Here is a 144179-nt window from a genome sequence, read left to right as displayed (position 1 = left end):
TACACTTAACCGAAGAACAATGTAAGCGGCATATGAGGCAAATACGACGACCTGCCCAATCTTGGTAATTGTGGTAGTATTTGTAGAATTTGTCATCACAAACTATAGTTGCATTGTTTTCGTAAAAAAATACCTTTGAGGCTACGGAAAGATCAATTTCATTTATAAGTAATTATAGGTAAATTATAAGATTATAGTTTAATGAGTTTAATGAAAAAGAATCCGAGAATAATCTTTTAGCGAAAATTGTTTCGGTAATGGGAGGTATAAAGGTACATAAAAAACACCATGAAGTTGATGAGTGGGGGGAAGGGGTGCACGGAGGATCCTCCCAGCCCAAGTGATACATGGTGTAGAAAAACCGACGGAAAAAAGATGTTTTTTTTATTGTCTACTTATGCTACATTTTTATATGAAAAAAAGTATTTTCTATATTTAGTTTTGTACATTTGAAAAAAAAGATACACTTTAACCTCCCCCTTAATTCAAGTAAATAATACCAAATTAAGAAAATAATTCCTACAATGTGAGTTTCATGTTCAATCTACTTACATTTTATTTCTAAAGTGCAACACTTATATGAAAATCTATGGCTGGATATATGGTCTATAACTGTTTCTGATAAAGAAACGTAACTGGATTCGGTGGGCATAGCTTAATATCAAAGAAAAGAATACTTTATTATGTGACACACAGTCTTACCTAAAGTGAAAGATGGGTCATCATTTAGCCAATTTAAGGACGCCTTCAATAAGTAAGAAGTTGGTGCAGAAAAAATGTAACTTTCGAACAGTAGCCGTTTCACCGTGTCCGCTGTTAAACCTATATCACTCGATATTTTTTTTCCATTTGTTCAATGATTATAGTAAGGTGGAACATAAAGTAACTCTATACACGTCTAGTGGTTAACTCTTAATCGGAACGTAGATTAAACTCTCGCCTGTTTCAGGATATTTTTGCAACATCTTCCATTGAAATGTTCTTCTTCGGAAGAGTGTTTGTATTACAACAAGTATTGAGTAAAATGTACCATACAAAAGCATTCTTTCAACTTACCAACTATGCATAAAATGAAATTTGCAACGAAAAGCCCAAAACAAATAAAAATCAAGTTGGCAGATTATTTATTCCTACACATCAGCGCTCCTTCAGTTTTCAACCAAGCGGTCAAATCTTCTTTTTGCCTCTGCTTTCCATCTTTCATTTTATATGACTGGCATTTTTCGGAGTATTGAATGGCTGTTAATATAGATAATATAAGATAATACAGACTAAAACCGTCAGGGATCTTTATATTTAGGTAAACCACTACGTAAATGATTAAGTTATAGACTATGCCCATTTCAATTAATGCCAGAAAAAGCATCAGTTTTCGGTTTGTGCCTTCATCGAAAGACATTTTGGAACATAACAATTGAGAACGTGTTAAAGTTAAACCGTATATATCATTTGTAGGAACATTTAAACCGTATTGGTTATATAAATACTATGACAGGGCTTGCAAAGAAAAAGGTGGTGTGAATTTATGTTTCTAGGTTTTATTTCTAATACAAAACCTAAGAGGAGGGGAGGTAATTCAAATTAAAAGGTTTTCAGTCACTAAAACGTTGAAATATCCACGCTTTGAAGTTACACTGACGTATAAGGATTATCGAAGTAAGGGAACACAGACGTCAGTCTCCAGCAACCCTTTTCTTGTAAACTAGCAAAGTAAAATATTAATCATATGTTTCAAATCGGTATATTGAGTAATTTATATTTCACGAGGTAGAAATACGATTGAAATGACGCCTTCTATTACATACCCAGATACCTTTAGATAACATATTTAATTCATGAAATATTCCATGTCTTACCAGTTTCTTAACCTTTAACCTTTAAAAGTTGAGAAAAAAATTGTCTTATGATTCTTTATTGTGATTTTCAGCTTTCTGTTTTGATTATATATATATATTCCGCATAAAACTCTATCCAGTATGTAACTGTGCCTATTATATGTTTTTTTCTCTTCATGCAGACAACGAATATTTGATTGACATCACTCTGAATCATTATTTGTATCATGCTGTATTTGGCAATGTTCCGTGTTCAGTATAAGACATTTTGATATCGGAAAAGAGTTTTGAGTACTCAAATGACTATACCAACTTATGTTTCATTATTTCTATTGATACAAATATTTTCCGATGCCTTACCACACAATTATGTTTTACACTTTCAGATACTACAAGGTGATTTTTTTCTAATACTTTTTTTCTAGTTTGTATATGAACGGCTCATAACATATCATTTTAAACGAAACTTGCAAACGGTTTTTTTTTAATAACGGTAAATATAAAGTAGAACTAAATATTCAAACACAGCTTTGGCACATCAGATGACCTAATTCCGAAATTAGTAGTATGATATTCAAAATAGAGATTTCATTCATACATAGCAAGACTTCTTCGATTCTCAATTTGGCTTCTTATCTTGATATTCTGATTTTAGGTTTTATTTCTTGTATCATAATTTATTTCTGATCACGATCTTCCTAGTATTTGTCCCTATTATGCTACTAGTGAGAGGAAACTTCTGAAAACATGTGTACTGCATACCAAAATTTGAAAATTGATAATTTTGTATTGTACTTTAAAAGTAAGAGGGTGATATATTGGGAATTGATATTGTCATTCGTATGTTATTTAATTTCATAAATTACACGGTTCTGATTGAATCACACAATGTGTTTATCATCCCATCGACCAAATTTGTAATGAATGTGACGTCATCAAACTTTTTGTCGTTGAGTTTTGGTACTTAAATCAAATTATAAGGAATGACCGTAATTTTTTTTCGGTCTATTTGTGATTTAGGTTATTTCTTTGTAGACCGGAAAAAAATTAACATAATATTTCGTTCTTTTATAGTATCCCGATATGCCTAGATTTCTATATCATGTGCTCTGGAGAGGCCTTGATATCGACAATATGTTTTCCTGTACTATTATAAAATAACAATATAAAATAAATGAGTCATTGTACACTTACATTTCTGTATGTAAAGAATGGCAAATACCAATGCTGCAAGCCATATCAACTGTTGGCCAACTAAAATAAAAGAAACATAGATATTCACATTATTTCAAGTTAGCTGCTTGAACGTGGAAATATACACCGATGAATGGAGCCATCCAACGATCGATTAGATATACGCCACAACAACGAAGATCGATCATACAAACCAAATATTATTTAATTAATAAAATTCACAACAAAATAATACTTTATTAATAACAAATCAATGCCTTTTTGTAGCTATAGAGATCATTTCAGGAAACAATGCAGCGGTATCATTGAATTGTTAAGCAGTCGGTAGTTTCGCTTTTTGCCCTTTGACCTTAAAGATGCTCTTCCGTGGAAACGAAGTCACCTGATCGCAATTCTGTTTCCCGATTGGCCAAGTACTGATAACTGTACCGAAAATTAAAATTGCGTGCCATGTGTTATTTCCTGAATGAAATGTAGAAAATTATAAGTAAAAAGGACAAATTTTACTGCGTCGACTAACTTTATTTGTAAAGATAGTACTTGTTTACTTACTTTGACTCCTGCGCATGTCAGGCGATAGTACTTTTTTTAAGATTTGGAAGTTGAATCACTAGCTATGTAACTCAAACAGTGATTAAAAAAGGGAACGAAAGGTCAAACATTACAAAACATTACTTTGCTTTGAAAGGCATTTTTCAAAACAAAAGTGTGCTTTTAGTTATATTTAAGTACCAGTCTTTGTAAAAAATCATGCAAGTTATGTTATGAGTAATACACCCCTAAAAGGGCAACACAATTAAATTGGTTATTATGGTTATTAAGTTGTTGTATGGGTCTTTACAATAAAATGTACAACCATTCATTCCAATCTGTCTACTCTTAGGAGATAATTCACATCGAATGGTCTATAATTCTAGTGTATTTCAGTGTCATTAACAGAGTTATCCCTTTGTTCTGCTGTCATTATCTCGGCTGAAGGCGGGAAAGCGTCAGAGCTCCCACCCGCCTCAACATATCCAATATTTTCATGCGCAGGAGGCGAGTATTCTGGTGGAAGCAGTCCCGTTTTCGACATTGTAAATCCCTTAAAAGTATTTTCTGTAAATCAAATTTTCGTATTTCTGCTTCTATTTCTCAATCTTTCCTATTATCACCTGCGTTAGTAGGCCTGATTATTTCACCACATCAAGGTATTCTCTCTGGTTATTGAATGATTAAATGGAACTGTTGTATACTATAGCCATGTAAACATTGATGTACTGAAGATCACAATATGGAACAAAATCATTTAAATGGCTTACTTTAAGTGAATAAATATACAATTAATTGTCTGAATTTTTCAATTTGACAAAGATTCGCGTATTTCGTATAATTTAAATATGTACTTGTATGTGTGCAGTTAATTCTGTAATAATAAGTCAAACAAGTGTACTGCCGTAAATGCATGTGCTTCAAGAAAAACAAAATAATAGGTACAATTATTCTGGCATGGTATAATTGAAATGAATGAACTAAGATTAAGGGGGCGTAATCCGACAATTACATTCCATTTAGGATCGCCATTTATAAATATAACCCTTTATTTAACATTGAGAACACATTAAAATCAAACGACAAATTATATATTTACCACATGAGCGCTACTTGTTGCAACCAAAATTGATACTAGTACCACTTGAAGCTCTGAAATGAGGTAGTGTTGTGTTATAATATTTCATTAATAATCTTTGATTTTATTATATGCTGCAACATGTAAGGCGACAATTTTGATCAAAACAGAGATCAACTTCATACGATGATTTCAAACTTAAAAGGACACTTACACTATAAACACTAAAGATGTCCTTAAGAGAAACAAAAAAAAAAAAAAAAAAAAAAAAAAAAAAACCACCGTTGAAAAGAGCATTCAAGAAATCGTAAATTAAATACAAAAAATCAAACAAATATATTGCCTTTTGCATTTTCTGTCAAAATGTGTATTACCATCAGTGAATCGTCTGTTTTCCATGTCTGGTCTTTGTACCTGGATTACATTATTTTGATTACCGCTATAACCTTGGTTCCCTTGTTTACTCTTTAAAGCATTTTAATGGTATCATTTTGCTTTTTAGTACTTTATTTTATTCTCATTAACTATAAACAGTTACAGGGAAAATATTCAAAACATTAAAAATATCACACGTGTAAACAATTGTACTTGTAATGAAATTAACCTGGAGGTACGACCTACGTTAAAATTGTCTTCGCAAATTTAGCTTCATTTCTAAGTATATCAATATCCAGTGAGGAAAACAGTTTTGCAAATTTCAAAGTATTTGCATTTGAATGGCAATAAACTGATAAGAATTGTTTTCTATCTTTTTCGAAAAATTTACATATCATAACATAATGGTACTCATCACCAATATCATGTGAGGTACACAGTGTACAAAAACGATCTTGTCTGGGAATACCTTGTCATCTTCCTGCCTCAGTTGGTAGGCGATGGCCCTCAAATTTAGTAAAAGTGTCAGATTTGCATTAATTGTTGAAAAAGTGATAGAAATTAACTGAGAAACTCCTTATTAGTGCATGATCCTGAACGTCTGCAATCACGACTAAACTGTAGTACTGAATTTATATTATCGCGATCTGTTCACATTCATCTCTCGCTTATTACAGTGCGACGGGGATGACAAACACAGTAGCCAAGGCATTGTGTTCGTCGTCGTTTTCAAAAAAGCTAGAAATGTCTTTCGTCGACTCATGAACTATCATTTTTACGTCGATTATCTAATGCGATTAGCGTAATTGTAGCAAATGTAATTACATTTATATTTTGTGATATTTTAAAATGGTATAAATCTTCCATATTGGAATGGAAACCAGTCCATACAAAATTCAAACACTGCCTATGTCACTTTTTGGTCAACGGAACAATGGTATTTTCACTAGAAATTAGTTCATTGGCAAGATATTCGATAATACATTGAATGTATTGTAAACGCGATTTAATTGGCCTATCATTTGTGTTCTGTAAGTAGAGATTGTAAGAATTGATGACAATTCTTGGAGTGACTTTAAATGTTATAATTTTTTCCAAACTATTCACAATTTTCTGTCATCACAGTAGTGTGAAACCATTATGCCAGCAAAGTCGACGCCTCCCATGATTTTTTTATTGTAGAAATCTAGAACTTTAGGTTTATCATTTACATTATGGGTCGCTTTCTCTTTAGATGCAACACTCATCGCTCACGTTCCTATATTCCTATATGCTTGAACTTGATGATGGACGTATTTGTACTGCTTTTCTACAACTGTGCATTTTTGATCATGTTAGGAATGCACATGTTGTGTCTCATATTTACAGTTAAAAAGAAATTGAGGTTTAAAAGTTCACGCGCCCATTGTATTGATGAAAATCAATCACAGAAAACATAATGATACTTATGCAATAGTCCACTTTCGTTGAGTAAAATGTTTACAGCATGAGTTCCCTTGTTTCTTTATTGTGGTATACGCTCAAAGTTTTTACCGCAATGCGTGAACAGCCAGGGACTGTTTCCGTGAGAATCTGTACGTTTACTCTAGACTTGGCATTTTTCGAAGATATGTACTGAATTTTTTATATCTGTCCGCAAGTGCTGATCAAACTTTCGTCGATATACAAAATCTGGTCTGGTTTCTAAAGGTGTTTTGATTGTCAATTGAATAAAACATATAAAACATTGAAATTTAGGCTCTCACAACTAGCAAAGAATTTTCTAGCATAAAAACATACATGTCCTTAATGATCAGCAACTAAATTATTAGCCGACCCTATTTACAACTTTTGATGGCATGCCTTCACATATTTGTCTCTGTATATAATAAATTCTATTTTTTATAGTTTCTTAGTACTAGCGTTCCGTGTACATTGTATAAAGGACAGGCGCAAATACCGTGAATGTACTATTGTTCGTGGGGTACCATTTTCGTAATATTCAACGTAAAGGAGATTTCCATTGATGTGTAAACTAAAGACCTGAAAACCACGAATTAAGAATCTTTTAACTTCTGTGTCTTCATTAGTACACGAAAATTGGATTCCGCGAATTAAAGTACTTTCATAGTATTTTAAGCTACAAATGATATTTAGATTTACATTAACAGAAACTCAATGATAGAATCTATCTCAAAATAACTGCACCGCTTTTTAAATCATTACATAATCTATAATTATTTAATGAAGAGGGGATTAAAGACACAACCCATTTTCTTCTCGAGAGGGGCCTGGGGTTTTATTTTGAGTTATAAATAGTTTCTGTAGATTGTAGATGCGACAATTATATAAATTCAACGTACTTTTAAATATTCATTGCTAATATAAAGTTTTAAGTAGAAAACAGATCTATAGTTGAATGACTTTTTGCGTATATTACTACACCAAATATTGTGAAATTTTCACACGTGTAAATCACCTAAAAAAACTGCTTAAACATGGTGATGCAATTTAACAATGGATACATAATGTGTAATTAATAGTAGAGAAAAGAGCAAAATGAGCTTCATCGGGCGCAGCATAAAACGAACGAAAGATGTTTCAGTTAGGACCGATGCGGAAAAAATACTAGTCAGTTTTTGTGTTAGATACAAGTGAATCAGTCTTATCAGGGTTTAATTAACATCCTATAGAGACTTTTTGTATCGCGCTAGAACTCTAATAGTCTTCTCGAACAGGGTTATGTTGCTACAAGATTGAAGTCATCATGAAGTCGTGGATCGTTACGGTGTATCCATCTGCAGCCTGAAAACTGATTTATTCAAAAGGTCATATTTTTCCTTTCCTCGTTTGTCTTCCCCGGACTATTTATGAGCAACTCGGCGGATGTTTCTAGAAAAACAGAGGACGCTTACCATACCGGTGCACCTGGTCCATGCTCTCAGTTTTTAGTGGAGTCCGAGTTCCTCATTTGCTTTGGTTAGTTTGTATGTATAATTTAAATTACTTTATGTTCTTTGTTGTGTATGTCTGTTTTCCATGTCTAGTCTTTGTCCCTGGATTACATTCTTTTGATTACCGCTATAGCCTTGGTTCCCTTGATTACTCTTTCTCTTTATTTGAATTATTTTTAGATTAAACTGTACCTAAATACCTAAGTGGAAACAAGATTGAGAACACCTCTTTAGCAGAGTGACGTGTCTACCGTTTTTCTAAAGTAAACGATAAAATTAATTAATCTTTTGACTACTTTTTTGTAAGAAAAACGATAAGGACACATGTCAAGACATTTTGATATCTGTATTTAGTGCTAGATCGACTTTATCTTGAACTTTCTTCTGAAAGAATAATCAAGAGGACCAAGATTATAAGAGTCCGAGTTGCTCATATGAGCAACTCGGCGGATGTTTCTAGAAAAACAGAGGACGCTTACCATACCGGTGCACCTGGTCCATGCTCTCAGTTTTTAGTGGAGTCCGAGTTCCTCATTTACTTTTGTTACTTTGTATGTATGATTTTAGTCACTTTATGTTCTTTCTTGTGTGTGTCTGTTTTCCATGTCTATTCTTTGTCCCTGGATTACATTATTTTGATTACCGCTATAACCTTGGTTCCCTTGATTGTTCTGTGATTACCGCTATAACCTTGGTTCCCTAGATTACTATTTGATTACCGTTATAACCTTGGTTCCCTTGATTAATCTGATTACTGCTCTAACCTTGGTTCCCTTGATTACTCTTTTTATATTCTAGAGGTTCTAACATTAAGATTTAATCTTTTACTGACAATCATTTGTAAATTGTTTAGATGTCGTGTTATGTTAATTTCAGTTGTCATTGTCTTCAGATTGCTTCGCTATCTTGTTCTTTTTTTATATGAGTGGATGCTTTCAATTTGTAGCTGGATCTGGGTTGATTGTTTTGACCTATTTTGTTTCGCACTATATGAATTACTGTTTTATAACAAAACAAATCCTCTTAAAAATTCAATAATGAAGTAGTCACAACCTACTTATTTCACCATAGATATGTGTAACGAAGTAAGTGCCGGTGACGTTCTCGTTCAAAATTGCAAAATTGCGGCATTCTTTCTCATTACAATTATTTTCATATATCATAACGGTAATCACGCGAGGCGTTGCTATGTTTGGAATACTGAATATTGAAATATCTAGGGGGGTTACAGTAATCGGCAAATCTTCCGATATATCATTTTTACATCTCAGAGTTAAAGAGGAGTTTATGACCAGATTAAATTCAACTCCCCAAAAAATGATTCAAAACCTTTGGATATTGCTCTAACACCGTTACTAAATATGAAACGATTGAACATAGCATTTGCGAGGTTGAAATATCATTACTAAAACATATTAATGATTCCTAACACTGTATTTTATATGCGTAATTTGTCATGTGTCTGTTTCAAACAAACAATAACAATACATCATATTTAATATCAACAATACAAAATATCTAAATGTATTAGGGTCAATACTGGTGCAAAATATAAACGATTTTACTTTACGTATCATAAAGCCTTCGCCGAATTTTTCAACGTGTCATAGTTTTCTTTCCTCCTTTGTCTACCCCGGATTTGGCTTTAAATGAGCAGCTCGGAGGGCATTTCTAGAAATGAACAGAGGACGCTTACCCTACCAGTATGACAAAAACTATCATTTTGTTAGTGTAATATCATGTTGGTGCACTGAGTTAGAATTTCATTGAAAATGCAATAAAAATGAACATTTCAAGGACAGATAACTCTGTCAAAAATCTCATTTTTCAAATATTCCATTGAAAATTTCTGAGCAAAGCCAGAAATGGAGAGATCAAAGAAATGCTTTTTTTCAAATAGAGAAGTATCCTTGAGTAATATTACATTGTCAGATCAGTAGGTTTTGACATGCGTGATTTTGATTTGTCCACTTTTGTCTGATTCTTACCAACACTTACACTTACAACCGCTTATCTGTAACTATGACAATATATATAACTTAAGTGTTTCTACCCTACAATAGATTTGGTAGATTTGGTAATAGCACAAAATAGAGAGTTTGCCTTGCGTCACACTGATTAACCCAGAAGTATCAAACTAAGTGCAAACTGGACTTCGGTTGTTATGCTTTCAACAATACATATTCCGGATTAAGAAGTCCCCTTTATATCGTAACTGTTTCTTTTTTCTTCAGGTAATTCCGTTACCTCTTAAAAAATGATAATAATATTCAGCAAAATTCCAAGAATACCTCACAGAGTATTAGTAAAATGTTTCTGCTCTATAGTTGCAACTTTGTGAAATCATCTTATATCTGTCCACATGATTAAATGTGTGTATGCTTATGTTATCTTCAACAGTATCCCACAACTTTACGAATGGAACAAGACGACCATACAAGTAACTGACCAGCACAGAAAATCAGATACCAATAATATGATTTAAAAGTATTCGTCGATTCGCTATTATGTTGTACAGGCTTCTTATAATGTGTAAAGTTATCAGTTTGTATAAACAGTCGGTGCATATAATTAAAGTGAAGTAGAGCTATGCATTTAAATGAGGTAGTGGTGAACGATCAGTGATCAGTAATTTAATCATACGTTGCAAAATGATGGACGGCAAAGTTTGTCAATACAAGGATCGACTTCATACGATGGTTTCAAAATTAAGAAGACTCTCAGACTATCGACATTGAAGAAGTCTTCAAGCGAAACAAACCGCACGAACTCTTCCAAAAAGCTTCTCATGCTAAGAGGATTCAAAAAATCCTTGATAAAAACCTTTTTGCAGTGCTTTTCATCAACATCAGCAAGAATTTTCCAAAATGTGATAAAATCTTCCATCGCCAAGATAGTGTTTTTCTTTCGAAATTCAGGTGTGGAGAATGCATCAAAAAGTCCGGTTATAAGAGGTCGCAATGTGTTTGCCATACCTGCAGGTTCGTAAACACCCTCGAGATACAATACGTATTCTTCGACTGATATGTCTTTATTTGCCCCTCTCTTGAAAATATGATCGTTCCATAACTTTTTCTGGTCAGCCTCTTTAACTGCGGTTTTTCTGTCGCCAATAGTTTTACGGATCACTTCAAGCTTTGCATACGTTTTCTTCATATCATTTTGGCTTATGATGCCATCTTGGTCGGCATCCAGTAGGTAGGCAAAAAACCTCCACTTGCGTCGGATGAAGTTTTTCTCTGAAAACCAATTCAAATGTAATCATGGACAACAGAATTATTCGGATTATATTTGCATGATATATGACCTCAAATATAAAGTTTAAAGCAGTAATATCTAAACACACAATTTAAAAACATTGCAGAAACAATTAACAATAACATATGACATTTATTTGAATCACTTTTGTATTGTAAAGAAGTTTGTTCGGTGAGGGCAAAATTTGGCCTCAAAAACAAAGTCTAAATGAAGAAAATTTTATGTTCTTTCTCCCGCTCTTTAATGTGTTGTATAGTTGATTTGATTGGTTTATGGTAACAATTTGAACATAATTATATGATTATATTTAGCCTTTCAAACTTGGTTGAGATTGGGTAAATCTGTAAAAAAGGCTGGAAAACACTAAACCATTCTTTGTGCAGTTTTTCATGCAGTTAATAATGGTCACATGCCTCTTGACTCTCTTGCTTCATATATTTTATGTATAATTGTCAGTTACAACTCTAGTAAAAATATCCTGTGTCAACAGATGTGTGGCCACTTCCGTTACACACAAAACCCATCTTAAAAATTACAGAAATGTCAAAAGTTAAAGGTTTTTGTATAAGTTAAGTAAGTGCATACTGTTATTTCTGGAACAACGTCATGAATCTCGTCAAAAACATCTTATTTTCAGAGTTACCGACCATTTTACTATACTACTACTACTACTACCTAGAAATCCGCTTTAATCATTTTTATTAAATGCCCAAATCATGAGGCCAACAAGGGTCTTTACTGAACTTCCACCTTCATATTGTTACTCCCTTGACTTCCGAAAATTGTTTGAACAATTGTGTGCTGATATTTACCGTGATATGATACATATGCTGAAAACGAAGCAATTTCAAGCAATATAGATGAAATTAGCAAAAAAGCATTGCAAAAGAAAGTAATAGCTAAATATTCATGTCAACTTACTACTGATAGGAACAGCTACACATAAACCAAGAACAATGTAAACGGCATATGAGGCAAATACGACGACCTGCCCAATCTTGGCATTGTGGTAGTAGTTGTAGAAGGTGTCATCACAAAATATAGTTGCATTGATACCGTAAAAAGAAAATACCTTTGAGGCTCCTGAAAGATCAATTTCATTTATAAGTATTTATAGGTAAATTACAATTTAATTTTATATGAACTTTGTTTTTCTCTTTGATATTATACTGAGGTATCTAAAATCACCACGGAAAGATGTAATGAATACTTGGTTTAGTATGATTACGCTAATGGCATATCTCTCTCTCCCTGCCTATTATTATCACTGAATATGCTATAATATTAAAAACCAATTTCCTGTGCAGAGGGTTTACTTGCTATTTCAAAGTTTTACACCCCTGCCAACGCAATGTTCAATACCCCTACAAACAATACTTTAACCTCCTACTAAAATCAACCAAATTATACCAAATCAAGAACAAAAACTCTTGCAAAGTACTTGTTTCATGTACAATCTATGTAAATTTTATCTCAAAAGCACAACACCCAAATGAAAAACTAAGACTGGATATGTAATCTATAACTGTTTTTGGTGAAGAAATTAAACTAGATACGGTGGGTTTAGTTTAGTTTCTAAAAGACAAGAACCCTTCACTAAGATTGTTCATTTAACCAATTAAAGGACGCCTTCACTAAATGACAAGTTGGGGCAGAATATATGAAACTTTTGTAACTTTCGAACAATGACCATTTTACCGTGTCCGATGTTAAAACTATATCACTCGATGATATTTCCCTTATTTCAATGGTTATAGTAATGTGGAACATGAAAAAACTCTAAACACGTCTAGTGGTTCACTCTTAATCGGAACGTACATTAAACTCTTGCCCGTTTTTTCAGGAATATATTTGCAACCTTATCCATTGAAACGTTCTTGTTCGGAAGAGTGTTTAATGTTACATGTACCACAAGTATTGAGTAAAATTTATCCTAATAAACGTACTCTTTCAACTTACCAACCATGCATAACGCGAAATTTGCCAAAAAAAGCCCAAAACAAAGAAAAATCAAGTAGCCACCACATTTATTCCTTCCTTCCTGGTCGCCGTTCCTAACTCTGCTAGTCCGTCGACGGTCACACAGCCCCCATAATCGAAGGAGAAATACAAATAATATTGTAGCACACATCACCCCTCCTTCAGTTTTCAAATAAGCGGCCAAATCCTCTTTTACAGTCTGGTTTCTATCTTTCATTTCATATTTTTTGCATTTTCCGGAGTATTGAATGGCTGTTAAAGAAAGGTTCAAAAGAAAAGATGATACTTAAAATTACATAAAACGGATCAAGGCTGTTATGGACCTTGATATTTACGTAGAACCCTACAGAAAAAGCGTAAATGGTTATGTATTAGACTGTGCTGTGTCCACTTAAGCTATAACCAGAAAAAGCAACAGTATCCGGTTTGTACTTTCATCTAAAGACATTTCAGAACACTACAACTGACAACGTGTACTATGATAAGTTTAACCGTATATTTCAAATGTAGGAAGATTTAAACCGTATTGGCTACTTGAATAATATAACAGGGCCTAAAAATGAAAGGTGGTATGAATTTATGTTTCTACGAGAGCGTTGCAGGTTATACCTGTCTCATATTAGACCTGAGATAAAGGGAGGTAATTCAAATTGAAAGGTTTCCAGTCACTAAAACGTTTGAATGACTCCCGATATCCATGCTTTGAAATGACACTGACGTTTAAGGGTTATCAAAGTAAGGAGCCTCAAGCAACCTTCCTCTTGTAAACTAGGAAAGTAAATATACAATACTAGTGTAGTACAGAAAAATATAGAATGTATTTGTATGAGACTAAGGAAGGGGAAGTAACTGCGAGGCTCTGCCGAGCAGTTACTCCCCTTCCGAACCGAATACATTAGACGTTTATTGAAAATCCGCAACAATGTTCTGAGAGATGGACATTATTTGACGAAATATTGTGAATTGTAATTACTTTTAAACGAGTCAAAAACATAACATAAATATTCAAAATTAACAACAATTTCCGTCATTTAACATGTTTTCCTGTTGTGAAATAAATTCTTCCGTGACCTACTTTCACTTTTGACAAAGTTATTGATTTGTTGGATTGTGTGTGTGTGTGTGTGTGTGTGTGTGTGTGTGTGTGTGCGCGCACATTCATAGTGGCAATGTTCAAAGCCGTGAAATATCGAATTGATATAACCCTTTAAATTGGCGGGTTACACAGTATGCATATGGTCTATAATTGACGGTTTACGGCATGAGATGCAATAATTGCAAAATCCCAGTACACAATATACAACTTTATTTACATCTGGTGAAAATACATGTGTACAGTTCGGACGTCAGGGACAGACTCTATATTTTTTACATAGGATCATAAAACACTTACACAACATTCCTAATTTTTTTGGGTATTACATCATTTAGCGATAATTGCTATATTGACAAATTTGCTTGGGGCGGTTCCTCAACTCAATGACAAACATAAAGATTAACAGGGGATTAACAATTAGGCGACCAAAGTGAATTACAAATAAATAAATGTTAATAAATTAATATAGATACTATAGATACGAAGAAAATCTTATAACGATAAAACAAACAATGTCCAGCACTTAAAGTTCAATAAAATTCTGTTTCCACTAAAAATGTCCAAGGGGTAAGGCTGTACGTTTTCTCTTGGTTATATTGACACGGCTAGACATCTTTGTTTGGGAGAAGGATGGCACAATGTCTTCGGAACGCTGATACTGACAGACTGACGGAGGAGATTCGATGGGACGCGTGATTGTGATGGTGGGCGGAGCTTAATTGCTGTATTTGCTACTATACAAATAAAGCAAAAATTGATTTAACACCCTTTATTTGCCTTTTAATGAACTCATTGCTGGATAAAAATTGATCATATTCTTCAAATGGATACATTGAGAAATATATATTGCACTAAATGAGAAAACGTTTAAATGCCTTCTATCACATTTGCATACGCAGACTCTTTTTGATAATATATTTAATTCATTCTTTGTCTTGAGATAGTACAACTAACTTCCAAGTTTCTTATCAATTTAACCTTTTAGAGTTGAGAAAAAAAAACTTCATTTATAATGCTTTTGTTTAAACTTTCATTATGTATCTATGTCCAGCATAAACCCTTTCCAGCATATGACTGTGCCTATCATTTGATTTTTTTTGTTCATCTATAATATTTGTTTAACATCATTTTAAATCATTACTCGTATCATGCTGTATTTGACAATGCTCCGCGTTCAATACATGGTTTTACCCATTAAAGTTTTATTCAAATTTTGACTGATACAGATATTTTCCGATGCCTTACCACAAGTGATTTTTTCTAATGCTTTATTTCTAGTTTTAATGGGTCATAAAATATCATTTTTGAGCGAAACTTGCAAATGGGTTTTTGGAAAATAACGGTTATGGCAAATATTTAAAAAAAAATTGCTCCTTTTTGTAATTTCGGAGAAAAATTCCAGTTGCCCTTTTAAAACATAAATACAATACAAAATACAAATCAAATCCTATATATTAATATATCTGAAGTAATACTAAGTTGTTTATAAGGATATTTTGCACAACAACGATCCTCAAATATGGTTCAACATGGCCAATGCTTCATTATATCCTGTTATAATTAGTAATAACTGTTCAAAATCTGGAAGAAATATTTTCTGAAGATCGTAGATTCAGAGGAGAGGTGCAAGGGATTGATACCCCCTTTTTTATTGAAAAATGTGTTCATGTGTAGCCTAGCAGATCTAGCGGTCGAGGGCTTAGACTTTGTGTATGTAGTGTTGCCATAGATGTTACAGCGGTACGAGTTCGAGTCCCGCGGAGGGAACGACCAAAATTTGCATCGCAAATTTGACAGTTCTAACATCGTTGGTAATGTTTTTTAGTTTTATATTTCATTTGCTTCGGCGAGGCCTTAATTGATATCGAGAGTATATTTTCCTGTTCTATTATAAAATGACAAAATAAACAAAATGACACATTGTACACTTACATTTCTGTATGTTAAAAATGGCAAATACCAATGCTGCAAGCCATATCAACTGCTGGCCAACTAAAAAAAAAACAAAAAAAAAAAAAAACATAAATATACAGTTTATTTACTTTAAGTATCTAGGACGCTTACTCTACCGGTGCACCTGGTCCATGCTCCCAGTCTTTAATGTAGTCTGAATTGCTCATTTGCTATTGTTACTTTGTATGTATTTTAGTTACTTTATGTTCTTTGTTGTGTGTGTCTCTTTTCCATGTCTGGTTTTTGTCCCTGGATTACATTCTTTTGATCACCGCTATAACCTTGGTTCCCTTTATTACTCTTTCAGCATGTTGCTGTTTTCTTTTTCTGTATTTAAAGTTCCGAAAACAATTTATACAAAGAAATGTAACATTATAAATATATTCGTTTTTTTTTTTGTTTTTTTTTTGTTTTTTTTTTGTTTTTTTTTGGGGGGGGTATAACCTGTAATACCTGATCGATGAGATATATATGCCACAACAATGAATAACGAAGATCAATCATAAAACCCAATTGAATGCCGTACATGTACTACGTATACGTAAGTCTTTTCATCGGCTAAAACCCAAACACATTACTCGGTTTAAACAGTCATGAACTTATTATAGTCTACAGATATGACTGTATTTTAGAGAAGGGGAAATTAACTTTGATTTTTTCAGAGTTGCTGACCACAAATATCCCGTTTGCAAAAAAAAAAAAAAAATAACAGACAATAGTTTGACACTTAGTATAGAATATCGAGTTCGAAGCAGCTCTCAAAACATGTAATTGTTTTAATTTAAGTACACAATTGTTAAGGAATGATTATTTAAGTAATAAAATCCACAACAAATAAAACTTTATTAGTAAAAGTAGCTATAGAAATCACTTCAGGAAACAAAGCAGCGGTCAAATTGAATTGTTACACATTGTATATTTTTTTTTCAACTTTGACTCTCTTGTTTAAAAGCGCGCATGTCAGTATTTTTTTAAGATTCAGAAGTTGAATCACTAGCTATGTATTTCAAACAGTGATTAAAATGGAAAAGTAGACAAAAGGTTAAACATTTAAGAATTGGCTATGATAAAAATTTTGACTATTGAAAAATAACAAATTTTCCATGTGCATATTGTTTATTTCGCGAAGTGCAATAAACAAAATATGCACATGGAAAATTTATGTTATTTTTCAATAGACAATTTTTTTTTCATAGCCAATTTTTATAAATTATTTTTAAAACATATTTTTATCTTTAAACATGAGAAAAGTAGCTCTGAATTTAACTGAATAGGGGCGTGTCAATATTTTTTATCACTTGAGATATAACAAAATTATTCTAACCAATCAGATTACAGTATTTATCTCAAATTAATTTATTACAAAATAATGTATTCCTTAAACAACCGTGAGTTTACACACAAAAGTGAGTTTACGTTATATTTAAGTTGCAGTCTTTGTAAAAATCATGCCAGTGATGTAATAGGTGATACATCTGTAAAAGGGCTACACATTTTTTATGATTATTAAGTTGTTTTGTGGGTCTACACAATGAAATGTATAATCATTCATTCCAATCTGTCTGTTCTTAGGAGATAATTCACATCGAGTGTTCAATAGCTTCTATTGTATTTCAGTGTCAATTAAAGAGTTATCTCCATTAATCGTGAATTCTATAGTACATTTTATAACGTATATCTCATAACAACAGGGTTACATGAAAAGCCATATGTTTTTTTTTACTTACTATAACATTTTAAACAAAATATCAAAAGGCTTTACAACAATGTATTACATTTTGCCTTATTCTTAGCAGGAGAGATACTTAAGTAATTGTTAATGTTGAAATATGAGGTACTAACGTGAGTCTTCGAATAATTCATGAACTTTATCCCACATATTTCTGTAATCACGTGTCTTTGATGGTTTTGGAGGTGGTTCCTCTCGTCGATAGAAAACTGCGTCATAAGCAGGAGGTGGAGCTAAAACAAGAACATTATTTATTCATGTTTTTTAAAAGTATTCAGATTGATTGTTTGATCGATAAGAACGTTAGAATATCTCGCTACAGTTCTTGAAATGATCCGCGCAACGGTTTGACGGATCGATGACCGTTGACTGATTGATCGCTGACAGACCGATAACCGATGACCGGTGACCGATCTGATCACAGTTATGTTATATAAAATGACGGATGATCTGTTAAAAATAAAACAAATGTAAGATATAAGTATAGATTGATATTTACATTTATTGAATTGAATAAAAAGTGTAAAATTGACAAAGAAAACACCGGAAACTGTAAAACATATTGACCGCTCTGTGTTCACGTGATGTGAACACCGGTTTTATGGATCGGTTTGACGTACGGATGATTGATCGGAAACTGATTGGTGCTCGATGACCGATCGCAAATTTTGTTGCGCGGATTGGTTCTGGTACTGTATCTTTTAAGGTAAAGTAACATAAAAATCAACTGTACGATCAAAGGAGGGGGGTCCATTGTATTTTAAAACATTGCGTAAATTAGCGTAAATTAGCAAATAAAAGATATATAATTTTATCTGTTGCCAAAAATTATATTATTCATATCAAATTAAGGAGCATAAATGATATATCTTAGAAAATGTAATAATTATAACTTCGTTATTTGCAACCAGAAATTATGTATCATGAATACAATCAGTGAATGCTCCCTGGAGATTCTGGTTATAGTGACCGCTGCATGATGGGTAACAGGTGACCGTGTTAATGAAATCTTTATCACTCCTGTAAATTCACAAACTGGAGCAGACCAAGAGTCTTTGCTACACGTAGACAAATCTTGTTCTATCAATTATGCTTCGAGTACTTAATACATTTGCGATATGAAATGGGTAATTTTTTTTAAACAAAATTTATCATGCGCCATCCACTGCCTTCATGGTTTTTGACTGGACACCCTCTTAATAATTTATAAATAATGCTTAAAGATAGTGTACGATGAATAATACTAATACATGTGGTATATATGTGGTAGATAGATGAATAGTTTGTACACATAGTAAGAAAGCACAAATTTGAAATACATGTACATGTACAGTCAAACAAGAGAACATATAGTCGATTATTATGTGCATATATTTATTTGATTTCCAGGTCAAATTTGAAACTAAAGTATTATGCTCTTTAAGGTAAATATAAACAAAATGAAATAATAAGAATTAGCGTTACATTCTACTTACTCAGATCTCGAGCTTGTTCTGCTGTCATTATCCCGGCTGGAGCCGGGAAAGCACCATAGCTCCCACCCGCCTCAACATATCCAATGTTGTCATGTGCAGGAGGGCAATATTCTGGTGGAAGCGGTCCCGTTTTCATCATGGTATGTTTCTTAATCCCTTAACAGTTTTTTTTTCTATAAATCAGATTTTCGTATCTCTACTTCTAGTTCTCAATATATCCTATTATCGCCTGCGTTTGTGTCCCTGATTATTTCACAACATCAAGGTATTTTTCAGGTTATTGATTGATTAAATGGAACAGGTATATACTGTAGCTATGTAAATATTGACGTATTGAGGGTCAAAATATGTGACAAAAACATTTAAATGGCTTTATGTGAATAAATACACTGTAACTTGTCTAAATTTTTAAATTTGGCAAAGATCCGCGTATTCCTTGTAATTTAAATATATACTTGTGCTGTGTAGTTAATTCTGTAATAGTTAGTCTTACATCTGTAATGCGATTAATGTGTTTGTTTCAGGATAAACAAAAAAAAAAAGGAAACAATTATCGTGGTATGATAATTGAAATGAACGAACAAAAATTAAAGGGACGTAATTCAAGTAATACATTCCATATTAGGATCGCCATTTATAAATATAACCCTTTATTTTACATTGGGAACCCATACAAATCAAACAACAAAACATATACCCTTCGAGCGCCGCAACCAAAATCGATACTAATACCATTTCAAGCCTGATACAACTCCGAATGTGTACATTAGCCAAAACATTGACACCTAAAAGTACCAGTCCATATAAAATTCGGACAGAACCTATGGTTAAGGTGATTCATGGTGTAGAAAAACCCACGGAAGAAATAATGCTTTTTCGATCTTCAGATGCTAAATTTTTATTCACATCTGTACTTCTAATAAAACCATACGTTCATCTCCCACTAAAACCAACACAATCACAGTAAATCAAGAACGATAACACGTGCAAAGTGCTATTTCATGTACAGTCTATATAAATTTTATTTTGAAATTAAATACAAAAATACCAATCATGCCAGGGGCGTAGCTGCCTATATGCAAATACGCAGTTGCGTACTTTCAGAAAAAGTAACAAAAATAAAAACACACATTTTAAAGATGAAATAAAGGTTATTTATCACATATGCATACCATGAACGTAGTATAGGCTCTGAAAAACTGGCTCCAAAATCGTTAAAATTCAGGAGTCTCCCTCAGGGCTTTGCCTTGCCGGATTCACTGGGGCCTTGAGCGACCCCCCCCCCCCAGGCCACTCGCCGTAATTTTGCGTACAACTAAAACAGGCCTAGCTACGCCCCAGCATGCGGTCAATAAAGGTTCAAAATACAAGTGAACTAACATAGAGGACTTAAAAAGGTGTTTGGTTTTGATAATCACATACCCTATATATCGCATCCTTACTAAAAGTACACTTCAAATACATGTAGTTAAAATACATGATACAATGAAATTGATATGTCATGCTTCCTTTTTTTTAAATGGCTGTAATGAGAGAAACGATTTTAATCGTTTTACCAATTTTTTGTTGTTTTTTTTGCAATAATTGTTTTACAAGGGTTATTTAGCTCGTTGATCAAAAATTGGACTCATCACCCTTTTCCGCTTAAAAAAAAATACTACAATATTTGCCCATTTAATGGGTCATGACCTCAAGTCCCTGTGAAACAACCTACAATATTTCAGAACATCACATGATCGATAATAACATCAATCAGAGTTGTACATGTACCTATTGAAATCAGTCCAAACAATTAAGTTGAATTCTATCAAAATATACCCCCCCATTTTTGTTCACTACATATCACTTTATCACTTTATAACTAGTTTTTTTTCACTTCTTTCTCAGCCTTCTTCACATCACTATTGGGACATAATGGATGGATTTAATATGCTTTGATAAAAGTTTAAAAAAATATATATATATGGACTTACCAATTTCTGCCTCATTCTAAGCTGGACCTGTATTTAAGAGATGAAATCCCTGGCAACCAGAAGAAATCAATTTGTGTTGATAGATGACTTTTATTATATACAATATCATAACAATACATATCAACTTCCTCACATAAAAATAGCAGTTACACTCCCACATTACCACATTATACAGTGACATTTTTTTGTGTTTCTACACAGACTTAAGATTTTAAGAATTTTTTTTTAGTTTTCAGATACCAGCTGTAAAGTGGTTCCACATGTATTTTTCAAATAATTGGTTTCAATTGTAATCATGCCAGCAATAACTGTGCCTAATGACAAATAAAAAAAAATAAGTTATAAAGGAAATATCTTTTTTAACTTGAAACTTGAATTGAATAACCTCCTTTCATTTCTAAGTCTTTGAGGCTTGATCTAATCCCAGCATGTATCAAAGTTTAAATTCATTTGTCTATAGTGAAAATCCTTTTTTTTTTTCAATTTTTAATGTTATGACATCTAAATATTGCTAAAATACATAAACATATTTCACAAACAAAAATAGAAAAAAAATATAAATTACCCTTAGTTATTTTTCTAAAACTTCTTTTGAAAATATTCACATTTTCACAAAGATTCAATCCATGAAGGTGATATGTTTATAACAAAGATATATATTGGTGGAAAGTACTTGTACCTAACTCTACAGTCATTTTTTAATAATTTTAAGTCCATTTTCCACAGATTCATCCTTAAATCCACTTTCACTTTTCTACATATTTTAATCAAAATACTGTCTTCTTTAAAAATATGATATCATAGAATACAAAGGACCAATTCAGATATTCAACTTCAGTCTTGTGTTGTTGCAGCATTCTTGTAAAATACATTTTGACCTATGACGAACATCATAAATAATGGCATTCCCAGAATGCAATACAGTTTTTGAATCGGTCCATTCAAATCTTCCAAATTTATGAAGAAATGCGTATTATAAATTAACAAAGTGTTTGATATTATGTCAAAACGTAGTTGTCAAGTTATTCTTATAGAATTTGACATTAATCAACATATGGTACAATTTCAAAGGGAGATAATTTTCAAGAAATTGTTCTGAACAAAGGTAAAGGGAATTTAAGTTTTTTTTTAAAACACAAGAACAAAATTTTAATATATTTAAATGTCTCTCTATGTTCATACATTGCCCTCAAGGGTGTATATGACATAGTTAACAAGATGTTGCTAAGACTACCCCCACTCATCCATTTCTGTCAAACCTAGAAAGGGAAGACACAGTACAAGTGAAAATGCAAATGCAACATACAAAATATATGCATCTTAGTATTCCCCTTGTAACAAGCCGAGAAATCTGTTACAGAAAATGGACAGACAGACAGACAAAGAGACTGCAATATAGTCTCGGCTCATTAGTATAATAATTAGATTATGACAACTTGTCAAGTTACTGGCCTTGTCAAAAAGAAGACAATTAATACAAAAACACACAATGTATAATAATATGAGGACAATGTCCAAACCTTTTTATTCTAACATGAAACTAGTAATTATACCTTACTTTTACTTGACTAAAGACAGTCAGTCACATTCTTTCTTACATGTCAGGTGTTATTACTACAAATACAGAGAATTACTAATTATTCAAATCCACCTTATTGTTTATGAATAAAATACACCAGAGTTATCTCTCTTTCACTACAAAAATAACAATTGAGGTTAAGTTACTATAAGAAATATTGCCCATTTGTGCCTAAAATATTAGTCTTTTAAAATTAACGATTGATAGCTATTTGCCAAATTTGTAATTAAGGTCAGATAAAGAATTGTTATGAATAGAACAAATAAAAAAAAAGGAAAAGAAAAAAGCAGCAACAGTGCAAAGAGGTGGGGGTGGGGGGAGGGTTAATCCAAGTTAAAAAATCACCCTTACTAATATCATCACAATATATCAAAAGTTCAGAATAAAACCAACCAGTATTATAATGCATGGAAAATACCATTTCATTTGAATTAAAAGACATTTTTTTTTTATCCAAATCACCCTAGGTCATGGCGACATCAAATAATGTAACTTACATAGATGTTAGGCAGTTTTAAGATCATGCACTAAAACTAGAGTCAATTCAAGAAAGTCCTGACATTCTGAGTATGTATTTACAGTTGTAATTTGGAAAAAGAAAAATTATTCTCGCTGATAAGTAAAGTAAAACCTGCTTTGACCTTACTGTAACCTGCGTAAACCAGTCACTTCATACGAGTTTCTATACATTTTGAACCTCTGTAAACCAACCCCTGCCTTAAAGGAACAAACGAAGTTTGGTTTTGATAGATTTCAATGTATTAAGGAGGTAAACCTAGGGTAGGGGGCATAACTCTTGAAATCAGTGACATGTTTGTATCATATTAGATTTTATCAAAGCCTATCAAGCCTTCATTTGAAACGGAATGACATCAGTCCAAGTTACTTTGATGTTTACATAAGATTGATGTAAAATGCTGAAGACAAACATTCCAATGATTTGTAAGAATTGTGTCCCTAATCCTAGGTCTACTTCCTTAAGCTAATATCTTCTTGACTGCTTTCTTTTAAGAGTTTATCATATTCATGCACCTAAGCTCCTAAATTATATACATTCATACATAATAGTCACTTTTCACACATCACAAGTAAAAATAGCACAATATGAAAAAATACATGTACACCAAATTCGTTCTACTCTATCAACTGTTCTTATCTTTGGTAGAAATCAATAAAACGTTTCTGTCAGCACTTGTACTGCTTTTATATACATTTTAATTACAGATATAACTAAAAACAATTTCAATGTGATTGGTATATACAGTACCTGAACCGATCTGTGCAACAAAAATTGCGATCGGTCATTGGTCACCGATCAGTTTCTGGTCAGTCATTGATCCGTCAAACCGATCCATTAAACCGGTAATCCCATCACATGACCACAGAGTGGTCACTGTATTTTACGGTTTTTGTTGTTTTATTTGTCAATTTTACTCATATTTATATAATGTAATAGATTTAAACATCAGTTTATACTTTTATTTTACATTACTTTTATTTCAAATAGATCTTACGTCATTTTACATAACAAAAACTGCAATCAGATGGGTCACTGGTCATCAGTCATCGATCCGTCAACAATCAATCAGTCAACGGTCATCGATCTGTCAAATCGTTGCACAGATCGGTTCAAGGACTACAACTGCACATTCGGGTACATCCTAGAACAGTAAAATTATTGATTATTATTTTGTTTTTTTTTATGAAGATTTACAGTAATTATAGTATGTCAATTTTAATCCAAATATATTAATTATTTCTCTTCCTTTTCAAATCTTTATAATGTGAGAAAAAAAGGAGTCAAAAAAAAATTCGCAGAGGATTCAGGCCCACGATTTCAGAGGCAGAACGTCCTAGACTTCTTATAAGGACATTTTATTGAGTACCTTTCATTTTCCTCAAGTAAGCGCAGATTTTAATTTAATTGACAACTATGATACCTAAAATACATGTATAACACAAATTATAAAAGACCTCTTTTGTCATCACTACATGTATATACAGTAAACATGATAATTTCTGCTGTGGACTGAAAATCGTGAAAAATAGATTTTAACCATTTTATAAGGCTTATCAATAGGATTATTGAAAGAAATAAGTTGTCTAAAAAGAAGCTTAAATTTCTGAATTTTTTTCATAGGGCTTGTAAGTCTTATCAAATGGTCCTGTGGATTCACAGAAATGTTTTTTTATTAATCACAAAATTGATACCCACAAAATTGTTCACTTGACAAAATATGCAAAAATATAAATATGTTTAAAGTAAATATATGCTTACACCAAAATCTGATAAAAATTGGAGGAAGGCACCTTCATGAAGTAGAAGTACTTTCATTTATAAGTCAAATAGAATTATTGATAGAAATAAATTGTGTAAATAGAAGCTCAACTTTCTGAATTTATACAGGGCTTGTAAGTCTCATCAAATGGATTTACAGGAATGGGTTTTTTATTCTCATTCAAAGGCATGGGAAGCAGTTGTTCATACAGTAAGGACTATAATTTTATCATAAAAAGGCCTTTTATGCCTAAAATTGATTATAAAACTATACTGATCTGTATCTACACTTAGTAAGTTGGGCAACTGCACAAAACAGAAAAATCTTATAATTATACATCACCCTGAAGAACCATACTGAATACAAATCGGTTAAGAGAGGTAGTCCTAGGTTAGGGGAAATAACTCTTGAAATTAGTGAAATGTTCGAAATGTATTCAATTTCAGCAAAGCCTCTCAAGCTTCCATTTGAAACAGAATGAAATCAATCCAAATTACTGTAATGCTTACATGAGATTGATGTAAAGTGCTGAATACAAAAGTTCCAATGATTTGCAAGAGTTATGCCCCTTACCCTTAGGTCTACCTTCTTAAATGCTATAAACAGTAAGGACTCCTGATAAAAAATAAACCGAGAAAACTGACAAGCCCTATAGAATATAAAACAAAACTTTGGCTGCAATTGGTAAAATGTGCTCAATGATGTATAATATTAGGTAAATAATCAAACTTTCCTTTACATCCAAACAAATGTATATTTTTCAAACTTTCCACCATTATTTTGCTGTAATGTAAAGCCAACCCAGATGTGTGTATGACTACACATGTTCTACATCTATTTTTCTTAAGTTTTCCATTACTAAAACAACAATTACAATACAAATGTAGCCTCATACTAAAGTACTTCATCAAACTTTGTTCTATCTGTATCAAATACAAGTGATACTAAAACATATGTGCAATACAACATGACATACACTAGAAAAAAAACAATATAACAGTCATAAACAATAAACATCAATTATAAACATAAAATAGGCTAAAATGGCAGTTTACAACAATATAGATTTTTTTTTACGAACACTAATTTGACTAAAATCTCCGTACATAGATGTAGTTATGGGAATGGTCTATTCATTTTGAAGTTTTCTAAGATATTTTCAGATTTTATTTCAGAATATATTTTGACTGTCCATTACCAAGGCCCAAAACCTCATTGCCTTGCCTCTGTCTTGACCCTTCCTCTATCTTAACATATAGTTACACACAATTAAAATAGATATCTTGTCTATTCTAAAAGCACCAGCAGATTAAAATAAAATGAGACATTACAAAATAATCTACATGCTTATTAGGCATTCAATCATGTGCACACTGTTACTTACATTTAAAAGGGGAGATAATTAAAAATTCAGTGAAACAACAAATAGAACAATGTGCAGGTATATCAGGGGCGAACCCAAACACTTTGAAATGAAGTGGTGCAAGCCTGGGCTCCTCAGAAAAAAAGGGGGTTGCTAGGACATCATTTGTCATTTTTTGTCAATTTTACACATGAAAATGACATATTTTCCAATGAAAGAGGGGGTGCCAGCCCTCTGCACCCTCCATCTGGATCCACCACTGTATATAATTCTTTTTTGAACAATCAACAAGTGTTATAAGACGACATTTAAAATACAAAAAATTAACAGACTGTGTCTGTACAACAAGATGCCCTGTACTCATTTTTCGTGTTTATGTTTAATTTGGCAGAAAAACCTTGATCAACCATGTGACAAGTCATGTAACTAATGAAAGTTGATCACATGTCTACATATCAATAGTAATAATACAATGTGACAATGCCATAAAAAAAAAAAAAAAAAAAAATACCTTAAATGAAAACCTGAGGTGGGACAGTTTGTGGTCCAAAAAATGTTTCAGACCAACAGACTGGAAGGGTATGAGCCAGTGTTTTAGTGTTGGGCAAACAGTGTACCAATGTGATGATCAGTGAGCAACATAATGATAATTTCTTTTGGCATGTAAAGGACTAGGATTCTCCCATTATCACCGCCTCTTTAACTGATTAGTAATCCACTCTAACCCTTGGTACAACCTGAAAGTACAAAAATAAAAAAAAAAAAAACAATTAATACATCTCACTGGTCAACTATGATGTCTTTAATGGTCTGAAAGTACACAGCAAACTGATTAACCATCTCAATAGTCATTTATTATCCCTTCTATAATCTGAAATTACAGAGATTGTCATTATCACTTCAATAATCCACTTATCTTTGGAATAGCCTAATAGTACTAGTAAAATGCTAGACGGTTAACTATCCAAATATTATTTAAGATTTTGGTTAAGTCAGATGAGATGTATGATTCAGTAATCTGAGTGTCACACATCTGGGAAGTTTTTCTATGTACATGTAAAACCCTATCGGTTGGAACTTTCCCTTTGGAGTCATGCAACAGAAATTTTATTCCTTCAAGAATATCTACATATGCTTCCCAACCTTCCTATAAAATTTAATAAAAGTTCCTTGAGTGGTTTAGGAAAAATTGCTCTTATAACATTTGAAAAACCCTTCAGTTGAATTATCTCCATTTGGAAAAATCAGATAGTAATTATAATGCATGCATGCACACCTACATATGATGCAAAACCATCCTATAAAATTTTAACAACATAATTCCTTGACGGTGCTTATCTAACTGTTTTCCCCAGAAATTAGGAAAGAGTAATCAAGGGAACCAAGGTTATAGCGGTAATCAAAAAAATGTAATCCAGGGACAAAGACCAGACATGGAAAACAGACATACACAACAAAGAACATAAAGTAACTAAAATCATACATACAAGATAACAAAAGTAAATGAGCAACTCGGACTCCACTGAAAACTGGGAGCATGGACCAGATGCACCGGTAGGGTAAGCGTCCTCTGCTTTTCTAGAAACACCCGCCGAGTTGCTCATAAAAAGTCAAGTCCAGGGTAGACAAATGAGGAAAGGAAACTATGACCCGTTGAATAAATCAGTTTTCATGGTGCTGATGGATACACCGTAACGATGGCATGATTAATTTAGTAATTTGAGGGCACTCAATGGTCACAGAAGGTTAAATTGGGGGCACCCCACCTTGACATGAGCCTGATGAGGGCAATTTATTTACTGAAACCTGCAATAAACATCCTTCACTCTAGTAAGGTATTGTAAAGTATCATAAATGGGTGTCAACACAACAGGAGTACATGATTACATGCAAATTAGGTAAAAAATTAAGTTAATCTTATACATGTAACACGAAAGTTGGGTTCGGCCATCTGGAGGCATATTGTAAAATTCATTATGATGGCAGCATGGTACTAGAAGATGAAAACACGGTGCAGCGCCATGCTAAATTGGTCTAGGGAAACCTCTATTACCACAGATGTGGACAGAGAGACTCAGTTATTCTTGTATATACCTACCCACAAACTGTTTTCAAAAGGGGAGTGTAATTAACATGAAGTCATGAGCACATTATTTTTAATCTGAGAAGTAGTATTTGTAGCATACAATTGACCTCAAAGATCAAGGATCCAAATTTACTTTCAAAAGTAAGTGGTCTTCTTCAAATTTGAAATAAATGGTCCGATAGGGGAAAGCCAAGTCCTCCATATTGTGCCAATCAATAGTGTTGAAGGTCCAGGATCTAGGCACATGAAATTTTGAAGGCCCTGGACCAGAAATTGAGGGTCCCAGACTTGGACCACAACTAAATTGAACCCCTGAGTAACTTTACTTACCCTTCACCAGTAAGAGCACAGCAGGCCTGTATGTGCCATGGATGATCTTTGATTGAAGTTAAATTTAAATGCTGTGAAATTTCTGCAGCAGACATGGAGCCTTTGATATCTTGCTTGTTCGCATACACTAGAACAGCAGACTTCTTGAGATCCTGAAAAATCAAAATATTCAAACAGCGCTGTTATTAAACCTCATCTTAAAGTTCCTTCCAAGTCAAGATAAAGGATGCACACAAAAACACATAAGAATGTCAATATATTCATTATTTCAATACACTATGTAAACTGAAAAATTGTGGAATGTTCTCATTCTTTAATTTCCTCTAAATATGTGTGGACTGTGGAAATATGCCTGTTTTTATGCACATACATTTTTGTAATTTAAATTGTAAAAAAAATCACAGGCAAGGGAAGTACAAACTTCATTCCAAAATAAAATTTGTTCATACTGTTTTTTTTTACACCTTGCAGGGGTCATCCGAATCATCATTGTAAGAGTAATCAAGGGAACCAAGGTTATAGCGGTAATCAAAAGAATGTAATCCAGGGACAAAGACCAGACATGGAAAACAGACATACACAACAAAGAACATAAAGTAACTAAAATCATACATACAAGATAACAAAAGTAAATGAGCAACTCGGACTCCACTAAAAACTGGGAGCATGGACCAGGTGCACCGGTAGGGTAAGCGTCCTCTGCTTTTCTAGAAACACCCGCCGAGTTGCTCATAAAAAGTCAAGTCCGGGGTAGACAAACGAGGAAAGGAAAACTATGACCCGTTGAATAAATCAGTTTTCATGGTGCTGATGGATACACCATAACGATCCACGAGTTCATGATGACGACCATAAAACTTCTGTAGTGATGACTTCAATCTTGTAGCAACATAACCCTGTTCCAGAAGCCTATTTGTTAGAGTTCTAGCGAGATACAAAAAGTCTGCGTAGTTTCGGCAAGCTCTGGCATAACGTATGAGTGTGATATGAACACTCCATATGCAGGAGCCAAAAGGATGTTGCCACACATGAAAGGAAAGTTGACAATTCTGAATGAAAAGTCATCACGTTTGTCATAAAGTTTGGTCAATGGAGGAATACATTTAAAGTGAAGCAAATGATTTTTTTGAAGGGGTGCATGTTCAGAACCATGAAATACATAGAAAAGTCTAAATATTTCCTATTTAAGGAGGTAGACCTAAGAGCAAGGATGTAACTCTTACAATCAGTGATACATGTATGTGTGTATCATATTCAACTTCACCAAAGTTTACCAAGCTTCTATTTGAAACAGAATAAAATCAGTCCAAGTTACTTAGATGCTTACAGGAGATTGATGTAAAATGCTGAATACAATGGTTATAATGATTTGTAAGAGTTTTGTCCCTTTCCCTACGTCTACCTCATCAAGCAATATTTTTGGAAGGACCTCAACACAAGTAAAGCCAGAAGTTATTCTAGAAACTGACGGAAGACAATGGAAACAGTTGGGGATTAAAAAACACCAGAGATTTTCCTGCTGTTTTTTGGAACGGGTCCTGGGCGCATGCAACGGGGTAAAAAGTACAAAAATTGTGAATCTAGGATATTATACAGTATTTTAAAGATAAGATCATTGCCATACAGAAGAGTGGATTTTGTGCATCTCATAAATCTCCATTTCAATCATGTACAAATCTTGAGATGATGTTTCAAGTCAAAATTGAGAATTTCAATGCTGAAATTTGGAAAATTTGGAGTATACTACACTAAACACACTATGCTATGTAACAACTTTTTTTTCAAGAAAAAAACTTTAAAAAAAATAAAATAATTATTCAAAGAATAAAATATATCATCAATATTTTATTTTCAATGCATTCTATTCAAATCAATTAGAAATCCTTGACACAGGGGCAGATCCAGACATTTTGAAAAGGATGGGTGCCAGTCAGGTTACTCAGATAAATGGGTGCTGGGGCATTATTTGCCATTTTTTGACGATTGCCAAATTTTTCAATAAAAGAAGGAAAGCTGTCAACCTCCTGCAGCCCCCTTCTGGATCTGCCACTGCATAAATGCACATCTTTTAGGCCTAAAGCCAAATTATATAGCAGTATAAATAAAATTAAAACTGACTGCATCTGAAAAATCTTTAAGAATTGACTTGTGACAGCTGAGGTTAATAATTTAAAATGATCTCCTACAACACATGTTTAACAATGGTGTAAATATGAAAGTCATTCATCTTAATTGATCCAAACATAGGCAGAGCACATTCAAACATTATCTCTTTGTAGTTGTCTATTGTATAACAGATGAAATGAATATGTTAATAAATGGATCATTAACATAAGTCAAGGTCTACAATGTGCAGATGCATGATTACATGTTACAATGTACATGTTATGTTGAAGTGGAAAGATTTTAACATGAATCCAATTTTTTCTATCCAGTGTCAAATTACTAATACATATAACATGGTGCTACAGGAAACAGAGATTATTATTTTAGGCTATAACCTATATATGGTATAAATTGGTTGTAGTTACAGCACTTGTAAATGTTGTATGTAGGATGTCATTTAATAAACCAGAACCAGGTCTCACAAATCTCAAAAGTCTTGACAGGTCATCAGATATTGCAGTTACACATAATATTGTCAAAGATAATCATTCAGTCATGAAGATCACAAGGTTGTAGTTGATATTGAAAATGCAGTAAATAATAAATTACATACAAACTTGATTCTCAAATTTCAGGGGTTGCATGACTCTCGTCTAACAGGGAACAAATAGGAGACAGACCATCTACCAGTAATATGTAGCACAGGGTCTCAGTATCATTTTAATATTCCCATAGATTTCTTTAGTGAAATGCATATTTTTTAGGATTTTTTTTTTTTAAATATGTAAATTGATTCAATAAAACTTATGTAACATTCCTTAGGAGTCATGTGAAAAAATAATTTTCCACAAAAAAAGGTAGAGTGAGTCCATGAAGACAGGACAGAAAAGTAGTCTTGAACTATAGATAGCCATTTTCTTTACTTTCACTTTCCTTTTGCACTCATCAAACCAACCTTTTCAGTGGAACAATTTTTATGTTATAATGTTAGATTTTCTTAACAAAAAGTTTTTCATCTTATAGTGTTATGTTTGCTCTATTTTATAAGTCATTGTATTGAAGCAAAAGATATTGCACTATATTTTTATACCCTCTATGTTTTGACATACCCCCGCTCAGGAATGATACTGGTACCAAAAGGACAAAATTGATATGAAGTTATTTAAACTGTGACTCAAAATTTTAAAGGAATGTGCTCACTGTTTTGCATGTTTTGTGAATATGAAAGTCACCATCTTTCTATAGCTTCAAACTTGTACCAAATTTCACATCATCCCAATGAGCATACTCAGTTTAAAAGTTTTGACAGACTTGTAAACATCAGACAAACAGGAAATGGATGCATTCCCATAAAAGGTTAATGATTTGTAAGTCATTAAGCAGTAAGACTTATTGCCCTATATATCACTAAGATTGCACTAAGATGGACAGCTGACGGGAAGTGAAAAAGAGGATGCCCAAAAAAGACATGGCGAAGGATGGTCAAAAAAGAGTTGAAAGATATAGGGAAAACCTGGAGGGAAATAGAGAAGAAAGCAAAAGACAGGCAGTTGTGGGATCGGCTGGTTGAGGCCTATGTGCTGATGGGCACGAAGAGGATAGGTAGATAGATTATTGTCCTAAACACCTAAGAACAGGAGAAAAATTAAACATCAGCTAGTAACTAATATGATGACATCAGTGACAGACCCAGACATTCAGAAAAAAGAGGGACCGGGCTAGGGTCTGTTATAGTAATTCTCAATTTTCTATGATCAATCTAATTTTTTGGGGGTGCCATACCTACCCCCACACTCCCCACCCCCAAGTCCTCTTCAGATCCTCCTATGGACATGAAGTTGAGGATAACAGAAGAAAATCATGTTCAATAAAAGCCTGTGAAATCAACAATTCCATATAGACATCAAGATATATAGGAAGATGTCTGTACATGCCATGGTTGAAACATATTTTGGATATAATTATAACGTTGTTTTTTTTTGTTTTTTTTTTGCAATTCAAAAAATCTATATTTACATGTATATCAAAAACAGCACACCACAAAGCTGTAATGTCCTATAGTTAGGTACAATGTTACAATTATCACATATCCTAATTATAGGTCATAATACTCAATCACACCTGACAGGTGAACTCTAAATCATTTCCTTTCAGATCAATACTGTACAAATCCCCTGAGGGAAATGTATTTAAACAGGATATTTTTTTTATGGCAAAATATTAAGATGTAGAAATACATGTACATGTATGATGATACATTGTAATAATAAGAAGCACTCTTAAGAGTGATATAAGTTAATTCCACATGGGGCCTGTAAGGGCAAGTGCTTTATACAAAACATTAATTTTTGACATGCATGTAGATGACAGACAAGGCACCAACCATTTTATTAACAAGAGGGGGGCTTGGATCTTTTTGAACAAAAAAAATAAAAAAACACAACTATATGTTTTTTTCCAATTTCTCATTTAATAATAAACAAAGCAAATTTAAAAAAAAAAATATGGATTTTGATTGCTGCTGAAATACATGTATTAATAAAAATTTTGCACTTACAAGAAAAGAAATTATGATCCCACATCAAATCTAATCCCCCTCATAAAAATGGTTTATGCCTAAGCTTAGCATTGATGCATATAAAAGGATGTATATATACAGACACAAAATTTTTTAATATTTACAAAACCTAGACCATATTTACTCATCACATACAACATTGAAATATTATTGTAAACCACATGCTCAGGAAACAAGCAATCTTATAAAAGGAATGTATACTTAAAACAAGTACTACATGTATCTTTAAAAAAGATAGCAGACACACTGACTTGTTTTATTAATATCGAATCCAATTAAGATTTTATTTCATCGACTGTTGAATGTGCTGTGGTTTATATTTCAATCATTTTAATGGTTCAAAAGTAAACTATCCCCAATATTTTAAAGATTATTCAATGTATAAAATTGATTGAAAATATTTGGGACATCCTTGTCCCCAATGGAGCCTCGAATTTCAAGGTTTCTATCACTTTTGTCCAATTAAATGCAAGGTTGTAAGCTCTGTTGGTTACACTGCCATGGTTCAGTACAATGGATGACATGATGTCAAAGCGAACTTTGTGAATACCAACTGCATTAGAATTGGAGTTTTAACCAAGTATATGAAATATTGCCATAAAAAAGAATACAAATTGGTATAAAGTCACAATACGATCAATATTGTAATCAGTTTCCAGAAACCAAGAGACCTTGTACTGAGAGTGAAAGATGCGATGCAATAAAGTAAAATTCATCCCGTGAAGCATGTTTTTGTTACACCTAATTCTGAAGATGTACATAAATTAGAACCAAGAGCTCAACCGGCCATATCTCTCATATTGGATAAAATTTTCTGAAATGTCGTATTCTACTGGGAGAGCCAAACAATTTTGTTAATTAATCAAATAAAAGTTCTATAAAAAATGTATATACATGGTACATTGAATATATTTATCAGTATAGTGTAATGTGAAATATGCCACTGTGAAGTACACTAATTGTTTATCAGAGGAGATCAGTCATTATATCTTCTGGAAGACTACAAAACTTGCCACAGCTATTACAAGGGAGGTCTCAGGGTTTCAGGGGTGGTGTAAAGAATACCAACAACAAAGAGTTCCCCCATTTTAGTACTGTGTTCACTCCTGTCCAGCATGCCTTATCTTGGATCTGTAGCAGTATTAGATGGGTTACACCTAAATTTTGTATATAGATGTCAAACTTCCATGTAACCTATTATTATTTCTTCATCCCTATTTTTTCAATATTGCTTATATTGTAAACCAAGAAAAACAAATATTTAGCTAATTATTAGGCCACTGCTTGAACTTCAGACTTGGTTTTGTGAAGTCAATGTACAAGAGTCAAATTTAGTAAGGCAAAAGAAAAAAAGTCTTGTTTCCTGCCACCAGTATGAAAAAATAGGATAGGTAGGAAAGTTATCTAATTTTCAAAATAAAACTTTACACTGAGTTAAAGGGGATCAATCTACATGATCTAGACTTTAACAGTGTTAGCCAAAATGACCATAAAATAATTAGGGTAGGCACACACACACACAAATAGGGTAAGTAGAGTAGCAGCAAACAGACATACTATAAAATATAATAACTTTCTATAACAATAAACATTTTATTTGTATATACATGTACAAATGTATGTGTTTTGTATTTAAGGACCATTCTGAGTAAGAATCGGGCACCAGGTGGCACATATTCCCCAATTTAGTCATTTTTGCCTAAAATATATTCAGTATATACCACTAGAAAACAACCAAAAAGCTTTATCCTGAAGCATCTGTGACATAGATATTTTTTTACTGTTTATACAGGGATAGAGTGCAAGAAAATTTTCTCACCATTTTTCCGTAGTGCTTTCAACTAAATTTGACCTATCAATATTTTAAAAAGGCCAATTTTGCGAACACTTTGATGGTTAGCAGGTATAATTTATTGGTTAATGCAATAAAATCTCTGCGTTTTTTCCCTTCATGTGCCACACCTTATATACATTTTGCCCGATTCTTAGACGGAAGTACTTAAAATAAAGATGCATATTTTGTATTATAGAACAAAAAGTTAAAAGTCTTTAAATATGATATTGTCCTTATTATGAATACTGTAAATGGAACAAAGAATGTTTACCCTTACCAAAGGACCTATATACTTGTGTCAATAGAAATTATTCATTTTAACATCTTTAAAAAATTTTGGACCATTTAAACAACTGTATAAATATTATTATACTAACTTTATCTTTGAGTACACCATGTATGTTCATTTTTAATAACACAATACACACTTTCTTCATACATGTACATGTATCTACATGTATTTTAGGAAATACATGAAAAGCTGAAGACACAAGTTACAAAATCAGAGATTGCTATGGGCATTTATAATGATTTGGCTCTTTCACTTAGAGAACACACACACTATATGACAAAATCATTGCATTTTTAAGGTCACAGTGTTCCCACATGGTACTACATTTTAAAACGTGTACTGAATCATTGTGTAGGCGAGGTGTACATGAATTCAGAACAATCAAACTGCCAGACTGTTGGACCAATCAGACGAAAACCTGTTCAGTCGGACAAGATATCCAAGATATTTGACCGAGTGTCCAGCAGATTTGAGACCATTATTCTTAGCACCAACAGAAAAGGTCCGACAGTTTTAGTTTTGGTCAAACAAAGACTTTTTAGATATCTGACCAAATGTTCTGTAGGTCAAATACATGTAGAATTTTCCATGGGTATGCATGGTAATGATACATTTTTTTGTGTGTTTTTTTTTTTAATATTTACTATAAGGCCGTTTTTTCTTTTCAAGATGTCACCAAAGTCCATTTCACATGATTTACATAATATGAATATTAATTTGATAACTAATATACATCTGAATAATATCCATGTTTGCTTACATTAATTAAGAATTCATACAAGGTACTATACCCAGACACAAACCACACCTATTTTAGACTATGCTACTCATACGGCAAATGAAAATCAAACAGGGTTGTGGTCTCAAAGCATTTTAGGACGTACATATAATATTAGAATTGTATATACATGTACATTACATGTATTTAAATTTATATATATAATATTACATGTAGATAGGAAAGGACTGAATAAGTATGATTTACATTTGTCCAATACATTTTGATTTGAGTAAACAAAACATATTTGAACTAAACCTGAACATACATTTTTTTTTCTGGTATTGAACACTGACTCACTACAAATTTGATAGAAGTAAATCAACAAACCTCATGATTTAACATTTTATAGAGTTCCTCTTTGGTAATTGACAACCGTTCCCTATCTGTGCTATCTATCACCATAATAACATACTGAAAGAGAAAACAACAAAAGTAAATACATTTCATACATGTACATGTACAATTGACATCTTATTACTACAGATGTATCAGTGTTCAAAGATTTTTTTCAGATATTAAGGTTTCCTCAGGAAAAATCCATATAAAATCAACTTTCCCACAGTCAATGACTGCTTTCCTAACAAAACAAATCCTTACAGCATATGAAGTTTTCAACTTGGCACAGGAAAGTGTAACTAAGTACCTAACTTTCCCTGACCCAAATTTCACTTGTCCCGGGTAACGGGAAATAGGAATCCTAGAACACTGTGTATATGTACATGTACATTGCTTTCCACAGCAGGTTAATTATAGTGTCAATACAAAATTCCAAGTACCTGTGCAGTGAAAACCTGTCCAAACATACCCTGAACAAACAGAAAACCTGTCTTAACCAAACTGTTGTGAGACAGTTCTTTCTAATAAATACCAATACAATTTGATAAGGGGTCGGATAATCATAATCACCTCATTCTGTAATGTAAATACATGTTATCATGATGTAATCAATTATATTTAAAAGTATTAAATCTGCCCAAACCCTGAATTTGATCCTGTCTTAACAGAATATCTTGTTCATTCCTGAAGAGATTTTGGTTTAGACAGGATTCACTATAGCCGACATGCATGATATGCTAAAACCAGTGTCTTTCTCATGAATTTATTATAACACAATGTATTATAACTGATACAAAATGTATATGTGTATACAGATGTACAGTAGTTCAGCTCTTTAGGCTTTCTTGATTAAAACAAAGCACAGAGGCTCAGAGTTTGTCTAATTCAAATGATACGTGTAATTTCCCCTCACACATTTTTAAAGTTCATACATTTGTATATCTCCAGAGCTATATTGCCAGAGAAGAACAATATACATGTACATTGTATATATATATGTATACTGTACAGCAATTTATTTTTGCTGATACAATGTACATTTTACAATTTTTGCATTTCTTTTTCCTCAGCTACAAAATAAGTATAATTTTGCTCCTAGCAGGCCCTAAATGATATGTTCTGTAAGATACTCATTGCCATTTGTCTTCCCACCATTTTTTTCCTTGCAAAACTATGGCAAAAACAGTGTAAAACCCTTACCAACATACATCATGTACAATCCTTGAACCGATCCATGCAACGATTTGATGGATCGATGACCGTTGACTGATTGATCGCTGACTGATCAATGACCTGTGACTGATCAGATCACAGTTTTTTTTTAAGTAAAATGGTATAAGATCTGTTTGAAATAAAAGACATGTAAAATTTAAGTATAAATTGATGTTTAAATCTATTACATTATTACATATATGTAAATATGTGTAAAATTGACAAATAATAAAAACCGTAAATTACAGTGACCACTCTGTGATCACGTGATGCGATCACCGGTTTAATGGATTGGTTTGACGGATCGATGACTGACCGGAAACTGATCAGTGACCGATGACCTATCGCAATTTTAGTCGCACAGATCGCTTCAGGTACAATGTAAGTTGGTTTACAGAACCATTTTGCACAAAAATTATCATGAATAATTGTTAATTCAGTCAATCTTTAAACTTAAATGGCAAACTACTGAAAATTGTTTTGGTCCTGATAAGCAAATGCTTAAATGTTGCAAATTCTTGCAAATAGATTTGAATAATCATTTTTTTGTTACAAATGTACATGCTGCATAACAAGGATTTTATTTTTTGCATTTGAAGACAGCACCAATATTGACCATGTACAAATGCATGTATTTTACTTCATGTACATGTATATTATTCACATTATATACATGTACATATATGCATCTAAACATTCCAACCTACTTTTTTGAAAACAAGTTTAGCAACAGAAACTTTACTTCAACTACATGTATATTGGAAATGCATGTACACTGACTAGTACTACATTGTATGTGTAGGGCAGGGTACATGATAAGTATCATTGATATGTATAGATTTCTTGCCATTTCCTCTCACAAATACATGTACATGTATTTAGTCAATGTAAAAATAATTAAAAAAAAATGAAGCTTTAAAAAGTCTTTACAATAAAACATGGATGCTAAAATGCATCTCTCCAGCTCAACAAATTGTGAATATTCTAATTTACTACAGGAATATAAGATTTTGGTGTTCTCATAATTTAAAATAGTACAGTGCTTTAAAACTGGCATACATGTAGCATACATTTGTAGCTCTTATGGCCTTCCTGCAAAATTATAGCACAGTACCCATAGTGCATTCTACCTACATGTAAAATTAACTACTCATAGCACTGTGCTAAGAAATCATAGGGCTGCAAAATACAGCACTATAATAGCCTGGGAAGAACACTGTACAATGTGCTAATAGTCTTCAGAATGTACATGTATTTCTCAACTTAACTGTTCCTCAACACTGGACCCATGGTTTCATTAAAAGTTTGACATACCTGTGCATTACTGTAATATGAGTTCCATGATGAACGTAAATTTTCTTGTCCACCAATATCCCACATCAGAAAGTGGATATTTTTCCAAACAACTTCCTCAACATTACTACCGATGGTAGGAGATGTATGTACAACTTCATTCATTAAACTAAAATGTAAATAGATCACAATAAACAAAATGTAACATTTTTGTATTATACATGTGAAATGTACAGTAAAAGTAAAATATGTACAAATGTATATGCATTTACATGTACAAAGTACAATGTACCTGTCAACAGTTAATAAGACATGCACAATAGTTACATGTTGATCTTTGTATTTACATGTGTAAGTATTGTTTTTTATATTATTCAGAAAGGTCAAGCCTAAGGGGAGTTCCCCAAAAGAAAGGTACATAGTGTCCCTATGTTATAAATGTACATTGTAGACTACTCAGGCAGTGATTTTTCTAGTGCTCGTCATTTTCGACATTATAGAAACTTTTCATAAATGTAGTAAATGCATGTGTAACAGTCAGATGATACAGAAATATCTATGTCAGATGCAAATAGTATTTGTCTCATTTTTTTTAGTGACAGGCTTTCAAAATCATGGAAAAACAACCTGCTTAGGGCATACATTTGTACAAATAGGTACAATTTTTTATATAAAATCAGGGATTTCACTTTTTTTAACGCAGGTACATGTACCTTTGGTTTTGTATTAGGTACCTTTCATCATTTTCTTTTATAAACATATATGAAATTTTTGAATTCAAGAGGTACCTTTCAGTAGCTTAGAAGGGTAAAAGTACCTGGTACCACCTCTTACTGAAAGGCCTGTAAAATACGGCAAACAGCCTATGGCCATACAATATACATGTACATTTCTTTTGTTCATTTCGATGTTGTTAGGTAACATTAATTGTTTATGATAATACTTACAACTGGTATAAAATGGTAGTTTTCCCTGCATTGTCTAATCCAACTATGATTACTTTATGCTCTGAAAAAAAAATATTACAAGGCATACAGTAACGTGAAATAATGTATACATACATGAACATGCACAAGATCTTTATACATGTAGTTAACAAATTGCATCATATGCATCATGTAGAGTGACATGTACATGTACTTGTGCAGTATCATTTAGACATTGATGACAAGGAGAAATGGTGTAATAAGTATATTTAAAATGCCTGTCTGAAAGTCTGACATCACTGAGAATGCTCTTCACATTTCCACATGTACACATGTAAGTAAAATCAGCAGAAATTATTGTGGGGCTTAAATATGAAGGTCCCTAAATTGGAATTCCTAATCTTTAGTTGGAAACAAAAGATTTGTCTTTCTAGTATTTCTTGGAATGTCCATAATAATGTATCTGAGTGCAGTTCTACTGGTCAGGGAGTAAATCTCACTCAACAAAAATTGTTATATGATAGCTCAATATTTGAATTTCAGCGATATAGTAGATGTTATATCTTTAATTTCTGGCAGGAACTTGCTTCACAGGAAAAGACGGAAAACGGTTGGCAAGAATAATTTGCTGGCAAGAGACTACTCCTTGACCAGTATACTAGCCTCTACTCTAGGACTGTTGGGATGTTGGAAACCCTTAAAGAATTATTGTGTCATTCTGATCAAAAATATCAAACAAACTGAATTTCCAGTGGACTATGCGACATTAAATGAAACTGAACGTAATAGAAAATAGTAGCGGATTCCATAAATACTTCATTACCTTCATTTGTGAATAAACTCCACAGTCTCGAAAATAACAAGCCCATGGTAAAATCTTAAGTACTAAAGAAAAGAAAATGTGCTAAATGACTACACTACTTCATCCTTCTTCGATTCGAGTATCCATTTGACGATAAAAATTCTACAAAAAACCTAAAAATTCCCAATTAATTGTGCTTTGTGTGACTCAAGACTGTTGACACGAGACACCGGAAGTGCAAAATGAAACGAAATAAATCAGCGCATGAGCGAAGAAATGAAAGTAGCTTTTTCCTGTCTACGACTGAAAAATGAGTGGAACAAGTGAAAAATTAAAAATGTAAAGTTCAAACAAATGCTGTGAGCTTTACCATACATGACATGTACATGTACTGTCTGTGCAAGAATCATAAACATTAAAAAGGACGTTACAATGGCAGGGGGGTGGGGCGTTGACCCGGATGAAAATTTTCGCTTTGAAAGTACAATATTTTCATTTATATTTAAGCAGCAAGCAAAATCAATATTTCTATTTGAAATTCTGTCTTGTTAATTAAGGGGGAAGTTTTTTTCAATAAATGAATAACTTGAACATTTTTTTCCTAAAAAATCCAACCCCATACCCCCTTTCCTCTCGCTCTCAAAATGGCTAGTAACTTTATAGCACTTCGCAGTACTTTACATTTTTTTATCCCTTAAGGGCATCTCTAGCAACATCCAGTTCAGTTTTGGCCAGTCAGATCAATCTGTACAGGTACCAGAAATATTGGATGGTTGGAATATTTTACACGTATCATGTGACATGTACAAAATTCAGAAGACAGCTGCAAATTCCAAACAAGAAAATGATTGCCTTTTCTATCTTAGAAAAGCTATGCTTCGATTTTGATAATATAATCAGAGTTAATATATTTTTTTCCAAGGCGGGTTAGGTTCTTGACAATAGCAACAGTGGAACAGTGGAGATACAAGTATGTTCATATACATGTTTCCCGAAGTATTTAAAAACATATCATTCTTTTCTTTAAATAAGTGAAATAAATTTTAAAAAAATTTGAAAACTGTCAGTTAAGATGAATTTATTTTTACTGAAACGTAATCTTTACCTATGATTTTTTATTTGTTTGATTAACGGAAATAATGAATGTTCTCCGGAAGGACAGAACTTTTTGTTACTTCCGGGACATGACTTTTTTGTTAGTATATTGGGGAATCTTGAAGGAAATTTAGAAAGTACACTTTGCGGCGCTCGCTATTAGGAGCCAGATACAAAATGTAGTCCAGATAATTATGCTGTCTTGGAGCTGGGAGCCTAATTTTTGGGTTTTTGATCCTTCAAGATCAAAACACCTTATGTCACCAGTCTGAAACTTACCTGCTATTTCAGAACACTACACAAACATATAGTCAAAATTTAATTTCTTTTATATCATTCAATACCTCTTTTATAACCAGTAAATATGTTTCTTGCAATTATTCAGCTCAAATATATTTTATTATTTTTGCCAATAGAATTGAGATCTAGTCTTCATATCAACTGAAGATTTGAGGGACTCCTTATCAGCCTTGAAAAGATATTTAGTAGTAAATTTGCATTTAGGAAATTTAGTTCTTACAGTAATGTGTCAAGTGGATTCAAATGTGTTATGCATGTTCCATTTCACACTCTTATCAGTCAAATTCTCCTGCCTGGATATCCATTTCTGACATAAAAGATTGTGATGTGCCAACTCTGGTGTCCATTTGTTACCCCTTTATGTAGACATTGTTATTTGACTGTAGATAAATAGATCTCTTCAAAATTGTAGTATGAGGTGCCATACCACAAAAAGAAGGATGGAAATGATTTTGGGTGTTGGCTGGGACTTGAACTGATAAGGAATGTTGGGCCAGAAACAAATATTTTCATGCAGTATAATAATTTGAGTGAGAGTATGTGTCTCTTTAAAATTGTACCAAAGGTGCCATCACCCACAAAAGAAGGCTGAGAATGATTTTGGTAATTTTGGTATTTGAGGAATAAGGGGCCATTGCCTTTCCAGGGTATGAAGAATTTTCTTTTAAACATCACTTTGCCTTGGGGAATAATTCACTTTCCCTTAAGAAAGTTTACTATCCCTTTATGAAGCCTGCTGACTTTGTTAGGGGGGTTTCCCTCTGAGAAAATTTCTAAAAATAAAATGTAAAATCCTGCACTCTGAGCCTACCTGGCGGGGTTTTAGATGCTTGGGAAAATGTGAATTTTGTCCATTTTTTTATTGCTTTTCAAGAAATTTTAATACATTCATGTTGTACCGCAACAACAACTTTGAAAGGCTTCACATGATCATAAACCAGTGCAGGTGCATTTGAATTTGTTTCCATACAATGTTTATGGCTAGAAAAATGAATATATTGTAAACCATTTGTCATACTTTGGATAAGCTTTATCTAATTTAAGCTCAGAGTTGTTTTGCATTACAAAAGGTGGTAATTGTCATACAAAAGTGGGGCATTACTGGTATGATTTATTTAACCTTAAAATAATAATCCTCATAGACATCTATTTAAAGAGTAACTTTTGAACTACAAAAATAATTTTACATCTGGTACCAGCTAGTAAAATGTAAAAAAAAAATACAAAGTTTACCTTGAAACTTGGTTGGATTCAGTAATAAACAGAAGCCCTGTAGAGCTTTCCACTGAAAGACAGCATCAAACTCTGCAAAAAATGACTTTCCAGATGGGATGTACTGACAATGAACCTGGCTTTCCCAATGCAATATTTCACTTTCCTCAGGTAACAGAAAATGGGAATCTTCATTACCTGCTTTCAGTTAAAAGTTTTTTACATCAAATATGATGTGATATATTTTTAACTGCTTTTTAGTCTGATTCTTTTCCTGTGCCAAATATATTTTAAACACAATATTTAATTGTAAAAATCATACAACTTTTTTTTTTATTTTGCAGGGATTTATCCATTCCTATACCTTCTGAAAGAGAAGCAGAAATCATTTGTAGAACATTGAGTGTGGATGCTGAACCAAAAAGAGGGGGAGTATCAAGGATCATAAAACAGCATGGGAGTACTGTTACTGTGTAAGGCTATACAGTGTACTTGTTCATAGTATTATATATTTTAACCAGTAGAAATGGTTTAATACACAATGTGTATTGAAATTCATGTCACATAATTCTCAAATAATTCTCATAATCATTAATAAATCAAAATTCTTTCAACTAGATGTTTGTTTGTTTGTTGGGGTTTAACATCCGAGCAGCAATATTTCAGCAATATTCAGAGGATGAACATGAAATTGATGATAAAATGAACATGAAATGATGATGAAATGAAAAAGGGATGGGACACAAGGACAATGGAGTCGACAAATTTTGTATTGCCACTGGAAATAGGGAGAGGTGGGTAGGGTCGGGCAATTTAGCCTCCTGTGGCGGAGCCCTATGGTTCCTACTCCGGGAGAATACCACAGTAGGGTTCTTTAACGTGTGAGGAACGTGGCATCTTTCCCAACACGATGCACCACTATGGTTTGCGGTCAGGTTTTCCGTATTATTGCCTGACAGCCCCAGCATGTAACACACCAGGGGTACCCCATTCCACCACCTGGGGCACGCAACCCAGTTGCTCTGTGGGCAGAGCGTCCTAGCCCCTGGCTAAAGTTCTGAGCACTATTTAGTCGCCTTTTGCGACAAGCTTAGCGCTGCTGTAGGCTTATTCTTTTGACACCCAGACCTGCACGGGTACTTTCAAGTAGAAATTCCTGCAATAAATGTAAACTGCATGTCTCAAGTTACATGTAGCATTGCTAATAACCAATATCAAAATATATGATTCACAAAGTATAAACTTTGAAATTATATAGTAGTCTCTATAGTGGCTATTCAGTATTGAAATATGTGAGGAAAAAAATGGAACTATTGTAGTATAATGTTTTTACCCTTCTTTCTCTTTTTATGATGAAACACACAGATAAATACAAATGTACAATTAATTACCTTTTCGTACAGCACAGTGAAATTTGAGAAATATTAACATAAAGGCATCCCGATAAACGGGGAGATAATTCATATTATTTTTTTTGTTTTTTTTTGTTTGTTTGTTTTTTTGTGTGTGTATGTGTGTGAATTTTTTAGTTTTATTTTCTCAGTTTGAACATCAAATTGTCCTTACTCTATGACTGTTATATTTTGTAGACACTTTGAGGCACTAGAGGCTAGAATGCTGAGAGTTAGTGTGAACAATTTTTTTGATCATTTGAATCTTGTATTACAAACCATTGAACAGTTTGGTCCACCATTGTCAAATACGTGACCGGTAAAATTAAGAGTGAATAATTTCATAATGCTGGGCGTTGTGGATAGCGAGTCAAGGGCAGCTGAAGATTGGTAGACATATGAAAAACTAAATTGTTGTACAAGTACAATATAAAGCGTGTGATATGACGAATGAATGTTGTTTTGTTTTGTGAAATTAATAGTAGATCAAATTAAACCCTTGAAATATTTCTGAGTTTATTGTATCTTTGTATCCTTTTTGTTAAAGAGGGATATTATAAATTGGAAGTACCAGATCATTTTTGCTACACTTTGAAATAATCTTGGATGCAGTTACATAGTGAAACAGCTAACAAAGGAATTCAATCCACCAGGTGGCACCACTAAATATTTGTTAAATATCATTAGAAATAAAGAACAATAACTCTGTTAAGAATTCTGGTGCAAACTGAGGAGCTAAGAAAAAAGTATTAAATGAAATAAAAAAAATCAACTAATTAAACTATAATTTTAATTCAGATATGACAATTCTGCTTAGTGCATCCAAAGTTTTTTTATGTTATGAATAAGGCGGAGTTATTCTGATGGATGATATAATGTTAACAAATTAATTTTCACAGATTCTGTCAAGTGAGCCTATTTGCGGGTATCAATTTTTCATGGATTCAAAAAATGATATGCATTATATAGTGTTAAAAATCAATTTCACATGTACTATTTTTTGTGGTTTTCTGTCCACAGAAAAAAAAAATTAAGAAATAATATGGACAATAGAAAAGCTCTTAAAAGTTCCTTCAAAAATATGCTATGAATGAAGATCTATAATTCAATATTGATATTGAGATTTTAAAAAGTGATAAATTGGCACTTTAGTGTATAACTATTTTCAGTGTGTTATTTTATATCTTAACTCGATTTTAGGACATTGTTTTAACTCTCATTAATAAAGTTTAGGAATTGGAAGTACAGAATGTGTATATAATCATTTGATTTTGAGTACATCTTGTATACAATTAATTTTTATATTAATATCTACCTACATTTGTATATATCTGATTCTGATACTGCTGATGAGAGGTTACTCCTTGAAACATGTGTACAGCATATCAAAATTTGCAGTAGAAGTTGTATATCAACTCTTTGTAAGTGCTATTAAATTTCAATTTAACATGACTACTCATTTACCAGGAATGATAGTATGGTAAACGTTCTGTTTTGGTATCATCATCATTGTTGTTATTTTGAAAGAATAATCAAGGGAACCAAGGTTATAGCGGTAATCAAAAGAATGCAATCCAGGGACAAAGACCAGACATGGAAAACAGACATACACAACAAAGAACATAAAGTAACTAAAATCATACATACAAAGTAACAAAAGCAATTGAGCAACTCGGACTCCACTAAAAACTGGGAGCATGGACCAGGTGCACTGGTAGGGTAAACGTCCTTTGTTTTATGGACAATAACATTAGTTTAATTAAGTGTATGTGTCTCAGTAAATTAAAGAAATGGTAGCAAAGCACAAAAGGACAACTGAGATTAATTACTTGCCTGTGCATGTACACGTACATTTAGTTTAATGTTTGACTCAGATAAATATGATTGTTGTATACTGTGTGCTTCAAAATTAAATGAGTTTTTTTTTTTATTTTGTAGCTGACTAGGTTAGTGAATAGATAGGTTAAATGTCATGGTCATTAGTTTTTCACTTTATGAGCATACATTTCACAAGGGAAATTTAGAGGTATATAAGAATCACCTTTCCTGTTTGTCTGTCCATGTAATCTTGTAAAAGTCTAATTGCAAGTATTTCAAGTGTTCTTTAACCACTCCCTTTCTGGTCAAAATTTTGTAATATGTCGAGCATTTAATCCTATCGAAAATTACTTTGAATGTTGCCAATTTTTTTTCAGAAATTGATCTCTGCAGTCGTATCAAGCTGCACAATGCATTGTATTAGTTTAAATTGTAAATAGGTATAATACCACTATTAAGGGGAACCAGTCGCCTGCAAATAAAGTAGTCCGTAAAAAAACAAAGTAGTTCCTACGATGCATTGTATATTTTTGTGATATAGCCAGTACATGCAAACTGGGTATCATCTGAAAGCTTATCATGTCAGGTACACACTGAATATAACAGTTTTGAACCTCAGACGTAGAGAAGAATTTGAGTCTAGATCTCAAAGCCCATTGGTTTGTCAAATTTCCAAAAGGAAAGTAGTATTTTTAGTACCTGTCTACTTTCTCATCACCGTTCTTTATGGCAAGCCAATGTGGACAAAAATCAATATTTCGTAATATTAGAAAATGAATTTTTAATATTACAAAATCATTTTTTTAATATTAGAAAAGATTTTTTAATATTAAAAATTCATTTTCTAATATTACAAATTCCTGATTTAGTAATCTTATAAAATATCACACATTTTGTAATATTACAAATTTAATTTGTAATTTTAGAAAATGAATTTGTAATATTAGAAAATCAGTCACATTTTTTAATATTAGAAATTCAATTGAATTTGTAATATTAGAAAATGAATTTGTAATATTATATTAGAAAATCAGTCACATTTTTTAATATTACAAAATGATTTTCTAATATTAAAAAATCGTCATTGAATACAACAAATCCATTTTCTAATATTAGAAAATCAATTTCTAATATTCAAAATAGTTTTTTTAATATTAGAAATTCAATAGAATTTTTAATATTAAAAAAGTCTTTTGTGATATTAGAAATCTAATTTGTAATATTAGAAAATTAATATGTAATATTAAAAAATCATTTTTTAATATTAGAAAATGCTCATTTTTGTCCACTTTGGCTTGCCATAGTTCTTTCTTAGAAGCCATTAAAGGTATGCTGCAAATTATACGAGAGAGTCTTTAAAGGATCCCCTCTATGATAAAACCGGTTAAAGTTTATTTTGAAAATGGCTTAATTCAACATAGAAAGAAACGGGGCTTTCATTAATGATTTTACAAATGTAATACAATTAGCCCTTATGAGTGTTAATGACCTTCAAAGACCGGAAGTAAAGATTTTTGTCAAGTTTTTTTGCTACTTTTTTTTAATACCAGTATATGTAACTAAGAAAGAAAACACTAAGTTGCAATTGTAGAAAATACCTTATTATTAAAAACAAAAACAAGGAGACTGATGTGTGACTGAGCCAAAAAAGAACAAATCTCTCAGGATGAAGCGTTTTATATCAAATATTAAATCGTTCCAAAGAAAGAGATGACGATATGTCTTAAAGACAACTCTACTAGTGAAAATTCAGATAAAGCATTACAAAATAAAAAAAGAGCGATCCGACTGAGTCCAATATTAATTTAACACATAGATCATCAACCTAGAGCTACAAAACCACTGAATTTTCTGAAAAATTCGGCTAACGCCCCACCCTCCAACTGAATCTACTGACTGTTTAAATGACCATAAACGGCCACTTCAGAGCTTATACATGTTATGAGCTGTTCTTCGATAAACCATATTTGATTGGTTCTGTTTCTGTACGAAGGTCGTTTGAGGACAATTATCATGAATTAATTATGGAAGAGTATTCAGGGGAACCAAGATTCTAGTGGAAATCAGAAGAATGTAATCCACGGACAAAGACCAGACATGGAGAACGAAAAAAAAAAACACAACAAAGAACAATAAGTAACTAAAATAGTACATACAAAGTAACAAAAGTAAATGATAATGTAATTATACATGTAGATAATTAAGCATAACGAGAAATGAGGTCTCAGACTTTGATTTGTCTTATTAATGGTTATTTGACTAAAACGGTAGATTTTAAAGATTTATTTCTAGCATGAACTAAAATGAGAATTCAAATCTGCCGTATTTATGATTATGTGGTATCAAACGGAGACTTCTGTATTACCCCAAGGGCCACATCGATGAATAACCACAATCGAATTGCAAAAGCAAACTTAACCATTGGAAGATATTAAGACATTTTTGATGAAAAACAAGAATCGTCGGACAAAAGTAGAACAGATCAACATACAAAAACGGCTTACCAAACAGCATCCATGCCCATTGTGATGAAAATTCTAGATATATCATAATATCACGGATTACTTAAATTAGATCTACCAAAATGAACTTGTATAATTATGTAGATGTCCCTTCAGTAATGAGTGGTTTGAATTATTTTCCACTCGAGATTCATGGTACATGTAATCACCACACCTGCATTTTCAATCACCAGCTTAATTATTATGGTTGAGAGTGGGAGAAACCATTTTCTACTTATCAACTAGACCTAAACCTCGATATATGAGGTTTGAAATCGAAATTTTATAACAAACGTGATGCCACCGTGCGAGTCCAGGTTTCCAAAGAATAAGCAGATAGAAGCGTAAATGGAGACTAAATAGCGCTCAGAACCCTGCCCATGTCATACTATCTGTCTGTTTTCTACATGTCTCTGAGGTACAAATGTATTAAGTATATTTAGAATTAGTGTCTGATCAAGGGGGTGCAGATGTTTGTAATTATGGTCATCACTACAGAAGTTTTATGGTCGTCATCATGAACTCGAGGATCGCTAGGGTGTATCCATCTGCGCCATGAAAACTGATTTGTTCAACGTGTCATAGTTTTCCTTCCCTCTTTCGTCTACCCCGGACTTGACTTTTTATGAGCAACTCGGCGGGTGTTCCTAGAAAAGTAGAGGACGCTTACCCTACCGGTGCACCTGGTCCATGCTCCCAGGTTTTAGTGGAGTCCGAGTCGCTCATTTGCTTTTGTTACTTTGTATGTATGATTTTATGTTCTTTGTATGTCTGTTTTCCATGTCTGGTCTTTGTCCCTGGATTACATTCTTTTGATTACCGCTATAACCTTGATTCCCTTGATTACTCTTGGAAACTTTGTCATTTCATGTGTAAAATTGACAAAAATGGCAAATTAGGTCCTAGCACCCCTTTTTCTGCCGGCTGGTACTCCTCCTTTTCAAAACGTATCGATCAGCCCATGAGAATATTGCTTTTCTATTTTTATTCAAACGTCTCTTGATTTAGAAAATACTTCGTAATACCTCTCATAATAATGCTTTTGAATTCATGTCTAAATAGATATCTGATTATTCGTTACAAAATGTTCTTAAAATTATAACAGGTTGAATTAGTTTTTTTCTATATCCTAATTTTACATTTTGATCACGTTAACATCCTCTGATTTTCCATTCATTCGTATATCAGATGTATTTATCTCACAAACGCAACCTTTGCAGGGAACTTTTTAAAGTCTTTTTTTGGTTTTGTAAAAAATGTTTGAATAAGAAAAAAAAAATAAAAAAACAAAAAAAACGCGTTTCATTTTTTTCATTTTTCTTATTTATTCATTAGAGGACATGCATTTCCTTTGTTTTCTATTTAAGTTGTCTTTGTTTTGTCACTAGTGTTACAACTGTCACTTTAGATGCTTAGATGCGTATTTCAAACAAGAGCCAATTCTTTTGAATTCTTTACAGTCTTTGATAACATGGGAAGACATTACACGTCCAATTAACTTCTTATTGTTCAATCAAATATATTTTTCAATAACACTTTTTTTTTCTTATTGTATTAAATTATATTTGATTGTGATCGCATAAAAATTCATTCGAATCATGTTCATATATCAAGGTTACTCTCCATGCATGCATGCTTAGTTGTATAAGGTTAATTATATAGTATGTGAAATTTGTTTTCTTTATTTTACAAATTGAATGCATGTCGTTGGATTTAAAAATCACTATATTTACCTTTTCGAGGTTAATGACATAATATAGTCATATATTCATGCTTTTTTTTTAATTCTTTTAGCTAAGTTTTACATTACATTTTTTATCGAATTTTGAAATTTTAATGTGAAATACGTGTATAATAAGAAAACAACAAGTAGTAGTAAGTCACACTACAAAGGAGAAAGGGCTAGATCACCGATAAATGTGATTTTTTTCATATACAAATTTCAAACAGAATTTTATACTTTATAAACCAAACATGTCAGACATTCAAAGCACTGAAATGGTTCAAACAGCCATTCAAAATTAATGAATCAAAATAGTAATTTAAGATAACATTTAAGAATATAACAAATGGAAAGTTCATTTGTGGCAACATCCCTTCAGCACCTGCGTATGGCGTTTTCATATCACAACTCGTACGCTATGCCAGAACTTGCCGTAACTACGAAAGATTAATTAAGGGAACCAAGGTTATAGCGTAGCCAAGGGAACCAAGGTTACGAAGACTTTTTTGTATCGCGCTAGACTTCTTACAGTTAGGCTTCTGGAACAGGGCTACGTTGCTACAAATTTGAAGTCATCACTACAAAGGTTTTATGGTCGCCATCATGAACTCGTGGAATCGTTACGATATATCCATCTACCCCATGAAAACTGATTTGTTCATGGTGTCATAGTTTTCCTTTCCTCTTTCATCCACCCCGAACTTAATTTTTTTATGAGCAACTCGGCGGGTGTTTCTAGAAAAGCACATGACGCTTAGCGCTATCGTCCCACCTGGTCCATGCTTCCAGTTTTTAGTGGACTCCGAGTTGCTCATTTGCTTTTTACTTTGTATGTATTATTTTAGTTAGTTAATGTTCTTTGTCGTGTATGTCTGCTTTCCATGTCTGGTCTTTGTCCCTGGATTACCCTCCTTTGATTTCCGCTAGATCCTTGGTTTGCTTGATTACTCTTTCAGTAATGCCAAAATCTGTTCGTGTATATACAACAATGCTTAACCTAATATAATGCTTCAGTTATGAAATATGCGAACTGCAGGATCTGTTACGAAAATTAAACCTAAAACAGAAGATTCTGCAGTTTCATGTCAAATATGTAATGCGGATCCAAATATAAGATGTCGATGTAAAAAACTGTTGTGTAATTTGTGCAAAGAGAGGAGACATCAAAGAATGAATGATTCTGAAATAAATTTTATTTGATATTAAAGATGTCGTAATAGATATAATTATTACGTTAAAGGACCGAGACAAATCAAATTTATCTGGATTAGAGCAAATTTGTTTTTGTCCAGATGGAACGCTTTGGAGTAGTAACCCCACGAGTCGTTTTATAGTGCAAATAGACCATCATAATGATACAATTACACCAATTTTTCGTAAGAATGCAATATCATGAAATAGTAGTTCTAAGGTCAGGGGATATTTTAGTGGATGTTAGACTGGCAAACATCATTGCATCATTGTGAAACCACATTGTTAGAGAAGGTGACGCATTGACAGGTGAAGTATCAAGGTCGGTGTACCGAGCAGATACAATTTAGGTTAATTTTATTCATGAAACTCGACAAGGTCAGGAATACTCCGTTCACTTTAATAGTTGACTGTTAATCCCAAGAGAATTAAACCCATAAAATGTTTTCCTCTTTTCAAGATGTTTTTGTTTCTTTTGATTTCGTCTTTTTTTTCATTTGCCTATTTGTTTGTTTGTTTATTTGTTTCATTTTGATCAAATAAATATATATAGGAAGGGAATACAATTTGCAATTAACAATTAAGAATTTCTCTTCTTCACTAATTATCATTTTTTTGTCCATAAATGTCATTAAAGTAGAAATATAACCATATATTTTTGTGAGTTTTGGAACTTCTGTTTATAAATATATAATTGTTTGGAAACAAGTGTAATATTTGTAATTGCACTATCAAGTCAACGGAAAAATAATGACACACCATAATTGGTGCAAAAGTCACCATACTTTGTAATTAATCTTTTAAATAAGATCGTCTTAAAAAATAATTAGTTTGTAGAAGAATTGTACTACTTACTAACTTTGAATATATAGGTTTTGTTTTTCTGAAAGGTACAGTTTATTTGAGTAGTGTTTCGCCCTCAAACGAACCCGAGTGATATATATCTGAATAATTACAAGGCCATTAAGGGAGATATTGCAACGCCTACAATTCGCACATGTAGCGCAAAATGAAATAAATGCTCATATGATCAATTTAATCATATATTAGCTCGCCTGACCGAAGGCTATTTGAGCTATTACCACCACTTGGCGTCCGTTGTCGTCGTCCGTCGTCGTTAAGGGGTCAGTCAGAAGATTTTCTCTTATATCTCTTAGACCGGTAAGCCAAATTCTTTCAACTGCAGAAATGAATCTTATCATAAGGCTTACAAAAGTCTTAAAGGATCAAAGTTGTCAGACGACCCCTTGTTAGAGTAAGTGGCCTTGAAAGGCGAAAACTGAGGTTTTAGCAGTTTTTAGTCAATATCTCGAAAATGATAATGGATAAAAAAAACTTTTTATAGCTGAAATGATCCTTATGATAAGGCATACAAAAATGTGCGAGGATCCAAGTTGTCGAACGACTCCTTATGTATATCCAATTAACTTCCATTGTAATTAATACATTATAAGCCAGAATAAAACCTCCTTACCTTGATCTTCACAGGCTGTAAAAGTAACCTTTACCGTAGTCTATTCCTCATTTATGTTATAAAATTTTCAGAAAAATTTCAGAAAATTCGTACGGAATTTCCATTATTTTAGTACCTCTAAATGTATCACTTCTTGTTACCATTTCTTATTATTAGTAGATGTGTAACGAAATAATAAGTATGGAACGCCATTCCTGTCTTATACACTTTCATTTCACTACATGCACATTGATGTTATCCGTTCTATAAGATTTTGTTTTATGTTGATAGTGTTTTCCTATGAGTAATTAATTACAGAACGATACGTTCTTATTTTTTCGTTACCGTATGTATACAACACAGCTAGGCAACATATTTTCTGCAACAAAAGATGTTTAGTATATAAACTAATGGAAAAAAGAACAACTTTTTGAGCAATACAAGAGGTGCTCTGCAAGGAGCGGGAGCAATAAACCAGCTAGGAGCACCCTAGTTGATATGTATGAAAGACCGTTATGTCAAAAATGTGCATGCGTTATTTCTTATTTAATGCGATGATTATAGATTTAACGCATAAGATTTATGAACTATATATAATTTTTAATTTTTGCTTTACATGCATTTTAAGACGCCATTTTATAGTCAAAACTTTCAAAGTGATCAAATGTGCCATATATATTTCCATTTACACGTCAATTTTTCTTTTAAAATATAACTGGAATATGTATGGTAAATACAACAACCCCAACGAAATGAAAATGTAAGCCAACAGAATTTATAAATATCCTGACAGTAACCCAATGAAATACATTTAACGTGTTAAAGTTGTATTTAACGCGTTAAAATCATTAGTAAATATATGCATTAGAGTTTGCGCGTTAAAGTAGGTTAAGGTGGGTCTCGCTGTTCGTATTTTTTGTGTATATCAATATTTACGGTTAGTATTGTATTATGGCCTTTTGATGTAACATGTCTGGAGATTTTCCATCGTTTGCACCTTCGATATTTCTTTTCAAAATATTTTGTAATTATGTATTGTACAGGATTAAAAAAAAAAAAACACCTGCTTAAAATTTTATTTGTGTCCCACATTTTCGGTATTTGGTTAGGAATAATGAAAAGGAAATTCCTCTGGCAGCAACCCTTTTCAGAGATTTTTTTTCTGGATGAAAAAATGAGACCACAAATGTTTTTTTTAAAGTATTGCTGTATTTTATATTAATTCGTTTATTCTCTGTTTTTTTTATGGTTCTGTATTCATATGAAGCTAGTTTTTGCAAGGCCTGCTACAGAAAAGAACAGCAATTAGTCCAGTTCTTTAATTTTGTTTCTCTTTTTATAATTTTTTTTTCTTTTTAAATCCTTAATTCACGGATTACTTACATTTGATCTACCTGAATGATGGCAAAATTCAGAGGACAACTGATACATTGTTTAGCTTCACCTAACCTATACATAGATGACACGAGAAGTTAGGAATTGAATCTTTATATCAAACGTGATGGTCTTTACAAATATAAATTTCATTTTTCATAGAAGCAATATCCCAACATCCCACAGGGATTTATGCAGCCTTTGCTGATAGCATCACCACAGAAGTTTCATGGTCGTTACCGTATGTTGATTTGCCTATATAAAAAGTATCTGACAGATGTGAAACCATATATTACTTAATTGTAACGTCTTACCGGAGTGACAGTGTTTCGCCTACCGAACTCTACTCACTTGCAATGCAATGGGTGCCATCCTTGTGGAGCTGGGAATTATATTGCAAGTGCTTTTTTGTTACAGTTTTGTTTTGTGTTGTCTGAATTGTTTCCGTTATATTCAGTATTTACAGGTAATTCTACTGTATTCAATTACCTACATTGTGTATGTAGATTGTCTGTGTTCGTTCTCCATTTTCATGGTTTGGCCATGCATTTAGATTATGATATTTCTAAATTGTTTTGATGCTACAGTATTTTTTTATTGGTGGTGGGGGGGGGGAGGGGGCTACTATTTATTAAAACCAATGGTATGGCTGTTATATCACTGCTGTTCTACGTGTTCACGTGTATACCATCAAAAATAAACTATAATGTTTCGTATTTTATCCGATCAAGTTTCATTTGTTACCTCTTTTTACATTTAAGAGCTTGTCACAGTGTGCCAACTTTCTAGATACAAGCTCGATATTATATCCTTCCCAAATACACAAATGAATTCGTCGTTCATATTTTTACTAGAATTAATCTGCTAATCATTTTAGTTTCTCTCTTACATCATTCACCGTTCACGAGGTCAGCAACACGACCTTGTGGAGAGGCTGTACATAACGATAACTTGGATCTAGCATCAATATTGAATTCTTGTTTACTGTTGGTAAATTTGTGTTTGTGTGTGTGTTTTTTTTTTTTTTTGTTTTTGTTTTTGTTTTGTTTTGTTTTGTTTTTTGTAAGGTTTATAGTGATCTTGTCTCAAAATTATGTGATTTGACTTTTTGTATAATAAACTGTTACCATGGATGCCTTTGATTGTATCTGTGAAAAAAAAACAACATAGTGTCTGCCTGTATCAATTGACGACGAATGAATAGAAAATTATAGATTTTTGTGGCACCTTTTCGTCATGATGTTCAAAGTCGTGTTTCTCTTGTACACATGAGTGTACAAGTGACTTGGACAATTTTAGTTTGTCTTAACCACAAAAACTTTAAATTTAAATGTCAATATCCTTGAAGTGGTAATGAAACATTGTTGTTAGGGTTGTCCTGCTGAAACGCATTAAAAATCAACTGGATTTTATTCAGATACAGAATGAGTTTAAATCATAATTACTAAGCATCTCGAAATATTTGAAAATTTTTGTTTCAAAATTTATACATTTTCAGTCTCTATACATATTTAAGATACAAGACTGTTCTTAAGTATTGGTCCCGTCAGTTAGGCTAATATCTACTCCGTCTCCCCATTCTACTCCGAAGAGCCCGTAATAAAAATAGAGTACTTAAATATAGTACACAAGTCACACTATTATTTAGAAACTCCAATATAGCATTAACATCTTTGACGTAACGTATATCACATATAATATGTATTCATTGAAACACACATACAAACATACAAACGAATTGCTTGCATAATGCAATACTCGTTTGCTTTTGATACATTTAATGCACAGCCTATTCAAAAATAGTATAACTATTTATTGACGACGCGTACCTATCTAACACTATAACATTAACATATATTGCATGGTCAAGGAAAACCGCCAGGATTGTCCCTCTTTTACCGCGATTAGCAACAAAATAAATTCTTAAGTTTTGTTTATGAACGGTTATTCTCTAATATCTTGCATGTATCGATACCGTTTACCAAGCAGATCAAATAACGTATTTTGTCACCAAATCGCACAAAACAAGCAATAATCAGTTGGTGTTATAACCTCCTTCGCCTATATCAAGATGAAGATACACATTTAATTATCTTTGTCATAGAAAACATATCGTATTTCAAAAATAGAGTGAGCCAGTCGTTTGGCCTAAGCCCTTAAAGCGAAGCAGTGATTAATCACAATGTCATAATTGTAAAGTATTATTGCTAAAAAGCAGTGAGATTATAAGAAATTGCCTATTCGAACTGAATCTAATTAGAGCTATGCTTAAAAGAGAGACACCTCACGTTAAGTAAATAACAAGTACTTCTCTAGAGATTACTCTTGAAACAAGTACATGGCATATCGAAATTTGCAATATTTATATGATTGGTATGTTTATATTCAATATGATGTGCACTATTCTTCAAAAGGAAACTGATTATGTCAAGATTGAGGTGTCACAAAATATACTTATGATGAGAAACAAATGAGGTATTTCTAAAACGCAGATTTCCGTCCCATTTACTACTTATTAGTTTTGTTACACGTTACAGGAAGGTCAAACTATATTACTGGAGTAGAATGCTTGCACAAAGGATGAAAAGACCGTTTTTGAACAACACAATTTGTCACTTGTTATCGTAAAATAAATTTTTAAGAGTATTTTTTTACCTAAAAAAGTTGGAAGAAGGCACTTTTAAAGTATTTTAATAGGCGTCGATAAAAATATAGTATTCAGTTCCGCAAAATTAATGGACAATAAAGAGTGAAACAATGAATATTACTTGGTAACCAATTCCTTAAAAAAAAACTAAAGACAGGGAGCAAACATGAGTGAGTGATCCCTTCTTTTCCATTAAGATTTTACTGAAAACACTCTTACTGGCTTATACTACAACGTAGTTTTTTATGGGCTGATAAATTCCAGGCGCAATATATGACGTTTGATGTCATTATTTAAAACAGTGCCCCAGGTCAATAGCTGTAATGCAACATCCATTGAGTAGAATAAACTAACAAAATTAAATAAAGTTTCTTATAAGAAATTCAACGTATAAGCCTGTCTTTCAGAAGAAGCATTATTTAGAAACATTTTTCGTGTCCAAATAACACAATCTTCACATATGAAGTCGCTCTCCCTTCCATTTAGACCAAGATGATAGTGTCGTGGTATCGTGGTCCAGGCGTGGATACAGAAATTAATAGAATGGGAGAACTGATAAGGTACTAAAGGGAGGCAGGCAATCATTTACTCAATTATTCAAAATGTTTAAATAAACGTGGTAAATATCTTATCATCAACCCCTCCCAAAGAGCGGCTACTGGTAACCTAGACCCTCTGCATCAAAATGTTATTCGAATGGTTCTGTAAACGGTACATTTTTATCGATCTATCAATTTTTCTGCAATCTAAACCGGCAGTTTATTTTGCTAATAGCTACTTATTATTATACTAACAAAACACAAACCGATATTTATTTTCACAACAAAAGAAGCTAAAATGATACACACAGAAACCACTCCCTACTGTTAGCAGCCTGACATTCAAAGCAACATGTTGTTAAAGCACATTAATTGATGTATTTAACAAACCCTTAATAAAAATTACAAATTTTCATGAAATTACGACTTTGTAAGGTTCAAAACATAGTTAATACATCTGTAAATTTGAGTGCAAATATGATTAATTTTGACGGTATATAATTGTCTATACTACAAACGTTACATATTTGATCACCTTTTATTTTTCCTTTTTTTGTAGGGTTTGTTAAATTCGTTAATCATAATCAATGGTACAAATTATGGATTACTGAAGTAAAAAAAATCCTACATAAAACATTTGTTTATGAAAGTAATGTCATAATAAAAAAGACCTGCACACACAATTGCAAAATGTAGCATACACTGTTCTTACATTATCACACATGAATGCACCATTTGATTTTGTAGTGCGCTTGGATGTCTCAGAGAACTTTCATCCTACTTATACTTTGATTGCATCAATCAATCTCTTCCCCAGATTTTTAAATCCTTCGAGAATGTTTCTAGAAGCAGATGTGTCCTCTCCCGGTTGGTTCATTGTGTCATGCAGATTTTTCCTTGTCCACTGCAAACGATCGGTAAAAACTTGCACTGATTTACCGTACTGGGCTTTCTTCTTGCATTTTTGTAGAACGCCTATCCTGTTCTGAAATCCCGGCTTTTTCTCGCGTCCTTCGCTGTCAATCATCAATTCTAAGTACTGTACCACAGTCATTGGATCTGGGCGCAAGGCTATCTCTTTTAGGCGGTTGTTGCAATCCGCAATGTGACTCATTCTGTCTGAAATTGCAAATTCTAACATTTCTATGTCTTTACACATTTCAGTAAGTATTTGCTCTTGCGATAACGACTTTTGAGTTGCGTCCTCGTATATTTTCTGTTTTTCAGAGTATTTCTTTGTGACTTTTTTTGGAACCAGTTTGATGATATATGGGGTATTTTTGTGCTGTGTCCAGTGGCAGTTACCAGGGCACTCAATACAGCTACCATTACGCATTGCACAACATCGCGCTTTGTCTTCATCGTTTGCGTACGCACAGCTTTCGTGGCATGTATAATTACAAGTCAGGCAGTTGGTCGTATATTGCCTGTTGCCAGATATCTCTACGATTTCTTGTACATTTTCTGTTACTTGGTATGTAAAATCCTTGTTTTCTCGTATTTTTCTTCTGTATTTTGTAAAGATATCAATTTCTTGTTCTAGGACTCCAATCTTAGATAAACCATTGTCAACTTCTTGGTACAGGTGCTCGATAGTATTTTCTAAACTTTCCCTTTGCCCTAGAACCTCAGCAGTGAGAACAAGACTTTTCGATGGCAAGGTTTCAAGGTGGTCGAAGAAAGCTTTACAGCTACACATGCCCATTTCCCAGAAGAAAGGAGCTTGAACTCCTGCACAAGACGAATTGTCAACATACAAGGCAGAGTTATTAAATGTGAAATACCTATCGTACGGAAGGGTCTTGTGCTCCAAAGCTTCAAGGCTGGCCAAAACTGGTGGTTTCTGTCCGTCAGCAAATGTAACTAGGGTACATATGTTGTCTTTTATGTCATTTCCGAACAAGGATAGGATAGACTCAAAAATATAGCTTTGTGTAGGTGTCAGGCGGGCATCAGGAGCCTTCAGAATGAAGCAGACGGCATCAATGGTAGAAACACATTGGTCCCCTTTAGAGCAGAATAAATCTTTGATTTGTTTGACAATTTGTTGATCATGATCGATTCCCCTGGTGTCTCCGAAACCTGGTGTATCTATGAGGTTTATTGTGAAAAGTAACTTGTTAGAGGCTGTCTGGTATATCGTATAGCAAGTTATCCATTGTGTCTGAGATCGAGCCTAAATGCAAATATACCAATCATTTATTATTAAATACTAAATTACATGCTTTATGACATTCATATTATATTTTAGATAAAACTATCTTTTTAAAAGTGAACTATTTTTTTCCGGCTAATGGAAAAACAAAGTAAAAAAGGATTTCAATTGCTGAAAGAACACCAGATATATAGAGAAAGAAAACCGAATGTATATTTCTGAACGATACGTTCGGTTATATTATCAAATTACTTTTACGTTTATCCTCGAATATTGCAAGATTTAGAAATGCCCTTAACATGCAAACATTGACTTCAAATAAAATCTTAAGGAATAAGATGTTATAACAAATACCTGGTCCCCTTCCATCTGTTTTTCGTCGGTTTCGACATCTACCAAAGTAAACCTAAATGGGTCTTCCCATGTAACCCCCATAATGTAATTAGCCATAGCATTCACCAAAGTACTCTTTCCTGATCCAGTGGCTCCAACGATCATTACATTTTTGGAGAAAGGATTTCTGTCATTAGTTCCTTCAATAGAATTAATACAAGGATATTATATTTAATGATTTGTTAAAGTCAAAAACAGTTAAAGAGTAATCAATGAAACCAAGGTTACAGCGGTAATCAAAGAATGTAATCAGGGACAAACACCAGACATGGAAAACAGACATACACAACAAAGACCATAAAGTAACTATACTCATAAATACAAAGTAACAAATGCAAATGAGCAACTCGCACTCCACTAAAACTGGGATAATGGACCAGGTGCACCGGTAGAGTAAGCGTCATCTGCTTTTCTAGACACACCCGCCGAGTTGCTCATCAAAAGTAAAGTCCGGGGTAGACGAAAAAGGAAAGGAAAACTATGACACATTGAACAATTCAGTTTTCATGTCGCAGATGGATACACCGTAACGGTCCACGAGTTCACGATGACAACCATAAAACTTTTGTAATGATAACATCAATCTTGTAGCAACATAACCCTGCTCTACAAGCCTATTTATTAAAATTCTAGCGCGATGCAAAAAGTCTGCGTAGTCTTGGCAAGCTCTGGCATAACGTATGAGTTGCGATATGAACACTCCATATATACGCAGGTGCTGACGAGATGTTGCCACAGATGAAAGGAAAGTTGACAACTTTGAATGAAAAGTCATCACGTTTGTCGTAAAGTTTGGTCAACAGTTTTCCTTTACCATCAATTTCTAAGTGTAGGTCAAGATATGAGGCTGACCTCACAGTGTCTGTGATATCCTTTATCTCATGTTCTTTGGGGTAGATGCAATATACCAAATCCCCCAAATTAGGTTTGTTTAAAGATAATACGTCATCTTTATAGCGGAAACTGAGATTAAAGGATCTGGCTAAACGATATTCTTTCTGTCGAATCAGATGAGCTATAAAGTCAGCCTCATAAGAGTGAAGGAATAGGTCAGCAAGTAGAGAAGCACAATTTGTTCCCATTGGAATGCCGACCGTTTGTTGAAAAACGTGTCCACCACACTGAACAAATATGTTTTGTAAACATCTTCGGTATATTTGGAAGATGATTTGTAAAAATAAACTTTTGTTAGATATTCATATTATCAATTTTGATTTATATCAAAATCAACAATGCAAACTAATCATTCCAATTCAAATAGTCGTACGAATATGAAAGTGAAATAATATATATTTTAATAGTATCTATCAGTCAAGGCCACTGCTCATTCGGGCTAGTTTGCCGACAAAATATAAATAGCTAATGTTTGTACATTTGTCCTTCATATTGAATTGTTCAATACTTAACACCTTCAGTAGATTAATTTTCGTAGCAGCATTTTCGTGAACAGCGAATTCTATAACTATTAAAATCAGTTTTAGATAGGTAGATGTGGTTCGTTTGGTATATACTGAAGGGAAATGTAGTTATCCAGACATGCCTTCTATTAGCGTTGGCATCATTGTCTTTTACACAACGAACATTAGCCGGAATTTTTAAACTATCCAATGAAGCCAGTCTTAAATGTCAACACTAAATAACATTGCTCGAACCAGACGGTGCCATTAACGATACTGTTGAAACGGATAAGACATATTCTTTCACCCGTTCTAAATTGTCTGCACGGCATGATTTTGTAATTGAAATTTCTAATTATGGTTACAAAGTGAGCAGTCGCCTTGAATGATAAGAGCAACTGTGTTCTATCACTAAAAGCGCGGAATTAATTAATTCAACGAGAAATGTTTCATTTGTTTTTAATTTGCATATTTGATAGGAACGCGTTCGTTGGTCATATGGAAATTGCATGTAGGAACTGTATACGTTCGTATATTTGATAATGCGAGCTTATCATTCCATCAGAATCCGAAGACCTTTCCAAGCATCTAAAAATGACAGTAGATGGAAATACGAATTGTTTATTCAATATTTTATGCAATTTACCTAAATACATTTTTCTCGTCTTTGCCCATTCATTTCTTGCACGTCGGTCCTCTTTCAGAGGTAACGCGTGTACTGGCATCGGGTTATTAAACACTAGTTGTGACATCTTCATCATGGCACCCGCTGGTGACTCCCCAGTAGTGATAGGCTCACTTTCGTCACTAAATTTATCCTCTGTACCTTTCATATCATTTACAACTCTCACCCGGAATACATAGGTGGTGTTTGGCTGTAACCCATCTATATCTATTTTTGGCTTTGATGCTGTGTTTCTGTAAACCTTCCATTTCCCCTTGACGTCTTTAAACATAACTTGGTACGCTTCACTTTCTTCGAGTTTAACATCATCCCACTGGAGTAATAAGGAATTTGAGTGCACAGCGTCAACTGTATAAGGTCGTCCAAGACATTTGCCGTCTTCAGCCTTTGAAATAAAACAAAGGAATATAAAATCACGCACTGATTGTTAGTAAAGTTAATGCTGTGAGAACAGAAAAAACTAGTTTACAAAAGAAACAATACAACACCTGTATGAAAAGCAGCAATTTATCGTTTGGTTGAAAAGAATAAGAAAATAAATAAAATTCGTATTTATCAATATTCTACGTGAGAGAGTTCCCTGAAATGACTACTCCTGGAGTCCAGGACCAATAGCGGGCGGATCAAATTATTTATCTGGTGTTACCGTTTGTGAAGTGCAAAAATAAGAATGAAAGCTTACGCAACATTTTTTTGGTTTTGACGACTAGGTTTCGTCGGTCCTTAATTTTTTCACATACAATGTGCGGTTTCACATGAGTAATTTTAAGACATACTGCACAGTTTCGACATTACGACGTCTAAAGTGGTCTTAGCATATGAAAACGGTTCGCGACATCAGGTTGCATCATCTAATCTCATTTTGGAGTAACTTGAGCACCAAACTCTCGATTTGATCCACTTAATAAGATGACAAACTGTTTACCTTATGTGGTAGCCAAATTACTGACATCAAACAATTTTAATGCGTCAATAATTTAGGGCTTGCTCCGTTACTGGACAGGACAAAATAAGATTATCAGCATATCCTAATAATTTTTGGATTCTACAACTCATGAGGGTCCTTGACCTTGATTGGAAAATTGAGATGTTCTCTTTTTATCAAAGTTGAACTATTTTGAACTAGAGGTTCCCAGGTAGCCTGAATCGCTCACCTGGTAGAAATTTGCCTTTCAACGGCAATAAATTTAAGAAGAAGTGGTCCAACAATTTTGACTCAAGAAATCTATCGAAGGACTTATAAGGATTATTTCAGCAAATGAATGTTTCTTTCTATCTATGATAGTTTTCAAGGTATTGGCTGAAAATTTAAAACCAAACGCCATTTTCCCACTTTCGAGTGCAATAACTCTTATAAGGAGTTGTCTGATGACTTTTATCCCCGACGACTTTTGTAGTCCTAATAACATGGATCATTTCAGCTATTGAAAGAGTTTAATTAAACCTAACGGTTTTGGAGATATATGCGAAAAACTACTGTCTTACCCCTATGTACCATTTTTAGTAACATTGGCTATGTTTTCGATAGATTAAACATCCCCACACATGTTCTATGCAAGATACCTCTAGAAACATTCTTATCAAATTTGGTTTCAACTCCATGATCAAGTAGTGTCAGAGGAGAAGATTTTTGAACGAGAAAAAAAACATTAAAAATAGCAAAAAAAAACGTTGTTTTACCCAATGTCAGAATTTAGCTAAACTTAAGGGTTTTGGAGATATGTGCTACTGTTTTACTCCTTTGTTATATTTTTAGTAACGGCGCCATGTTTTTCAACGGATTAAAAATCATCAAATCAATTCTATGCAGAATACTCAAAAGAATATTCATGCCAAGTTTGGTTCCAATTGGTCAAGTAGTGTCAAAGGAGAAGAATTTTGACAAATTATTAACGATGACGGACGCCAAGTGATGGCAATCGCTTACATGACCGTCGGCCGGGTGAGCTCAAAAGGGGTTAACTGATAAAATTTGCTTTACTTTAATGAACTTTTACAGATTCTTGAAATTATAAACATTGGCACAGTTGTAATTAACTTTGTACCGTTTCTTTTCTTCTTTTAATGGCATTAGAAGAGGTTGTTTAGTTTTAAATGTAAATTTTTATCTTATTTAATTTCAATTGCAAGTGGATTAAATTCTGTTATTTTTTCACGTTCTTTCTGGAATGTGGATTAATTTGTACTCCGACATGACAAATGATCCTGTTGACAGTACAGCAATGAGGGAGCTATATAGTCTGTGTATAGGTTTCTTACTTACCGCATGCTTCGTTAATGCTGCAGCATAGTCTTCCTCTTCTTTCTCTCTCAATATTCTGTTTTATATGAAAAAAGTAATAAACTGTAGTCGATACATTATAAAGAAATGTATTCTCTTTCCTGCTCTTCAGAATATGAAAGAATGAAATGAAGGTATCAATGGTTATTGTATTTGATTTTCGGTTTTTTTTTTTTTTTTTAATTTTTTCTTTTTTTCATTAGATTTGGAGCCTTGTGTTGTTTTGCCCATTTACTATTCATTTGCCATAAATCTGTTGCGGAGTATGCGATGAAAACAATTACTTTACAATATATGTATATCCAAGATTCAAGTTTACCTTAACTTATATTCAAACATATCTCCCGATAACTTGTGATCTCTTGTCTGTTTGGTTGACATATGCCGTTGGGCGCATGGATCGCAGAACATCTCTACTTGTTCACATGTCTCACAGAAGAGAGTTGCTGGAACTTGTTGGCTAATGGATAAACAACTATCACACGCAAGAAAATGGGATATTTTGTTTATTGTGTGCTCTCTGGTCTTCTTTTGTGAATAATGATATTTTTTTACAATTCTCGCACATGTATTCATCGCATTCTGTACAAAAAAAGTCAGCAGATTTCTCTTCACCACCAAAAGCGCATGGATCGCATCTTCTGTTAATTGGACCTAAAGTGGTTAGGTCTACTAGCTTATGCCCTTCTGTCTTGTGGTGGGCTTTATGCCTATGGGTGCAGTCGTTACAATACCTTTCATCACAGTTAATGCAGTAATGTGTTGCATCAGCATTATTACCTTGAAACTCGCATGGTTCACATGACATTGTTATTGCTCTCTGAAGGTCCTTTTGATTACCTATGTAGGGCAAGACATTGTTTCAGAAAACAGTAGATATTATGTATTGCATTTCAATTTGTTTTCAGTTTTTTTAAATTGTTTGTGTTGTATATTTTTAAGATATGGAAAGATTATGACAGCAGTTTGGATATATAACTTTTTGTATAAAATACGCCGACCTAATTGATACACTGCAAATTATTCTTAGTTAATACAAAATTAAAATTAAAAATAATTTAAAAGGTTCATTTTGATAAACTCAGGTATCAGTTTTATATTATACTAAGCTTGATGTATTTTCTAATAGACTATGTAATGAGCAAAAAAGTCTTCTACTAAAATATATCCGAGATAAATTATGATAAAATGAGTGACTAACACAGTTAACAAATTATTATCATGTTGCTAAGAGCAAGATACTTGATACTTTGGAGCATTCTAAACATCATTCAAAGTAAATATAAGTTCTTTTTTTAAGCCTGGAACAATCCTATGTATTTTTCGTAGATGGACACCTTCTGAATGGCTATTGATAAGGACTTATCAACTAATGATTGTTCCAAATGAAAACAATTGAATCAATCTCATTTTTGTTTTTATCAAATTTGACAATGATATTGTCATCCAGCTGATACTACAACGTTGTGTAATTCATTAAATAATTACCAGATGGTTTGTCCTCTACGCCACCGCTGGTTTGGGGATCAGCTTGTTTGGATTCTTCTTGTATGCTTAAACAAACAACAAAAACTATTCACATAAGCAACAAAAACAAAGAAAAATACAAAAAGAAAATTCAAAAGGAAATATTCAAATGCATTTGAAATACCTCGAATATATTGAAAAATTCATCAAAATGACAAAATAAATCTTTGTACCAGAACACAAAAGGCATAGGCCAGACCTTACACAATTAAAAGAAGAATTAAGTGAAAGAGGTCTTTTACCTATTTAGGAGATGTTTTATGTCCGTTGACATCTTGTGGTTTCTAGACATTTTTAGTGCGGTATGTTGTTCAGCACAGGCTGCACAGAAGGCCTCGGGTGTAGCACAATCAACACAGTAACACACGGCAGCTGTAATTACCCCTGTAGCTGAGCATGGTTCACAATCTAGACCGTCGTTGATAGTTGTTATATTGTGATTCTTGTTCCTTTTCTGAGACATATGAAACTCCTTGCATTGCCTGCACATTATCTCATCACATTCTACACACTTAAAGGACGCAGTTGAACTAACACCTTTGCTATTACATGGTTCGCACCTGGGGAGAGTTATAGGTTCAGGCTCATGTTGAAAGTCTGTCAATCTGTGGGTTTTCGTTTGCTTCTGCACGGTATGGTTTACTGCGCATTCATCACAATACCTCTCGTCACATTCTGTACAATGTTTTGTAGCAATCTTGTTTATTTTTCTGTATTGACATGGTTCACAGCAGTTGTCATCATTAATGCTATCACTTATATCTAAAACCATTATGCAATGGATAAAACAATAGATTACATGACAGTATATGTATTCATTTAAAACAAAAAAAAATTCAAATATTTATTTAATACAACAGTATATCAAAATGATTTTCATTTATCCAGTCTAGGATTTTTCCATCTTTTTTGTTAAGGATGTATTATTTTAGCTTAATAAGTATAATTTGTTTTCAAATACAACCAGATTGGACGACCTTTAAAATGAGACTGATGTATGTAGCATTTATTCAAAAGATCCACATACTATTTTAATTTTTGGCGGGTAGGCTAATTGTTTCACTCCCCACTACAGCATAATTGATCCATAGTGTTTTATTTCACCTGGAGTGTAAAGACCAATGATGTAAACCAAGGTATTAACTACTTCTGTTTCTAGGCTAGACTGTGGCACGAAAATGAAAGGAATCCTAATTTTGTAACATGAGTGACCCTTTCCAGGGATCCCTGACCTGCCAATCACGGCTGTTGAACATATAAACATTCACTTAAGATCCTGTATCCACCTTGTCAATTTCTGCTTCCACGTTTTAATTTTTTTTTCGTGTTTATCGTATTTTCATTTCTTATTTTTGATGGAACCGGCTAAAACAGCTATGAACAGGTCTTAATAATGTTGCATACAGTTGAAAAGAAAGAGAACTAAGTTTGAACAGGCCAAAAGTGTGCGTGAACAATGCAATTTGTCCTCCAGTCGCTTCTTCGGGAAAACCCTTTTCGTTCCTTTTTACTTTTTTAAATGTGACTACTTCTCAATTATCCAACATTTCCATATACACAACAAGTCTCTTACCTTGGGCTGTCGTTGTTCCACAACTGGAATTATCTTTTTTGAAAGTCTCTGTTGGGTCATTTTCAACATTTACCTCCAACAAATCTTTAACTGAAAACAATTTCAAAGAACAAAAAACTGAAACGTAATGATTTGAGCTTTTTTATATGAACCTGATAAAATAGTAATATTTTTTTTCATAATAGTATTTAATCACATTTGATTTATATGCCAACATGCTTAGATCTTGAAAAATGTTTTGTTAAATATCATTAAACATAATTACATACTAGGAGTTTTAAAGTTGGCATCTAACTGTCAATAATGGATAGAAAAAGCACTTAAAAACTGACCCAAGGGTAAACGAATTAATTGGAAGGTTTATGCTTACCTTTTGGCTGATTCTGAATATCATCAGCACTGCAGTTTGCATCCACTTGTGAGTTCTTAAAACTTTCTTGTGTAGATTCACTTTTCATATTGTCTCGTGTCACTATTGTGAGAGCTTCTGTGATTTCTAGAAAGAAACAATGACGGACACATGCACATTAACAAATATTTTTAGCTTTGTGAAACAGCTTGCCACAAAAACATTTTTAGAAATTTAAGTTATACAAAGCGCACTTTTTCTAAAGATTTTTCAAAATTCAAACACTCTATAGATAACTGATATAAATAAATTGCATTACAGGTTGTTTAAACTTTTTGAAAAAAAGTGTTCATAGAAAAGGTATATCATATCTATTTAGTTCATGTTAGGTTCGACGGTTGATCAACATTTAAACAAATATTGTTTTGTTTAATATAACAAAGAACCATGAATTCATTATTATCTGTTAAAATAATTACATAGATTACTTTTTGTTTTGATTCACATCTGGAGGGAAAAAGGCAAAAATGCTTGTCTTTATGATGTCATGTGAACATTGGTAAATGGAACATGTATATATATTTTAATCTAAATATGCATTGTAGAAATATTATAAAATAGCTGATATATACATTTTTGTAACGATGCAATCAAAACAAAAGCCAGAAAAACACGTCTTAATATTTATTATCCAGAAATTGTTATAAAATTTAAAAAAGTGTATTTAATTATACCATTTTCTACACATTCTCTGCATTGTAAAGGATTGATTTCAATGTACGTTGATTTGTTTTTCCTTCCTCCGGGCGAATCCTCGGGAGGATTATCATTGTTTTCCATTTCTCTGCTGATAAAAAATGCACTATTTATGTTCATTCCAATAGACTTCTAGAGTTACCGCTGCAGGCTGAGAGTATGGACCTCGCTTAATTTAATGTCAACATGGGAGACTCGTTTGCAATGATGTTGATCAGTTAAGAAAAATATTGAAAGGCACTTAACAGAATATAGTTTTTTTATGATTGCCATTTCATGAAATGATACCAATACAAGCTTCTTGTCAAAATCAAAATCATACCTTGTACAACACATTGGATCTTCATTTATTGATTGTATAATATTAAGACAGTAAATTTATTTGTATTTTCGATTTCGATTTTAACTTTTTGAAAACACAACATTGCTTTAAAGGTAAATGTAAACACTCAATCGATACTTTGTATAATGAAAGAGGTAATTTGAAATAATGTATATGATTGAAGTCTTTTAAAATAAGTTTTGAAAGTTCAAAATAGTATTAATAATTCATTTTGGCTTAATCAAATTTGTGACTATAAATGATAACATTTGCAACATAAAGCCCCGATTTCATGATAGTTCTTTAATGAACGAGTAATCATAAGGCGATTTCATGAATATCCAGTAAATGAATTAAAAGCATTTCTGGACTTAGGGAAATAGTCGACTAAACTGTTATACACATTTTCATATTCAAAATCGTTATAACCGAAAGGAAATAGTAACAGTGGTCATACATAATGTTTTGAATGGTGTAAGTTATTACTTTTAAATCCAATTACCTTGTAATTGATAAATTATATGCCTGAATAAAACCTTCTTACCTTGATCTTGACTGTCTGTAAAGACTAGTCCGTGTTTGTCTTCAATGATTTTTTGAAAATTTTCAGAAAATCTTACGGAATTTCCCTTATCTAAATATATCTCAATGTAACGCATGTTGTTAGCCGAACATATGACTGAAATAATAAGTATGGAACGTCATTCCTGTCGTATACACTTTAATCGCACTATATGCACATTAATACTATCGATTCTATAATATAGTTTTTTTCTTTTATGTTGTTAGTATTTTCCTATGAGTAATGAATAACAAAACGATACGTTCTGATTTATTTCGTTACCAGACACCAAACAGCTAAGCAAAACACTTCATGCAACAAAAGATGTTAAGTATATAAAGTGATGGAATAAAATGAATTTGATGTATACCGAGCAATACAAGGGGTGGGAACAGTAAACCAGTATATATATATACAACGTCTCAGAATGTGACGATTCTATTCGCTACACTGCTCCATCGGATCAATTTGATACAGGAAGATAACGTAAACTTATAGAAGGGTCTGAAAAATCCCCAACGATGTTAGAATTGTCAAATTTGCGAAGCAAATTTTTGGTCGTTCCCTCCGCGGGACTCGAACTCGTACCGCTGTGACATCTATGGCACCACCGCCTGCACTAAGTCCAGCGCCTGAGACCACTCGGCCAGCTAGGCTATATAAAAATATAGCTTTCGCTGGCCGGGTCATTCCTCCTTCGAGTGGTATTTTGCGATGCAAATTTTTGGTCCTTCCATCCGCGGTACTCGAACTCGTACCGCTGTCACATCTATCGCAACACCGCCTGCAAAAAGTCTGCATCGCAAATTTGACAGTTCTAACATCGTTGGGAATTTTTCAGGCCTTTATATATATATGTCAATGGTTGGTATGATGTTGGGCAGACAACATCATGCCAGTGTTCTAATCGAAAATAGCTACATAAATCTTGACATCATTTTTTACGGATTCTAATTTCAATGAGTAATGGTAAAACGTGTTTAATTACCACTTATAACTGACTCTCCTCAATTTGTGTTTATGTGTTATTTTTATGATTTGACATTTGAAATTACACAAACAACAATACTTAATCAGATATTATTAAGTGAATTATAGATGCATTGTTTTTTAATATGACAATTTTTGCATACTTGAAAATGTTATCATCGCGTATCATTTAACTCTTGCTTTTGATAACATGTATATAGATAAAAACACAAATTAAAAACGGTGATTAATACCAGATGTTTTGATAGAGAGAGGACTGTAGGATTTATCAAATTTACATTCACCAGGCAATTTAGAATCTGCGCGCACTTCATCACAACAGAATCAAACGATAAGGTCGTACTTTGTATATCGTATTTAAGATTCAACTAGCTTACTGGCAACTGACAGGTTAGTTCTTTACATTTACTTTAAAGATATAATATTTAGTTTGCTAGATTTTCGCAAATAATGTTTTTTGAACTTCCCTCTCGTTTACTTAGATTCCATGATGATAAAGCACGGAAAGAGTAAATATTTTCCGACCTCCAATGGCAAAGGAAGGCGCAATGGAGCGCCAATGGAAGAGGAGGTTAGTATTATAAAATAATAAATGTAAAATATTCTTACACTTTGTAGATTGACCTGCTGTAGTAAGTAAACATGTTTGTACTTATGAGCTTTGCAAAAAAAATATGATTGAACCTATTGTTGCATAAAACAAATCTTACATGTTTAGTATGACATAAAGAGACTACCTTCGTGGCTGAGTGACTGACATTAAATGGTCAAACCCTCGTTTGTTTAGCGGATTTGAAAGTGTGAATTGGTGCTTGTCAACGAGATGAGTGACTGATTTTAAAAGGTCAAATCTTGGTGCTTGTTAACAAGACGAGTAGCTGGCTTTGAAAGGTCGAAATCTTGGTGCATGTTAACGGGATGAGTGACTGACTATGAAAGGTCGAAATCTTGGTGCTTGTTAACAAGATGAATAATTGACTTTGACAGGTCGAAATTGTTTGGCCTGTTAACGAGATGAGTGACTGACTTTGAAGTCGAAATCTTGGCGCTTGTTACCAACATCAGTCGTTCAACATAATTATTGTACGCGTCGAACTCACCTCCTTTAAATACTGGAAAATAAACACTGTATTAATCATCAACAGGAATCTAAATAAAAGAAAACCAGTTAAGCCTTTAATTTTCTGTATGAAAAAATCATTGATAATTGAAGTGTGTGTGTGTGTGTGTGTGTGTGTGTTTACATAAAAAATGGGATTACTTAATAAAAAATAAAACCAAGAATCGTTTGGCAAATATTAAGAACTTAACAAACAAGCGTGAACATCTGCTTTGATAGTGAAACAGACAATGTTCTACATTATAGGAGCTGTAAGAAGAACATATTGAAAGGAACTGCATAATATATTGACACAGATACATGTAAGATTGTTAAGAACTGGTTTTTATATACAGCTGCTCGGATTGAAAGATACTGCATAAGATATTGATGCCGATACATGTAAGATCGTTAAGAACTTGTTTTTATATACAGCTGCTCGAAAAGGTGGGCGAAAGCAAAGTGTTGAAAAAAAAAAAAAAAAAAAAAACACAGAAAGTGAGGGAAACACAGCAAAAACAGACATTGATTCGATTTGCAAATCAAACATTGTGAATTCTAGGAATCTGGATGGATAAATTGTACATAATTCTATTGTTTACATATTACATTGTACATTCATAAAGAACCTGTTTATAAAAAATTATATATATTTTTTCATTCATTGCAATTTTTATTTTTTACTCATTCCTATTGCAAAAAGTATGACCAAAAAACATGACTGAATAATTATTGTATTTTTTAACCAAATTAGAATCTGTTGAATGGCTGCCCTCTGTCATATGCACTTTAAAAGATATACATATCAACTGAGTTTTTGTTGATTAAAATTTTTCACAAATGATGATAAAAGATAGAAGAAAAAAGAATGTCCTTCTTTTAAGTTATTGACTTTTTATTTACTATAATGTTTTCTATATTATGTCACATTGGGTGCTTATTCTTATCAAATGTTTGCTATACGCGGGCAAATTGTTTGGTTTCCAACTAAAATTACCAAAAATAAAAAGGGCACTCCAGTAATTACTATTCTCTCTAAAAAGCCGTTGGTAGTATGTTGGCAAGTTGATGGAAAATGGGGAAAAGATGTTGGCAAGTTGTTGGCGATGTGTCGTACATGTTAGTTGACAGACGTTGGGTCAACATCGCGCTAACCCTTGCGGATGACGTTAGTCCGACGAGCAAAATGTTATTGGGTCAACATCATTTGCCATCGTCGGCCCAACGAGAGTGCCAACATAATGCCAATTTTGGCCCTAAATCTATTTGCTATCTGGGGCGGTAATTGCATTTTTACACGATGATCCTGGTTTTAACGCGTAGATTTAACTTTCAATTTTCGCTTTATATGCATTGTAAGGCCTCATTTAATCGAACCTTAAAAAGTTAAGTGGCTGAATGTGTCATATCTATTATAATTTACACGTTATTTTTATTTAATATAACGGGAAAAAGGTATGGTGGAAGGTACACGTTAGGAATTGAAACTTTATCTCAAATGTGATGGTTTTTACTTTCCAAACGTAAATTGCATTTTTCTTAGTTACAATATACCAACATCTCAAAGGGATTTATTCAGCCGTTGCTGATAGCATCATCACAGAAGTTTTATGGTCGTTATCGTACATCGAATGATCTACATAAAGAAGTCTCTGACAGATATGAAAAGATATTTTACTTGATTGTAACGTCTTACCGATGTGAAATTGTTACGCCTACACCTCCTGAAACCTGTAACGTTCCCAATCCCACGCACACAATGCACACGAAACACGAAACACGATCCCATGAAACACGAAACAAGATCCCACGAAACACGCACACGATTGCCGGAAACCTCGAACACACGAAACATGTTGCACGAAGCACGATAAACGAATGATCGTATCCACCGGAAGTATTCTTATCAGTAATTGGTAATTTTCGAAAACCTAACTTGCAAAACGAAACTAATAATAATTTATGATATACAGTGTACGTGTGCGTCGTATTTTATTATTTGCTAACATTTTACATGTAATTTTATATTTTTATGTGTAAAATGTCAGTATTTGTTGATTTGGATCATTGTGATAAAAGCACTCTATTTTAACTAATGTGATACCATTAGTCTAAAAAATTATATTGCATTGTTGATATGAAAAATGTCCATTTCATTTTACACGGTACATTGCAAATAAATTTTCACTGGTCTCTGAGTATTAAATTTTGAAAATTCATAAAATGTGGGTAAAATATACGCAATTTTCAGAAGGTAGAGAATTGTTGGCTAATGCGATACCAACTGATTGCTCTTAATATAAAAAGAGTAATTTTCGTATGAAAATATTTCCATATTTGTTGTATATGGATCATTGGAAACAGGTTTTTCCTCGTTCCAGGAGAATAAATATACCAAATTTCATAAAGTATTTGCAAAAAGTACTCTTTTTTTAAACAAGTTAGCTATTGTAACTAATGCGATACCATCTTATTTATCTAAAAAAGAAAATATAGAATTGCTGATATGAAAAGTGTCAATTTGTATTACACATGGTACATTGCAAAAACATTTTGACTGGACTGGGAGTATGAAAACAATAAAATTTCATGGAATTGGAGTAAAATGTACACAATTTTAAGATAAAAAGGGTATTTGTGGCTTGTGCAATACCATCTTATTGCTCTAAATATAAACAGAAAGTAATTTGTATGTTATGTTTGTTATATACTAAGTTATATAATTCTGAACAGGGTACATTGTGTTCTAACTAGTGTAAACTCTGTCTTATCTTTTCTAAATATGTCTGACAAATACTTGGATTATCTTGACCGATTCTCACCTTGTCCAAATTAGTCTCAACTAGTCTCGACCATGTCTCGACTTGTCTTGACACAGTCTTGACCTGTCTCGACCAAGTTTTCACAAGTCTTAACTTGTCTCGACCAGTCTCAAACAGTCTCACCAGTCACGAATAGTCTCGACTTAGTCTCAACTAGTCTCGACTAAGTCTTAAACTGTCTCAACAATTTAATTCAAAGCTCTCAACAACCTTATTAGTCTCGACATGAGTTTTCTATCCATTATAGCATTAGGATGTCAGGAAATTGTCTTAATTTATTTTAAAGTGGAAACGTTTATTGTATTTGAAGTATATTTTTCTGAATAAAGATTTTTTTTAATATCTAAATATTAGATATACCTTTACTTTAACATTTCACGACATATTGTCATTTTGTCAATTTTGTACCTTTAATTTATTATTTTATGTAGTTCCTTTTTACCTTTTAAAAGTGGCTATTGTTCACTTATTCGTTATTGTAGTTAACGTTTTATTCGAGCCACTTCAAACATATAGTATTACTAATTTTCCTACCCGGGATATATCTAAATAGTTGTGGGCCTTGAAATATTGCGTTTTACTTTGGCCTGTAACTTATGAATTAATGAAAATTAAAATGTACTTCATTTTCAAAAGTTACTTTAAATTACACAAATACTCCCACTGTTTAACAAATTGCATGCATGTACATTTGTATTTAGGTAACTATAAAGTTTTACATTGGACTTAAAAACTGCCATATTAGGGGTAGTACCCCAAACATGTGGAGTTCCCTAACTTGAGGTCTTGTAACCTCTGGCAGTCGGTATAGGGGAGATTTCCCTGGTTTCAACTCTTTTATGTGAGAGATTTTCCGTGATAATTTTTTCCTCCCCAAAACATATTAGAAAATCTAATAAATTGTTTATTGTTCTTGTTATGCAACATTTACACTAAACCACTGTGGTAGATCAAAACTGATTGTTTTCCTGATTTAAAAACTCTTCAACTTGTTTCATAATTAAATAATCATGTTGCACCATCTGAAGTCCTACGTGTATACCTATCTGTTAATCGCGAGCCCACACCTGTGTCAACAGATTCTCGAACCGCAAAAAAATAAAAGAAGCTGCCCACGCTATCTTTAATTGAGGGAAAATCGTCCCTTGAATTAGCTACAAATGAAGTCCGATATATAATGTATTTGCAATTAAGTTATAAGTATATATATATCATCATGGATTCCGATTAACTAAAAAAAATAGCCGACAACAAGGTTGTGGCACATTCGACATAAACCGTCATTTTTTTAAAGAATTAATTTTTAATATAGAAATACTAGTTTCAAGCTCCTAGTCTGGTTGCACCGTTGAGGTTAGTTTATCACTGAAATACATGAAGTTCTATTTTTATATTTATTCCAATGAAGCATCTCTAAAAATAGTATTGTTGTTTTCTCGCTAATTCCGCTTTATTCTTCAGTCGATATAAATACACATTCTTTATGCACATGTATACATAGCCCATGAAACTTATCGAAAACAGATAGTACTTCGATTATAAATGGTATTACTCAGTGCGTGATCTATCTGCTGCATATTTCAAACCCCAGCGCGCAAATTAATTGTGCGTGTGAATACACATGTTCTATACATGTGATGTAAAGGAAATGAGCCTACGCACCAAACATCACACAATGAAAATAATTAATCGTTAAAGTAATTTGTATGTTTATAGTTGAGCTTTCTAATCTTTAAATAGAAATATTTATGTGAATTTTATACATGTAAAAGTGGCGTAAGGGAAGAGCTTCAAATCCCCATTCAGCTCGGAATTTTATTTTAATTCTTATTTACAAGTGTAACTACATGTGTATAAGGTTTAAATTTTATTCATATTTCTCGTCTTCGGTTCACTTCGTCGGTACTAGATTTTATAACATTACTTCGATACCAAAATGAACTATATATACATGTACAAGTATACCGCTAGTATATTAAATATTAGATAATTCCACTCAGTATCTGTGTAATGTCACTAACGACGCAATATACACGCGTGTCACTTATCAACTGTCAGCTAACTACCATGCGTCTAAATACATGTTTTATGTTAAATTCTGAAAACTTAATTAATTTGGGAATAATAAAGCCCCTGATTAAGGTTTTTATAATATTGGGACTAACCCAAGAAAGGATCGTCTTAAATTTAGCGATAAAACATGCATGTATATTATATAGATTACTATATAGAAAAACAGTAATACAAATGTACACATTGACAATTCATCATTGTTCATGTACATACACGAAGTCCCTTTTAATTTGATACTGGTCAATAAATATACAAATGTAAGAAAAGACATCTTTCACCTCTATACCCCCGCGTTACTGGCTCCTGTCTGACACCAATAAACACATGTTCGTTTAAAATTAAATCGATCTAGGTATTACACCGAAACTATCGTCTACAAAAAGAATAGCTTATAAACCATAGAAACAACTTGCTTACATCTCAGATGATTATGATGATTGTGTTTTGTTGTTAACAAATTCAAACGTTCGATTTTTTAATGCATAGCCAAACTAAAAGGAGTCAATCATTGCATGTGTTTATAACATGTATATTGTTTAACATGAAGCTGATACAAATTTGCTTCATGCCACTCGTCTTCTTTTTACTAGATAAAAAGTGAAATAGTTTATAAATCTTTTGTATATTATGTCAAACATGTACATGTTACCACAGAGGCTTATTAGCGTCAACTAAACTGTTTATTATTAATTTTTTTTTGCGTTATCATACGAAATTATGCATCTACAACATTAACGCGGAACATCCGCTTCAGATTTTGAATACATATCTCGTAATACTTATACAAGTTAAATCTTACCAAAAAAAAGACAGCCAGACACATTGTTTTCGGTACAGCGAGTATGAACTTCTTTTATTTGGCTCCACGACTAGTTTAAAGCAGGATCTGTTCGATTGGTAAAGTCGTTCTCGTTCTTTTTGCCAAAAGACGTTAAACCATATCATCAAATGGTCTGGCATATGGATATAGTTATACCTAAATTTGCAAAGTGAGGATATGTAAAGATGTAGTGTGTATACTTCCGTCAGTCCATACTATCTTCCTTCCTTATGCTATATAGGGAATGCATCTCTCATATCTTCAATTATTTTCAAAATGCCCAAAACATATTTTGGTTTCTCTTCCGACTATACATAGATGGACTTAGGATATAGAAAATTAATTGAAAATTAATTTAAAAAGATAATACTATTATTGATAGGCATGATTTAACCCATTTTCTTCTCTATATACATCCTTTTATAAATTAAAATTTTTATTTCATAAAAAACTGCACACACAGCATGAAAAAGAAAACAAAAACAAAAACAAAACAAAACAAATAGAAGAAGACAAAAGAAGAATTCTATTTTTTTTTTTTTGAATTAATATATCACACGAACATATCAACATAAATCTGTATAATAATGATACAACATTATCATTTTATACGGTACCATGTTTATCGCTTATGTGATTCAAGTGGTTCATGTACATGCAGGTATTATGATTTCAAGGATCGTAATAAATGCCACGAGCCGGGTCGGTTGTATAGTATATCGTATAATGTCTGAATAGCGTAAATATTTGTATACAATTTTCTCTGGCATAATGATGAACGTCACATACAAGTATCTAGTGTTTTCATCTGGTCTTATGTGTACCCAGGACTTCTGAGCGGTGTTCTGAGGATGCACCGAAAAGTGATTCAGATTCTTTTTAAAAATAACTTCGGGCTGAACAGGAGTATTTAAAAAAAGACAGGCTTCAGAGGTTACCACAAACGGGTTTCCAGCTATAATCTGCACAATTTTGGCCACAATTTTACATTTTTCAGTTGTTACTGATTTAATTTCTTAGCACAATATTGCTGTGTAAATCTAAGGGTATGTAGAATCTGTTATCTACTGAAAATCTTTGTATGCATGCATTGATTTGAATTAAATTGTATTTAATATATTTTTCTTAATATATAATTCTTCCATCCAAACTTTGATATTTTCCATATCATAGTATCACTATGAATGTTCTTTCTTATAACCTGAATAATTAAGTAACAGCCTCAATAAAAATTATGCAAAAAGCTCATGCATAAAAGAGATACAGTGGTTTTATCTTAAATTAGGACTGTTTTCAGTCCTAAATTGTTAAATGTGTGTTATCGAGACAGTCAGAGATTCATTTGAGACTGGTCAAGACTTCTTTAAGACTATTCAAGAGTGGTAAGACTGTTCAAGACTCTTCGAGACAGGTTGAGACTGGTAAAAACTTGGTCGAGACTGGTCAAGACAAAATAAGAGAAGTCGAGACTGGATCAAGACAAGTCGAGACACAGTCAAAACTCATTGAGACTTGATGAGATGGTGAGACTCATTCAGGACAATCCAAGTATTTTTCAGACATATGTAGAGAAGTTAAGACAGAGTTAGCACAAGTGAGACCAAAATGTACCCTATTCAGACTTATATAACGTAGTAGTGTTTGTTGTGTATGGATCATTAGGAAGACATTTTCCTTGTTCCTGGATAATTAAATTTCATAAAATATTAGTAAAAAGTACTCTTTTATGAAATAATTTAGCTCTTTTAACTAATGCAATACAATTTTACTTGTCTAAAAAAGAAAATATTGCATTGTTGATATGAAAAATGTCCATTTTTATTATACATGGTACATTGTAAAGATATTTTCACTGGTATCCGAGTATGAAAATATTGAAATTTCATAAAATTATGGTAAGATATACTCAACTTTTAGATAAAAAAGTTTATTGACAGATGTGCTACCTTCTTTCTTGCTCTAAATATGAACAGAAAGTAATTTTATGTGAAAAATGTCGATATTTGTTGTATATGGATCATTGGGAACATATTTTCTATGTTCCAGGAGAATAAAAATGCCAAAATTTCATAACAAAAGTGGTAAAAAGTACTCCTTTTTTTACATAAGTACGCTATTATAACTAATACGATACCATGTTGAAATAATTTAGCTCTTTAAACTAAAGCGATACCATCTTATTTTTGTAAAACGAAAATGTTGCATTGTTGGTATAAAAAAATGTCCATTTTTATTATACATGGTACATTGCTAAAAAATAATTTGACTGGATTGGGAGTATGAATATATTAAAATTTCATAAAATTGGGATAATGTATAAAATTTTTAGATGACAGAATATTTATGACAGATACCATCTGTTTTTTCTAAATATGAAAAGAAAATAATTTTAATGTGAACAATTTCTATATTTGTTGTATATGGATCATTGGGAAAAGGTTTTTTCTTGTTCCAGGCGAATAAAAATACCAAAATTTATATAAAAAAAAAAGCAATAGTTCGGAAAACTTTCCCCAAACCATTTCGGATGTTTGAAACCAATTATTTCCTTCATGAATTGATTTCTATTTTTTTTTAATGCAAAAGGAACACTGATAAAATTACAACGGTATTTCGCAGAATTGATCGACCATAGGACCTATTTTTATCATCCAATCAGAATACAGAACCGATGCACGAAGAGCGTTGAACGATACACGAAGAAGGAAGCACGAAGTGCGTACACAAAAGGCACGCTTATACGAATCCCACGCTGCGCGTTACACGATTCCACGAAACATGCACACGAAGCACATGATACACGCATACGAAATACACGAAGCACGCTTAAATGGGAATGTTACACGTTTCAAGAGATTGACCGAACTGTACTCACTTGCAATGTAAAGGTTGCCGCCATTGTGGAGCAGGGCATGCTTCCTCTTCTTGGGCATCTGATGTCAATTCCGTGGGAGATTATATTGCACGTTTGTTTGGTTCAGTTTTGTTTTGTGCTGTCTGAATTGTTTATGTTGTATTCAGTTTTTGCAGGTAATTCTAATTTATTCATTTACCTAAATTGTGTATATATATATTTCTGAATTGTTTTGATGCTACGGTATTTTTTTAATTGGAAAGGGGGCTACTATTCTATACTGGTATGGCTTTTTTATCACTGCTGTTCTACGTCTTCACGTGTATAGCATCAATAATAATGTTCCGTATTTTATCCGATCAAGCAACTAAAGTTTCATTTGTTTCACACTTAAGAGCTAGTCAGAGTGTGCCAACTTTCTAAATACACGCTAGATATTACATCATTCAAAAATACATGAATGAATTTGTCGTTCAATTTTTCACTAGAATTAAACTGCTAATAATAGTTTTCTTTCTCACATCATTCACCGTTCATAAGGTCAGCAAAACGAAGCCTGTTTATAGGATTGTGGAGAGGCATTACCTACCAATAACTTGGTTTTAACACCAATATTGAATTCTTGTTTACTCTTAGTAAATTTGTGCTGTGTTTTTTGTTTTGTTTTGTTTTGTTTTTTGTTTTATTTGTAAGTTTTAGTTATCTTGTCTCAATTTGATGTGATTTGACTTTTTGCATAATAACCTCTTACCATGGATGTCCTTGATTGTATCTGTAACAAAAACAGCATAGTGTCTGCCTGTATCAATTGCCGACGAATGAATAAAAAATTATAGATTTTTGTGGCTCCTTTTTTTTTCATGATGTTCCAAGTCGTGTTTTTCTTGTACACATGAGTGTACTAGTGACTGGGACAATTTTAGTTTGTCTTAACCATAAAAACTTTAAACGTAAATGTCAATAAGTGGTAATGACAATCAATATGATGCTTTTCTCCTTTAATGACATTTTGAAAGCTTTTTTAAGTTGTCAATGGTCAAACACTTTTTCATTTTAGGAAGGTCAAATTTTATTGCATAAATTCCCATAGAACTAAATTACAGTTTCGTATGAACACAATAAACAAAATTGTAGAAGGTTTGGATTTATTATTTATGTCCACTTAGATCGATATGATTGTAAATGAGAAGAAGACAAATAGAATACGGTGTAGCGGAAACTTTTGGTGAGATTCTTGTTTTCGCTACATTTGAGATGTTCGAGGAATCGCAAAAACTAAAGCTCGTCAAATCTAAGATATTCCAGAATTCTCTCATGTAGACTGTATTTATGAACGCAAAAATAAAAATAAAAAAAAAATAAAATGCTTATTCATAAAGCAAGACAGGAAATTTGACACCTGCGAAAATAACACGTTATACGGTACTTATAACATTGTTGCTAGGGTTGTTATGCTGAAACGCATTAACAATCAACTGCATTTTATTCAGATACATTATGAGTTTAAATCATAGTTACTATGCATCTCGTAATACTTGAAAATTTTTGTTTCAAAATTTATACATTTTCATATTTAAGATACGAGACAGTTCTCAAGTATTGTTCCCGTCAGTTAGGCTAATATCTACTCCGTCTCCCCATTCTACTTCGAAGAGCCTGTAAAAAAAATACTTAAATGTAGTACACAATAACTCCAATATAGTATTAACATTTTTGACGTAACGTATATCACATATAATATGTATTCATTGAAAAACACATACAAACATACAAACGAATTGCTGCATAATGCAATACATCTTTGCGTTTGGTACATTTAATGCACAGCCTATTCAAAAAGAGTATAACTATTTATTGACGAAGCGTACCTATCTAACACTATATCATTAACATATATTGCATGTTGTAGGAAAACCGCTAGGATTGTCCCTCTTTTACCGCGATTAGCAACAAAATAAAAGAAATTGCCTATTCGAACTGAATCTAATTAGAGCTATGCTTAAAAGAGAGACACCTCACGTTAAGTAAATAAAAAGTACTTCTCTAGAAATTATTCTTCAAAAGGAAACTGATTATGTCAAGATTGAGGTGCAGTTTTATCGATAAAATCAATGTTGTATTGTATATATATCAATATCTATCACAAAATATACTTATGGTGAGAAACAAATGAGGTATTTCTAAAACGCAGATTTCCGTCCCATTTTACAACTTCGAAGAAAACATTATTAGTTTTGTTACACGTTACAGGTATGTCAAACTATAGTTCTCGAGTAGAATGCTTGCACAAAGGGATGAGAAAACAGTTTTTGAACAACACAATTTGTCAGTTTTTATCGTAAAATAAATTTTTAAGCGTATTTTTGTACCTAAAAAAGTTGGAAGAAGGCACTTTTAAAGTATTTTAATAGGCGTCGATAAAAATATAGTATTCAGTTCCGCAAAATTAATGGACAATAAAGAAACAATGAATATTACTTGGTAACCGATTCCTTAAAAAAAAACTAAAGACAGGGAGCAAACATGAGTGAGTGATCCCTTCTTATTCATTAAGATTTAACTGAAAACACTCTTATCGGCTTACATCACAACGTAGTTTTTTTATGGGCTGATAAATTCCAGGCGCAATATATGACGTTTTATATCATTATTTAAAACATTGCCCCAGGTAAATAGCTGTAATGCAACATCCATTGAGTAGAATAAACTAACAAAATTAAATAAAGTTTCTTATAAAAAATTCAACGTATAAGCCTGTCTTTCAGAAGAAGCATATTTAGAAACATTATTCGTGTCAAAATAACTCAATCTACACATATGAAGTCGCTCTCCCTTCCACTTAGACCAAGATGATAGCATAGTGGTATCATAGTCAAAGAATATAATTTCATAGGAAGCATCGAGATCCAGGCGTGGATGCAGAAATTTATAGAATGGGAGAACTGATAAGGTACTAAAGGGAGGCAGGCAATCATTTGCTCAATCATTCAAAATGTTACAATAAACGTGGTAAATGTCTTACCATCAACCCCTTCCCAAAGAGCGGCTACTGGTAATCTAGGCCCTCTGCATCAAAATGTTATTCGAATGGTTCTGTAAACGGTACGCTTTAAGGCTCTACACGAGGTATTTTTGTTACAACAATGAGTAGTTATGTGGTTACTACCGACGTAAACATAAAGAGCATTTTGATATTAGTGTTTGCTTTAAATTAATAGGAAAAAGAAAGTTTCGTTACTTTAGTTGATTATCTGTCAATGTAATTAAGTTGCCCTTCAGATTTACATTATAATGATTTTAATGTGGGTTCCCCGAACATTAACTTGCAAAATAAACATATAATTCAAACAACAGATGAAAGATGATTCTCTATAAACCAGTCAATTTCTATCCTATATACAAGTTAAGTATATGACATATACATTTCTAAGAGGTGTCAAAATAAAATATGTTTAAGTTATATAAACATACAATAAAAATGTGATAAAATACAATTTATTTAAGATATATTTACGGAATATTATAATAGTAATAATAATAATAGAGGCAGTATTGAAAGGAAAATGACATTCATGCCAGGATTTAGATAACTGTTAAATTTATTGAGCGCTCCTTGGAGCTGCTAAGTCGATTCTACTAAAAGAGTGTCACCTGTGTACAAAATGATAAACAAAGTTTGGAAATATGCAAGTGATGTATTGCAAAATTCATCACCTTTCAATTTTTATTCGATATTTTTTTTATTAATATGCAAACTATTTTATTTGCATTTCATCTATTTTTGTTTATTCATTCCGATGTAACGCCCCTTTCCACTTGAACAAAAAGATAGCATATTAATGAAAAAATTGCATATTCATAAAAAAAATATTGAATAAAAATTGAAAGTGATGAATTTTTCAACACATCACTTCTGATAAATCTGGTAATCGTATTCAGTGCAGATACATTTTTATGCCAGATAGACACATTTTCTCCTTGTCGGACACCGACTTAGCAAATAAATGTTTCAGATGTTTGTCAATTTTGATGCAGGCATGGTTTCATCTTATTTCTATTGATTGCGCTAATTGTATTTGATACCAAAGAGCATATCAAAGGCGTTTTCAAAATTGAAAATTGCAGAAAAGATTCTTTGGACTTTAACGTAAAACTTCGATTACAGAATTCGAAACAAATGCGCAGTATTACGTTAAAAACTATGTATGCTGACTCTGCTTCCCACATATTGCGTTTAGGTTTTTAAATACTTGAAAGTCTCCAGGAATACCAAAATTGTAATAGTGTGAACTGTTGTAAAAGTTTTTTTTTTTTTTATCTCAATAAGAAGAGAAAAAATTAATGAAGTTTTTGACAATTCATATAAACCATTAAGGTGATGGCACCTTAATTCTCCCTCCAAATTTCGGGGAATGAACCATTTTAATTTTCGGGAGATTGACGATTCAGATCTTAATGGCTCACTTTTGAACTCTGATAAGACAAAAAACTACGTACTAATTTAAAAACTGAAAACTACTTGAATATTGAAAGCATACATATTGCTTTTACCGCATTCTGATAAACTGTCGTTTCAAATCAGACTTACAGCTAAGGAAGGTAAACATTGACGTAGACTGGGACTCCAGGTAAAAGCTTTTGGACAGAATGTTCTTTTTCTCATTGTGTCCATGTAGGTATCTCCCTGCCAATCTTCATCAGGGTATGTCGCTGCACTGTTAGCGGTTCGTATAACTACAAATAAATGGTAGGCATGTTATACAGAGTAATCAATGGAACCAAGAATCACATATGTCTTTTTGACAATCTGTATTCAGAAATAACCTGTCCTAAAATAAAATGATTAAAATATGTAGAATTTTTCATAAAATTAACCTGTTAATCAAGACCACCTGTCCTAATTTATGGGGCTATGATGTTGATCTCTCTTTGAAGGTAAGATAGATTTCACTGTAATAGTTCGTTTACATATTTTCAATATTCTGTATTTAATAACTTCTTGTATACAATTTATTTCTTTTATCATGAAATGTTTGGTTCTAATACTACTGATGGGAGGGTAATCATTATTTGTACAGCATACCGAACTTTGCAATATTTAATAATATAAATGACATTTCTGACATTTACGAAATATAGGATTGCAACAAGTATATGAGTAGTAAGCGTTTCATACAATTTTACAGAACAATAGTTATCAGTCTAATATAATTTCAGAAACTGTGTTGCAGCTTATGCGCTAAAATGGTAAGCTCATCAGGTAATAACTGGTTTCATATATGAAAACGAAGCATAATTATACACTTTTTATCATTATCAACAGCATTATCAGTCTGTTAAAATTAACTCAATGTACACTTCGGTTACATTTAAATGCGGTATGGTTTCTACTTTTTGCTCTTTTTTCTCGATTTTAACAAAATTATATTTTAATAAGTTCGCTAGATCAGTGAGATGGTAAGTTATTAATCGTATTACGTTTTAAAAATGAGTTTAACTTCAATTTGATACGTTGCGTCCCTTTTCAGCACAGAAAATATAAAAAAGACAATAAATAGAAACTCGATTTATTAATGTAGTTATCCATATTTCGCTGTATCATATTCATCATCTCGTTCACTTAATCAGCCATTAACAATATCATATAACGTTTAAATGCAACAACCATATTGGGAAGATATTAATCAAAATGCGAAACTGAGTAATCAAATACCTATATCTACTGGAGCAGACAATGACTTAATGTTAACTTTGTGTCGTTGTGTCATTGGAGCACAAAATTATCAGGATTATATTAAAAAAAAAAGAAAAAAAAAGAAAAAAGAAAAAAAATCAGACAAATACTATACAGGCAAGGTAACTTAAATAGATACAGCTAAAAGATGATAAATAACATGATAATCAACATGAGGGGTACACAGTTTCTGTTCCTTGCACGACATTTACCATGCTGCCTGTTTATGTACGTACTGTCTTAGTGATATAATATTCAAAATGGAATCTGTTTTTCATATTGACAACAAGAAAAAGTAATATCCGAGTGGGGGCGTTATTCGGATACATGTGCACGTTGTATCAGAATCAGCAGACCAATAGCAAGTTACGAACACTATATAACAGCCCTATGATCATAGTTACGATTCCACAATTCCGTAAAGTCTACACATGGGGTGTAAACACCTGTCCAAATGACTTTCCTGTGTCGATAAATCCTACAAAGATCTTCGGTTTATTGCTGCAGTTTCTACGGACACATGTGCGTAATGAATATTTACAGATGTTGTCTGTTTACGATATGTCATACAATGGTCTTGAAAGTACTCAGTATTAAGCTACCACCAACGTGTTAAGATGATGTACAATGTAAAACTATCAGTCATCTATGGCACCACTCCCTACGTTGTTTTACATGCTCAAATGTATTCCAATAATTGTAGCTTAATGTATACAATATCCGTTTAAATTTTACTTGGTAGTTCTGTATCCTTAATGCTAAAACATTTGTTTCATGTTTCTAAAAGTAATGTAATGTCTTAATTGAAAATTGTTGATTGTCAATAATATGTGGCGAGATTCAGATTTAGTCATGATTTATTTTCTCACGAATTTAGATATTTAGATATAATTCAATATACTCCATGCATTGAACAGCAACATAGTTATGTATAAAAAGTACTTTTACTTAAAATAAGATAGGAAAAAGTATGAAACAATATCTCATAGAACTTGGAGGTAGTAATTGGCCTACAGTTAATGAAACTATGGGCGATATAACACAATACGGATTTACAAATTACCGTACAAACTGATATGGCCAAAGTATTAGAGTTGTGCTGTTCAATAAAGGTCCGAAGTCTACCAGTGTTTTGTAATATATCCCTTATAATCATTAACTAGTGTGCTTTTGCATTGAAGAAAATTCAAAGCCTCAAACCCGCCTGAACACACAGTTCTTGTGTAGTACCCATAGTGATTGGTAAAGATTAAGTATTCGTTTCGTTTGAGTAATTTTACCAGCAATCATTCGAGGTTTGTCATCGCCTGAGATGGTCGGGTACATCTTGGCAAAAGTATCAGTTCCAACTGTCAACAAGCGTAATCATTGCGTTATTTTTTTTTTATCAAAAAGAAAGAAATGTCTGAAAATACCCGAATTTTGTTATCAAAAGCACAACGATTTAATGATGAACTAAGGTGATAATATGATCAGAAACATTTTCTGAGCAAGAAATAAAGGTGAGTTTGGTGGGTTTTTAAAATTAATACATAAACATAAACATAAAATATCACAAGGATTTCGGTAAATATGGTGTTACAAAATGATCATAATTATTATTTCCGAGCAGCAATATTTCAGCTATATTCAGACGATGAACATGAAATGAGGTGATACAATGAACATGAAATGAAGATGATATAATGAAAAAAGGGATGGGACACAAGGATAACAGGGTCGAACAATTTTGATAGCCTCAAGAAAAGGGAGGGATGAGCAATTTAGCCTCCTGTGGCGGAGCGCAAAGGTTCCTACTTCTATCAAATACCACAGCAGGGTTCCCTAACGTGCGAGAAGCGTGACATCGTTCTAAAAACGGTGCACCACTATGGTTTGTGTTCAGGTTTTTCGTATTATAGCCTGACAATCCCAGCATGTAACACGCCAGGGGTACCCCATTCTACTACCTGGGGCAATAAACCCAGTTGCTCTGTGGGCAGAGCGCCTATCCCCCGGCTAAGTTTCTGAGCACTATTTAGTCGCCTTTTAGGACAAGCTTAGCGCTGCTGCAGGCCTATTCTTTTAACACCCGGACCTGCACGGGGCTTCTAGAAAAGCAGAGGACGCTTACCTTACCGGTGCACCTAGTCCATGCTCCTTGTTTTTAGTGGAGTCTGAGTTGCTCATTTACTTTTGTTACTTTGTATGTGTTATTTTGGTTATTTTGTGTTCTTTGTTGTGTATGTCTGTTTTCCCTATTTGGTCTTTTGTCCCAAGATTACATTCTTTTGATTTCCGCTAGAATCTTGGTTCCCTTGATTACTCTTTACCATTCGTACGGCATCGTTTACTGATCACAAGAACTGTTTGGATTGCTATTTAATATGATGAATTTACGAATTCATTTACGAATAATTGCGAATTTTCGATGGATTTACGGATAAACACGAATTCAACCAAGCGCTTGTCTACGAATGATTTGTCCAAGACGATGAGGGTTAGATTGTATTCTGAGAGGGAAGAAGTTGAAAGAATTTTCGGTATAATATTATATAATAACTTGTTTCTCTCATAAAACATGTCAAATACTCAATTGAAGAATGCACGAGGCTGTATGGCTTGAATTTATATGACGTAATGCGACCCTATTGAATAATCATCACCGTTCGTAAACCACTCGTAACTAAACCGCAAGCATTCGTAAATTGATCGTAAACCATTCGTTAATTATCCGTAAAAGCTTGGACTGTTTTGTTTATTGTTTTGTTTTAAACATATTTTTACGACAAGCTTAGCGCTGCTGTAGGCCTATTCTGTTGACACCGGACCTGCACGAGGCTGGTGTTACAAAACATTTACATGAATAACCATTAACCTTGACCTGTATCATACTTATAAACAGTGGACGTTTACTGTTTCTTTTTTCTGCGTATCACAATATATTAATTGCGTTTTTAGTTTTATTTTACACAGAGATCAAGATCGTCTCAAAACATTTATGTTTCAATGTTTCACTACTGATTTAAATTTCAATAGGTCACAAGTATTCACGTGTTTGTGAATTGTGTTGTGTTTATTCCATTTACTATCCTACATACTCTATGTATGTTTAAACCACCGTAGAAGGTCATTAGTTTAGCTGTTATCATGTCCGTCTGCTAAGAGTCATGTGTCAGTCCCTGTGAGAATTAGGCATTAGGTGAAACATAGTATCATTTTGAAAGTGTAAATTGACTATTTGCACCATCAGATTCAAGGCAAACAGACAAAATTTTCCATATCATGCTGTACCATTGGGTAACAATTTCATTGCGATGAAGTGAAAATAACATTTCGAGGGCAGTTAATTTTGTCAAAAACTCATTTTTCTAACATTCTATTGAAGAATTTCTGAGCAAATCCAATGATGCAGAGATCAAACAAGGTCTTTTCAAATAGAGAAAGTATCCTTGAGTGATACCTTATTGTCAACCGGTGGGGTTCTGACATGCATGTTTCTGATTTTTCCTATTTTGCCTGATTCTTAAAAATACCAACACTTAATTGTGTTGTCAAAAATTATATCCCTTGGGTTATTCGTAATTTCAATGTTTTCTCTTAAAGAATCAATTTCGATATTGATACAATTATACACTTTGCCTCCGAAGAATGTTTGTCTAAGCCACTGGATCAGACAATTCCGACATCACGATACTGTTAAGGTGTAAAAAGTAGAACATGACGAAAGATAATTATGTTTTCTGACAATTCGAATGATCAACGAGTTTAATTCTAGTTTAAATTAAATGAATTATTAATCTTAACAAAATTTATTTTAAACAAGACTGTTCGGATTGCTGCATTTTTTGAGCTTCTGTTGTAAAATTAAAATTACGACGCTGATAGAATTTGTTTTGGAGTAATACTGAGCAGCATATTAATAATGAATCAATATCAACCATTAGTATAAGAAAACAAAAACACATTTCCGTGCAATTTAACGCTATATTCAGATTTATTGTGTGCCCATAAATTCTGTAAATACACATATAAATATTTATCGAATTCATTTTTTCTTTTCTTTTTGTTATTTGTCACAAACATTTCAAAGCTTGTAGTGGCTTGTGGTAAGTATATGCATTTGATTGAGTCGAACAAGACAAGTTCGTATCCTGGTTTTTTTTTTTATACTTCTCTCCACTTTTCTCATCTATAATGTATTTTTCTTTCTTTTGTTTTGTTCACATATTTAAGGAGACGTCAACAAAAATTCTTTTACACTCACATTTTGTTATTTTTTCAAACCTTTTTTTTTTTTTTATCTCAAAGTTGTTCAAATTGATACGACTGAATGTGAAATTAAGTTGACAAAAAGGAAAGTTTTCTATTTCGGCTTTCCATTCAGGAATTCTCACAAAAAATGGCGATAAACCTGTATATTTTTCAACCATTCAAAATGAAAATAGAGACCTAATGATGTGACATGGTCAAGTGACCACACAACTGATAAAAATAGATCATCGGCTATATTAATCACTCAAACGTTTTATCATTTGATTCGATGTGACAATACAGAACATTTCAACAAAAATGTGTATACTCCAAATCATGAACAAAAATTCCTATACAAATTATATAGCTATATTAAAACAATTATTAATAAATAACGTTTGTGACACTTGAATAGAAAGCGATATAGTAACGTAAAGACACGCATATTAGGTACCATAATGGAACTTTGTAACTCGGGCTTCTAATGTAGAAAATATAATGATTTCGTGCTTATTTCTTGATGGAATATGTGAATTTAATGAATTAAACCGTATCAAATAGGCGAATCCCACTATGTGATAGAAATAAATCGTTTATGGTGGTTCCCTAGAGTCTTTATGCCAATGACAAGTGAATTTCTATGAACAAACAATTATTTCGTTATTTCAACAATCTAATTATTAGTCGCTTATTGCCACAATATGATAAATGAGGGGATTTTATTGCGTAACGCCCATCATGTAAAAGATAGACGATTCTTTAATCAAGTCACTGTTTTTTTTTTTGTTTTTTTTTTGTTTTTTTGTTTTTTTTTGTTTTTTTTTCACAAATGAGAAGTAATATAATGTGCGTCTCATGAATACTATTCAAGCATAATTTGTAAATTTTGTAAATGTTTATCTGAATTTGCTTTGTCACCGTCTGTTATTCTTTTATACTATACTGTCTTTAGATATAACAAAATGCCTAACAGTATCTAATAGTTCTCTTTATTTTACTTTCATGAAAACTTTTTCCAAGAGAATCAGTTCAGTCAAGTCATTAGTTTAAACATATTTTATTGCAAATAAAGCAGTAGGATTGGACAGAAGTGAAATCCCACTTCTTAAGTTCTCTCCAGTCAAGTTATTGTTATGAGGGAAAGAGAAATATCGATTTGAAGAAAATACAAATGCTTAGAACTAAATGGAAACACAAAGAAATATACTGTTAATGTCTTGATTTTGCAGTTGCTAATTTTCGCGAATTCCCTCTACTAAAAATATTCGCCGAAATCAATTTTCGCGGTTTAAAAAAATGATTATCATTGTAGTTATTTTTAAAAATCAATTTCGCTGGTGTTTTTTTAGCGCTTTTCTGTTCACCACAAAAATAATGGAAATTAATACATTAGCAGTATTTCGTCACTGCAGTATTTATCTATAAAAAAGGCATGGAGAATGAACTACACATAAATCAAATAAAGTACCACTTGGACACTCTTTTAACTGATAGGATGAACAGAATCCTTTTAATTTCGAAACGACGGATTATCACCTCCATTGTAAAAGTAAGTTTTACTGACTTTGAGTTCGACTTAGCAAAGTTTAAAGAACAACCCACCGATATTTTATTTCGGACTCTTAGATTTTCCTTTCTCTTTATATGCAACTCTGTTCCTATTATTCTTAAACGCCCAATTACTTACAAATAATTTCAAATTATATTTCTTACTTGAAGGATTTAATCATAATATTGTAATCCTTTTTTTCATTTTTGACGTATGTATCCGTTCAGCAGTTTGACAGGAAATAACGTAAAGGTCTCTCCAACAGCCTGGGGGTTTTAAAAATATTCAAGTTATAATGATTCTATAAGATGATAAAGTATTCTTCAATCATGAAAAAAGTCTGCAGGCTACCATTTACCATCTGCTAACATGTGCTAAAGAAAGCTTTAAATCTAAGTTATTATATGATCAGAAAGATCACGTGATAAAACAAAATGAATGTGTCAAAACATTATGACAATGTTTCAATTTCAATTGTCAAGAGAAAACGTCACTTTGCAACTTTTTGTCTATTATAACCATTTCTGTTTAAGTGATAAATAGACATGACAGAACATTGGGAATAAGATTAGAGGTTAGTCGTTAGATTACACAGTGGATCGTAATGTCCGACATGATAAGAAAATGATAACGCAAGGCAATACAAAGAACAATGACCAATCGCTCTTCCGGGAGTCGCTTAAGAAAAGGTGTAAAGGTTAAAATATAAGCTTAGATGTTATAAGTTACCATGCCTTCAAGATGCACTTAGCTTCAATAATATAATTTGATGTAGCTTTGTGCAAGCACATGGCAAAAACAATAAACCATGATTATATACTTGCAATGAAAGAGTCAAATAAATCGTTCGTATGTGGCGACCAAAATGGATCAGGTCCAATAATATACAGAAATTTGTAGCTGAAATCCCCATTTTTTTATTCTAAGTGCAAGGAGTATTTACACTTTTACAAGTCAATTTCCCATTGAACAAAAACTGATCAAAACTTTCCCACTCGAGTGTAATTTTAGATTTGATTAAAAAAATAATCAATGTAACCAAGGTCATAGCGATAATCAAAAGAATATAATCCAGGGACAAAGACCAGACATGGAAAACAGACATACACAACAAATAACATGAAGTAACTAAAATCATCCATACAAAGTAACAAAAGCAAATGAGCAACTCGGACTCCACTAAAAACTTGGAGCACGGACCAGGTGTACCGGTAGGGTAAACGCGGAAAGGAAAACTATGACACGTTGAATAAATCAGTTTTCATGGCACAGATGGATACACCATAACGATCCACGGGTTCATGATGACAACAATTAAACTTCTGTAGTGATGATTTCAATCTTGTAGCAACATAACCCTGTTCCAGAAGCCTATTTTGTTTTTTTAAAATTCTAGCGCGATACAAAAAGTCTGCTGGAATTACGTATGAGTTGTGGTATGAACACTCCATACGCAAATGCTGAAGGGATGTTGACACAGATGAAAGGAAAGTTGACAATTCTGAATTAAAAATCATCGCGTTTGTCGTAAAATTTGGTCAATAGTTTTCTTTTACCATCAATTTCTAAGTATAGGTCAAGATATAGGGATGACTTCACGGTGTCTGTAGTTTACTTTATCTCAAGTTCTTTGGGGGTAGATACGATACATCAAATCCCCCAAATTAGGATTGTTTAAAGATATTACGTCATCTATATAGCGGAAACTGAGATTAAATGATCTAGCTAAACGATATTTATTCTTTCGGATCAGATCAGCTATAAAGTCAGCCTCTTAAGAGTGAAGAAATAGGTCAGCAACTAGAGGAGCACAATTTGTTCCCAAACACAGAAATATTTTGAAAAAGTTTGTCTGCAGATGAGCTACCTATGATGACTATTTACATATTATATGGTATCAGATTGTTAAGTAGCTCACCAGCTTAGAATCATGCAAAATGTGATACATGGCTGGAAAGTCTACACATTTTTTTTTTTATATTTTTTCATAAACACGTGATTTTTCATATATTTCCTGTTCCTAGGATATATAAATTACAAAGAATGTACTGTGCAATTCAAAATTGATGGAGATAACTCTGTAAATAACACTGAAATACAAAAGAAACTATAGAATATTCGATGCGGTTTATCTCCTAAAAACAGACAGATTGGAATGACTGATTATTTATTACATCATGTAGACCCATAATACAACTTATTAACAAACATAACAATGTGTATCTTTTTTTTGGAGGGGGTGTATCCTATATTATAGAATTTCCATGATTCTGATTCTTACAAAGACTGCAACTGACAAATTTTAATTTCTTTACTTTTCTAATTAAAGATCCGATTAAGACAGGTTTCACTGTAAAAATGTTGCATTACAAAAGTCTGTGCACCATGAAGTCAACAATTGAAATTTACAAAAGCGACATATCTGTTGTGTGCATTTCTACTCATCATGTCACACTTGTAGTAAAGTGTGGAACTTAAGATTTCACTGTATAAATGTTGCAGACATATACATTGCATAAGTCTGTGTATCATGAAAGAGATACCAAGGAAACCAAGATTCTAACGGAAGTCAAAAGAATGTAATCGATGGAAAATGACCAGAATGGAAAACAGAAACACACAACAAAGAACATAAAATAACCAACATAATACATAATACATACAAAGTAGTAAAAGTAAGTTAGCAACTCGGACTCCACTAAAAACTGGGAGCATTGACCAGGTGCACCGGTAGGGTAAGCGCCGAGTTGCACATAAAAGTCAAGTCCAGAGTAGACGAAAGGGGAAAGAAAAACTATGACACGTTGAACAAATCAGTTTTCTTGATGCAGATGGATAACCCATAACGATTCAAGAGTCCACGATGACCACCATAAAACTTCTGTAGTGATGACCAATCATGAAGCAAAATAACCCTGTTCCAAAAGCCTAATTGTAACAAGTTTGAAGTTAACAATTAAAATTGATTACGAGCGAAATGTCATTTGTGAGCGTTATCTACACATCATATCACACTCTTAGTAAAATGTGGCTCATAAAAATATCCAACGATGTTATAAAGTTAATAAATGTTGCACTGGTGTCAATACAACATCCGTAGACTCTGATATTGAATTATATCAATTTTGCTGCATTAATATGGGAAATGGGTTTTAAGTTTTGAGTAGAACACTGCTTTAAAACGTAAAGCTTATCGAAATTGCGTAACTGAAAGCTAATTTTCAATCACGAAAACGAAATATAACAAAACAGGGCAGAAATTTGACTGGCTTGCCACTTTTTGAGTGTCACAATCTTATTAATATATTCATATTTAATACATAAACAAAACGCTTAGCAAAGTTCTGCATTTGAGGTTGTTTTTATTCATTTCAAATAAGGGCCCTCAAAACGATTTGTTGTAAAAATGTATTATTTGTGTTAACAAAACCAAATTTTGTGGAGTCCACATTCTGTGATAGTTTTTTTCATTTCAATGACATAAAAAAATAATATAAATTGAACACGTCTTCAATTATGACTGGTTTGCCGATTCGTTTTGATTTACGTATGTTCTATCATTTTGATTTTCCCTTTTGTGTTTTTGCCATTGTCTTCATTATCTTTTAAAACGTGTCGTTTTGTTGTTTTTTTTCTTTGTTTTTTGTTTTGCTTTCCCGTCGTCAAGTTATAATTGTTTGTTTCTTATTGAGTCTTTGTTTCGGTCAAATTAATTGTAAATTTAGTTAGTAATTTCGTTATGATCCAACAAACAAACAGATATATATTCTTAGCCTTGATATTTATTTTACGAAGTATCGCAGTCTCTCTGCAGTAACTGAATATCATAAATTACGTAATTAGACATCATTTACATGTTACATTTAGTCAAAGTTCACATTGGGCAAACTACGGGATAAAAACATTTTTATTAAAAAAAATATATTTGTATCATGAGATAATACATAGATATTTAAAGAAGTAATATAAATCCAAATTACTATTGAATTGTTTTAAACACAATCTTATCCAAGTAAACTAGAACATTCGAACGAAAAAAAAGATATAATGATATCATTAATATAAACTTGTGTAAATACCGATGTTTTTTTTGGAAAATTTCGCGGGATGCTTTTTTTGACATAATTTAGTGGTCATTTCAAAAAACGGCCAAAGTAAATTAAACCAAATTTTACTATAAGCATAAGTTTAACGCCAAACTTTTTCTTATACCTCTTTACCTTAAAATCGCAAAATTCTACACCCGCAAAAATAACCCGCTATATGATACAAGACAAGATGATGCTCTTGACTTACCTGATAGTGCAACAACAACAACTACCAAATATGACAGGACTTTATGGAAAAAAATCATTGTGATTCAGTAACGTTCTAACAATCCTCACAAACTACTCACTTAATCATAAGTACTTGACTTTATATGGTCATACTATGACTATTTTGATTGTCGCGGTAGTCACGTGATCACTTTAAACAAATCGAATTTATTTGTGATGATGAAAATATAATAAAGCTTTTCCGCGCTTTTGATTGATAGTTAGTATTCATTTTACAGTGAGAACAATGATTTGTTGCCGATTGTTTAGAGACTACCCAATAAGACTGATCCCTTTGCATGAAATAGTTATGAATATTGTGACAATATAACCATTAATTTCTAACCTAATTGATTAGTTTTGAAAATAACGATAAATAATTCAGTATTCGTTTATAGAAGAAATTGCATCTATGTGTTATTCAATTAATACGAGTATACGTCTGTCTAATATTATCAATAAATTGCACTTTAAATGTTTTGAGCACTGTACTAATATAGTAAAACATAAAAAAACATAAAAACTCTACGTTTTATTCAACACAGGAAACCATGCAAAACCAAAGTATGTTGCATATAAGAATCAAGTTAACATTTCTTAAGTAGTTTTGTCTTCCATCTGATGTAAATTAGGGTGTCATTCAAATTAGCTGCGCTAGCAACAAATACCATTTAGCACTCTTAGTAGAGCGTCCGTAGGCTTACAGTTCCATGGGTCAATGAAGCGATTACCGACTGGTGTTGTTATACATTCCGAAGTAATGTAAATCGGGGCATTTTCATGAGGTTCGAACTTTCGCTTTATTCGCAGGGTTCCAGGAATAGTGAAAATAAAAGCTCTCTTAATTTTGGTTCACATATTCTACATAATTTTATTTGAAGAGGCGAAAAATAAGGACCGCGGAAATGTAGCAACCCTATTCAAATAGCACATAGCACATTTTAATATTTGGCAATCTCGAAAATTACCCACTATACGGTATGAATAGTGTTCAAGTGTTACAGTTTAATAAAGAAGATAATAACTGGGGTTCAAAACTTTTCATTTTCGGTACGGTTCCAAAACAAAGACATCAGATTTATTTATATAACTAACTGATCTACTGCGTTTTCAATGCTAAATAAGAATTGTCAAGTAATAATAATAGAACTCTTTATGCGTTTATAATACATATCATAGAATATAATCTTACGGCAATTTTGAAATTATCTCGGCGAAACGTATTAAGATTGCCAATAAAAAGCAGAGAATGATGAAATACAGTAAGGAAATAAAGTCGAATTATTTGAAAAAAAAAATAGAAATTTGTAAAATATAAGGAAAGTTATTCAAAAAATACGAAATACGGGATATTCAATTTATCTTGTTAAAAAACGGTAGTAATAAATACTGATTTTACAATACTACAAGGACTCAAACGAATTAATAAAATACTTGGCGGAAAATGGTTTAAAAACAGAAAACTCTCAACATAGTCCGTGTTACTACAGCACAAGACTTTTTCATCGAGTTTCCCGTTGTTGTTTTGTATTCATGTTCCCCATAGGTCTGCCCTACTATTTTAACTCTTGTAACTTTATCATTGAAATTGTTTCGTATTTTATTTCATTTTTCACATTTAATCTTGCTATTGTCATATTCTTTCTGTCGGAGAAATACTCCAACTCGAAATAATTGTAATTTCATGAATTAAAACTGTTAGAATAATTTTTTTGTCATGCAGACAGTAGTCATATTATCTAGAGAATTGAATTAAGAGAATATTGCGCAATGTTTTCAAAGAGCAAGGGAATTGAAAAATACATTGATAGTGGTAAAAATGGATATACAAACACCCTACAAAAACAATTATATGTTTATTATCACTTTCCATTAGGAACATCAAAATCGACTATGTGGGTATCAGGATTTACAGCTCTTATTGTGAAATATTCTTTGTTGGTTGCAACTATTACCTATATTTTTGCTAATATGCAGCATCAACCATTTAAATATCTATTAAGTTTATTTCAAACATGACTTAATATTTCCTAAGACTCAAAAACAAAGTGCACTACGTTTTTGAAACGTGAGTATGTCACATCTCTTCTGCAATACTGTAGATACGCTCAGCAAGTAGTCGTACTATTTTAATTTTCTTTATGTAGAGTGACAATTGTCAAGTTATTATCCGTTTTCTTTTCATTTGTCTTCGTCAATATTGACACGATAACAAAGAGGAAGAAGAAGAGAGAGGAGGAGAAGGAAAAGAAGAAAGAAAGACGATGGATATTAAGAGGAGAAGGAGATCGAGTGGAAGGAGGAGACTAAGAGTTGACAAACTGTGGTGATAAAAGACAATGTTAGAGTTAAATCGCATTTTGTTTACATTTTACTCCATTTACTAAAAGATATTGTTGTTTCAACATATTCTAAGTCATAACGGCTATTATAATTTTGAGTGGTGTTATTTTCCATGCGGAGTAATAAAACTACAGATTTGCTTTTAACTTTTAAATATTTGATAAAATTAGTCAGCAATAGATATATATGCTCGTTTGTCAAATAGTTTTATTGACATAAGGGAATAATAGTAACGAGGATATGAATTATTTCTTAATATTATGAGTTTCCTATTTAATGTATTCATTTGGGTGTACTTTTGAACTCACTGCAGTCGTTAATGTCTTATATTAACATTGTTAAAAAATAGACAAAATAATCATATTTTTGGCATATTTTCTAAAATATTTTGAATGTTAAAAAAAAGAATATTTTCGCAAAATGTGATGTGATGTGATGTAAAATGTGGGGAAAACAAACAACGAATTCGATTGCCATTTGTAGACTTACCTTGACGGTTATAGTTTAATATATTAGATATTAGTTAAGAAGCGCATGATTATCTTAAACTTAAAAAAATAATAATAATAAATATCTGATACAGTTTAAGATAACAGGCTTCGGTGTTTAGGATATCCTTCGATAATCATTTATTATTTACCCAAATCATAATCTCATTTCAACAAACCATGAACACCATTGAAATTTTAATCATATATAAAAACATTTGTTTATTCCAAAAAAGTGTTTACTAGTATGTATTCGAAACAAAACATGATTCATAATACAGAAAATAATACATTTATATCAAAGATAACGATGTCTAGAAATTATTGACATTGTGACATTCGACAATGTCAAATACAAAAGTGGTAAAATTAATTACTTGCAAATTAATGATGGCTTCATAAATGAACAGTATCTAACAGTATTTAATGAATTGAGTTGGTGGGTCAACCTTAACGGATGACACACACTACGACATACCATCACAGAACTTTTATAATTAATGATTGTTCTACAACAGATCTACAACAGAAACTAATTGGCGGTTCATTCAGCATTGACCGGACATACGTGGTTTATATCTAATATTCAAATCAACAATTAAAACAATTACTACATTTTAATTACAAAACGCCACAAAACAAAATCCAAATAACAAAACATTGTTTTTATTTCAGGAAATCGACATGTTCAAACACGGATCAATAATGTCAGTTTCGTCAATCGATAAGCGTATTTGGGATACCATTGCAACAGTTCTGTAGTTAGGGGGCGTGGCTAAAATAGCAAGTTAGGTTAAACGAAATGGACAATAATTGCTCGAAAACGGTGAACTAAGCAGAGTTTCATAGAAATTAAAATGTTATGTATAAAAAATATTTATGTGTTAATAATTGATAAGCTAGTTTTCAAGTAAATGTGGTCATATGCTTTGTAGGAAAACCAAGTGAAAAGTGAACTACTTGCAATTATTGGCAATCGAATTAAATGTGTTTTTTTTGGGGTTTTTTTTTTTTTTGGTTTTTTGTTTTTTTGTTTTTTTGTTGTTTTTTTTTTTTTGCTTTTGTTTTTTGTTTATTTTTATGACGGAGTTTAAATCTAATATAAACTTGTTATGTTGACTGCTGTCTTTCTCAATTATTTCTGTTTTAAGACAATTCTCGGGTATCAGAGTAGCGCATTGTTAATGTTTAAGTGTCTCTGTTAAATATAAATTATATTTGTCTGTTTTTTGTTTATTGTTTTTTTTAGTTTGTTTCTTTTTATGTGCGTTTTTGTTGTTTTGTTTTTGTTTTTTGTATGTTTTTTGTTTGTTTTTTTGCTTTGTTTTTTTTTTGTTTTGTATTTTTTTATGTATTGTTTATGTGCCATCTTATGGACACTTTTTGATTTTCTATATATTAAATAAAATTCAAATGTTATTATCATTATCATTATAAACATTATTATAAGGTTACGGACCACCAATTCAACCAATGAGCATTTGGAACATACACAAAAATAGAAGCCTATGGGGAGTGGAATTAGTGGTTTCTAGCCTTAAGCTGAGGCCATGGCAAAATGAAAAGTTTCTTGGAATAGCTTTAAACTACTTGAAGATCTTGTTATCTTTGCTGTGAGAGGAATACACTACAAAAATCCTTGTGAAAAGTGTGGAAAATTTAGTAAAAATATAAAATATTTAACTTTGAGGGCTATATTTACCTAAATATGGTGGTAATCAGCACTTGAAATCAAGTTTTGTGTAAATTTGAGCAAAAATTTGATTAGAAATGAGGAAAAACTCACTTTCATTACTGCAGTTAAGGACATATAAGCATTTGCATATGGCAACATGGAAAATCCATTTTTGAGTACTTTTTTAGCTTTAGGTGCCCTTTACTTGACATGTTTTATTGTGAAAACACTCTATTTACAATTTTAAAGCCAAAGATATCACCTTTTGTGAAAATTTGAAGATTTAGGGTTTTTGACATGTGATCAAGAAAAAGGGGGAGGCATGTCAGACATAAATTTTTAAAAATAGACCAATTTTTCTAAAAATGACTACTTTTAAAGGCTATCTCTTTATTAATATTGTTAAAAAACAAGTTGTGATTAATTTTTTTTTATTTGAAAAATCAGAAAAAGTTCTTTGCAAATATTTAATGCATTTAAGTATGGTAGAATATTGTCACTTTTTTGCTCTCGCAACTTGGTTACCCTATATTTAAAAATCAAATATTTAAAAAAGTGCTTGTCACATTTCACTGAAACTTTGCAAATGCATTCAGTTGGTGTATAGGAAGATACTTATATAGTTATTTATTTTTTCTAAGACAGAAAGTGACTCTTTAGGTTACAGACCATCAATTCAACCAATGAGCATTTGGAACGTACGCAAAAATAGTCCTACGCAGAAATTACCCCTGTTCCTCATAGTGCTGTGAAAAAAGTTCTCATCTCATTTAAAACAATTAAACAGTTTCTGAAAGGAAAAACATTTCTGTATATTTTATAGGTGATTTTGCTTCTTGTGATGTGAAGCCTAATCTCCATAATAATTTCTAAATATACCCCTATCTTGTGAAGTCACTGGGATTTCCCATGCTATTTATAGACACTTCACTTCCGGTGACCAGTACTGCACTGCAAGTCTGCTAACCTCACATGCCAATCTGCGGATTGTGAGCTGACATATGTAGAATCATGCTGATATATAGTCCTCTGCAGGTTAAAGTTAAGGTAAAGTCCAGAGAAGCCACTGAATATTGTGAAATTAGCATAGAAGCCAATGAGAAGTGGAATTAGTGGTTTCTAGCCATAAGTAGTGTAGTTATTGCTGTTGTTTCTGAATATCTTATTTTTTCGCTTATCGAAAAATAACCACATTAACTCAACATATTTCATTATCCTTAAAAAAGCGATTCACAATATTTCCACAATGCCACTAATGTCCTAGTAACATCGCTCAGTGAGAGTATCACTAACGGGCAAATAACCAATATCGCTGACATTATACCCATGACTTTAGAAGAATGTCTCTTATCTCTCATATCACATATTTTCCTCCCTCTATAGGCTGAAGTATTACTCCTATGAACAGAGATGGCAACTTTTATCTTTTCAATTTTTGCCTTCAATTCACTATTAATTTTCATATGTGTAATATTTCGTATCGATATATCTTTATTGGACCACGACCTTAGACAGTTACACGGGCACGTTGACGATATGAGGGTGTAAACTGTAGTAGCCACTACAACCCTATTAAAAGGCGTCACTTGGTGTTTCTTGTTGTTCGTTGGTAAAACATCCATATTGAATGAAAGGTTGTTGTAACTATCCAGTATAGAGGTTCGTTGCTTTTTGGTTGTGGTGAATTTTGTTTGTGAGGGAACACTGATATTGAAGAGACCATTTGAATATCTATTCGGACTAGCCTTTGGAGTCGTTGATGATACCATTTCTGAAATAACTGTTTTCTTCAAGGTCGTCGGTCGAACCGAGGAAGTTGATGCTCTGCTGATAATACTTGTCCGCCATCCTTTTGGTATTACAATCCAAGGTGCTACACTAGTTTGTAACTGACTGCTTCTTGGACTTGTCATATTTGGATTTGTTGACAAAGTTTCAGGTGATTTTGTAATATACCCACTGGTTGGAAATGTACTTTGCATTGTAGTCTGTGTAGATGTGGAACTTAAGTTTGTTGTAGTTTTTCTAGTTGTTGAAGTTTTGTGTATGGCCGATTGCACATAATTCAGTTCTGAAAAAACAAAAAACAAAAACAAAAAAAAAAAAACAAAAACACAAGTTAAATAAACTTTTGAACTGAGTTCTGTTTCGAAATTTTTTTCTGTTTCGTTTCCGTCATTTTTGTCCTTTAAGGCACCTATCAGTTATAAATGCCATAGAAAAGACATCTTATTATTAGCGAAATAAATCAGAGTGTACGAACGAAAATTGCCTAGAGAAAGAATTGTATTCTTTATATCACTTGATTATGCATGTTATAATAACAAAAGACGTTTTGCAGAAGTCAGATGAAATTCAACGAAACTTACCATGCGCAAAATTAATTTAGAGGATATAAGGATCGCTGGAAATGAATAAGATATACATGCTAACGTTATCACTCAATTAAAGAAGACTATATGAATGTATGCATGAGTGCTGTTAAATTCTATTTAAGACTCCATCGTTGAAATATTTAATGAATTATTTAAGGACTTACTATTGCAAGCGAGAATATGTTCTATATACATGTACATGCATTATGTACCTATTTGTCATTTTATTAAACAAATGTTTTTGTTTTGCTGTTTTGTGGAAAATGGAATTATTCAAAGTTTATGAAGATTTTGTCAAAGTCAGGAGCAACACTTTTTCTGATAATAAACATTGCAAAAAATTCTTGTATATGCTATTCACAAGTCATTTGTTATTTGTGTTTTTTTTCAACAACTTTCGGTTATTGTTCTATCTAGGAGAAAATGTTAATGTCAACGGGGATCCTTATGATAGTTTATGATAGTTTACTTAGACCAAAGTGTATTTGGAATTTAATAAGATGTTAAATAAGGTGATTAACACTTTGGTTTTATAACTTGTAATGTAATCATGAGAATGCAATAAACGAAAGGACAGTATTTTGACCATTTTCTGAATCATTAGGCCTTGCTTACTATTGTTCGGATAACAGAAAAGTAAGGTTACATTTGAGGGGATTTAGATGAAACCTGCATAAGCATTTATACGGGTAACATGATAATCTTTCAGACAAATTCGTAGTTTTACAAATAAAATATATATGTGTGTATATGTTTAATTACTCCTTTAACAAAATCTGGTTTATTTTGTATATGACCTGTAATAATTGAAGATGACAAAGCATTCAAATATATCGAATACAGTTTTCCCCTTATTCTTAACAATCAAGCATGGGCTTACACTTACTGAAAGGTAATCCAATTGCAACGCTAGTATTGTTGAAACTACTGGCCGATGCATCATAGGTAAGGAAAGATGCCGTGTATGACTTAAAGAAGTACTCAGCTGGCAGGTGTTCATTGTCTGGCAGCGTGTAGGCATTTTTTATCCAGCCATTCAATGTTCCATTTAATATATGAAGTGGTACTTGTCTTACGTTGTTTAAACATGACGCATTGAAGTATACGGCAAAATGACAGTTAGTGCCAGAAGAACTCTGCGAAAATGTATAGGGCATTCCATTTGCTTTATATCCCCTTAAAGTCGATAATGCATTACCAATAGTAGGCAAAAATCCAACATAAAGGTATTTATTGCGTTTATCGTCGCAGAAGCGCGGTCCCGGGTAGTCAAGATGACTTGAATAAAAGATACCAATGGGGAACGAATTGAATTGATCCAGTTGTTCAATTATTGTCTCTTTTTGTAGGCTTGGGCCATGAAGTGTCCGAATTAAAATGAATTTTGAATTCTTTGGAATTAATCTGCTTACGTCTGCTTTGTCTGATGTATACCCCGGACCGGATAAGAATGAATAACCGTATTCCGACCCAAAAGCACAGTACACTAAAAAAGATATGTCATATTTATCCATCATTATGTAACTCTGGTTCTTCGTTTCACCTTTTTTCCAGGCATCCAGACACGATTCTGTAAAACAAAATACAATTATGACAAATTTTGTTTACAAAACAGCTTGCAGGATTAAAATACACATATACTGTGAAAGTACTATTGTTCGTGGGGTACCATTTTTTGTAGTTTTCGTTGGTAGCCCAAATCACGAAATTTGGTTCTCAACGAAAATTTCCATTGATGTGTATACTGAAAACTTCAAAACTACGAATTCAAAAATCCTCCACGAAATTTATGTTTCCCACCCCCAATCCACGAAAATGTGTACCCATGAAGAAAAGTACTTTCACAGTAATTAGATCAAGTTATATATGTATTATGTAGTCCTATAACATAAAACCACGCATTTTATGTTTAGTTTTCATGTTTTCATCGGATATTTTCATTTTTGATTTATAGTCAAAATGCGAAGTTTTATCATTGGACCTTAATTTCAAGGTATAAAAATCAACTTTAAATTCTGACATTTTAAGAATATGTTTTCAACAATATATAATTATAAGAAAAAGAAGTCAAATTTACCCCAACAAACCTTGTTTGGAAGATAATATTCCCGAATTAAAACACGAGGTGATCCATCCATAAGCTGACATCGTGTTATGTTACGGTTGGCTGCATTTTAGGATTCATATAGAGGAACGAATTTTAATCATTTAACATGATTTTCAAATATATATTATCTTTGACAAAATGATGTGTGAATAAATTTCGTTGCGTCATTAAAAATCATAAATATTTGCTGATCGCTATTCGGAAATGTGTTTCTCGGGAAATCTTACATGTGCTGATTTAAAAGCAAATTTTGATATTTTTAATGGAATTTCTGCATCTGGTAAGAAATTTATTTTACTGCCACGTATGTTAATTGTGTACTTCAATCATTCTTAAATATTTTTATTTGATATTACGTTATATATAGACAAAAACATCCCGCAGGTCATTTCGCCGGAACGTTACTCCCGCAAAATGATAAAATAAATATACTTCCAGCGTCCAATGATAAAACCTCGCATTTTGACTATAAACGAAAAATGAAAATATCCAATGAAAACATGTAAGATAAACATAAAATGCGTGGTTTTATGTTATAGAACTAAGGTATTACGTGGTGAAGGTAGATTTGTGTCTATTTCAATAATTGTTAAAAAACTAATATTATGGATGAATGACATAATTGAAAATGAAACACAGAGACGAGGCGATATCATTTTTTGAAATATACAAAGTTCATATATGGACAGCTTTGCCATCAATTGATTTAAGTGGGTAGACCCAATGTAAGGGACATAACTCTAAACATAAGTGATATGTTTGTATTATATTGAATTTCACCAAAGCCTTTTCACTTAAAACAATATGAAATCAGTCCAAGTTACTTGGATGCTTACAAGAAACTGATTTAAATTGATGAATACAAACGTTCAAATGATGTGTAAGAGTTGTGTCCCTAACCTTAAGTCTACCACCTGATAATGAATATAAATAATTTAATAAACAGCACTTACCAAACCCTACTGCTCCACAGCCAACGATATGAAAAAATACTATAGAAATTATATTCATATTCAGAAAATATAAATATCCAACACTGTTGGACAATTCTATATAATTTTCCACTACTTAGTTTTTTATATCACATCTTTCTATCATGATATGCACTTTTTAAAAATAGTTTTCTATAAACTCATTTCGATACAATGTCATCGTGTATACTATTTTCTCTCGAAATTCATTTGAATATAAACAGATTATAACAAATAAGATATGAATATCGACACATTTTCCTATACATTTTAAAATCTCCTTGAAAAGGCCGATATAATACATAAAGTGGAAATTGTTTTATTTTGATACATTGTATATTAGATAAGTTTCAAGTTTGAGATTAAATAACTGTTTGATCACATTTTATAAACGTCAAACCGGAAAGTTTCTACAAATATAAAATACAGTAATTATACTTGGTCTATATATGTTCATTTCAATGAGGGATTATTTACTGCTTTACATTTGCACTATTAGTTGCAAGTGAACTAGAAATTTTTGCAAATCATCAAAAACTGCTACAGTGATTTTGTACGGGCATCATGTGTTGGTATTTCATCATATGTGTTAATATAATTAAGACGTATTGCAGCTCCGCCACAAAGATCTACTTCCTGTATTAATGGATTCGCTGTATCGCAAACACAACTTGTCTTTAAGTTTGCATTTATACGGTTATAAATGAATTTAGTTGATCGAAATTGTAGAGTTGAATCGTAAAGGAGTGTTCTTCCTTTCTGGTCCATTTAAAATTACATATGACAATGTATACTTCAACGACCGATATAGTAGATTTTTTCACACTGTAATACTGGTCCGATCAAAGCACATAATTATACTCGGCGTCACATAAATAACACACTGTTCAAATTTGAATAAAAATAATTCTACGACTTTATTGACACCTACCGTCGTTTAAATTGTCTTAAATTACTTGCTCATTCGTTTAGCCAAACAGTATGTTATTTATGTGACGCCGAGTATAGTTACAAATGGGTAAGCAAATGTAAATAAATTCAAGCTAACGAAATGCATTTAGTCAAATACGTCTTAATCACCTGAACATTTTTTGTTTCCATGTCATTAAAGCCTGAGCATAATTTACTTTTTCGGGTCATGTTGAGTTTTCTAGCTTATCAGCTTTTGTATATCCATCGAATTCATTCATACCGTTTACAGAAATTTACAAAGAAAGAAACATTAACTAGGGATTAATTCATGTATTAAAGATAGAAATAGTACCAATTGGGACAGACACATTTTTACCATTTTAAGTATAGTTATTGATATTATGTACTTTTCTGGATAAATAGTTTTAAGACCATTTTGTGATGGGCAATTATTGTAACAATACCTACCGCCCCCTGTCGAGCGAGTATAGGGGTAGAAAATACCAAGGAGTTCAAATAATAAGAAAGATAACATTTGAATAGACAACATTTCCGATTGACCAAACTGTATATTAAGTTTTGATTTTTTATCAGAAAATGACGATTAAAACAGACACAATGTGTCGTTTCGTTTACTGTTTTGTTTTGTTTTGTTGTTTTATTTTGCAATTCTATTTTTTTCTTCTTTAATTTGTTGACTTTATTCTTATCCGAAATGTTAATCAAATATAAAATTTTATTTGATTAAGTTATTGAGTGCTTTTGAGGACTTAATTGCAGAAATTTATTTAATTTATCGACAGAATATTTATGCACCATCATGATGGAATTTCGACTCTAAATTCGTATATTGTCATAGTTTAGAAATTAGTACTTGAGCTTGCTGGTACCTTTGACAAGATATTATCTCGAGTTGCTACGAGGTCCCAGATTTAACAAGTGCGCCAAGGGTTCGTGGCACGACTAAATATATTTTGGTCATTGACGATAATGAATTGGTTCTCTTATTTCTTATTTTCCCTACAATTTATTATTTCTTGCAACACGAATTTCTAATTTTGTGATCGGCGGATTGACATAGTAATATTGTAACGTTTTGACGAGAGAATTCGGAAATTTCCAAATGCATTTCACATGTGAATTATCTATATGATATTTGGCTACAATTAGTCATTATGAGTGCACCTAAGTATAGACGGTAGCCTATTATCGCATTGATATGGCTGTTGGTTGTACGCTCTGGTATCACAATCTGACCGATATGGTCGGTCTGAGCAAGTAAGAAACGCGTACGACATCTATTGATATGAGAATTCATAACCATCGTGAAAATGTAGTTCCAACGCAATTGTTTATTGTAATATATGCGCCATCAAAGTAACAAATACGATGTAAAATATAACTAATGGACTTTGTTGAACTTACCTTCAATATGGTAAAGACCTCATGCAATAAAATTGATCACTAAAAATCAGACAAAAAGGTATGATTGCAAAATATGTTGTCAACTTTTGAAGTGAACGGACAAAAATCAGAAATTGACCACCATTAAACATTTCGTTTGTTTTACTAAAAAATTCTAAATATTGAAATAAGTTACAATGTAACGATTTCGATAAAGAAACTGTAATGCAAAAAAAATTTCAAACTCTGTAATACAAACACATTGGTATTTTCCTTCATTTTTTTGCAGAAGGACACTCGTACGTGTAACACAAAATTCGGCATAGTAAAAGAGATAAAAGTAAAAGAAAAAAAAAACTATACAGATGGAAGTGACTGTTACTTAAAGTTTTTACATATCTTAACACCTTTTTGTGACAACAGATCCGAATGTATACATTAACTTAGTTAAGAGATCAGCATAAACAGCATTCGTTGAAAAGAAAAAAAGATCTGATCTAACTTCAAAATCCAATCTCCAAAAGCAAGTTCATAAAGCAAAAGATGCATTATAAATGGGACGATTACAGTCGATGTGGATGTATAATGTGTCATCGGATCCGTGTAGTTCGTGGTACTTTGAATTTTCAAAGACGGCGCAATGAAATACGTATCTGTGTCTGCATTCTTCACCAAATAGTCAATATTCTCCGATGCAAATAGTTTACAGTTCTCTCTCTTGTCTTCGCATATGCAGTATGAAAATGCAGTACAATCGATATCTTTTAAACATTCAGTTCGACGCTGTTCAAGGGTCAAATTCATTTTAGTTCCCTTGGTCCTGGGTTCAACGCTTATACTAGTTTTGATTAATTCCAATTCGGTCTTCAGATAACTCCGGAAAAAAACAGATGTCCTATCATTATTAAGTGATGCATATGCGTTTGTGTTGTCTAGATGTTTCAGTCCTATATCCACATTCCGTACATATTGTGATTGCTACACAGTCTCTAGTCTCCTCACAAGCATCAATACACTCTGATAACTTTATTTCTCGTGATTCATAGGGTTATTCCAAAGTCTCGTGCCCTTAAACTCTAAGTTACTTGTCATGTGGGCAGTAATCGACTATTCCTTTCTTTTATAATGGAAGGTACTTCCGTAGATTGTTTGAAATTTGATTATAATATATTTCATTATTATCAAAGGTTTTTCTAGTTATCAAATCTGCAATTGGTTTAAGCTTGTTTGTGATCGGTACTTGGTTTTCCGAAGCATGAAAAGTCCAGGTCGAAGATTTGCCATCTTCGGGAGGTACTAAACCAAATGTTATAGTCCTGCTAGTCACTAATTGCGAAAACTGCGTTGCTGCATCTTTAAAGAGTAATAAAGGGAACCAAGGTTATAGAGTAATCAAAAGAATGTAATCCAGGGACAAAGATCAGACATGGAAAACAGAAATACACAACAAAGAACATAAAGTAACTAAAATCATACATACAAAGTAACAAAAGTAAATGAGCAAATCGGACTCCAATGATAATATAATACTAAAATAATAATCTGTATTCATTGTGTATTCTTTTACTAGAGAAGCGCCAAATGAAATTTCTGACGGAAAATGAGTCCCAGATGAATAAAAAAGTCTTATTTTGATTACTTGATCCCTGATTGAGTTTAAAAACTCTTCTCTCAAAATCGTTTGCGAAGTCAGGAAGGTTAGATAATATAAGTCTTGTATAATAGGAATAGCAACGGGCTAATGAAATGATATAGTTCGTTAAGATTTCTTAAAGTTAACATTAGCTTTGAAGTTGAATCTGCCTCATCAAAGAACAGAAGTCAGGTTGGACAAATCATTTTCCCTACTCACTATTGTTGATTTGAACGACAGCAAACAAGAGGAAGTCGGCAAAACGTGAATTCCGGTTGGAATTTTGAAACATCAGTCAGCGGAGTACCCATCATGACTATATTGTGCTTTGAATATCAATGTAACCGGGGGTCATGTTCTGTAGCTAACGGATATACATTGAGTATGTTATATCCACCAAATGCAAAATCAATGTCGGGGTACATGTAAGTATGTTTATATCTTTAACCGTGTCACACCAACTTCCAGCTGTAAAACACATTAACAATTTACGAATATGGTGTAACGTGTCAAAACCAAACCCTTAAGAAATTCGAAAAAACAATTAAAAACAAAACGCCAGTTTAAATCCCTAATCTCAGTACATGCTTTGTAACTTGGTAAACTGAATATTTATATATGCCGAACAAATTTAAAACTCGAAAGATGTTCGTTTTGGCAGGTTACACTGTAGTGATTTTGCACGAATAGTAAAACAAAAGTAAATACATAGTGTCACTTTTCCCCTTAAAATTTTTCATTGAATTATTTGTGTTTGCAAATTATAGTATGCAACTTATTATTGCATTGTAATTCATGCAAAGTAATTACTTACCAATTGATTGCTCTTAACGTTTAATACAAATTAAGGAAGATTTTTCTTATTTTTAATGAGATTTAAGAAAATGTGTCGCATGGGGATAACACATTTTTTATGGTATGTGCTGAAAAAATTCTTTAGTCGACGACCACGAATTACAGGGCGGCCTATTGTTTTTGTTATATTTCTCAGTTTTATTTTTCTTGACAATGAACAATTCCGAGGATTTTATGGAGCGCTGTTAGATCGCTTTGATAAACATTTTTATCTCCCCGTGTTTGACTTTTTTTGAGCGAAGGAATGTAATTTTTCAACCCGACAGACTGGCTTACTGTCCCATTGAAATAGTGGGAAGCAGTAGACTTCAAATATTCAATTTATTTAAGCTGCAATAAGTACACGGATATTCTAAAATAACTTATTTCAAGCCATTTATATACTTGCTGATATTAAACAAAACTGTTTTACGTTTCTAAAGAAAATGTTTAGTGTTTTTCTTTTCCCCAGTGAGACCGCGGACGACTTAAAACCTACACATAAAGTTTAATTAAGTTGCACTATTTAGAATACACGACAAACACTTGACATACCTACTGAGTGTTTTATGAAGATGATTGCGAGCAACAAACTACTCTGCATGGCTTAAACCTAAATGTTAAACAAGAGAAAACACTAAAAAATACAAAAAAGAAAGAAAAAGCATGCCTGCAGAAAAAAAAGACAGTACAGCTTAATCGAATTTCTAGGAAAAGAAATCATAAATTACCGTACTATACCTCATTCATTGAAGGAGGACAATAGTTACATATATTTACCTTTTTTTAGTATATTATAGAAAATTGTCGATATTTTGCTTTTTAGGTTATAATCTTTTTCTTATATACCTTTCGTATACGTTATATAGAAAACATACGGGAAAAATACAAAATAACAAAAGTTACTGGATACTAGATTACTTAATCTCACTTGAATTTGGTGGAATAAAAACCGTGGCCATCAGAAATGATATTTATTTAAAGATGATTTCTAACTTTTGACCAAGTTATTCAATATTACCAATATAGTGGCACTTTACGCTTTATGTGCCACCAAGAGGTTATCAACAGATGTAAAATGTCCCAAATATGAAATTTCCATCATAACTTAAATGTTTAATAAAATTAAACAACTTATCTTTTCAATACTTTATCAATTTCAGTCCACATTTGAACTGTAATCAGAACGTCAAAATCGCGGACCAATCGACGTTCATGACGGCACTGTACCCCCTCCCCCCAATTGTTGTTTTTATGGAATATAGAGTTGAAAAAGTTAAAAGTTAAAAGTTGTGGTTATTGACATCATCAAGCACTAATACTTTCAAGATGAATAACTGAATTGTTACACATATTGAATTGATACCACTCTACGACAGTACAAGTGTCGAGACAATACTGAAGGTCCTCTTAACAGATGCATTCTGGGAATAGCATTGATAGTACACGTGGCAGATCCAACTATAAGGCGTTGTATTTTATAGATTTTTGTGGCGTTTTTGACAATATATGGAAATATGATCGAAGTATTTTTTTCTTGAGTAGATAGACCGACAGAGGAAAGAACGGATATATGGTTGTCAACTACCTCTTTTAGAAGCAGCATTTGTGTCGTTGCTTTTAGTATTTTCTACAACAACCTCTGATAATAGCATTATTTGCTTGTAATACAACTTGCAAAACGAATTGTTTAGTGCTTTCCTTGCTTATACAACAACATACAAGTCATTTTTCGTAGACACTATTTTGGCTATATCGAGATTACCTGAAAATGTGTTTAGAATTGACACTCATTGACCTACTTTCATACGTGTCATGATGAAAGAACTCATAGCTTTCACTCACTCTGATGTTAATTCTTGTTTGATTGATTATCAGGCATAGTCCTCCACAGCATTTTTTACAATTTGAAATTTATAATTGCAATTTATTTATAGCAGTTCACGGTTTTGGACATTTCTCAAGGACGGAACGATTCGGTTTTTCATTTCTATGATGTCTAAATCACCGATAATAACGTGACCGGAAGTCCGATACTTGAACGGGGAAGTGTGTGAAGAAAAGTTGTTATGAGTTCCTGCAATACCTTTTTGTATGCAATAGGTGGAGTATAGGAATGTGAAATAGTCGGTATAAATTTGTATTTGAAATACGGGGGAATTTTGTTCGTGACACTCTTTTTGATGGAGGATTTTAGCCAAATTAAGGGCATCTACCTTTTAAGTATTGATCAGGAAACAAGCAAATTATGTGAAGAACTAAATTAATCTTGTTGTCAAAAGTGATGCAAAGAATCGAAATCATATATAAATGTAAATTTTTTTTTTTTTTTTTTTTTTTTTTTTTTTTGTTTTTTTGAACATCGCTAACCTTACTTACTTGTGTCTTGTGTAGTACTTATAATACTCTATTGGCTGTATGTTAACCAACTTTATCAGGAAACAGATCAGTAATAGTTCCTTATTTGTCCAAAAATGTCGCTTTGTTTATCTTATCTTATTTGATATTTAATTTTAATATTAAAACAAGATCGATAAATGTCGATGTATCTAGGTAGGTTAATAATAATAATGGTTTGTCTTGATAAGTTAATTTCGAAGTCGTCCCATGTATGTAACTTTTTATTTGTTTACACAATAATTCGAAAAATGTCCGAAACGATAAACCATCAGGAGTACGTGTAAATACAAGCATCTGACAAACTTATTCTCGGGAACAGAATATCTATGAAAGCTATTTATTTAAAAATTCTGAATACATTTCAAAATATTCAAAAACTTCATATAACTCTTCCCCCTGATAAAAGTGTAACGCATGTTTTAATTCTTTTTATGAATTCCTCGTTATTTACAAGATCAAACTTATTTTCTAAAGTACTGTTAACACAAAGATTGTTTACCAGCAACACATACTATGAGTGTGTTATGTGGTATCAAAAACCATGTCCCAACCCTGTCTCTGGGAAGAGAGTCTCTATGCCTTGCTTCTGTATGAAACAATATGTGACAAAGTCATTTAACATGCTACCTCATTAACTCATACAGACTTCATACGTGTCTATTGACGTGACGCTAGCACTCTGTCTAGTGTGATCATGTCAAAGTTACCTATCTGAAGATTCTGGGAAGGTAATCGAATCTCTCTTAAATACAAATAAATGACCATCTTCATAGTATGCTCTCTGTCCAATTTTCGAAATTATTCCGAGGATACTTTATCAAGAATTCCTATCTTTATAATTATCCCTAGCCGTATCATAAACACATACTCTTAGCAAATTGCCAAAGTGTTCTCAAATATTTAATTTGACATCTGTACTTGAATTGATGTGCGACTACAATGTAATCGCATCGCTGAGTGTAGAAATAAACATGAGAAGGAGATGGTTAATTTATTTGTTTGTTTCAATGCATACAACTTTTGTTTTGCTATAAAAGGGAATGTTATACCCTGACAATAACCCTTAACTTCAAATCAGAATATGTTATTTTAGTAGAATGTTGGCCTATTTTGCCAACAAACCTTTTAATTTAACAGGTATACCGCAATGGCCCTGACTAAGTACATGCATTTCAATCAAAATGGTGGGTTAATTCTTGGTTTTACAGAGCGCTAAACTGCCTTTTTCCATTGTGGCGCAAATATACCAGTATTTTTGATTTAGCATTTACTCGTAATCGGTAAATTAGTGGATTTCATTACCTTTTCTTAGTAAAGAAATTTGGCATATGCGAACCTTTCAAATCTTTCAAACAAAACCTTTTAAAATAAAAAATTAGTTAGCTTGTTGAAGAATGTGATTCTTTCATACGGATAGAAATATCACCTGCAAACCTAATATTGTAAGAAATTAATGAAAATTTAAAAGAAATTCGTTCTATGGAATATCTGTTGGTATAACTGGCATATCTCTTGTAATTGTGTAGCATTGGGAGATATAATTTTAGGCCGTGCTGAGACGATATCTGATTTTACAAGATGTTTAAAGTAAATAAACTGTCTATCTATGTTTCTTTTATTTAGTTGGCCAACAGTTAATATGGCTTGCAACATTGGTATTTGCCATTCTTTACATACAAAAGTGTAAGTGAACAATGTGTCATCTAGTTTATTTTGTCATTCTATAATAGCACAGGAAAGCATACTTTCGATATCAAATAAAGGCTCGCCGGAGGACATGACATAGAGATCTAGGCATATCCAGATATTAGAACGAAATTTCAATATGTACGTAAGCCTGAAGAAATAATCTGAATCACAAAAAAACGGAAAAATATAACGTTCATTCCTTATAATTTAATTTAAGTACCAAAATTCAACGAGTAAAATCATTAAAAAAGTTTGATGACGTAACAGTCATTACACAATCTTGACTATGAGATGATAAACGAAATTTTTGAACCTATCAGAAACCGTGTAACTTCTGAAATTAAATTGTATACAAATGAAAATATCAGTTTCCAAATATCGCCCTCAGACCTTCAAAATACAAAAGTATCAATGATAAATATAACAAATGTTTGTATGCAGTACTCATGTTTTCAGAAGTTACCTCTCACCAGTAGTATATTTAGAAATAAATACTGAGGAAGATCGTGAAAATAAATTATGACACAAGAAATACTATAAACCAGAATATCAAAATAAGAAGCCAAATTGAGATCCGAAGAAGTCTTGCTATGTATGAATGAAACCTCTGTCTTGAATATCATGCTTTTACAAATTTCGGAATTAGGTCATCTGATGTGAAAAAGCTGTGTTTGAATATTTAATTCGATTTTATATTTGTTTCCTCTTTTTTAATCGTATATTCCGAGGTTCCTGTCAATTTTAAACATAAAAATGACAAATTTTCTAATACAAAGGAGGTGCCACTTAACCTCTGGATAAACAACTCAATATTAAGTCTAATTTACTTTAAAGGTATTAATGTATAAGACTTAATATGAAATTTGTATCGTATTTATGTAATAAAGATTAAATGGACTTTTTTCCGAAAATGGGGCAATTTTTACCTATTGGCCATAACCGTTATTTTGCAAAAACCCATTTGCAAGTTGCGTTGAAAACTTATATTTAATTAACCAATCATATACGAAACTAAAAACAATTTATTTGAAAAAAATCACCTTTTAGTATTTGAAAATTTTGTGGTAAGTAATCGGAAAATATTTGTATAAATAAATATTTGACTAAAACTTTAATGGATAAAACCATATATGTACTCATACTTTGTAAGAAATAATTCCCAATCATCTTCCAAATATACCGAGAAAGATGTTAACAAAATGCTGGAAATTTTAATCGACAACATATTTGTCCAGTGTGGTGGACGTGTTCTTCAACAAACGGTCGGCATTCCATTGGGAACAAATTGTGCTCCTTTACTTGCTAACCCATTCCTTCACTCTTATGAGGCTGACTTTATAGCTGATCTGATCAGAAAGAAAAAATATCGTTTGGCTAGATCCTTCAATCTCAGTTTCTACTATATAGATGACGTATTATCTTTAAACAATCCTAATTTCGGGGATTTGATACATCGCATCAACCCAAAAGAACTTGAGATAAAGGATACTACAGACACCGTGAAGTCAGTCTCATATATTGACCTACACTTAGAAATCGATGGTAAAGGAAAACTATTGACCAAACTTTACGACAAACGTGATGACTTTTCATTCAGAATTGTCAACTTTCCTTTCATCTGTGGCAACATCCCTTCGGCACCTGCGTATGGAGTGTTCATATCACAACTGATATGTTATGCCAGAGCTTGCCGAAACTACGCAGACTTTTTGTATCGCGCTAGAACTCTAACAAATTGGCTTCTGAAACAGGGTTATGTTGCTACAAGATTGAAGTGATTACTACAGAAGTTTTATGGTCGTCATCATGAACTCGTTGATCGTTATGGTGTATCCATCTGCACCATGAAAACTGATTTATTCAACGGGTCATAGTTTTCCGTTCCTCGTTTGTATACCCCGGACTTTGTTCAGCGTGTCATAGTTTTCCTTTCTTCTATCGTCTACCTCGGACATGACTTTTTATGAGCAACTCGGTGGGTGTTTCTAGAAAATCTTACCCTACCAGTGCACCTGGTTCATGCTCCCAGTTTTTAGTGGAGTCCGAGTTGCTCATTTGGTTTTGTTACTTTGTATGTATGATTTTAGTTACTTTATGTTCTTTGTTGTGTATGTCTGTTTTCCATGTCTGGTCTTTGTCCCTGGATTACATTCTTTTGATTACCCTATAAAATTGGTTCCCTTGATTACTCTTTCACTAAGTTTTCCGGATATCAAAATGTCTCATACTGAACACGGAGCATTGTCAAATACAGCATGATACAACAAATGATTCAAAATAATGTCAAACATATATTCATTGTCTAGATGATGAAAAAAATATATATAATAGGCACAGTTATATGCTGGATAGGGTTTTATGCTGAAGATAGATACATAATGAAAACCGTAAGCTTAAAATCACGAAAAGAATTTAAAAAGAAAACTCTAAAAGGTTCAGGATATAAAAAAACTGGTAAGATGATTGGTTAGTGGTATTATCTCAAAACAGAGAATATTGCAATAGAAGGCGTCATTTCAAACGTTTTCTTACATGGTGAAATATCAATTACTCAATGTAACCATTTGAAACATATGATCATTTTTTTTGTACTTCTCTAGTTTACAGGAGGAAGGTTGCTGGAGGCTGACATATGTGTTCTATAAGTTGAACTCCTTACCTTTGTTAGGTATGTCTGTTTTCCATGCCTGGTCTTTGTCCCTGGATTACATTCTTTTGATTACCTTAGAACCGTGGTTCAATTGATTACCCTTTAATACTAAAGTTTTACGATAAAAGGGATGATTTGTCATATTTCCTGTTGCCAACTATCAATTTTTGAATGGTGACGTCTCTTTGTCACCGTCATATTGTATCTACACATCAAAATTGTTTCGATTTGCTCGTATTTGTAACAATGATTTTATTTTTTACGAATGGACCCTTAACCGAGAAATTACTTTATCAAGGTTTTCTATACACTAAGCTCGTAAAAATATTCACATTTTTTTCAACTTATACAAGGAACTCTCAAATACATGTGTACATGTGGAAATGATTAATAGATGTATTTAATAGTGTAATATTTTTTACACATCGACTACATTTTAAAGGGGTAGGGTTGTGATCACGCTTAAGTACTGTACTCCGCCGCTGTTTTTGCGTCTGTCCCAAGTCAAGAATGTCTCTTTGACATATTCATCATACATATTCACGTTATACAAATATTTATTAAATAATAAAGTAAAATTATCAACATTGTTATGGTCCCAAAAACCCTTTCTTGACAATTTACAGAATGCAAAATGAACACTATAAATTTTAACCTCAATTCATAGAGACTATCGCGAAATTTACCACTCGCTAAAATATCACGCTATACGGTATTTAAGGTAACCAGTGTTACGTGCATATCTTAGTTCAGAGTTTAACGTTTACAGAAATGGCCGGAAAGTGAATTGTCTTCTGTAGAATATGATTTTAACAATACTGAATCATGAATCAAAATATGCAACTATTTCTAATAATAGTGATAGAACAAACAAAAATTATCCAGTACCAGAAAAACGTAGATATACATAAGTAAATAGGACTATTTTGTGTCATAATATCATAAAAAGGTAATTAAAGTTATCCTGCAGCATCTATGACATTCTTTGACGGCTTATACAGGAAAAAAGGGATAATATTTTCCGGCCATTTTTCCATAGTGCATTTCAACACAATTTGACCTATCGATATCTCAAAAAGACAAACTTTACGAACACTTTGATGGTTGTTTCTGGGGGTCATAAGGTATAAATATTTGATTTAAGTTATAAAATCTCTCTAAATTTCTTTTTTTTTCTATAATGTGTCCAACCTTATACATAATCTGCCTGATTCTTAAAAAAGAAGTAGTAAAAACATACAACTAAACACATAACATTTGTATTGGTGATACTTCACAGTTGTTTAAAGATGTGAGGATTACTCTTATAACATCGTTTTAAACAAAAGTTATGCTTCACGTGTAAATATGTAACGTGCTTTTATGATAATTGCTAAAAATCTGAACGTGTCGCTTAAAGATACTTTCCTCTGGCCAAAAAGAGGTATTTCAGATAACATGCCGAGCGGTGTGGCATATCTGCCTGTATATACTACTTTCTCTGTGAACTAGCACGATAAAAAGCCGTCACAGCTAGATAAACAAGTATAATAAACAGGGCGTGTTTGACTTGTCAATTTGTCATCCTAAAATACCTGCCATAGGGCATGAAATCGTAATCAAGTAATTATATTTCGCATTTTTTTTCAGGATCACAAAGAATGTTTTCTTTCTACCACAACACCTATAACTAGACAGTAGTCTGTGAAGATTCGTTCTATAACTACTACCACAAAGCCACGATTGTACAACTCGTTGTAATTTGTCCATATTGTCTCTACATTGTACTTAATTTATTTATAGCTCTTCATATTAGTAGTAAGTTAACTTAAAACGACAGAAATATTCTTCGATTTTGTTCGATTTGTTCTAAACGTTTAAAATGTCACAGTGCAGATAAATATTATATTAAAGCTGTATTTCTTGTAAGATGTCATCGAAAATAGGTGTAGTGAAGCAGACATGTTTAAAGAATTGTTATTTAGTCTTTATTTCAACTTATGAAATAAGCCATGCTGTCATGCTAAGGGCAATTGGGGTCACTTTTTAGACTCAACACCTAGTGATACTTGAACTTAACAAACATAAACATCAGTTTTAGTGTTATTATCTTATCTAAAACACATAACAAATCTACCAAACAAAATCGAATTCACTAGAAATGATGTTCGTCAAAACATAATCATGATAATAAAAAGCAAACTTTATATCCTGAATCAGTTGTTGGGAGTCGAACTAAGACACAGAGACAGCATTGTTGTACAAAATTGTAACATGACGAAAACATGTTCCAAATGTTATCAAATTTATGCTTGGTATTGCTGACTTATTTTAATGTTGATGTTTAGACAAGAATTTCTTGCTACGGAAGTGGAGATTTTTCGCCTATTTACTCGATGCCGACCAATATGGTATAATTAGCCAACACAATATGAAGAAAACGTATGCATAACTTGAAATGATCCGTGAAGCTATTGGCGACAGAACATTTGCAGTTAAAGAGGCTGACCAGAACAAGTTATGGAATGATCACATTTTCAAGAGAGGGGAAAATAAAGATATATTAGTCGAAGAATATGTATCATACCTCGAAAGAATGTACGACCCTTCATATATGGAAGACATTAAGCGTTCCTTCTTTACAGGTCTTTATGGTGCTTTCTCCACGTCCGTTTTTCGAAAGAAAAATGATAACTTTTCGATGGAAAATTTTTGCACGTTTTGGAAAATTCTTGCTGGTGTTGACGCAAAACTCTGCAAAAGAGTTTTTTACCAGGGGTTTCTCGAATCCTCTTACGTTAGAAGGTCTTTTGGAAGAGTTCGTTCAATTTGTTTCCCTCGACGAGTTTGTTTATGTAGAAAGTTTGAGGGTATTCCTAATTCTGAAGGCACTGTATGAAGTTGTTCCGTTTTTTGACTGATTTTGTCGTCCGTCATGTTGCAATGTTTAAAAGAATCAACTATGTTCTGCTAAGAAGAGCAAATTCTTTCCTTGAGGCATGCTGATAATTTTTGTTATTCTTCGTAAATATTGATTCATAATAATACTGTAAGTTGATTTTGTTTATTTTTGTTCAAATGCAAAAAAAAATATGTTGTTATGCAAAATATTAAATACTCGCAACAAACACGGTAATGCATATCAAAATCGGGAATAGAACAAGATATAGGCCAAACACGCATGATTTTAACCAAACGTTATTTGTGTTTTCTAGTATTTCTAACCACAGGAATACATTTTATATAGGAAAGTGTAATATTACGTACTTGGTCTATTTCGAACTTAAAAACAGGTTGAATGGTCAAGGAAGACATTTCAGTACATGTTTCGGGTTTTCAAAGTATATATATATATATATATATATATATATATATATATATATATATATATATATATATATATATATATATATAATTAATATTTTGGTTGTATTGATGATTTATATTAGTTAAGACAAAACAAAAACAAAAACAAAACAATATATATATATATATATATATATATATATATATATATATATATATATATATATATATATTGTTTTGTTTTTGTTTTTGTTTTGTCTTAACTAATATAAATCATCAATACAACCAAAATATTAATTTGTTACACAGTCTTCCTTCTAGTAATTGTGCACAAAACATACAGACGTTGCATGAAGAAAATATCACGTCCGCAACTCCATGTTCAGACTCAGACGCTGTAACTCAAACATGTAAAAAACAAAAACGTTTAATAGAATACTTCAATATGTGTCATGAAATACTATTTACATATTTATATACATTGTTACTAATTTTTTATTAGTCTTACTTCACTATTTGCGACTCCATTCCTTTCCATGCTACTTTGGTAGAGAGTGTGCTGAGTTAAAGGTTGTGTATCGATAGTAAGTGTTTGGTGTATACGTATTTGTAGTTTATGTTTGTTTTTTTTTATTTCTAAGTCGCTTATATCATTCCAGCTATAGACCTTGAAAAATAGATACACTGTATGTTCATTTAATTTATGCCCGCTTTAACCTTGTCACAATGGGGAAAAACAGTACAAAAAAATTGTACATTTACAAAGAAAGCTGATGATACGTTGTTCAAGGAACTTTCATAGTGTTTGTCATTGAAACCCAATGATACCATCTACGTGTCTGTAAAGATCTTGTGCGGTTTCTCTGTACTTGGAGAACATTTTTCCTCCAGGTGGCCAATACATTGACAAGCAAAGATTTTTAGTTTCCACTGCCATCTCACCTCGCTGCAGCTTCAGTGTTTACAATCGAAATGAAAGGTATTGAGGTGAAGGACAATTTTGGCAAGCCTTTATAGTTAGACTTTATCTGTTTTAATATAAGGATTAGGTCTCCTGTCGAGAAAACGTCACAAATTAATATTACCATCATTATTTGGGATGCTATTTAATAAGGCTGTCACATTGTCACATCAGAGTGAAAAGATGGAAATCTGAAATCTCTGGCTACAAAAAACAAAAAATATCGAGGGTATGAGTAGTGTCCTTGATGTATATAGATAAGTTCTCCATATTGGCATGGAAATGTCGTGAAGAAGCCTAGACGGGTTTGACAAATGAATCATGTTAATTCCTTCCAACAGAATAAAAAAGATAAGATACCGTACAAGAAGAATTTGTCTAGCAGAACAAAATAACATAAGTTCTTTGTAATATATATATATATATGCTGAAGTAGTAGTCCTTGTAAGAGAAAGTAATCAAGGGAACCAAGGTTCTAGCGGTAATCAAAAGAATGTAATCCAGGGACAAAGACCAGATATGGAAAACAGACATACACAAAAAAGAACACAAAGCAATCAAAATAACACATACAAAGTAACAAAAGCAAATGAGCAACTCAGACTCCACTAAAAACTGGGAGTATGGATCAGAATCATGCAAACACTGTAAGGGGAAGACTTTTCGATTCTTAGGGGGGGCGGGGGGGGGGCTGGCAGTTTTTTGTCATGTCAGAAATTTTATTTCCAGCCTGGTGAAAGTCTGATTATTTGTTCTCATCATAACCTTGGCTAGATTATTTATTTTCCATACTCATAAAGAGTCTATTTTTTTTTTCGATGAAATTTTAAGGGTGCATACTGGGTTACCAAAGTATTACTTTTTATGATTATTATTCAACACTATATAAAAACTTTGTAATAATAATAATAATAATAATAATAATAATAATAATAATAATAATAATAATAACACATTATTATATGAAGTTCATCTGCTATAATACAAGGCATAGTCTCTACTTTATGCGACAGGTGGCATTTTTCTGGACCTGAAATATGCCCCATGTTTAACGGGAAATGTTGCGAGGGTTTTTGTAGGAGAAAGATTCGCATATATATGTATATGAATGAAATCTACAATTGCAATATTCAACTATAGTATGTGGGCTGAGATACCCACCGTGCACCTCCTTCATCAACCAAACTATGATTTTCAGATTTTTTTTTACATTGAAAACATGCTAAAAATTGCTATTTGGGTTTATTTTGAGGTATTTTATTCATGGATGGCGGGGGGGCAATTTTTCACTTATTTGGACTTAGAAAAGTTCAAATATTTATTATATTCAAGCTCATTAGAAAGCTAAGACAACATATAATTGAATTTTAATATACAAAAGTTCTTTTTTCAGAAGTATGGTATTTGACAATAAATGCTTTTTACAGGTGAAATGGAAGAGAATATGAAATTCCGAAAATTCCCATTTTTAAGAAAAACTCATTAATGTCGCATTGAAACTGAAAACTATTCGCTTGAAATGAACAGATATGTTGCAAATTAACATCTATAATTAAAACACAATACTCGACATGCCTATTGTACACCGTTTTAATGCCAAAAGTCAACATTTTAGTTCATGTTGAGGTATTTTTTTCATGGGTAGGGATGGCGGTCTTTCACCTAACTTGACTTGCAAAAGTTCAAATATTTATTACTTGGGCTCATTTGGAAGCTACGACACTATATTAATTTACCGTATCACGTTTTAAAGTATGGTATTTTGAAAAAATTACAATAACGGGTGATATAGAAGAAATTCTGAAATTCTGAAAATTCCCATTTTTTTTCGATTTTATGGTAATTGTAACCCCACAATGAAAATCAAAGCGCCTGAACTTATCAAATATGTTCAGTACACCATTTTGTTTTTACTTCAGCATAAATACTCTAGGGTTTTGACATGGAAAAACATGTCAATTTAAGCGATCTTCCTTTGGGATAGGGGTGCATTTTTTTTTCATTTTACCCAAAACCCCTAATTGTTACCGCAAACTTCTTAGTACCATTGTAAAGTTGAGACATAGGGCAACATGATGGTACCTATATTTGTTTAGTTTTTTCACAAATGTTACAATTTGTTCACAAATTTATTTGGTAATGGGAGGTATAAAGGTACCTAAAAATCATCATGAAGTTGATGAGTGGTGGTGCACGGTGGACCCTCCCAGCCCACACTGCACATTATCCCAGTAAAGTCATTTATGTACTTGTATTTGGTATTTCCACTGGAGACTATTAGGTTGTTGTATAAAACTTGGGGAGTATTTTAACATTTTTAAAGGCTTTGTTGAGCTCAGAATATTTATTTACAATTTACTAGCCAAGATCAGAATATTTATTTTCAATTCACTAGCCACTGTCATAATATTTATTTTCTAGCAATTTTCAAAAGTCATACTATTTATTTTATGGTGTGATGAGGCCAGATTATTTATTTCCTAAATAATCAGGGACGGATTATTTATTTTCAAAATCTAGTCGGAGTCTGTCAAAACAGATTATGTAAAATAAAAACATGATGTTGATGAGCATTTAAGTAATGCCTGTTGAAAATCACCTCCATTGGTAAAATGGGTGTCTCGAATAACCTTGGTTTTTACAAAAAAAACAAATAGATCTGAAGACCTCAGTGAAATACATTTCTTGGTGGAAAAATTGCTCCTGTGTTATTAAATCATACTTAAAATAAGTTTTTTTTTATGAGAAAAAGTCTTTATCAATATGTCAACACTTTCTAGCTTCTCTATTGAAGTTTGTAGTATAATCAATATGGCATCTAATCTGATGACATCTTTATTAGTACCAAACAGAAGTGTCCACCAGATGTAAATACTCACTAAGCAAATAAAAACTGACTATGTTCATAGTTAACTTTAACTCAGCATAATGTCTGTGGCTATTTATAAATGACGGTTGAATATAAAAAAAAAGTTTGGAAATTACAGCACTTCAGAAGGTGCGGTGAGATGACACTTCACAGGGGCCTCTAGTTATCTTACATAAAACCCAAAAAGCTAATTTAAAATCTCTTGCTGCTGCAAAGTATCTTATTTATTCATTAAAAAAAACTTCTCTTTAACGATCTTTTGAATAGACAATGAAGAGCGCATTAAATATTGATTTGTAAATTCAAAGATATTTACAATTGATCTATGAAAGTTAAGATTTGTGGTATTTTACATTGTATTAAATAGGGGCGAGGAATAAATTTTAGTGAGCAATGTTCACCTTTTCTTCTTGTTTCGTTATGACGTAATAATGGCTTAATTGTAAATTAGTCATTTCAGTTGTTGTAGAATTTTGGAAACATCTATGTTCTGAACATGGAATCAGTTCAAGTACGGCATCATACATGTGTACAAATAAGATACATGGCAGCATCTAGGCATGTTTTATCCAGCCATTCAATGCTCCATTTAATATATGAAGTTGAACTTGTCTTGTGTTGTTTAAACATGATGCATTGAAGTATACGGCAAAATGACAGTTAGTTCTGAGTAACTCGGCGAAAATGTATTGGGAATTCCATTTGCTTTATATCCCATTAAGGTCGATAATACATTACCAATAGTAGGCAAAAATCCAACATAAAGGTATTTATTACGGTTATCGTCGCAGAAGCGCGCCCCCGGTTAGTCAAGATTACTTGAATATGGAAAAACCAAGAGGGAACGAGTTAAATTGATCCAGTTGTTCAATCCTTGTCTCCTTTTGATAGACTTTGGCCATGAAGTGTCCGAATTAAAATGAATTTCGGATTCTTTTGAATTATTCTGCTTACGTCTGCTTTGTCCGATATATACCCCGGACCGGATAAGAATGAATAGCCGTATTCCGTCCAAAAAGCACAGTAGACTAAAGATATGTCATATCTATCCCTCGTTATGTAACTTTGGTTCCGCGTTTCTCTTTTTTCCAAGAATCCAGACACATTTGCAAAATGAAATACCTTTTTTGAAAATTTTGTTTACAAAACGTGTTGCGAAATTAAAATATACATATACTGTGAAAGTACTATTGCTCGTATCAATACTATTTCGTTGTGTTTACCATTTTCTCTCGAAAGTATTTGTTCACAAATTATTATTATTATATTATAACATATAAAATATGAGCAAATACTCTTATACATTTAAAAATCTCCTTGAAAAGGCCGATAGATTACGTTAAGTGGAAATTGTTTTATTTTGATACATTATATGTTAAATAAGTTTCAAGTATGGAATTAAATAACAGTTTGATTTTATAAACACGCAACAGAAAAGTTCATGCAAATATAAAATACAGTATTTAGACTCGGTCTATATATATGTACATTTAATGAGGAGATTATTTCCTGCTTCACATGTGCACTATTAGTTGCAGGTGAACCCGAATCATCAAAACCTACAGTGATTTTGTACGGGCATCATGTGTTGGTATTTTATCATAGGTGTTATATAATTAAGATATTTGTACCTCCGCCACAAAGACCTACTATTTCCGGACCCTGTATTTATGGATCCGATGTATCTCAATCACAAACATGTCTTAAGTTTGCATTTGAAAGGTTATAAATGCATCTAGTTGATCTAAATTGTACGGTTGAAGCATAAAGGGGTGTTCTTCCTTTCTGTTTCATTTAAAATTACATATAACAATGTATATTTCAACGACAGATATAGTAGATGTTTTCATACTGAAATACGCGTCCGATCAAAACACATAATTAGTTACAAATAGGTAAGAAAATGTAAATAAATTCAAGCAAAAAATGCATTTTTTTTTTTCAAATACGTCTTAATCACCTGAACAGTTTTTTGTCTCCTTATCCTTAAAGCCTGGACATAATTTACTTTTTCGGGTTGTGTTGATTTTTCTAGCTTGTCAGCTTTTGTATATCCATCGATGAATACATTCATACCGTTTACAGAAATTTACAAACAACGAAACATTAACTAGGAATTAATTCATGTATAAAAGATAGAAAAAGTACCAGTTGGGATAGACACATTTTAACCTTTTCAAGTATAGTAATTGATATTTTGTACTTTTCTGTGTAAATGGTTTTTAAGACCATTTTGTGATGGGCAATTATTGTAACAATACCTATTGCTCCCTGTCGCGCTACTATATGAAAAAAAAGTATCAAGGAGTTCAAATTAAAACAAAACGAACATTTTAATAGACAACATTTCCGATTGATCAAACTGTATATTAAGTGTCGATTTTTTATAAAACGAAAAATGACGATTCAAACAGACAAAATTTATCAGATTTCGTTTACTGTTTTGTTTTCTTGTGTTATTTTATTTTGCAGATATAATTTTTTTTTTCTTCTTTAACTTGTTGACTATATTCATATTCGAAATGTTAATCAAATATAAGTTCTAATTTGATAAAGTAATTGAGTGCTTTTGAGAAATGTACTGCAGAAATTGATTTAATCTATTAATAAAATATTTCTACACCATCATAATGGAATTTCGACTCTATATTCGTATATCATCATACTTTTAAAATTAGTAATTGAGCTTACTGGTACTTTTAACAAAATATTTTCCCGAGTGGCTACGAGGTCCCAGATTTAACAAGTGCGCCAATTGTTCATGGCACGACTGAATATATTTTGGTCATTGAAGATAATCAATTGATTCCCTTATTCCTTATTTCCCCTATAATTTATTATTTTTGCAACACGAATTTCAAAGGATAAGGGTCCATAAGGCCTTATTCTGCCTACTGAAATAATTGTTAAAACAATTATTATAAATTCGGAAGAAAACTAAATAATAATGTAATTCATATTGTAAATTTTTAATTTTATGCATCTAGTTTGTGATTTAAAAAATAATAATACAGAAACGAATGCACAAAAACCGCCTGGAAGACTATTCTCTCAAAAATAGCATTTTTTTCACTCTTCTGTCATTTATTTCATAGTGAGATCCAGCGTTAACCAAAAATAAATTGAAACTGAAAGTGTGCATTTATTAATTCTTTCTACAGAAAAAAGGATTTTTTTTTTGGTTAACGCTGGATCTCGATGTGCATTTAACAAAAATCACGCTTAAAATCGCTTCAAAAATTACTGTCGTTCTTTACCTGTACATGTATCATGTGACCTAGCTACTGTCACGTGATTAAGCACCTGGCCACCCATGTAATATTCACTGAAACCCTAATTACAACGTAGCAAGTGCAGTAGATATAATAACTAAAGAGCTTTTATCTCATCTTTATTCCAAAGAATGAAATAAATTTCGAAATAATCTTTGATCAGACGCCGACTTTGATATAGCCACTGCTATGAACATGTTTGCATGTACGTGGATGCACTTACTTTGAACCGCTTTACCGTCATTTACTTGGGTTTAATATTTGAATCTTATAGTTTGCAATATGTGTTAGCTCTAATTATCGTATAAATCTCCTCGATAAAAGATTGTACAGCATTATAATATACTTTTGCATGGAACATAGTACAAAAATGGGAGGCTTTATATAAGCTCGTTAAAGCGTTAGTGTATAGAAACTTGTAGTACGCTGTCTAAAGATAATTTTGTTTGTAATAAATTTTTGCGACGCATTTTATTCCCGTACATGATCCGGCAAGTTTGAAACACTGGTATAAGATCAAGCGAGAATAAAGCTTTTTACTCGTCCTGTTTTTATTTTGAAAGTAGAAAAATTAAAAGCCGTTTGCTTTGTTTGCCTGTAAAAAAATCCATGCTCTGGGTATTTATCTATTGCAATGATTAAGCATAGTTCTATAAAACAAAGTTCTTTCAACAATGCTTTCTTTATCCGGGAAAAAATCTTCGATATATATACATTTACAATGTGCACAATTTGTACGCAATTTTGGGTGAATAAATTCCGGTTGCATAAGTTTCTCATATATAAAGTAAATTGCCCAACATTTCTTTCGTATTTAGTGTACACTTACACATACGCCATAAAAACATGTAGACACTTAAAATACCCGTATTTATATCAAAAGCTATGGAAGTACTATGATGCACCGCTCAGAAGGATCATGGATGCATGTACATGTAAATTCTTCACGTTCATGTGTAAATATCTGTGCTCAATAGCTTACATGTAGTTTTAGTATTTGTAACGACAGCCAGATCTAATACAATATTCGTGCCAAGCGGTCCTGTCGAGCTAATTGTTGTCTGCAGTTCAGCTTTTTGTCGTCTTTTTGAATATTTAATGGAAGTTGTAGCGTCTATATTTTATGTGAACGAAGTTGTCTTTTATTTCAGTCAGCTGCATCCTGTTTAACTTTTGTATTCAATCCATGTCTATAATATGTTTTATCCGCCTCTTGAAAATATTGAAAACAAAAACAAAAACAGGCGCGACCCGGGTGGTGGGTTTGGTGGGGTGCGACAATGCTTTATACATCTAAGTTGTCAGGTTAAATAAGCATGGTCTGACCGTGAACCATCTGAGGTTTAGTGGTATGAATATCCACGTGACATTTATTGAAATAAGTTTTCGAACCTGAATTTAACATATGCCAAGCTTTCATGCATTTTAGCGGAGATTCGGGTAGCATTGATGTTAATCTTCGGAAACTCTACAAAAGGAGAACCCCTGTTATTATTTTTATCCAAAATTAAAGTGCGTCTCTTGCGGGCTTCTTAACTTCCCAGTTTCATCCCCATTATTATGACTGATGAATAGCGAAAATTTCGAAAGCGGCAGGATTTAAACTCCCATCGGGAGACGGACAAAACTGTTGGAGATTAAAGAATGTATGATAAAATGTCGGTAGGTTCCAGCCGAATGACAAGTTTATCAACAATGATTTGTGCATATACGTGTTTATTATGTTTCATCTATTGTACTCAGAAAACTTTTAACACCATGCTCAGGGATCTGTTTGTTTGTCTATCTGTCTGTCTGTTTGTATGTCAGTTTGGCTGTCTGCCTTTAATTAAGCACAGTGACTCTAAACTGGATATGAAGATATATATAGTCACTCATGCAGTGTTGTATGTAGTTGAGGAAGAAAGGGTAACACGTAATTTGTATATTTGCCCCATCTCTGGTGATTTTGTTTTCAGCGGAACATACTCGGAGACTTAATTATCACCGAATTTCATACAAGTATGCCATTTTACGGAAGGGGAGACAAACATGATTAATTGCCTAAAGCTTTATGAAAGGTAGAAGTAAAGATACGATTGCAAACATTCTTCACATGGCTAAAAAAAATAAGTCATCATACGTATGACGCAATGACCAGGTTTTCCCTACATGATGATTGGTGTCTTTTTACGGTCTTGACTGTCCTTACGAATCTCTCACGACCGCCCCTTACGGGGATTCTGTTAGTAATGGCAGTTAGTAGTAGAAGGAAGCGAAGCCCAGCCTTCGAGATACCTGACCGAATAACTCAGTCAGAGTGTGTCCTACTAGCGGTTGGGCTGCTATGTTGACGCTCTGGTCTAGGAAAAATGAACGAAAAAACATCAGAAATTGACCACGATCATACATTTTGTTTATTTTACTAAAAAATTCTAAATATTGAAATAAATTACAGTGTAACGATTTCGATAAAGAAACTATAATGCAAAATAATTCTGTAATACAAACACATTGGTATTTTCCTTTATTTTTTGCAGAAGGACACTCGTACGTGTAACACAAATTCGGCATAGTAAAAGACATAAAAGTAAAAGAAAAAAAACTATGCAGGTGGAAGTGACTTTTACTTAAAGTTTTTTACATATCTTAACACCTTTTTGTGACAACATATCCGAATGTATATATTAACTTAGTTAAGAGATCAGCATAAACAGCATTTGTTGAAAAGAAAAAAAAGATCTGACCTAACTTCAAAATCCAATCTCCAAAAGCAACGCTAACGCAAGTTCATAAAGCAAAAGATGCATAATAAATGTCACAATTACAGTCGATGTGGATGTATAATGTGTCTTCGGGTCCGTGTAGTTCGTGGTATATTGAATTTTCAAGGACGGCGCAATGAAATACGTATCCGTGTCTGCATTCTTTACCAAAAAGTCAATATTCTCCGATGCAAATAGTTTACAGTTCTTTCTCTTGTCTTCGCACATGCAGTATGAAAATGCAGTACAATCGATATCTTTTAAGCATTCGGTTCGACACTGGCCAAGGGTCAAATTCATTCCATTCCCCTTGTTTCTGGGTTCACCGCTTATACTAGTTTTAATTAATTCTAATTCGGTCTTCAGATAACTCCGGAGAAAAACTGATGTCCAATCATTATCATGTGATGCATATGTGTTTGTGTAGTTTTCAGTAAACATATAACATGTTTCTCTAGATGTTCCAGTCTTATATCCACATTCCGTACATATTGTGATCGCTACACAGTCTCTAGTCTCATCACAAGCATCAATACACTCTGATAATTTAATTTCTCGTGAATTCATTGGGTTATTCTAAAGTCTGGTGCCCTTTAACTCTAAGTTCCTTGAATTGTCATGTGGGCAGTAATCGACTAATCCTTTCTGTTGAAGATAGTTGCAGTACAATGGAAGGTACTTCCGTAGATTGTTTGAAATCTGATTATAATCTATTCAATTATTACCAAAGTTATCTCTAGTTATCAAATTTGCAATTGGTTTAAGTTTATTTTTGATCGGTACTGGTTTTTCAGAAGCATGAAAAGCCCAGGTCGAAGATTTGCCATCTTCGGGAGGTACTGAACCTAATGTTATAGTCCTGCTCGTAACTAATTTCGAAAACCGCGTTGCTGCATCTTTAAAAGATTTGCTAACCGATGTGGAAACACTGGCAAATCGAACACCCGATTCATAACTCGCAATGGCTGTTACATCATAAGATTTTTCCAACATATTAAAATAATAATCTGTACGCATTGTGTATTCTTTTACCAGAGACGCGCCAAATGAAATTTCTGACGGAAAATGAGTCCCAAATGTGTCAAAAAATTCAAAGTATGTTTGATTCCTTGATTCCTGATTGAGTTTAAAATCTCTTCTCTCAAAATTTTTTGTGAAGTCAGGAAGGTTAGATAATTCCAGTTTTGTATGATAGGAATAGCAACGGGCTAATGAATATATCACTACATTTTTTCCTTTTGAAATAGTCCGTAAAGATTTTTTAAAGTTGACGTTAGCTTTGAATTTGAATCCATAACCTCCAGCACTTGCTCCAACAGAAACCGAAGTCAGATTGGATAAATCCTTTTCCGTCCTTATTACTATTGATTTGAACGAAAACGAGCAGGAGGAAGTCGGTTAAATGTGAATTCCCATTGGCGTTTTGAAACGGCAGTCGGCAGAGTATCCATCATAACTATATTTTGCCTTGAAAATAGGAACAGTGTAACCGGGGTCTTGTTCGGTGGCTAACGGATATCCTTTGAGTATGTTGTATCCATCAAATGCATAATCAATGTCGGGGTAAGTATTTATGTCTTCACCCGTGTCGCACCTAGTTCCTGCTGTAAAACACAAGTGAACAATTTGCGAATTTAGTGAAACCTGTCTAAACCGAACCTTTCAGAAATTCGAAAAAACTGTCAAAAACAAACATCTATTTAAATCCCCTATCTTAGTTCAAACATGTTATGTGCCTTGGTAAACTGAATACTTGTATATTAGTGCAGCGGACGGCTACGGATATTTCGAACTTTAATGGGCCTAGAGGGTATATGGCTATATCACGTGTCGAGGGAAAGATAAATCAATGTAGGTTTTGAATATCATTCTTTTCTAACTGAAAAGTGTTGAAGAAGTTTTCTGCTTTTTGCATGAATTAGAGGAGGGGTCAAAGATCAATCGACCCAATTACACTTTGATAAGCAATTTTAGTGAACTCCTTCATTGTATGTATAGGAAATTAAGTAACATATAATGATTGTATCACTGAACAAAAATACCTCTAAAATTGGTTGCATTTTAGTGCATTTTCAATGATTAAGAGATAATAAGACACCGTAAAATATTACAATGTATATCTAAATATTCTTTACTTAATAACAAATAAAATAAACACAACGATCTGCAACATGGGCTTTGAACATCTTTGAACTTTGCATGGAAGCATTTGCATACCTGTACATACACATACGGCGGATTCACAATGTGAAAAGGAGGGATGCCAGCCAGGGTTCCTCAGAAAGGAGTATGTCTGCTAGGACATTATTTACCATTTTTTGTCAATTTTAACCGTAAAAATGACAATTTTTCCAATTAAAAGGGTGATGACACCCCCTGCACTCCGCCGGATCCGCAACTGCTCTTAACGAATTATACTAAACGAGTTAAAAACAAACCAGATTTCTTGTGAAATTCTAACGCAAAAAGAAAGAAGTTCAGACCAATCAAAACTGTTTTTACCCCTCAAAAAGCCTCCAGTTTTAGTAGCCGTATAAATAGGACACAACGGTAATATTGTCGTTATAGAATATTAGTTCAAAGGAAACATCATTGTCCAGACCAGGAGTGGATCGAGAATATTAGAAAATGATAGGGGTTCTGCTCAAGACGTTTGTAAACAGGGGGTACAATCTATCATTTGCTATTTACAGTCTATAAGTTGTTATGAACTTACTTATTTTGGCTTAAACTTACATGTACACAGCAGTTGTACTGTCGTCATATTTTGAAAAAGTAGAAAACTTGTTTTGAACATTTACAATGTCATACTTACAGTTTCGGGGCGGTCAATCAAGTCTATCTGCTTCACGTAAAAAATGAGCCATTGAGCCACTTTATGGTTCACTTAAAAACGAATAAAAACACTAAATCTGGGATTTATCACAGCTGTAAAAGCATCTTCGCTTGGTAAGGGTTACGGTCTTGCCCTCTCCCTTCAAGCAATGGAAGGCAGGACCATAACCCTTGCCTAGCGAAGATGCTGTAAAAGCTATAGGAATCGAAAATAAGCCACTCAACTTGGAAGCTTTTCATCGGTCTATATAACAGTAAAGGCTGATTTTATTTGAAATAATCCATTTACAAAAACAAATATTTGTAACATTCTCTTTTCCACCGTTACATACTAGATGACTTTTAATCAATGCCAGATTTTCCCTTCTTCGTTGAAATCCCGAATGACATCATTTATATAAGAACATATCGATGGGCGCTGAAGGAAAACACAGACAAGGCGTTAAAATTAATATCGTTCCCAGAAACCTGATCCAAACCCCCAGTCTTATGACTATGTATGTATTTTTGGTGCTTTGTGTTGATTGCGGATAGTCTGTTCTTCGTTCCAAATTCCTCGAAATGATCATTGTTAAGCCCTCAATTATTGCATAACAAAAAATATGCCATATTTTTATCAATTTCCTTAAAAACCACTTAAAATATTGATCATGTCAAAAAATAAGTTACCTTTGATAAGTCATTTCTGTTTTTGTGTTGTACCAACAGATCGGAAACAGAACAGGTTATCTGGGAATTCATATCATATTTTACAATTTTAGTATAACTAATATAGTTTACAAATGTGAAACTCATTTTGTAAAGCTCATGTTGCAGATCGAATCGAGAACGTTGTGTTTATTTTATTTGTCATTCAATACAGAACATTTAGATATACATTGTAATATTCTACATTATTATTATCTCTTAATCATTAAAAATATACTGAAGCATTTTAGAGGCAATTTTGTTCTGTTATTAAATAATCAACTTTTGTGGGAATAAGTTTTTTTTTACATTTTTGAAATTCTATACATGTGATCTTTACATTTCACTTTTTTCCCAATACCTACAATAAACGATATAATTTAAATTACTCATCAAAGTGTATTGGGGTCGACATATCATTGACCCCTCCTCTAATTAATGCAAAATGGCAGAAATCTTTACTGTTTTTCACTTTGATAAGTATGATATTCAAAACTATATTGATTTATCTCTCCGTTGATATGATATAGCCGTATACCCTTTAGACCCATTAAACTCGAAAACGAAAGCATTTTTGATACCTGTCCGCAGTACTATATGCAAAATCAGTTTTAAAGTCCTAAAGAGGCGTGGTTTTGACAGGTTACACTGTAGCGATTTCACACGAATACTAGAAAGTAAAGTAATTATATAATGTCGCTTTCCCCCTTTAAACTGTCTCATTGAATTACTTATTTATCATTTATAATAATTAAGGACGAGTTTTTATATATTTGATTGAGTTTTATGAAAATGTGTCGCATGTGGATGACACTTTCTTAGGGAATGTGTTGAAAAAAAAACAATGTTTAGTCGCCGACCAAGAATTACAGGGCGGCTTATTGTTTATGATATATTTCTCCTTATCTTTTTTTACCATAAAATGCACCAGGGGTGTCGCTGATTAAATAAAATGATTAACTATTTATTAGGTATAAGTTCGTAGGTCAATAAACGACAATGCTATGTCTATATCAAATGTCCTTATTTTATTTTATTTTGTTTTGTTAACTAGAAAGAAATTATGTTATAAGAAAACGTTCTGTGTCACAACATAAGGAGGTAGACTTAGGGTAAGGGACACAACTCTTACAAATCATTGGAACGTTTGTGTTCAGCATTTTACATTAATCTCATGTAAGCATCAACGTAACTTGGGCAGATTTTATTCTGTTTCAAATGAAAGTTTGATAGGCTTTGGTGATGAATATGATACAAACATATGACTGATTTCAAGAGTTACGTGCCTTAACCTAGCTCTACTTCCTTGAAATATTTAAATAATCGAAAACAAATGAAAGCATAAGTTTAAATTAATAGAAATGCATAGCATTATTTATTACTTTATATGATGGCTTAAAACCTACATATATACTTTTATAATGGTTTGATTCCTATAATACGAAATATACCTGTTGAATGTATGATGAAGACTATTGCGAACATCAAACTAATCTGCATTGCTGAAACCTAAATGTTAAACAAGAACAACATATAAAAATAAGTAAATATAACAAACAAACAAAAAGAAAGAAAGAAAAGGCATGCATGTAGAAAAAAGTAAGACAGTACAGCTTATTTGAATTTCGAGGAAAATAAATCATAAATCAGCATATCATACCTCGTAAATTGACGGAAGAACACGGTAACATATATTTGTTTGTTTAGTATATAATAGAATAGTGTCGATATTTTGGCTTTTTGAGGTTATGATCATCTCCTTATGTTCTTTTCGTATACGCTTAAATGTGTTAAAAGATACGAAAAAAATTGCAAAAGTTCAGCTGGATACTGGATGACTTTAGCTCACTTGAATTTGGAGGAATAAAAGTCGTGGCTACTACAAACACACAAATGACATTTATTCAAGGATTGTTTCTAACTTTATGAGCCACCAAGAGATTTATCAACGAGGAAATTGGTCCCATATATGGTTTTGCAATCATAACTTTATAACAATTTAAAAGCAATCAATATTTCATTTTCCCAATCGTTTCCTTCCTATAATAATCAGATTGATAACTAATACTCGGCCAATACCAGCAATTCTTGGAATCAACGCTCAGGTGTATTATGCGTATGTAGTACAAAATTTGCCGAGAAGTTGAATAAAAACTTCATTCAGTTTGGGATTATTTGAATCGCGGACTCCAGACATATATCGAAGTAAATTACGTCAATGTACCAAGTTTATACAAAATAACTTATGTTGCTCAAAGAGAACTACAAATGAGAAGTCTGTTGTTAATCAATCTAAATCATTTCTTTATGAAAATAACTAAGTAATTTTTAAAACTTTTCATAATTTATTTATATTTATATCTATGGTTTTATGGTGTATTCAATAATCTAGTCCTTTAAAAAGATTCATAAAGTGGGAACCAAGATTCCCGCCGAAATCAAAAGAATGTAATCCAGAGACAAAAACCAGACATGGAACACAGGCAAACACAACAAAGAACATAAAATACCAAAACAATACATACAAAGTAACAAAAGTAAATGAGCAACTCGGACTCCACTAAAAACTTGGACCATAAACCAGGTGCACCGATAGGGTAAGCGTCCTCTGTTTTTCTAGAAACACCCGCCGAGTTACTCGTAGAAAGTCCAGTCCGGAATAGACGAAAGAAAAAAGAAAAACTATGACACGTTGAATAAATCAGTTTTTATGTTGCAAATAGATACACCGTAACGATCCATGACGACGACCATAAAACTTCAGAGTGACTACTTCAATCTTGTAGCAACATAACCCTGTTCTAAAAGCCTAATTGTAAGAAGTCTAGCGCGATATAAAACATGCGCGTAGTTACGGCAAGCTCTAGCATAACATATGTGTTGTGATGTGAAACTCCAAACGTATGTGCTGAAAGGATATTGCCACAGATAATAGGAAAGTTGACAATACGGGAGGAAAAGTCATCGCATTTATAGTATAGTTTGGTCAATGGTTCTTCTTTACCATCAATCACTAAGGGTTGGTGAAGATATGAGGCTAACTTCGCGGGGTTTGCAATATCCCTTATCTCACGTTCTTTGGGGTAGAAGCGATGTAACGATAATACGTCATCTGTACAGCGGCAACTGAGATTAAAGGATGCAGCAAAACGATATTCCTTCTTTTGGGTCAGATCAGTTATAAAGTCAGCCTCATAAGAGTAAAGGAATAGGTAAGCAAGTAGAGAAGCACAATTTGTTCCCATTGGAATAACGACCGTTTGCTTAGTAAGTACATTTTGGTTGAAAGAATCAATGAAAACCTTAATAAAAAGTTAAATCTTTTTTAAATCTAAATTGTCTCAAGGGGTATTATAAATTTGTAGTATTTTTTTTTTCAAAATCGGGCATGTACGGTTGATTGATCACGCAAGCGTAGATCATTTTTATCTTCCCCTGATAATACGCCGTAATTAACATTTCAATCTTTTCATTTATTCCTCCTACAAGTCTTATCTGTCATGCATTGCCAATTAAGTTTACAATCATAAAAAGTGGCTGGAAAATCTATTTACTTTTCTACCGTAATACCTGTCCGTCATAATGTTATATTAGAATCTTTTGTAAACTTCCGGCCTAATTGGCAGACAGATTTTCCTAACAACTGATAAAAACATATTAAGGCGAACAGTTTGGCTCTGTCATGGCATTATAAACAAAACAGATAAATCTAGGTCAATTTACAGTATAAAATTACTGCCAGTTACCGCTTTCAGACTTTAAAGAAGACCAAAACTGTCCTGCTGTAAGTGACACTGAGAAACCGAACACCTGTTTAAACCGAACAAAACATCAAGACCAGTTGCTGTTCAATATATTTAGAATAAGATTTGGAATTACATTTTACAAAATATGAGGAATCCCTACCAAAAACTATACATTTGTATCTATGTATACCGTCTTTTTTAGTAACAACGATGCATAATGTTTTTGATTCGGAATTTTAACTGATTATAGGGAATAGACGTATAAAAAGTTGACAAATCATAGGTTTTAATGCTTTTGCACTCTGATAATAATCTTGACTTGCGGGTTACCAGAAGATCTTTCGAATTTTTCAGGATCCACATTGCATTAATATCACTACAGTAGCAACAAGTGCCATGGTAGGACTAGAGACCCTCTTTGACCACTGTGTATATAGAATTAAACGTTTAGATAGAGGTTTTGGTGATGTATTTTGCAGATCCAGTTATTGTACGTTGTTTGTATGAATTCTTGTGGTTTGGGAATACAGTACATAGACGGAAAATCACAATCGTCGTCTTTGGTAGAGAGATTAAAAGAGGAGAGCAGAGATTTATGGTTTTCCATTGTCTTCCTTGGAGAGTGTAGTAGCAGTAAATGTCTTAATACTGCTATTGTTATTACGTCTACTTCTGATATTAAACATTGGAGGTAATACGTTGCGCAAACAAAAACAATGTTGTTTGGGCTTTGTTTGTTGGTACGATAACATATTTGTCATGTATAGTAGACAACGTTTTTGCTACATCGAGGTCTTTGAAAGCTGAAGTATCATTGACACTCACTGACCTAATGAGAACTTTCAAATGTTTCAAAAGACCACTGAGAGAGAAAATCAGTGTCTTCTTGTTCTCGTTTTATCCATTTTCTTCCGTAGTCCTCCACTTCACCCATAAAAACTTATAGCTATAATTCCAATTTGTGGAGCGTGGTTCACGGTATTTGGGACCTTTAGAAAAGAACTTACCGGAAATTCAATGGCGAGATGCATGAAACTATAGTAAATGCCTGATACGAAAAGGAAATCAATGGAATCATGTTTTGAATTGTAACAAAAAGAACAAACTCCAAAATATAGGAACGATTCCCTTACTCATCGCATATTTCTCCACTATCAATATATAGAGACGATACATTTACTATTCAAAGGCCACAAGCAACATCGTTCGGAGTTACATAATATTGCAAATAAAGTGCACCCTCCTACAATTTACACATGAGATAATTGATCAACAAATACCATTTCTAGATGTACTGGTTTACAAAGGAGAACGGAGACTAACAAAACACTTGATGTAAAATTGTACCGTAAACACACAGACAACTTCCAATACTTAAAATAATCATCTGCCCGCCAAACTGCTGTCTTCAAAGGATTCATAATTGTGGAAGTAACATTAGAACATGTAACAACAAGGATTACCTGAACACACAGATAGAACTATTCAAGAACAAACTTTCCCAAATTGATTACAATTTGGATGAAATTAATCCAAGGATACTAAACACCCTTGTTCAAACAATTAGAAAGATATTTGAAAAAAAACGACGAAGAAGCACGTGCATCATATACCAGACCCCCGATAATAGCTTTCAGAAAAAAAAACAAAAATATAAAAGAATATCTAACCGCAGCAAAATTAAAAACAATCATAGAAAATGGAAAATTTATAAAAATATTCAGGTAAAAACAGATTCATAGGGTGCAGTAACAATCGAAATAATATATAGATCTAAGTAGTTTTTTTTTGTGTTTTTTTTTTTTTTTTTTGTCGAACATAATTTATCGCTTACCTTACTTTGTTGTGCACTTATTATGGTTTATACCCACTTGTCCTACATTTGTAAAAAAAACATACATCCGACTTGTCCTGCAAAATTATTTTGACTAATTAGATAATTATGGTTTTATAAAGTGTTGGTAGTGTTATAGTCTTTTCCATTAATTGGCAATAAATCTGTATCCAAAGTACAACAAAAAAGCCAAAATGATATTCAATAATTAAAAAAAATGTATTAACTAATGTACAAAAAAAAATAATGTATAATAATTAATTTTTTTATTTAAAAAAACTTACTATATATATCAAAATAAAAAAACTTATTACATAAATAAATGTTATAAGATATTATATATATATATATGATCAAAAGTTCTAAAAAATTTAAATAAATAAAAATAAAATGTTGCTAACTTATTTACTTAATCATCATAACTTATTGAATCTTATAATCATCATAATTAAGCACATCTTCAAGTAAGTTGTCATTATAATGAGCTTTGTATATCACTTCAGCTTAATTCTCTTAAGTTTGGTAATAGTTGAAAATTATTTTAGTATTCCTAATGAGCTTGGCCTTTCTCATTCATATTAGTAAGTAATGTTCACATGATTATCTTATTAGCATGGAATTGAATACTGCTCAGTATATGTATATAAGCATAGAGAAAATTGGAAAAATCATCAGTCAAAATGGCTAATGCTCAGTTAAACGTTGAATTCGTAGAGAACACCAAGGGTGGACAAAGTCTTGTCTACAACAGCTACCGTTTCAATATAAAATCACGACGTGAAGAGAGAGTCTACTGGCGATGTGCTGTTAGAACTTATCCAGCAACTATAAACACTCTTAATAAAATTCGCATTGGCTTCAATCTTCAGCATAATCATGCATCTGACCCATATAAGCTGCAAGCAAATAAAGTAATGAATGCTATAAAAAAAGAGATGTAGAGAAGAGACCGAACCTGTTCCAAAGATATATGATGAAGAAATTGCCAAGTTGAAAACACCAAAATGGGATGACGCTACCGAGCAGATGGTTGCAAAGCTTCCTACTTTCCAGTCTTCCAGAACTATTCTGTACAGACAACGTTCCCGTCTCTTACCCAAGTTGCCATCAACCACTAATGAACATGATTTGCAAGACCAATGGGTTCAGACTTCAACTGGTGAAAAATTCCTACTTGCTGATGACAACAATGGACATTATTTACACAAATCTATACAATCCATGGGACAGTAAACGGCCAGATGTACCCACTCGTCTATGGTCTACTTCCTGGGAAAAGTGAGCAGATTTACACCAGATTCTTCAACATTGTGAAAGCCAAATGTACAGAGATTGGACTTCAGTTTCAACCAACAACTCTAATGGTGGATTTTGAAACTGCAACTATTAATGCCGCTAAGACTTATTCCCTGGTGCTACACTGAGAGGTTGTTCCTTCCACTTTACACAATGTATCTGGAGAAAGACTCAACACACAGGCTTACAGATTGCATACAGAGACATTGACGCTATCACAACACTAGTACGCAGAGCAGCTGTATTACCACTTGTACCGCAAAAAAGTGTAGAAGATGTATGGTTCAATGCCTTAAACGAGCTATACAATGCCGATGTGAACATGGACACAGTTCCGTTTACCCACTATGTAACCACACAATGGGTAGAGTCAGACCGCCACATTTGGACCCACTTCAGTCATGATGGACCAAGAACAACAAATCACCTGGAAGGATGGCACTCAAAGATAAAGAAACAAATTCAAACTGCTCATCCAAACATCTACTCGTTAATCAAACACATCAAACAGATTCAAGCTGTCAATGAAGTAAACATCATTCAGATTGCCGCCGGAGGACTACCAGCACGAAAACGCAGAAAGTACCGCAATATAGACACCAGACTGCAACAACTCAAACAAAGACTTCACAACAATGAGATGACAGTTGTGCAGTATGCTGACGCCACCTCTCATCTGATACATCTTGGTTATGTGATAATGAACATTTTATGTGACAATGAACATTTTATGAAAACAATGTGATGTATTAGTGCTTATAAATGATATTTGTAGTGCAAATGTAAACATTTGTTTTTTCCATTGTTATATTTATGTACGAAATAAAATATTGAGATATATTTTGCGTAATTTTTTGCAACCTACATCTTTACAAAGAAAAAAATAGCATTATAATGGTAACTCCATACAAAACGTAAACCAAAATGCAAAATATATAAATGAAAGTTTTTGACTTTCATTTATATATTTTACAGACTTTACCTTTTGAATGTGGCTACCTTTTCACACAATTTAAAACAGACTATAGATAGCTCCCTTTGATCTTTTGTTAGAAAAGCAATTAACAGGTAAGTAATAACTACATACCTCCCACTTGTCCTACAAATTTTCACCTATATTTTTCCTGTAATTAACAAATGCAGGACAAGTGGGATGACACCCTTATTATAGTCTAAGGACTGCATGCTGTCCAATTTTACCAAGAAATAGATCAGTAATAATACCTTATTTGTACATAAATAAATAATGATAACGTATTTTTTCTTAGATACGAAGTCATCCAATGCAGGCTTGTGTGTTTACCAAGTAAACCTGTTATCTCAAAAACGCCGGTACGTATGTTGCCAATTGCTTTTATGGGTTTTCTACTGATTAAAACTAGGGCATCTCAAGGTGTTTGGATTCTTTATTGAAATGTTAATGCAGTTTTTAAAGTCCCTAAAATAAGCATATAAAAGTATAACAATGCGTCAAGAAAGATAAATCCAGCATTTTATGAGAACGCATGTACTCAAAAATAAAATTACAATTAAAACATGGAAATCACCAATGAAAACCTGTATATCAAACTGATTGTAACATATAACTTAAGTTATATAAGCTTATTAACTAAGGAAAATGTATGTCACAAGCTATATCATTCATTTGAATTGTATTTTAACAAGCTTGCAGTTTTCATTCATTAATATTCATTACTAATGGTTTTAAATATTATCTCTGTTAATTCCTTTTAATCAGCTTTAAATCAATTTAATATTTATAAGTTTTATAACTCAGGGAGTCAATCAATCAGTCATTCAACTCAAATATACTGTAGATATAAAATAATAAAGAACAATGAAGTGATAAAATAACCACAGATACCTTGCATTAGAAGCATAATACATTATAGCTGGACAGAATTGAGTAGATTCATCAAATAGTTTTCAGATTGACATGAAATTCAAAATGTCTTCCATCTCCCTCAAGAGCAATATCAAAACACCAATTTCAAAAGAACAAAAGAAATGATCACCAGGTTTAAACAACCATTGAAAATGAATGGAATACCCCAAACTAATCTTCTGCGCTAAAGTTAACAAATAACAAGTTCATCCCAAATTAAGGTTGATTTACATATCAAAATAAATAAAAGTACATGTTTCATTCAATGTGTTAGTGAAATCAAATTCATTATAATTATGAAACATTGATCAAATAACACAAACAAGTATTCTACTAAATAATT

General features: G+C 32.6%; 4 protein-coding genes, 3 long non-coding RNA genes and 2 pseudogenes across 14 annotated transcripts; 3 read left to right on the top strand and 6 right to left on the bottom strand.

Annotated features, from left to right (window-relative positions):
- Positions 1-9425: 9425 nt before the first annotated feature.
- Positions 9426-19749, bottom strand: LOC148602846 (uncharacterized). Its single transcript, XM_088554061.1, has 6 exons — positions 19438-19749; positions 18076-18195; positions 16213-16272; positions 13164-13436; positions 12126-12287; positions 9426-11185 (listed from the first exon to the last, which is right to left on the bottom strand). The coding sequence occupies exons 1-6, from the start codon at positions 19574-19576 to the stop codon at positions 10584-10586; spliced, it is 1356 nt and encodes a 451-aa protein (XP_088410187.1). The 5' UTR covers positions 19577-19749; the 3' UTR covers positions 9426-10583.
- Positions 19750-21480: 1731 nt separating this feature from the next.
- On the bottom strand, positions 21481-41459 carry LOC148602845 (ADP-ribosylation factor-like protein 5B). Its single transcript, XM_088554062.1, has 6 exons — positions 41229-41459; positions 40427-40487; positions 39501-39648; positions 36966-37049; positions 29048-29199; positions 21481-27368 (listed from the first exon to the last, which is right to left on the bottom strand). The coding sequence occupies exons 1-6, from the start codon at positions 41272-41274 to the stop codon at positions 27320-27322; spliced, it is 540 nt and encodes a 179-aa protein (XP_088410188.1). The 5' UTR covers positions 41275-41459; the 3' UTR covers positions 21481-27319.
- On the top strand, positions 41430-45714 carry LOC148602844 (EKC/KEOPS complex subunit Lage3-like). 2 transcript variants are annotated; one of them, XM_088554063.1, is made up of 3 exons: positions 41430-41546; positions 44159-44287; positions 45404-45714. In XM_088554063.1, the coding sequence occupies exons 1-3, from the start codon at positions 41518-41520 to the stop codon at positions 45519-45521; spliced, it is 276 nt and encodes a 91-aa protein (XP_088410189.1). In that variant the 5' UTR covers positions 41430-41517; the 3' UTR covers positions 45522-45714. The 2 variants fall into 2 exon arrangements, with proteins under 2 accessions (XP_088410189.1, XP_088410190.1); XM_088554064.1 differs by having other exon boundaries at positions 41477-41566.
- A 10942-nt stretch (positions 45715-56656) lies between these two features.
- LOC148602841 (uncharacterized) lies at positions 56657-97074 on the bottom strand. Of its 2 annotated transcripts, none has more exons than XR_015916323.1 (3): positions 96922-97074; positions 85698-85843; positions 56657-56859 (listed from the first exon to the last, which is right to left on the bottom strand). It is a non-coding gene; the product is annotated as an uncharacterized LOC148602841 (long non-coding RNA). The 2 variants fall into 2 exon arrangements; XR_015916322.1 differs by lacking the exon at positions 56657-56859 and adding an exon at positions 82574-82765.
- LOC148602843 (uncharacterized) lies at positions 58647-70418 on the bottom strand (annotated as a pseudogene). The gene is made up of 11 exons (XR_015916321.1): positions 70392-70418; positions 69546-69658; positions 68833-68958; positions 68463-68552; positions 67132-67651; positions 66851-66915; positions 65682-66202; positions 65345-65399; positions 63043-63466; positions 60961-61139; positions 58647-60627 (listed from the first exon to the last, which is right to left on the bottom strand). The product of XR_015916321.1 is annotated as an uncharacterized LOC148602843 (transcript).
- On the top strand, positions 71185-73517 carry LOC148602842 (uncharacterized). Its single transcript, XR_015916324.1, has 3 exons — positions 71185-71831; positions 71924-72012; positions 72808-73517. It is a non-coding gene; the product is annotated as an uncharacterized LOC148602842 (long non-coding RNA).
- Positions 97075-99479: 2405 nt separating the features above from the next.
- Positions 99480-109278, bottom strand: LOC148602840 (uncharacterized). 4 transcript variants are annotated; one of them, XM_088552894.1, is made up of 3 exons: positions 109238-109278; positions 104709-105392; positions 99480-103518 (listed from the first exon to the last, which is right to left on the bottom strand). In XM_088552894.1, the coding sequence occupies exons 2-3, from the start codon at positions 105337-105339 to the stop codon at positions 102665-102667; spliced, it is 1485 nt and encodes a 494-aa protein (XP_088409020.1). In that variant the 5' UTR covers positions 105340-105392; positions 109238-109278; the 3' UTR covers positions 99480-102664. The 4 variants fall into 4 exon arrangements, with proteins under 4 accessions (XP_088409020.1, XP_088409019.1, XP_088409018.1 ...); XM_088552893.1 differs by lacking the exon at positions 109238-109278 and adding an exon at positions 106883-107099; XM_088552892.1 differs by lacking the exon at positions 109238-109278 and adding an exon at positions 105900-106406.
- Positions 106064-121700, top strand: LOC148602839 (uncharacterized). The gene is made up of 3 exons (XR_015916628.1): positions 106064-106209; positions 118373-118440; positions 120052-121700. It is a non-coding gene; the product is annotated as an uncharacterized LOC148602839 (long non-coding RNA).
- Positions 121701-131182: 9482 nt separating this feature from the next.
- Positions 131183-143142, bottom strand: LOC148602838 (uncharacterized; annotated as a pseudogene). The gene is made up of 4 exons (XR_015916648.1): positions 143039-143142; positions 140656-140732; positions 136527-136584; positions 131183-133157 (listed from the first exon to the last, which is right to left on the bottom strand). The product of XR_015916648.1 is annotated as an uncharacterized LOC148602838 (transcript).
- Positions 143143-144179: the final 1037 nt, after the last annotated feature.

This window comes from Perna viridis, chromosome 11 (genome assembly GCF_037379345.1).
Source record: "Perna viridis isolate PV_CMFRI_1.1 ecotype Kerala chromosome 11, ASM3737934v1, whole genome shotgun sequence".
Taxonomy (NCBI): domain Eukaryota; kingdom Metazoa; phylum Mollusca; class Bivalvia; order Mytilida; family Mytilidae; genus Perna; species Perna viridis.
Note: the sequence above shows the minus strand (reverse complement) of the source record. Positions and strands in the feature narration are given on the sequence as shown.

Bases quoted from the DNA above. Each gene is read 5' to 3' on its own strand.
- LOC148602840 (XM_088552892.1), bottom strand. From the start codon at position 105,960: ATGGATGGATCACCTCGTGTTTTAATTCGGGAATATTATCTTCCAAAC. The intron at 105,393-105,899 runs GTAAATTTGACT...TTTGTTTTACAG, and splicing joins TCCAAACAAGGTTTGTTGGG to AATCGTGTCTGGATGCCTGG. The intron at 103,519-104,708 runs GTAAGTGTAAGC...TTGTTTTTTCAG, and splicing joins TGCAATTGGATTACCTTTCA to AACTGAATTATGTGCAATCG.
- LOC148602845 (XM_088554062.1), bottom strand. From the start codon at position 41,274: ATGGGCTTGTTATTTTCGAGACTGTGGAGTTTATTCACAAATGAAG. The intron at 40,488-41,228 runs GTAATGAAGTAT...TTTTTTTTTCAG, and splicing joins GAGTTTATTCACAAATGAAG to AGCATAAAGTAATCATAGTT. The intron at 29,200-36,965 runs GTTTGTTGATTT...TTGATTTTTCAG, and splicing joins ATAAAATGTTAAATCATGAG to GATCTCAAGAAGTCTGCTGT.
- LOC148602844 (XM_088554063.1), top strand. From the start codon at position 41,518: ATGAGTGGAACAAGTGAAAAATTAAAAAT. The intron at 41,547-44,158 runs GTAAAGTTCAAA...TTTATTTTGCAG, and splicing joins ACAAGTGAAAAATTAAAAAT to GGATTTATCCATTCCTATAC. The intron at 44,288-45,403 runs GTAAGGCTATAC...TATATTTTGTAG, and splicing joins CATGGGAGTACTGTTACTGT to ACACTTTGAGGCACTAGAGG.
- LOC148602846 (XM_088554061.1), bottom strand. From the start codon at position 19,576: ATGATGAAAACGGGACCGCTTCCACCAGAATATTGCCCTCCTGCACAT. The intron at 16,273-18,075 runs GTTAGTACCTCA...TTTTTTTTTTAG, and splicing joins TGAATTATTCGAAGACTCAC to TTGGCCAGCAGTTGATATGG. The intron at 11,186-12,125 runs GTAAGTTGACAT...ATTGGTTTTCAG, and splicing joins TGTAGCTGTTCCTATCAGTA to AGAAAAACTTCATCCGACGC.